At 37.3% G+C, this 144,179-nt stretch overlaps 1 long non-coding RNA gene across 1 annotated transcript; it reads left to right on the top strand.

Annotated features, from left to right (window-relative positions):
- Positions 1–7,247: 7,247 nt before the first annotated feature.
- Positions 7,248–111,879, top strand: LOC120103593 (uncharacterized). The gene is made up of 4 exons (XR_015623497.1): positions 7,248–7,464; positions 7,677–7,835; positions 97,202–97,304; positions 111,694–111,879. It is a non-coding gene; the product is annotated as an uncharacterized LOC120103593 (long non-coding RNA).
- Positions 111,880–144,179: the final 32,300 nt, after the last annotated feature.

The raw sequence follows: 144,179 nt of genomic DNA on the forward strand, positions 1-144,179 counted from the left end.
ATTCCCTTTTGGCTGGAAAATTAAGTCTGTTGATTTTTATACCTGCTGCATGAGGTTCTCCAAGACCTCTTTCTCTGAACCTGGTTGTACCTTGACATTGATGACACTTAGTTCCTTTTCAAGCTGGTTCTACTGGGTTTTACCCTATGAAAGTGAAATTTAGCTGCTACTCCTTTTACATGGCATTAATTCAACTTCATTTTGGAGGTAGAAGAATTGTCATTTTGGTGACAATTTACTGTGATTTAGGATAAATAGACTGGTTGGTGAAGGTGTCTACTCTGGCTGAAATCTAGATTGTGCTCTGTTGTGTGGCCAATTTGTCTGAACATCAGTTATATATTTTTCTTTGGAATTATAATTATAATCCCAATCTTTCAAAATTATTATTCCTGCTAAGTATTATGTTTACTAAGTTATTATCTATTACCTGTTAGGTCAACAATATGAGCTTCTTTTATTTCAATCCTTGTCTTGCAAGAGGCAAGGGTTATTATTCATCACTCAGTTACCCAATAATGCTCTTCACAACAATTTTATCTAATTTTATTTTTCATTATTAATTGTTTTATTTATTTACATCCCAAATGTTGCTCCCTTACCTGGATCCCTCTTGCAGAGTTTATCTCCCTACGGCCCTTCCTCTTTGACTCTGATAGGGTGCACTTTCCCAGTGATCCCCCATTCTGGGGCATCAAGTCTTTATAAGATTAGGCAAATCCTCTCCCACTGAGGCCAGACAAGGAAGTCCTCTGCTACATCTGTGCCTGGGGGCCTCAGTCTGGCCCTGTATACTCTTTGGTTGGTGGCTTAGTTTCTGGGAGCTCACAGGGGTTCAGATTATTGACAATGTTAGTCCTCTAATGGGGTTGCCATCCTCTTCAGATCCTTCAATCCTTGTCCCCTAAGTCTTCCATAGGGTCCCAGACCTTAGTCCAATGCCTGACTATAAGTATCTTCATCTGTCTCAGTAAGTTGCTGGTAGAACCTCTCAGAGGACAGCCATGTTAGCCTCCTGTCTGCAAGTACAACATAGCATTAGTAATGTGTCAGGGTTTGGCTCCCACCAATGGGATGAGTTCCAAATTAGGCCTGTCACTGATTAACCATTTGTTCAGTCTCTGCTTCATAACTTTTGATTAATAATCATCATATGAAAGAAAAATTTCCCAAACAATTCCCAAATGAAAATGTAAAGACAAAAAAGATAATGATTTCTTTGTGTTTCCGTGGCATTTTCCATAATATTACAATTTTGTTTGCAGGAAATTCATTTTAGAGTATTTGGTTGTGAACACTGTGATACATGTTTGTTTGAGCCAGTTAACTAATTTATACCTTAGGGTGAATTGCATGTACAGTACTTTCTTTCAGGAACTAACACTTCAGGGGTGGGTAAGGGGCACATCATAGGAAGCACCTTCATCAGGAATCAACACCTTTAGAAGTGGTAATTTAGCACTGTTAAATGGAAATTTTACACAAGTGAAGTTGTTTATTATTAGCAGAAAAAGTGTTAGAAATAGTTTTCCATTGAAGAAATAAATGTGTTAATCATGGCTCCTCACTTCGAAAGTGTGCTGTCCCCTATGGGTTTAAACAAATTGTAAAATCAGCCAGCTTGACAGTGGAAAAACAGTACAGTTTTTTTTGGTCCTGTGACATTCTGCTTCATGGAGGTTCATTCTCTTCTTGGCTGTCTTGCAAGCTGAGTGGTAGGCCACTAGACACTCATGAACTCTCTCCTCTTGAGAGCCTCTCAGTGGTTTGCTTTTAGCTTGGCTACTGACTGAACATGTGGAACAATTTGCCTTTGTCTCTCCTTGTTACATAAGTACTCCTGGTATTTTGGTGTAGCATATAAATGAGCAGCATAGTTATAAGGAAAGGAAGAGCAATTTGTTCTTATTTATGTAAGAGGTCCTCAATATCCAACTGAAAAAACCATGTTATGCTGAAAGATATTTAACATTAAAATAATGATTAAATGGTTTAAAACGAATAGATGTTAAGCATTTTGTCAAAGTCACTAATAAGGGAATAGATGGTTTAAGGAAACACATCCAAACAATAGATACCCTTGTGAATACTAAATATTAGAAAGAATGCATAAGGCATTCTAAAACATTAGGCTTACTGTTTTTCTACAACTCCCAAAATTTAAAATTAGTGTTCTCCTGGCTGTAGATTATTATGATATAATCATAAAGATTAAAATTCAAGAAGATGAAAAATATCTTAAAAAATGTTCAGTGTATACTATCAATTATTCACTTACTATATATTTGAACAGCATGTACGTCTCCAAACAATTGTATGTTACCTAAAAGTGAAGGAAAGCTCAGGGCTGGAGAGATGACTCATCAGTTAAAACCTGAGTTTGGTTCCCAGGACCTAGGTCAAGTGGCTGACAGCTCTCTGTAATTCTAGTTCTTGGTATCTGATATCCTCTGAGGACACCTACTCCTATGTGTACTTCTCTGCACATTTCCTGTGTACATAATTAAAATATTAGAAAACATTGAAAGGGAAATCATCGATGTGAAGGTATCCATAGCTATTACTAGAGGTCATTAACAAAGACTGTAATGCCTATGTGACTTAACCTAATACAGGGTAAAAATAGGCTTTTAGCCATGGGTTACATTCTTACCTGAAAAACTAGTTTAGAGACACCTATGTATTAAAGAACACATAGAACATTCTTATTGGATAGAACATCCTGAGACCTCAGTGATTTTTCACTGTGAATTTTCCCAGGAGTCAGTCCAGAAAAGAGTCTTCGGAATATGCAGAGTTTGGGGTTGAACAAATCAAACCTGCTTAAGTAACACTTCTCCTAACTTAGAATAAAATCATTTTACCATAAAATAAGGAGGGAGAAGCTGTCCTTTCAACAGAATGAGTTCTTTTTTAATGAGCATTTTGCTCTCATATCATTTACCTATAATTCGCAAGCCTGATAGAAACAGAATTAGATAATATCAAAAGATGAAATATAGATTTTTGTATAATTGTATATTGGAATTGGAACTTTCATCCTAAAATTTACTGAATCCTTGTTTTGTTTAGGATACTTCCTTTTAATGTCTCTAACCAATCTGTGTGTAGTTGCGTATTAGCCCATACTTGTCCACTCAGTATTGTTGCCTAACATCAGTGTGAAAACAACAGAGACCATGGTCTGGGGAAGACCATGGCCCTACTAATATCAAGAAGAGCAAACAAATCAGTATTGTTGCCTAACATCAGTGGGAAAACAACAGAGACCATGGTCTGGGGAAGACCATGGCCCTACTAATATCAAGAAGAGCAAACAAGAGTCACAAACCTGTACTTGTCACACATGACCAATCTTCTATAGACTTGTAAAAGTAAGTTTTGGAAATAGAGAATTTCAAAAGGCAAAAATAGCTCAAAAAATTTAGTAGCAGTCTAGATTTAAGCTTCAATAAGCTTGCTTCTAAATTTTCTTTACTAAGGCAGTGCACTGAAATAAATTCAAAGTGTGAGCCATTTTGACATCTGCTTTTCTGCTCCCTGAATACACAGGTAGGTGTGCCTTCTTACTCAGGTCATAGAAGAAAATCCTGTACTGCTTTTTGGGCTTGCTGGACTGCTAAAGAGTTCCTAGCTACATTGATCACTTTAGTAAGTTCATGGACATTTATGAGTTTGATTACAATTCATAGGCAATGGAATTAACTAGAAAATATCATCCTGAGTTGGGTAACTCAATTACAGAAAAACACACTTGATATGCACTCATTGATAAGTGGATATTAGCCATAGAGTTTGAATTACCCTAGATGCAATCCACAGACCACAGGAAGTTCAAGAAGAATGATGACCAAAATGAAGATGCACCCACTCCTTCTTAAAAGGGGGAAAAAAACCTATCCATAGGAGGGGATATGGAAGTAAAGTTTAGAGCAGCGACTCAAGGAATGGCCATTCAGAGCCTGCTCCAATGTGGCATATATATATATATATATATATATATATATATATATATATATATATATATATATATCGCCATCAAAAATAGATAAGATTGATGAAGCTAAAAAATGCATGCTGAAAGGGACTGGATATAGATCTCTCCTTAAAGACACATCCAGAGCATGTCCAAAACAGAGGTCAATGCTAGCAGCAAACCCCTGAACTGAGAACAGGACCCTGTTTAGGGGAATTAAAGGAAGGATTGAAAAAGTTGAAAGAGCTTGAAACCCCATAAAAACAATGCCAACCAACCAGAGCTTCCAGGGACTAATCCACTACCAAAAAGACTATACATGGACTGACCCAGGGCTCCGACTGCATATATAGCAGAGAATAGCATTGTTGGGGCACCAGTGGAAGGGGAAGCCCTTGGTCCTGCCAAGGTTGGACCTCCAATGCAGGGGAATATGGGGGGCAGTAAGGGGGATGTATAAGGGGAATACCTGTATGGGGGAAGGGGAGGGGAAGGAATGGGGGCTTATGGACAGGAAACTGGGAAGGGGAATAACATTTGAAATGTAAGTAAAGAAATATATCTCATAAAAAATTAAAAACAAAAGAGAATTACAAATTTCAATAATTATTTCCTTTCAGAGGCATTTATGCGATAATAGTCAATTATAACTCTAAATTAATGTATCATTAAGTGGGAAACTCTGTCTGTAGCATAGAGGAATTTTAATCCAGGAGCATGGATGCTCAGGAAAGGGATCATATCCAAAGACTTTCTAGGTCTATGTTATCTAGCTGAAATGCAGACATGATCTGGATTACAGAATAATCTTCCTGGAATACAGCACACACTTACTATACATCTTTAATCCCTAACAGTGACAGTAAGTTTAGTCTGGAGAAGAAAACAGCCATGCTTGAAAGTGACATGTAATTGAGAGACAGACAGACTAAATGATGAATTGCAGAAAGATTTGACAGAATGAGTCAGAGATAGGGTGCACTCAACTTACCTGCGTGTGAGAACAGCACAGGGAAGAGAAGCTACTTTAGAACAAAAGAAAGAGGTGCATTGTCTCTTTGTGTGACAGTTTTGGTAGGCAAGTATTACCAAGAGAGGTGACAGAGAGAACAAGCCACAGGTGAAGACAAAAAAAGCCAGAGAATGAGGGGAAGCCCAAAGATTAGAACAGATTAGACAGATAGGAAGTCAGGCAGAGCAATTCAGTGAGAAGCTGAGAGAAGCCAGATTGAATCAGTCAGCTTGGAGAAGATGCAACCAAGCACAGCTGAGTCGAACCGTCTATCCAGAATTCAGAAAGAGCTTGAAAGGGTGAGCTTATTCAGAAGTAATCCTCCAAGATGGCAATCACATCTGGCGAATAAGAGTTGTCTTTTTAAAGCTTCTTTCAATTTATTTTTCAAGACAGTCATAATCTAGATAGTATTTCTACATTAGAGGTTTTCCTTATTATTTTAAGGTAGGTCTTGCAACCTGCACTGGGAAATAAATATGTACAGAAATCAGATTGTTTTTAATCTGAAAATGTAATGTATGCTTAACTTTGATTGAGAACTTAATTGGATTGAGATATGCCTAGGGGATTACTAAAGCACACCTCTGGGCATGCTGGTGAAGGCATTTCCCCAGATAATAAAACTTGAAGGCTCTGACTAATCAATGATTTACTATATGAATGGATTTTAAATTCAGAAAAGATCTTTGAGAAGTGGTAGGATCCTTGGATCTGATTAGAGGAAGTGGGCAATTATATTTGAAGTTTATGCCTTGTTCTTGACCTCATTCTATCTCTTGTTTGTTTCATGGCAAAGGGGAGTACGTTTTTTTTTTCTCTCCTGCTTGTCTTCCATGAGGCTTCTACCCTCTCACAGGCTTAACAGGACTGGAGATGATGATAATCAATTGAAATTTAAGGAAGTATCACCAAGCATAGGTATCCTTTTACTTACTTTGTTTTCTTCATGAATTCATACTATTGATGAAATGTGTGACAGAATGCATCATTCTGATTGTCATTGCATGTTTGAGAGTAAGAGAGAGAAAGACTGTGTAATTTCCCAGGCAAAAGATGATGCTAGAAGCAATATAAGAACAGTGCTTAATGAGAAAAATTGTACATTTTTATGGAATCTAGTCTCCCTGAAAGCAACATTTGAACCTGTGTATAACTCTGCTGTTTGAAATATGACAAAATATTTTTCACCTGGTTTGGGCTTTGGAGACATAAATGGGTAATTGGTGGAATAAAAGAGTAATATTTTCAAGTAGAGAAAAATTATACTGATTATAAAATGGGAGAATATGGTATATCAATTGTATGCTGATCTAATGTGTGTGCACAAAAAATATCGGGATAAATACAGATTGCAGAATTAACAGTTCTTTCTAGTCTGTTGGGATCATGGATGACTAATTTCTTTCTCTTTGCTCAATAATAATGATTTTTAACCATTCTATGATGAGCATCCTTTATTTTTAATAAGAAAATGAATGGAGTGTATCTTGAAGTCTTAACAAAATGCAGAGAGAATAATCGAATGCATGTTCCACCATCTCCCATGGTAGCAAATGTCTTTAGCTATAAGCACAAAAACAATTAAGTGAGTACAGAAGGATTCTCTCTGGTATTTCATTCATCACCTTAAAATTATATTCTCGGTTTGCCCTACATTCTGTCAGTAACTTTCTTCTATGCTCAGATAGTGTTGGGAAATTTTTAAGTATTGCTTCTATAACTCTACTAAACCGAAGGAGGAAAATAGAGGTATTCAGCTAAACAAAAGCAATAAATACATAAAGTGGGTCTATTCCAAACACCTCTTGAGATCGATCAATATGTATGCGAGCAAAGACAACGGAGACAAACGTAGACTGAAAGACAACATAGGGGTTCCCAGTTTTATCACTAATAGCATTTTTGGACAAAATAAAAGCTTTGTCTTAAGGGCTATTTTGCACAGCGTAGCTTATTTACTCTTATCTCCATTCTTTATTCATCAGGTACAACTAATAAATAAAAAATGTGCTGAAGTCCTCAAACATTCTTCGGCAAAAAATGACCCCTGGTCAGAACCACTATTTTAGTTAAGTACTTGCTGCAATTTGGGTATATGGGATTTTGATGTCAGGATAATTTTTAATGCACATAATAGATAAATCTGAAGTCTCACTTAGTATTAAGCTGTTTCTTCCCGTTGTTATATAAATCTAGAGGTGTGTAACTTACAGCTTGGTTGGCTATTGTATGTCATAAAGGACCCAGAGTTCTCTTAGCTTCTGCTGGACTATTCCTCAGGCATACATTCTGAGAGTCGCCTCCTTGTTCAAACTGCTGCTAGACATCCAACAGTCAAAACCGTTTTCCAGGGATTTTGAGTGAATATGTTTGCTTGAACTTAAAAGGAACTTTGGAAGTCACATGCTTCTTCTCATTAAAACAGCCCCAATAGCTACTTTTACCTTCATGGAAGGCAGACAAACATGTGAAGGTAGAGAGATGGCTTAGTGATTAAGGATATGGGATGTTTTGTCAAGTAAGTTGGATTCTATTCCAGCACGTATATGGAGACTCACAAATGTCTGTGGCTCTACCTCTGGGGTATTCTGATGCCCTCTTCTGGCCTGTATGGCACCAGTGATGTGTGCAGACAACGTACCCATTACACATAAAATAAAGCCGTAAATTGTTTTCTTTATGCAGGTGAAGGCAGACACGAGATAAGGCAAAGCCTGTGATTGGACAGTGAAAAAGCAAGGCAGGCACCGCATTTTGAAGGGAGAGAGAGAGGAGAAAGGCAGAAGAACCAAGATGGGACCAGAAAAGGATGACCCAGATTCGTGTGCCCTTAAATGGCCTCAGGTAGTCATCAATATTTCATAAGGGATGGATTTTTATAGAACAATTTGTCTTATCTAGGTGGGCAGTTTATATCATTATCAATTGGTTGTGAGTTTATTGGGCAGACCTTTTGTGGGTTTTGAATTTACTGCCATAAATCTGATTGTTAAATTACAAGCTTATTGAGTTTTGATTTTAACGGGCTACCAGGAGTCGTAACTAGAACCGCAGTGGGCAGATGCTGGGAATGTGATCAGAGTCCGCAGCCAGAGAGCTGCCAGAGAGGCGGTCTCGGTATGGAACTGCTGTGGTAGTGACCCGCCTTGGAAACGAGAGAGATGGCGAAATTGCTGTCCGGCTCAGAGAGTAGCCAGCGGCAGCATGGGATGGAGATTGGGGGATGATTGGAGTCGGGTTGCTCTTTAAGATGAAAATATCCCGCAGATGTCATGTGGCCCGATACAGCCAGCTCTAGCGTGGCCTAGTAGGTTCTTTAATTTAATATTCACCACTATATAATGCAATCATTAAAAAATAGAAGTCTTGTGGCTGAGCACAGTATTTCTTGTCTCTTTGTGAGATCACAGAGAAAAGAAAGGGACAAATGGATAGCAGAAGTTTCTTTTAGAAGATGCTGCACGATGTTAGAAAGCCACTCTTATCTGAAAAGAGCCTTACTTCTAAATAAAATATCACAGAGTTGCTATAGAATGTATAAAATGAAAGTATACTTAAAATATGTGAAAACTGGGCTCAAGAGACATTTCAGCAATTAAGAACATGCACTACTCTCACAGAGGGACAGCATTCCATTCTCAGGACTTGCATTTGAAAACTTGCAAACACCAATATTCAAGCTCCAGGGGATCTGATGCCCTCTTCAGGACTTCTGCACTTTCAGGAGCACATGCCCAATCACCACCTGACACAGGAACGTGCAACAGAAACTAGAATTTAAAGAAAATACATGTGGATAAAACAATACAATTTATTTGCATGCTTAAACATACTTTTTAAACATAGTGTTTTGTCTCCATCTTTTAAATATTTTGACGTGTGTCTACTTTTTCTGAACTATCATTAAACATTTGCATTAAGCATTTGCATTCCATGTATTAAGATTAGTTCTTAGGCAGCGTTATCCCGAGATAAAAGTTCAAGACCAAGGTTTCTGAAAAGAACATTCATGTAGAGAGTGATCGCTGGAAACAGGAAGGAGAGTATGGGAGGAGCAACCATCCAGGAATGTGCTTCCAAGTCCCTCATCAAGACAGAAGACTGATGTTAGATGCTACACAGCGTCCTAAGCAGTATTGGAGAGAGAGCAGCTCATGATCTATCTACCTGGGGAAAATGCCTTTGTCAAACTTTTATGTCCTCACTAGTGAGCAAGATTCCCAGTTGTCCATGAATGCCTGTCAGGTACACATGGCTTCTCACTCAGTTCTTCACCCCTCCACAACCCTTAGCCAAAAATATGGGATTCATATCAGGTAGGCAGGATATATACACCTCTTGACTGAAGCTGGGTTTGGAGATGTGACAAATGCATTAGGCTAGACAGAAGTGATCTGAAACCTAGCAGACTAGGAAACGATTTTCTGGTCCTGAGTTTCCTATTTAGGAGGACAGATGTAGGGTGTATTATTTGCCGCTGTCTTGAAGAGCAGTGCTAGAGTTAGAAAGTCTTCTTTTGAAATCATATACAGGAGATACACACACACACACACACATTTATAAATACATATGTATATATACACACAAAGAATGGGAATATGTATGTATACGTGTACATATACACTTGTATATGAACATACATCTATTGTAAATGTATACATGTATATGTTCTTATGCCCCAAAGCTACAGCAACGTGTATACATATTGATATATTCAGTGTTTTTGATAATAAATATTGTAATTTATAATGTACTACCTTTGAAAACATACTGCCTTGTAACTTAGGAAGCATTACATGGAATAAATGGTATCTAATATGTTCTTTCCTTTGAATCAGCCATGATGCAACAATCGTTTGTACCAATCAATTTCTCTTTTAGCCAATACAGAATGATCTGACCAATATGTTTGATTCAACATTGGCATTTTGGGACACATAGCTCAAAGTGTCATAAAAGTTTTCTTTAAAGTGTATCATATTAGGTATTTGAATCAAGTGATTATAAAAATAAAGATAGAAAGTAAGGATGTTGTTCCTATAATGAAGCCCATAAACATATAAAAATGAGTTCTCAATGAATTCTGACTGAAACAGGCTAATAACTCTGTTTGTATTTTAGAAGAAATTATAAAATACACATATAATTTCATAATATTTGAAAAATAATTCCCAATATATTATTTAAAATGTGTTTGTGCCAAATGTATAGTTTTAGAACATAAAAAACTAAATCAATTAAATCAACATTTTTTTGTACCTAAGTACAAAAGGATTATATGTGTTGGCTATAAAGTTCCCATTACAATTTGAGATCTTGAAATTTTTTTTTTATGCACAGCACACCAGTTGTGTGTATTCTTGACTTATAATCTCATTCTCGATTTCAATGAATAGAAATTTGTGCAATTTTGCATTTGTGCAACTATAGTATTAATAAGAGTAAATTCGTCTTATTGTGATTGCATAGAGTCTAGAAGTGAACCTAACGTGAATTTTCAAATTATTGCATTGAAAGTACTTTAGCTTCTATTAAATTCCTTTCCACAAATGTTTTAGTATAAAACACGCATTCTATGGCTGCTCAGAAATGGTTCCTAAGCCTTTGATGGAAGTCTCTGGCTTTTGAAAATTAAAAAGGTTGATTTTAGCTTAAAGGAGAGAGCAGGTCCAGAAATGCAGCTTGTCCATGAACTTGAAGAATATTTGTAAGGGAGAAGAGAGATGGCATTTCTGGGAATTTCCATCACAAAGAAATGAAGTAACTGAAGAGATTTGCTGAAAACACTTGAAGAGCATCAATAGCCAAACATTTTACTTTCAGTTCAAGTGCTGAGTGTATAAACCTGAAGATCTAGTTTCTGTTTATTGTATCACAGCTAAGAATTTTACCTACTCTGTGCTAGCAATTGCTCTCCAGCATTCTGAAGTTTCCTCATTAGTGTTTATGACAAAAGTCTATGAAGAAATGGTAGCAAAGAATGTTAGTCTTATGTAGGATGCTGCCTCCTCACTCCAGGTCAGGGATGATGAGTGGTTCATTCTTCCAATGTTGCCATCAGCCATCAGTGTTTACAACCCTACATCAGTTAGAACTGAGCCCCTTGGGTATCTGCTTTGGTTACAGGACAGAAGGAAGTATTGACCAACTTTTCCTTTCATAATCAACTAACTTCTAAATCTTCAAGAGTTTCATTTACTTTAAGGACACGGAAGTGTTCCCAGGTATTATTGTGTTGCCTTCTGTCTGCAAGGTATAACAACACTTTCACTGATGTGTCCATATTGGACATAGTAGGACCATGTTGTCCTCTCACCTCTGAGAACCACACCATTCATTTAAAAACATCACAGAAAAAAATCTCATAATATTGTAAGCAGCTTTATAATTTTTATTGTGTCACACTGAAAGCTACTCTTTGTTGTACCTGACCCTTGAATTGCAGGTTTGCTTGGCCTGCAAAGGCGGTTGATGCCAGGTATAGTTCAACCTTACATGCGCTGCATATTTTATATACTGCTCTTGTTTCCTTTCTGCTGCTGTGACAAATATCATGATAAAAACACTTTGAGAAAGGGGTTGATGTCAGGTTACAGGTTAGGGTTCATCACTGAAAGAAGCAGTGCAGAAAACTCAAAACAGGGACCTTGAATACAAGAACCACAAAAAAAATACTTCTTAGCTTTCTCACCGGCTCATGCTTAGCTAGCTTTCTCAGACATCCCATTGATGCCTTCCTAGGAAATCTTACTGCCCATAGTAATATAGTTACTGCTTCAGCAATTGGCAGTCAAGATAAGCCTCCTCAGGCTTTCCCATAGGCCAATCTTATCTGGGCAGCTCATAACTGATATTCCTTTCTTGAGGTGACTCTTGTCAGTGTCAATGACAGTCAAGCTAAATGTGGCATATATTTGTGATAAATGTGTATATTAGGTAAATTAAGAGATTGACAGTAATAATATAATAGTATACATTAGCATAATCATGTGTGGGAATTATCTCCATATCTTTTTGTTAACATCCTTGTAACAATGTGAGATAATTCAATGCCTATATCTGAGGTGAAATGAAGTAAGAGATATACACTTTGTAAGCACCAAATACAAGCATGTCTTGAATATCTAATGAGACAATACTTTATTGAGATGAACATCTGGAAAGCTGATATTATAATCAAGAGAGCAACAAAGTGATGAATGGATGGGTAGTACGTTCAGACTGTATACCTAAGAAAGAAGGATGACTCATGTCCTTTGCATGGTGGTGTGAGATTTTATACTCTATTCAGAAAGCCATCCAACTTCGCTTAAAGAGCTGAGTTTTTTGAGGGGTAGGATTGCTGGAATAGAATATGAGTTAGCAACATTTTGGATGTCTGTATCAAAATCTGAAGGGGTCTCAGCAAACATTAAAAGAACCTTAATTTGTCTTCTTGGAGAAAGTAGTGAATTATAATTAAGAATGGAAACTTTGTACAGAGATACTCATTCTATTTCACTGACCTTGGTGAGAAAAGTACATTTTGCATTATTTTGGGTCATATGATTTTTAATGGAATGTGAATAAGTCAAGAGAGAAAGACATAAAAAATTAAGAAGACCCTGGGAGAAGAAAGGACTCTCTTATCCTGGGGTTTTGCCAACAGAAGGTCAATATTCCAGTACAACTAACATTTACTTTGAAGATTTCTTACATAGAGACAATATTCTTTTGATGTTTCGAATAAGATATTTTAACAATAAATGAACATATTTGAGGTCTGAGAATCAATGACCTATGGCCTGTTCCCTTTCTCAGATGTAAACCTTCACCTTTTCAAATAATATCACAAAGATGCCTATTTACAGTAAAAGGTGTGCTTTAACTCCATTGTGAACCCCTTATGAGCCATGCTTTTATCATATGGGATTGCATTCTTCTCAGACCATTTAACACACACACACACACACACACACACACACACACACACACACATACACTTTCATATGTTAAATCTTTATATATCTATATTTAAATAGATATGTTAAATTTTAAAGGATTATTAAAAAACTATAGATGGTATTCACCCTTCCAAACCTTTTTCTGATTTTGTTAAATATATATTATATACTGATTATATATAAATGTAAATATAATATAACATATAAGCTCAGGCCTGTAACTTATATGTTATATAATGTATATGCTTAGACCTATATTTTATATATTATATAATACTTACAACATACACATAATAAAGCAATAAAGCATTTATATATATAATTTTTAATAAAAATGTCTTTAATTATTTATTTATTTATATTTTCAAATGATATCCCCTTTCCCATTTATCCTTCCACAAACCATCCATCCCATATCCTCTCTTCCCCTTCTCCTTTGCCTCAGTTCTCTTTTTCTATAGAGTGACTCATTATATGTTCTGAATTTTCATTTTTTAAATTGGATTTTTAAAATTTACCTTTCAAATGTTATTTCCTTTCCCAGTTTCCCATCCATAAAATCCCTATCCCATCCCATTTCCCCCTTTTTCTATGAGGATGTTCTCCCACCCATTCTCCCACCCCTTCCCACCTCCCTGACTGACATTCCCCTAAACTGGGAGGTCCAGCCTTGGCAGGACCAAGGGCTTCTCCACCTACTGGTGCCCAACAAGGCCATCCTCTGCTACATATGTAGCTGAAGCCATGGATCTATCCATGTGTACTGTTTGGGTAGTGATTTAGTCCCTGGGAGCTCTGGTTGGTTGGTATTGTTTTTAAGGGGTTGCAAACCCCTTCAACTTCTTCAATCCTTTTTCTAACTCCTCCAAAGGAACTGTGAACATTTGCCTCTATGTTTGTCATGCTCTGGCTGAGCATCTTGGGAGACAGCTTTATTAGTCGTCTGTCTGCATGCACTTTTTGGTATCAGCAATATTGTCTGGGTTTGGTGGATGTATGTATATGGAATGGATCCCCAGGTGGGGCAGGCTGTGCATGGCCATTTCTTCAGTCTTTGCTCCATAGTTTGTCTCCATATTTCCCCCTATGAATATTTTTGTTTCCCCTTCTAAGAATGACTGCAGCATCTGTACTTTGATCGTCCTTCTTCTTGAGCTTCATGTGGTCTGTGGATTGTATCTTGGGTAATTCAAGCTTTTTGGCAAATATCAATTTATCATTAAGTACATACCATGTGTGGTTTCTTTTGTGATTTGTTGACCACTATATGTATAGTTTTGATGACATAATATATAATATATTCTATCCATTGTTAATACTGAAGCTTGGCTCTCTCTTGAGAAGACCATAGATATTCTTGCTTGTATTTGTTTTTTCCCTGGTTGTCTTTTCTTTCTATAAATCCTTGTGCTTAAATTAAGGATTAAATCTTTCCTTAATAAACTCTAACTTTGCTTCATATTGACTAATCCTGAATTTCTTTCCTTTAGTGAACTAAAGAATCATGGCTTCACCTGAGTATATGTCTCTTGAGGAATGCTCAAAGCAATATGGGGCTTTTTTTCTAGTCAGGACTTTATTGGCATTGCCTTTGGCAAATTAGTGCTAATCTGAGGCCAGAAATATACCTGTCAGATTTGTTTGCCTTAATGTGCTCCCTCTTTTCTTTATGAACTTGTATCCATTGTTGGACTTTTGTACCAAGAGTATGAGAAATTTATACAAGATAAAATCTATACCCAGGAATCAAGCATAAACTCCACCTTTAAAACTATATTTAATTTACAAAGAGCCGCAGTCAAATACTTATGAGTAAGATGGAGAGCTCTATCATACCTTCCCATATTTTAACTGATCATTTTTGCTAGGTTGTATCCAAAAGTTGTAAGTAGAATAGAGAATAAGGATAATAATTTCCCCTACCACCTCCAAACATTTAAGTAGCTAATATTGTGCAGAATCTTTTTTCTCTATCTTCTATTAGAGTTAAAAATCGTTGTTGGTATTTTTCTCAATGTTCAAAGAATAAAGAAAATGTGATATAATAGCATGTTTGAGTAGAGAATATTAATTTGATTGAAACTTACCATGAGATATAATATGTAGATGACTGGGTCTGGACTCTCATCATTCTTTCCTGGGGAGGACGGGAAGCATTGGAGATAATTGATATGGCTTATTGGATCTACATATTTCTTACTGACATGAAGGTTATAGATGTTGAGGTTTTATTGTAATAGGGTAAATGTTCCCTTTGAAAAGGCCTGAAACACAGTGTAAAAAAATCTTAAATTAGAAAGGATCTTAACTTATAGAAAAAGGATCACCAACAACTAGGCCTCTTGCCCCTCTGCCCCTTACTCCTGGCAGGAATCATAGGAGTCATAACTTTTATGTGTTATGATTACATCATTTTCACTTATGGCTATCCTTGATTAAGGACATGACCTATTAGCAATGGTAGTAGATATATGGAGTCTACTATTCTAAACTGCAACCAACATGGTCTTCATTTTTCCTCCCACTCCACTAAACTTTGGACATATTTCTTTCTGACTCTTGGCCTCTGACCTACCTGTATTTAGAGCATTTACCTTGGAGAACTTGTAATCATAAAATTTCTCCATGCCTTTCAGATTTAAATCATCACTGGACACTTGCACACTATAATCTTACAACATGTTTCTCAAGTAAATGAGAAGCATCTTTTAAAAATGTAATCTCTAAAACCAGACAGTATTCCCATGTTTAAAGAAAATTATAAGTGTAATGGTCATAAATTCTAAACAGATAGTACAGTTTAAGCTCATCACATTGGTCAAATTCTGATGTCTACCATGTAGGAATTTTACTCTAGCTTACCTTAATGCTAGAATACTGTTTCCCAATTTCTTTTTTTTTTCAGAAAAATTGATTTCTATCTGTACACTACCTGAAAATAGTCAAATACAGTCTTTCTTGATGTCTAATACTTCTGATACAATTTTTTGATGTTAAAGTCAATCTAACTTATTCAACATACAGCAAAAAAAGTGCTGTTTTGGGGCTGCCATGAGATAGAAGTCAAACTAGTGAGAGGTAATGAAGTTGGAGCATAGCTGTCCTTAGAGAACCACATTCTAAGTAAGAGCTCAAGAAGTGGACACAGTAGGTGACATTCTCAAGAGAGCATTGGATTGAAAGAACAATGACAGGTTGGGTTCTGAGAGCCTAAGAGAGGCTTTTCCCAATCCTAACAAATTTTGGAACTTTTGTGGGAAGCACAATGAGGCATTTAAGCTTTGAAGAAGGAGTAGGTCACTCTGAGACACCCACAAAAGAAGAGCTTTGATTTCAGGGAAATATGTGAATCTCCATAGCAACGACATTTTTACTTATAGAATATGTAAGTATGATACACACTGTTATAATTCTATTCATTATATGCCAACAAATGCATTAAACAACTTTTACACTAGGCAGGTTTTCTACCAACTATGTTACATCCCTGCCCTTGCGCAACTTATAACAAAGCAATTATTTCTTTATTGATTTGTATGTATTTGTGTCCATGTAGGTACATGTACAGACCCGAGGTCAACATTAGTCTTGGGAATATTTCTTGATTACTCTCCATTTTATATTTTAGTTATTATTTTTTTATTTACTGTGAATGAGTGTGCATACATGTGTGGATGTAAATGTCATCAATCTTATGTGAAGGTTAGAGGGCAACATAGAGGAACAAAATCAATATCTGTCTCTGTCTCTGTCTCTCTGTCTCTGTCTCTCTCTGTCTCTCTGTCTCTGTCTCTCTGTCTCTCTGTCTCTGTCTCTCTCTGTCTCTCTGTCTCTGTCTCTCTCTGTCTCTCTGTCTCTGTCTCTCTGTCTCTCTGTCTCTCTGTCTCTCTGTCTCTCTGTCTCTCTGTCTCTCTCTGTCTCTCTGTCTCTGTCTCTGTCTCTCTGTCTCTTTGTCTCTCTCTGTCTCTGTCTTTCTGTCTGTCTGTCTCTCTCTCTCTCTCTCTCTCTCTCTCTCTCTCTCTCTCTCTTTCATCATTTGACTTTCAGGATACAACTGAACCCATAAGGTATGGTGGCAAGTACCTTTTTCTTCTGATTTTTTCCATGGTTTAGCTTATTTTCTAAGACATTTCTCTCAATAAGTCTATGATCTTGATATTGATATTTCAGCATTACTAGTTGATCAGCTCCAGGATATGCCCTAGATATGCCTCTGTACTAGGATTAGTTCTATGGCACAATGTCTTGTGTTTTATATGGCTGTTCCATTTCTATGCTCAGGTCCTCATGTTGCACAGCAACTAATGATTGAGCATATCTGAAGCCCTTAGTGATTGATTTTTATAATCATGAGTTAGTAGATGCTAGAGAAATATTAGGTCCACTGCATATATCAGAAAACCCTCACAGGCATCAGCTTAAACATGAGAGAAGTTGAATTATTCTTATGCTTAATTATCTGGAAAATATGTTGTACAGGCCGTGATGATGGCTTTCACTCAATGTTTGCAGAGTCTAGTATCTGTAGTTCATCAGTGTTTTGACTCTCAAGTTTGGTGATCATCTTTATGATATAAGGACATTATGTCACTATTCTAAGCATGCTTATGGGGAAAGGTGTGCTTATCTTTGTCTGGAATGCTGAGTAGACTATCATCCTGTCGGAAGTTGTCACATGTCAGGCCTGAGGACTAGGTGTTTGAGAGAGTTAGCTTTTCTTGTCCAGACTATTGCATGGCATGAGCTCTTTACAAGGCTCATTTCAAACATGATTTACATAGACATTTCACAAATTAAGTTTGATGATCTAAATCTTTAAGTTCTGAAATATTAGGTTTTAGATCACTCTTCTGTGAATGTCAAGATTTTACTTAGAAAATAGCCTATGTTTGACTGTGCAGAGTCACAAGAGTTTCGATGAAACAAAATTCAATTGTGGAAAAAATATCTTACAGACTGTTTGAATGTGCAAACTTTTGACCATCCAACACACAATACCATGCTCCTTTGAAGTCTTTAACTCTAAAGGTCTCTATTTTTTGTATAAACATTTCTCTTTTAGTTTCCTGAGAAAAAGCAATAGCAAATATATGTATTTAGACCTTGGAGAGAAACTATTTGGAAGCTTTTTTAAAAAAAATCTTGAGTTTTCATGAGACATGATAAGAAGTGTGGGGGAGATATTGTAAGAGGAGAAAGAAGGGTAAAGTAAAAGAGAATGTGAGAGGAAGATAGGGAGAGAGGTTGATTTCTGATGTTTCTGATAACAGAGGCAAGAAGCTTACAGTGAAAACCTAGAGTGACGAGATCATTGAGATTATCAGGTTTTTAACAGGAGTGTTTATTCAGATGCCTTAACTGGTAGCCTTACCCATAAACTAGAGTTGAGTGATCTTGAAGTTTGTTGTAGTTTATTTTATCTCTAAGAAATAAGCCTGACTCTAGTGCATATTGTGAAAGACTTGTTCTGTGTGTTGGGTTTTTTTTCCTGAAGGAAGTAGCATACATATTTCTATTCATACATATTCATACTTACTATCCATTCACCACAAGTGTGAATTTTGGTTGTTTGTGTAATGCTCTCCATCTATTGTGAAGAGCAGTGTCCTTGATGAGGGATGAGGACTGCATTATTCTGTGGCCATGGGGACAACTATTTAGATTGTTGTTAGGGATTATGCTGTTTTGGTTAAGTGGTGCTTGCAGGTTCTCCTCCAAGATCCATTTCATCACTAGTAGTAAGTAATTGGGACAGAATACTTATCCTCTCTTTGAAGAGTGACTTCACAATAGGAGTAGTCAGGCTCAGGTTAAAACTTCAACAATAAAGAAAAAAGAAGGTAAAAATTCAAATGCACTATACGCCCTTACTGATGCCTACTTATCATTTAATGCCCTTAAAATATATGTATTAGTTTACAGAAAGTGTTTGTAAACTTGGAAGCGGTGGGGAAGTAAGGAAGGAAACAGAGGATAGAATGAAGGATGTATATGATCAAAATACATTATGTGTATGGGTGAAATTTCCAAACAGTGAAAAAAATTAACAAGTATCAAATTTTAAAACCAAAAAGATGAAATAATCACAATGTATCATAACATTTACACTTGCTACTTTGAAGTGTGTGTGTGTGTGTGTGTGTGTGTGTGTGTGTGTGTGTGTGTGTAACATGTACTATGTATGTACTGACCCACATAATAAAGATTATGCTACCTGGATTAAAACATCATACTACTGTCATACCTGAAATAATAAATGCCTGCTTTAGCAATTTCTGTGTCTTACCAGTTTTAAGCAAGTAAAGAGCAGAAGGGAAAAGTATACAGACATCCCTTTGTTTTATATCCACAAAGAAAGATGTTTGTGTCTTTTTCTCACTAGAACTGGCACTATTGAATATTCATGAGAGAAATCCATTTGCCACCTCCTCCCTGCTGGCACACAATATTTGTATAAATATTAAGTCTGTGCATAATTATACAGAAGCAGATATTCCCTAGAGGTTAAATATGCTAACACAAGTAAGGTCTTGCCCTCCTGTAGATTTTACTAACTGAATTTAAATCATAGAAAGGTTGTAAACATCAAAGAAGAACATCATACTTCAGAGTGGCCCAAAGGAATATAACTAGACATAATCAGAGTATGCCAAGTACAGACAAGTTACTTGGGATGATTTTTAAATATGCTTTGCTTTAACAAAATATTTACAAGTTACTTTTCCCTAAATTCCTAGTTCAGTGAAATCTATTACAATGAAAGTGGCTTTCTGAGGATGAGAAGGATGTTGCATACTGTAAAAGTTTCAATCTTTCCTAACAACAGACCAGACATGGGTATCAGTAAGACCCAAACAACCAACCAAAACCAAAATAAAACTAAACATCATACCTATGTATGTTTACTTTGTCAGTCTCTAGACCTTGGTAAGTAAATTCCATTATTCATAATCTTTTATCATTTCTTTTTTGCAGAACTCTCATTGTATATCATGGTTGCAAATTTTATGTTCTTTTGTTTTTCAATGATGTATGTTCTCTCATCTGAAGAGAGAGGAAACATTTTCTTTTTGATTCTTGGTCTTATATGCTCATACAGCCGAAGACAGTATAATAAGTCATACATGGGTGAAATGGCCACTCTGCTAAAGGAGTGATGCAAACAAATTGTTAGTCTGTACTTCTTTGGTATATTCTCTGAAGGTATCAGTTTGACCAAACACATGCTTATCTGCGGGAACAGCATCCATGTGCTCTCTGTGGCAAACAGTTCACTAAGTAAATATTCACTCAGGAAGTTGAAGGGAGATGTACATATTCTAATGAGTATCACATCTGATTTGGAGAGTTGCTCTTCTAAAGAATTGGGCTGCACTTGGATGGCATCGATTCTGGGTATCCAGTAAAATTAGCAACTAAACAAACCCCTGGATTTTTAGGTTAGTAACGGATAACTTATTTGGGTTTCTGAGTACTTGTTTAGGAAGAAAGGGCTAAGCAGCTGAACTTTTGCTTCACGCATTCCTTCCAAGTATCTCCAGGATGAGAAGGTGCTGAAGTGTCTCTGGTGTTCACAACTACTGGCCATAATCACACTTCTAAAGGACAAGCAGGGCTTCTTCACTGGTGTCTGGACACACACTCACTGCATATGATAGTAAGTCTTCTCACAGTTCAGCTATAAGGTTAATATAATTTGTTTCTAGTCCTTAGCTTTTAAATTCTAAAATTATGATTACAGTTTGAATATCTTTCCTCTTTCATGATATAATCAATTGAATCTCTTAATTGCCTATTTCTTTTCCAATATGAGGGTGATTATGTAGACATATAACAATAGCTATTAAGTCTGTTTCTTATAAGCTAGATGTAATAGCGAATATTTTATGTAATTTCTTCTGTGAAATCTATTGGGGCTGATTTTAGAGGCCTTCTATTGTTTAGCTTGAAGATATGAAAAGTGTGGATAAACATGAATTTCTTTCTGTGTAAATCTCTATATACTTGGGTGATTCAATTATAGAGATAGTGTTACTCCAATCTCCTTATACAAATATTCAATTGTGGATTTTTATTATATATTTGTTTTCTAAATCTTAAAATCATTAATTTTAGTCCTAATTCCCTAATTTATCATTGTTTAATAACTTTTTAATACTTGGTAAAGACATCTGATATATTATCTACTTTTAAAGTTATTAATATAGTCACAATGGCTTAACTATATTTCTTTTTTCTTTTTTAAAATTTATTTATTTTTACATTATAGATTTTATTACCCCCCAGTTCACCCTATTATTCCATATTCCATACCTTCTAACCATATCCCTTGCCCTTCTACACAAGAATGCCCCCATGTCACCAACCTCACCAGACCTCTAAACTTCCTGGGGCCTCCAGTCTCTTGAGGGTTAGGTGCATCTTCTCTGACTAAATCCAGACCCGACAGTTCTCTGTTGTATAAATGTTGGGGGCCTCATCTCAGCTGGTGTATGCTGCCTGGTTAATAACCCAGTGTCTGATAGATCTCAGGGGTCCAGGTTAATTGAGACTGCTGGTCCTATTATAGGGTTGCTTTCCTCTTTAACTTCCTCCAGTTTTCCCCTAATTCAACCAGAGGTATCAGCAGCTTCTATTCATTTGTTGGGTGCACAGATCTGGATCTGACTCTTTTCAGTTGCTTGTTGGGTCTTTTGGGGAGCAGTCATGATAGGTCCCTTTTTGTGGATGCCCCAGAGCCTCAGTAATGGTGTCAGGTCTTAGGGCCTTCCCTTGAACTGGATCTCACTTTGGCCTATTGCTGGACCTTCTTTTTCTCAGGGTCTTCTCCATTTCCATCCCTGCATTTCTTTCAAACCAGAAGAATTATGGGTCAGAGTTTTGACTGTGGTATAGCAACCCCATCTCCCACCTGATGCCCTGCCCTTCTGCTGGAGGTAGGTTCAATAAGTACCCAATACTAGATCATGTTCCCCTTTTGCCCCACTTCTCCCTTTCCCTCCCCTGTTCCTCTCTTCCTTTCCCCTTGTGGTTGCTTTCTTCTCCCTCCCAAGTTGTATTGAGGAGTTGACCTTTGTGAGTTCTGTAGACTGTATCTTGGGTATTCTGTAAACTTTATTTTGTTGGCTAATATCCACTTACTAGTGAGAACATACTGTGCATATACTTTTGGGTCTGAGTTACCTCACTCAGGATATTTTCTAGTTCCATCCATTTGCCTGCAAAACTCAGATGTCCTTGTTCTTAATAGCTGAGCAGTATTGCATTATGTAAATGAACCACATTTTCTGTATCCATTCTTCTGTTATGGGACATCTGGGTTGTTTCCAGATTCTGGTTATCACAAATAAAGCCACTATGAACATTGTGGAACACATGCTCCTGTGGCATGGTGGGATATCTTTTTTGTATAGTCTCAAGAGGAATTCAAGGCCCATACCTAAACATAATAAAAGCCAATTATTGCAAACCAATAGCCAATATCAAATGAAATGGAGAGATATTTGAAGCAATCCCACTAAAATCGGGGACAAGACAAGGAAGTCCATTTGCCCCATATCTATTCAATATAATATTCGAAATGCTAGTTAGAACAATAAGACAACAAAAAGTGATCAATCAGAAACTAATTGGCAAAGAAGAATTAACTATATTTATTAATGTAACATTTTCATGTTTTTTTTTACTTTCAATTTATGGATTTGTTTACCTTTAAAGTACATCTCTTGTATGTGATATGATACTGAGGATGTATGGGTAACTTAGCATTTCTCATATACTTTTAGTAAAGGTTTTCAAATGCTTCAATTCCTCTTCTGGCCCACCATCTGAAGGTAGGGGAGAAAAGATGGTAAATAGGACCAGGGGATGTAGTTCTTGAGGCGATTCCAATCCTCCGCTGTCAGGATCCCATCAGTCCAGTTCAGTAGTAGCACTATCTAGCAGAAAACTCCAGTCCTCTGTGAATCTGCATGATTCAGCCAGAGTGACTGGATCATCCGAGGTCCCAGTAGAAGTTCTTCGCCATGCCCCTCTCAACTAATGGAAGATCAGGTAAGAAAAGATGCAAGACCAATGAAGCATTGCAAAGCTAGCTAAGCATGCCCCAGTTGCTGTCAATTGAGACCTATTTATACCCTCTCCAAACACCATTTGCCCTCCTGTGGGTCTTGCTTCAGCAACACAACACATGAATCTGCCTTAGCAAAACATCAGGTGAGCTTGTATCACGTGACATATCCAGAAACTTACACTTAAGTAAAACATGTACATTTAGTATAACCTGTCCTATGTTCCTGTTTAAACAGGATTGCTAACATTTGCTCTAACTGGGGGCTCTTCCTGTCGCTTCATCTTTAATCATGTCTAATCACTTACTTTGTTTCTTATCCTTCCTTTTGTTTTCTCTGTTGAATATAAGCTTTGCTTTTTGTAACATTAAGTAATGGTTATTCCAGGAATAGCAATACACATCTTTAATGATCAAGTCTATTTAGAATTAAATAGACCAGGTAATAGCTCTAAGTAAAGATTTGCTGAGGTTATGGGGCTCAGTCTAAAAAAAAATCAGTTTGCATCATTTTATATATTTTAAAGGCTATTTATAGGTTTTAAAGATGTTTTTATCTTTTGGAACATAAAATAAAATTACATCATTTTCCCACTTTCCTTCCTCAAAGCCTTCCATTGTAGCAAGCTCCAAAATTTTGATTTTCTCAAATTCATGACACTATTTTTATAGACATAGAAATAGAGGCAACCAAAGAATGCTAAGAAATGGCTTCCCAAGAAAGAGCCCTCAATTGGTTATCCAAAACCTAGTGGTCATATCAGAAATCATAAATATACCAATAACTTTATGTGGACTGAGAAGTCTGTATTTTGTATGTAGATATCTACATACCTAGTGACACACAGATACACCATATATACACCCAAACATATATACATACATTTATATGTATGTAAACACACACAAATAATTAGAATTATACTTTTTCCTCAGGGAAACATGTATCAGGGAGTCAGCCCAAATCCACAGATCTTACATGAAAAAATTGGCATGACAGAGTACTATATTCCGTTGACATTTATTTGACAGTCTTAAGTAGAAATGATGGGGACAGGAACTTTGCATTAATCAAAATTGACTTAATTTATTACCTGATGAGGAAGTAATGTTGTAGAAAACATATGCTCATTTATTTGTTTAAGTTTAGCCAGTGGTGACACTTTAAGGCACGGTTATTGTCATGCTTTAAAGTAAATGCTTTTTCATTCAATGAGAGTACAAATTTTCATTGTAATAGGGCCATAGTTTTCTTAATAATTTTCCCTTACTCTCCATAAGATATCTGTTCATTCTTATTTTATAAACTAATGAGTGGAGAGGCAATTTATCATCAATCCATATCAATAAAACTACTTACTACTTAATGTACATAGAGTATAATACTGTTATATGCCATTTTGTGAAGTTATGCATTGAAGTATTTTCTAGCTATTATAAAGCACCTATTTATATTCTTTGAAGCAGCAAAATAAGACAATCATGATGTTTTAAATTTAGATTTATTTTAACAAATAAGTATGGTGTCTCATTTTGCAGAGTAAATAGATGTACCTTAGAGTTCACAGTGTGCTACATGATGTAACACAGAGATCTGTGAGTCCTTGTTCTTGATATATTCCGCCTAATTATAGTGAAGTTAGAAAAATGTCAATTCACAGCTGCTCTTTACACTCCATGAGAAAACAGAGATGCATTCGGAAAAGGCAGTAGAAGGAGGGTAACACAGAGACAGTTTTCTTGAAGTCAACTCTCAGGGTTGAGGAGGTCTCTACAAATAGCCCAGGCATAGTGTGACTGTTGGGAATGAAACATAACACATATAATATGATTTCAATAAAGTGAAAAACAAACAAAGTCCTATTTATTTAAGAAATTGCACAAAACTTAGGGCAATTATACAATGAAGCGTGGCTTTAAGAAAGGATGGAAGTGGAGACCTGGTAGGACCTGAATCAATAGGGGTCATGATGAGAGAATTTGGAGCATGTCTTGTTACTGATGTAGAGTAGGACTGTGCTAAGTAGGAGAGTGTTCACATTTACTTTTGAAGATAATGTCCTTGTAAGAAAGAGTAAGAGTATACACTGAAAATCAACAAAACTTCAGTTGGAGAGATGTCTGCAAGATTGACTGGTCTTCAATGATATGTTCTTATAGAAATATCAATCAACACAATGTGTTTTGTGATGTATATAAAAGTATCAATCACATGGATATGTTACTTTGCTATAAATATATACATTAACATAATCTTACTTGTGGTTAATTTAAGTAGGCTTGGCATTTTACTATATCATTTTGAATAATGAGGAGGAGGAGTTGAGGAGGAGTAGGAGAGGAGGCAGAGACCTTAAATGTTACATTGAATAAAAAATAATCTTCATTTATTTGACTTTTCAAATCGTCTGTCCACCATGGTTTTTTATTTCAGTCAGTTTTATGCTGTTTGTGTGTGATACCTTATAGTATTATGAATTGGTGGAATCTAATCATATTAATCTCTAAAGTTATTCTTTATTTTTTAACAAATTATATATATGTGTGTGTGTGTGTGTGTGCGTGCGTTTGGTGTGTGTACATGTGTGTGTGTGTGTTTGTTTGTGTTGTCATATCAAATTCTGTATGTCCTATTCAAAATAACACATTTACCATCATGTAAGTCTCATTTCTTGCTAACATGTGGAAGTGAGAACCAGAAGTCTCAGTCTGAGACAGCATTCCATGTACCTCACAGTCATTTACAAAGAATGGTTTAGAGACTGTACTGCTTCCACTTGAGATTTAGAAGACCCTTCCCATCAGTCAGTGGCCATTCTGGTCACTTTAGTGGGAGTGTTGAGAAAAGGAAATCAGTTTCTAATTAAGTTCAGGGTACTAGCTAGCCTGTGTAGGTGATGTTTCTGTCTTCCATTAGTGCTCACTACAAGAGACTCTGTTGGCCCTCTTCTTCTCCATGGTATAGAAAGTACTCATTTCCAAAGAAAATTCTGAGTTATATAAGGTCATGTGATTGCTACAAGCTTTGAAGACCACTAATGATTTCAGCAGTTGAAAGCCAGACATCCTATAAGGGAACATTCTGCTAGACAAATTTATAATTACCTGAAATGATCAGCACATTACAGCTTTCATAAGTGATATTTTGCATGACATTAATGCATATTGAGTTCTTTTTTTTCAGGATGAAATTCCCATGCACTTAATTATTTATCTGGGTAAATTTTAAACTTTTGGGGCAATAACATTACTAATCATTTCTATGACTTTGGATTAAAGAAAATATACCTACATAGGTCTACTTTTCTAACTTTAATATTTAAATTATTTTCATTCCTTTTTCATACTAATTTGGTTAGTTCATCATTTCATAGATGTTATACTATAGTGATTAGTACAATGGACAATTTTTTTTATTATGAATTACTCTTTATTCACATGGTTTTAACTGGAGGAAATTCAAATGACTGAATTATATGTCAGAGCCCTAGAACAGTTATTATGGAACTTTTTGGCATGTATGTCCATGCAGGTATATTCATATATATGTCTTCTGGTGGAATGTGCATGTATGCTAGTGCAAATGGAGTCCAAAAGACAACCCTAGTATCCTTCTTTAGGTTCTATCCACAGTTTATTTTGCGGCAGGGTCTGTCACTTACTGGAACTTGCCCAGTAGAATAGACTGGCTTCCCAGTGAGACCCTAAAACCAACCAATCTCTGTACTGTGCTAGGATTTCAATGCCACCATTGACTTATTTATTCTGATAATTTGAGATGGGAATCCACTTGATGATTTATTGGGTAGTGATGTGTCCATTTCATTTTGTCCTATCCTTCAAAGGATAAGACCACCAAGCCTAGCCTCTTTGGCTGTCTTCCTTCTATTAACTCTAATATCAGAGTAGGAAAAGACCTAATACAAAGGTGCTACTAAGGAATTATGATTCAAGCCCTCAAGTCATCTCATTACTGCATTACTTCCCTTTAGCTACTGCCATTTCTGCACAGGCTTCCTCTCAAAGTGGAATTTAATCTGCTCCTTTTTATATAACTGCCTTGTAAGTTAAAATAACTTACATTAAGTCATCTCAAGTCTCCTTAATTTCCTGTGAGAATAAGTATGACTTTTTCAATTTTGATGAGTAATATGAGACACAGCTTACAGCCAGTAAATTCTAGAGCAATATTTGAACCTCCTCTGATTTATATTTTAGTTTTTTTTAATAATACAGTCTAGCAAGCTATATGACACTTTCATTACTGTCGACATGCTTGGGGTTAAAGATGGAGCTTGAATGCTGTAAAATGTCTTTGGAAAAAAAAGGAAATGGATGTACTTTGATCCTCAATTTTATGTTTTCTCCAAAATATTATGAATGGATTTCAGGAGGTTTGAACAACAAATTTTTCTTTTCTTGACAAGTAACATAGACATGTAAACTTAACAGCAATGTTTGTTGTAAGATACTTATTAATAGAACATAGAAAACCAGAAATATTTAAATACTTGGGCAGAAATTTTACCAACTCAATATTTCTGTCAGTGGAATTATTTGCATAAGATCTTTATGCTGAGATTGTATATGTGTGCATGAAGAATTATATAAATATTTCCCCTTCAAGGTATGAAATACATCTTCTATTTGAGAACAGAAAAATCATATTGTATTGAGTTTTTTTCCTGTTTCTCAAACTACTCATTTCGTTTGTGGTCCCTGGATTCTAATTCTAACCTCTGCTTCGGAGAACTGATTTTCCAAAAGAAAAGCTCAGCTTTACTGTCTATCAGTGCAATGCATTGTTCATCCTCAAAACTTGAACCATATTTAGAGATGGAACAATGAGAATGAGCTATAATTGGCAGTTTGTACTATATTGTCAAGCAGTAAATTATATAGTAGATGCTTAAGATAATAGCAACAGAAACTTAAACACAGAGAAGAAATTTCATAAGAATTGACTAGAATAAGCTCCACTAAAATTGGGAAAAACTGAATTTTTAGGGACTTAACTGATCCCCTTTTTATTTCATTTACACATTTGTTCATATGGATGTTACCCAAATACATTTATACATCTTATAATGCTTTGATGTAGTCATCATCTTCAATATCTGGTGAAATCTTTTTATGATCAAGGGGAAGTGCTGCAGATGGTGCAAGCTTACTGCCTCCTGACTGACTGAAGCACCTGAGGCCGCCATGTTTCTGCTCCCATAGGTAGCACCTGCCACTTTGCCCTTGATGTTGGTCTTTGTGGAATGTTTTCATGCACAAAATAGATTGGCCACCCTGCCCTATGTTCTGTTAGTGTTATTCACATGAGAGTCTCCTGGGTTCTGGAAAGGAGAAGTAGGGCTTCAGTGAAAATTATAAGGTGTTCTTAAAAAGCTGAGAAGTTGAGAAGAGGGCTTGTTGGAAGAAGGGTTTCCGTGTGCTAAGAAGGAAGACAGTACAGGGTCATAGGGAAGGACAATGACTAAATTTCATTACACATGTGGGAAACTCTCAAAATTGAACAATTAATTCTTAAAATACTTAGCCAAAGCAAACACTTCAGTGTTTGGTAATCGATGGGAATTTATCGTGTGTCTGAAGGTCTATTATCCCATCTCTCTTGGCTAGGAAGCTTACAAGTATTCAGTTTTGAGCATTTGCACATGCGCTCGTGTGTGTGTGTGTGTGTGTGTGTGTGTGTGTTTATTTAAAATGGTGAGAAACTTGTCTTAGCATATACAGTATTTATGAGCTTTATCTTGACTATTTTGAACCTCAATGAAACAGAGGATTACTCCATATATTTTGTATTAGGAATTAGACCTCAAAACCTTCTCATATCTCCTATGCTATAGGAGTTTGAACCCTTTAAATTAGGTTATAACAACCCAAACTTTATATAGTTTTGTAGTACTAGATATTGATGTTTTGAAATACTCATTTCATTCTGAAGAACAATGGTAGTTTTTTCAAATTCAAGAATTATTTTTGAAAGCAATTATTAAAATTATTGAATAGTCTCTTGAATGACTCCTTCAAGAAGATCCTGGATTTGATTTTAACATTTTGGTTTTAAGACAATGTATAAGTCACTAATGTTATAAACTCATTTGTAGTGAGACACATAGCATCATCAAACAAAACAAAACAAAGCAAACAGACACATACCTACACACATCCACACAAACCCCACAGAAAACAGTCAAATCTTAGAGGATTTTTGTAGTGATTAATTTCATATTTCAACTCAACTTGTTCCTTTACTATACATTACTATGTACACCTGAGGGGGAATACTGCATTGGTTAATATGTAAACCAGGAACATACACAGTTACACTCTCCATCATGTAGGTGTCATCCAATTGTATGCTTCAAACACACTTGAGTAAAACAAAGCTTTTAACGGTAGAATCAACTCATTCTGGTTGATAACTGAGTCATATACTAGTCTTCAGACCTTGACTGAGAATTGTACTTTTGATGTTCCTGATTCTCACCCTTTTGGTATTAAACGTAAAGCAATGCCGGGTTCTGAGGACTCCAGCTCTAAGATGCCACACTGTGAAAATCCTCACCCTCTAAAATAATGGGAATCAATTTTTCATAATAAGTGCTTTAGAATTGAGAAAGCTTAACAACTCTTTTAGCAGTTTTACTTGTATTGAAAAGTAGTGCATATGAAAAGTTTATTATGCGCTTTGATTACTATCACAATTGAGAAATACTCTTCACTATGATATAAGCAAAGGTTTTTACGATACCTGATATGAGGCAGTTCATTATACCGGGACCCACAAGGTTACTCTTGGTATTATGTATTTATGCATGAGAATAAAAATGACAGAGAACTAACCAAGAGGTTAAATGTTTGGCCTGGCAGGATTAAAATTGTTTGACTTCATTTTATTTTATTTTTAATTCAGCCATGAGAACCAGGACTGTTTTAGATACTGGTTGTATTTGTGCCTTGATTTTGACCCTTTTGTATTCTTAGAGAGGAGGGAGGGGAAGTGAACCCATAAACTTTTATGTTTTTTGGACCTAACTCTGTCATAGTGGACTCACAGACTTGAGAAGCATGCTTGAATTCTTCTCCATTCCTATTCAAATTCTTTGTGTTTTGCTTTATGGGGGAATTTAAGGATTTGAGAATCCTGCTGCTTTTGCACTTAGAATAGAACCATTTATTTCCTCAGAACAGAAGACTTACTTTAAAAGCTGGGTGTGGTCTTTGCTATGTGTTATACACACAAGATCCCCATGGTATCCTATGCTTTGAACAGCTAGCTCTTCACGAATTCAGTGCTAGAAATTGCTTGCTTAGATTCCAGAAAATTATTTTCTGTTTCTCTCTTTTCCTAACCTAAATTTTTTGCTGAACTAAATTCCTTAGTTTTTAACCAGAGCAGAGGGTTTTCAGTACTTGAGTGTCCTGACTAACAAAATTCCAGAGAAAGATTACAAAGGCCTAACTGCTTAGACTCTGGATATTTTATGCCATAAGCTTATTTAGAGAGGAACAAATAGAGGATGAATAGATTTATCATCTCACTATATTATCATGTTATGACATAATAAAATATTTTTACAGTTGTTACGTGCCAAATGTATTGAGCCCCAAGCCGAACACTAATTTCAGTTAAAATCTGCATTTGAATCCCATCAGTATTTAATATGTGTCTGAAGTAATTAGCTTTCTTATCATTAATATGAATACTATTAGAAGATTTGGTAATTGGTTAGAGATTACAATTACTTAATGAGCAAGGTCTGGAATTGTTTGGACTTTAATTATAGAGGGGGCTAGAATTGAACTGTAGTGTTGTTAAGTAGAGAGAGAAGTCTTTTTTTTTTAAATCATGTGAAAGCAAGTTTTTAAGTCACTAAACAGTAGGTATAAAGAACTTTACAATAGCAGTGGAGATTTTATTCAAAAAAAGCACTGAAGCCAGCAGGTATGCCTAAGCAAACGGCCTGGGTTTTGCACATCAGCTAACAACTTGAGTCCCCATGACTTTGCCATTAGAAGCCAAACAAAATAAGTGGCAGAGACAGCAGGGTTCTGTAGACCTTCTATTGTAGCTGCATTCCTTTCTTACCAGAGTACTTTCAAATCTCAATTTATATAGTTATTTAGTTTACACATTGCTGTTCTCTTTATGGAGAATCAGCTATATTATTTCCAAACAACTGAACAAGGACTGCCATTGTCAATAAAGGGTTGTAGTATGGGATGGGCATGGTTGGTTCAGAAGAAAGAAGACAGATTCTTGGTCATAGTAAAAGTTTCCTGGGAGGGTTCAGTTGGTGGGTAGAGCCTCTCAGAGCAGAGCCGTGCTCGACTCCTGCCTTGAAGCATAACAGAGTTTGTTTTCTTATGCTTACTTAGCATTAAATTTATTCTTTTATCCCTGTAAGTTTTGGGATTAAGAAGGTAGGCCAATGTTTACTTAATAGTGTCATTTATATAATATTATTAATATATTTTAAACACATATATAGAAAATTGTGTAGTTTATGAAGTAGGACATATGTTTTTGTGTACCCAAATCTTCATATTTATTAAGAGCCATGCTGCTGATAATGATTATCAGAAACTATTACATTCAGTTTTGCATTCTCGTCCTAGTGTTATCAGGCATTTAAACCCCAAGCTTCTGAGACTTTGTTTTACTGGTTTTGTTTTCTTTCCGCCTTGATATTTTAAACTAATTCCATTTCAGTCAATTTGAGTTTTCCTTTACTACCCAAGACATCAATTTTAGTACATGTGTATGCCGAAAACAACAAAAATACTTTGTCAAGAAGATGAAATAAAATTGGCAATCACATAAAGTTATTCAGTGGATACCATGGCAACTATTGGCTAAAGTCTTTGACTTACATTGGGAAATGTTATTCTTTCAATACATATTTTTGCTGGTGCTTTTCCCTGTGGAGGTTTTTGGTGGATGGTAGCACACAAGTGGGGTGTAGAGGGGTAAGTGCATCATAAAATGAACAGATATAATTTTTATAAGATGCAATTTAGCGATGGGTCGCATACTACTCGCCAAAAATTCAATGTTTAGATCTAGGTCTTTTTTTCCAAAGGCATTCTTCATTCTCTTTCTCTCTGAAACCTAGGAAGTTTGTAGTTCCTTCTTTATCTTCTATCCAAAAACTAATGTTCATGGGAATAATCTAGACTGAGTTTGGTAATAGATTGAAAAATTTATGATTAGAAAATAGACTCCAAGACCTTCATATTCACCAGCGACTCTTTTATGTATTGTACAGACAGTAATTTCTTTAGGTTCTTCTACCACATTGCAGAATTTGATGTTCTACATTTTGGAGGTTAATTCATTTTCTTGAGGTCACAACAGTAGTTATTTGTTTGAATCCATAAAACTATAAAAGTCTGGCTCCAGAATCCTATCCTTTATCACTGACTCCACTTTCTCCGAGTAAGTAATAGCAAAAGGACTGAAATATTAATTACCCTTACATCTTGTATTCTGAAGGACACTCTGATTCCCTGCCAAAAACCAAACAGATTGGCAAGTGTTTACAGTTCAGTGGTGTAAGTGTCTGTTTTGTTTTACAACATGCCAAAACTCTGCCGTCAATCACTCAGATGCTGACAAAGAAGCCCCTCTTTAATTCATCAGCTGTAATAATTTAGCAGAAGTTTGACCTTAAAACACTTTTTTTTGTCAGCATACACCTTGTGGATCTGAAGGCTGCATATTACTGTTCACCCACATTCCTTTCCATGGTATTAGACAAGCTGGGTATTGTCTCAGTTTCAGTGAGGAGAAAGTAACCTGATTTCTTCTTCTCCCCACGATTAAGTTATTGGAGCTTTTTTTCGACTACAGTGCTGTCTAAAACATTAAAATCAAACATCTTGAAATGTAGCTCATATGGTTTGACAACTAACTGATAATGGATACCCTGCAGGGGAAAGGATTTTTCCACAGTAATCTACACTCAAGTCTCTATACTCTTTCAGATAAATGATATTAAGCAACTTAATTTTTAAAAATTCAAAGAGATTGCGCCTCTGATTTTCCTTTATAAACTACAAAAGTTATAATGCCATTTTAATAAAATGCCTCCTAGAATTATTTGAATTAACTATTAATATCTCCTTCCATAGAATACGGTCCATTGATATATTTATTTTGAAGTATTAGTGCAGTTCTCTTGATTTAGAAAAACTTATTTCTCATTGACTATATGTAATACCTATGTATATGCACACAAATTTGTATATAGACACTTAAAGATAGTTACAACTAGAATTCTTATAAATAAAAAATATACCCAGAGAACATGAACTAGACAGAGAGTAGGGGAGAGATTGTCAGGAAGATGATAAACTGGAACACTGGTCAGATTAGAGATGTCAGTCAGTGGGAGAGCCCTGTCTAACATGGTTTAGGGCCTGCATACAATCACCATCTACAAAATTGTGATTGATAAGTAAATGTTAATACTTAGAATAAAATGAATTTCACTTGCAAAATTCATGGAAGAAGAAATGCCTAATCAGAGGATGAAAAGATGTCTAGTGTGGTTTGAATTTAAAGGGGACTAAGGAAACATTAAGAAGTAAAGATAATACCAGGCCATGTAGACCGTAGGAAAATTTTGATCTTCATCCTAATAAAAATAAATATCCACTAATTGGTGTTCCAATTAGTCATTCATATTTATGTTCATCATATAAAATTATTCTGACCAGTTTGTATTCATTTTAGTTCATTTTACCAATTTTATGTCTTCGATTGACATAAGAATGATTAGTTCATTCTTTGGAGTAGCTTCAGTTTTCTGTATGTTCTCTTCATTACCACACATGGAATTATTCCCCAACATCCAAACTCTCCTATGTGCAGCCTCAGACGTAGTCCTTCAGGTATGGATGCTACAATCACAACATATGACAATAATGTATTTAGGTGTTTTCAGGAAGTAATTGATTTAAAATGAATTAAACTAGCCCTTAGTCCAATTTAACCACAGTTGTGGTTCCAATGTGAAATATTCCCCATAAGACTCCGTAATTTGAACACTTGGCTCTAAATTTGTGCCATTGTAATGGTAGGTGATGCAGCCTCAAGGAAGTACATTATTTAGGGTGGAGCTGAGGAGTCATAACTGTATTCCTCTTTTAGTTTACTTTTTGCTTCGTGTTTGTGGTTTAATATATGATCTCCCAGCCCTCTGCCTGCTGCCATTCCTCTGCTGCTATGCCTCTGAAGCCATTAAAGATTCTCCCTCTGAAGCCACAAGACTCAAGTCAAATCCTGCTGTTATGCCTTGGTGATGCTGTTTTAGCACAGGGACAAAAGCAACGAGCACATAGTAATTTCATAAAAGGAGAATGTGAATTCACAGGAAGAGGATTTCAGATATGCACATAACAGAGAAAAGTTCAGTGTGAGAACCCAGTGAGATGCTATATATAAGCAAGCTAAAAAGAAAGTAAACATACCAATTGTAGATTCTGGACTTCCAGAAAGAGAAAGATGAATTTGGGTTGTTTGGTATTTTGTAATAGTATCCTAGAAACGTATTATACCATATCTCCTGCCTTTCCCACTTTTCAGTTTTAAATCTGAAATCCCAAAACTGGAGATATTCATGGGAAAATTTTGATTCTCAAAATTTCTTTAATCGTTATCATGTTAGGGGATGTTCTGGGTAGTTTTATGTCAACTTGACACACGCTAGAGTTATGTCCTAAGAGGGAACCTCAGCTGAGAAGATGCCTCACCAGACTTGCCTGGTGACAAGCCTATGGTTTATTTTCTTGATTGACAGTTGAGTGAGGAGGGACCAGACCACTCTAGGCAGAACCACAAGCAGGCTAGTAGTCCTGGAGTCATAGAGTCAATCAATAAGCCACTGTGAGCAACCTAGTAATCATCAACTTGGCATGACCCCTACGTCAGTTTCTCCCCTGGTTTTTTGTTTTGAGTTCCGGTTCCAAGTTCCTTCTATATTGAATAACAATGTAGACGTGTAAGAAATATATTTCTCCCCAACTTGCTTTTGCTCTTGTGGTTTTACAACAATGGAAACCTTAAATAAAAAGAGGTCACTCTAGCATTCTGTTTCTTGGAGGGTGTTGTTTACAGTTAAAAATAAAATTATCTGGGGAATAAAAACTAATGTGTGATTATGTCGGTGTCATTCACGTCAAAGAATTCCTGGTGAAGCCTGAAAGTCACACAGCCCTGACTGACAGTTACACCATCCCTGGTCCTGCAGTTATCACACTAGGGTGGTTTAAAAATTCTTAGCATGATTCTGTCAATAATTAAAGCTTTGGTTGTTACAAATGTTTTAATACAAAAAAAAACCTCACATTCAGTGTCAGATCTCAAAGTTGTAACACAAAATAGATCTTTTGCATTAAATTTGCATGTAATTAATTGCATCCTAGGGTTCTTGAAAATTTAGAAGACACTTAAGGGTAGAGCTTTGATAGTTTACACGCAACTAGACTTCCTCTGTAGAACTATTTTCTTGTAAATCCATTTACATTCTGCACACACTTAGTCTCTTGATGGCTCTGATGATTCTTAATTGCGTTTCTCATAGGCAGCCTTGGTGGTGAGCTTATATCAACGAAGCAGCCGTAGTTACATGTCATCATAGGCTAAAACTTTTAGTCTCAGTTTAATTATTAATAGTAGCAATTTTCTTTGAGCTTCTACTTTTAAGAAAGACATGAAAACACATTACTTAACAGCCTAATTCAGTAAATGGAGCGAGTTGTATTTGATTGAGGTTTCTAAGTTTTATTTGTGATTTTATCTTTAGCCCCAGGTATCCCACATTAAGTTTACTATTTTATACTAGAACTGACAAGTTAAAGGATTTAGGCATTGTGTTTATTTGTTTTGCAGTTTGTGCCTTTTGCCATTTTCAGTTTCTTGTCTTTTAGAAAATATTCAAGAATGATTTTGAAAATTTGTGTGCTTTTGATTTTGTTCTCATGAGGCATAGGCAGTTTCCAGTTTGCACAATTGTAATCTACGTATTCTATTTTTTCTTTCTTTCCTTTTTGTTTTCCTTAGGCCTACCTTTGCTTAAATATTAAAGACATAGGAAAGACTAGGAACAGGGGGTTAATAAAAGTATTTGTCAAGAAACCAAGAGGGCCTGAGTTTAAATACCTAGCACCAACAGGAAAAAAAGCTCCTGGCTGTGTGTATTTGTAGCCCCACTTTTGCAGGTAGAGACAAGCAGATCTTTGTAGCTTCCTGGCCAGCTATACTAGAAAAATGGTACAAAATTCACTGAGAGACTTTATCACAATACAATATGACAGAGTAGAATTGAGGAAGATACCCAATGTCTTCTGAACTCTGCATATATTTTCATAGATGTGTGCATGCATATACACATACATCTGTGCAAACATACATGCCTGCATGGGTGCATGTGCACACACACACACACACACACACACACACACACACACACACACACGACAAAATATCGCTTTTCACCTGGAGGAAAAATACGAAAACTGCATATGTTGTGTTAAACTCACTTCTCCCAAGTGCCTACCTTTAAGTAGACACGTAATACACATACAAGTAAGGGATAGTGAAATTGAACAGAACTGTAGCTCAGACAATATATTAATATAAAACACTTAACAATAGAGCCTATTGGAAGATGACCTGGATGGTGACAAATGTATTTCTGATTGAGATTGAGATATGAGTGAAGGAAGTAAAAGATGGTAGTTGGCATCCAAGAATTATGATTTTTTGTCTCAACTTTAAAGAAAGTAACTGAATGTGTGTGTGTGTGTGTGTGTGTGTGTGTGTGTGTGTGTGTGTGTGTATGAGAGTGTTCTTTCTGGCATATATTCTCACTAAGGAATCCAGTAGTTAGATATCAGTTGAGATTTAGTTTATAGTTTCAACAGAAGACAATATGCAGCAATAGAACTGTCCAAATAATTTGGTGGAAGACTCTATGGGATACGGGCTTTTCTGTATCCATGTAATGTGAGGAGTTGTGTGTCTGGAATGAGGAATGTTCTTTCTTGTGGAGTGTGGAAGTTTCTATGTCTGTAGATTGCAAAAGTTCTGCTTCTGTGAATTGTGGGAGTTTCTGTGTGCATAGAATGTATAAGGTTCTGTGTTTGTTGAAAGTAGATGGTTATATGTCTATGCAATGTTCAAAGTTCTGTATCAATGACATATGGAAGGGTTTGTGTGCATAGTATGTATAAAGTTCTATATCTATAGAATGAATCAACATGGCTTTCAGGCTATGTTGACAATGGCAATATGTGTCTGCTTTTAACATCAGAGAATGTTGAAAAGCAATATATCTTGAGTCTTTTTTCCATAACTACAAGGAAGTATAGCAGATGTGTTTGTGTGAATCTCTGTGAATTGCTTTACCTCTGTATACCAAAAGCACCCATACATTCTATACATTTATTTCAAATCTTTCCACTAATTATAGGGGTTGAAGATATATTTATATTTATTATTCAAGATTATTAATATAATTATGCAGTTTAATGAGGATTGCTTGTCTTATTTCAGATATCATAGAAAGACATAATAGAAAAATAAAGGACAGAGAAACCCCAATGTAATTTTTCACTAAGTAGATATCCAGGGAAAATTAATTACTTCATGGGTGCTCAAGTGCTTTATGCTCTTTGCAGAATAATTCATTCTCTCTCTCTCTCTCTCTCTCTCTCTCTCTCTCTCTCTCTCTCTCTCTCTCTCTCTCCTTTGCTCTTATAGCTGGGTTCAACAAACTATGTAATATAGGTTAAATGTGGCTTGGTGGTTGCTTCATTTTTCATTGAATGGTGTTGTACATTTTTGCTTACACATTATGGCTATTTTGTTATAAATTTGCAAGGTTGAGTAGCTTGACAAGGATTATTTGACATCCAAATTCTAAACTATCGGTCTGGTTTTTGCATGCTGGATAACTTTTTGACTAGAGAATTCCAAGTCAAGTTTCACCTATGAGTATACATAACTATTATAGTGACTAGAGAGAAGAGGCGGAAAGAATTTAGCCTGTGTTGAGCTCCTAGTAACCTATTGGGGGTTAATGCATTAATGTCAGAGACTATACTGATAATTGTCTTCACTTCAAAAATGGAGAGGGGGAGTGAGGGCTAGTTTTATGTCAACAGGCTTGAACCACATAAAAGGAAGGATACCAAATTCCCCAAATTCCTTTATAAGATCCAATTGTAATGTCTTGAATTAGTGATTGATGGGGGATGACCCAATTCATTGTGGGTAGTGCCATTCCTGTCCTCGTGGTTCCAGGTTCTAAAAAAAATAGAAACTGATAAGCAATGAGGAGCCACTGAAGTCAGAAAGTAGCACACATCTGTGCCCTCAGAATCAGCCCCTGCTCCCGGTTCCTGCCCTGTTTGATTTCCTGTCCCAACTTTCTTCAACGATGAACAGTGATATGGAAGAAAATGCCGAATAAACCCTTTTCTCCCCAAGTTGTTTTAGTAACAGTCTTTTATTACATTGGTAGTAGTAACCTTAAATAGGACAGTCTGTATCTATTTATGTGTTTCAATATGAAATAAGGATTTAAATGTTAGGAATCAGGCAGAAAGTCAATCAAAAAGCAGTTTCCTTACATGGAGAAAATTGCAGATGAGCAAGGATATTGCTTCGCTTTCACACTGCAGTTAGGAATGATGGATGCTGCATGTTCTCTCAAGTGATTTTTTTATTTTTACAAAGTGGAAGTGACAATTCCTACTTTAGATTAAAGGAGGCATAGCCATCTTAGAGTAGGAGTTTGGTCTGAGAAATACCCTTTCTGAAATGTTATCTGCTGCTTGGAGATATATATATATTCAGAAGCTCTTAGGAAACATTTGATAAACCTTCTAAATCCATATAGAAAAGGTGGACGATGGTCAGTTTAACGGCAGGCAAGCACAAGTTTCCACAACTTCAGATGCAAAGAATTCAGTTACAAGTGAATGAGCTAGTGGCAGGTAATAACTGTATAAATGGCTCAACATGCAGCTGCTATCATACAGCTTAACTTTATTACGGAGAAGGATGATCAGTGTTCTACACCTTCTTCAGTTAATGATAAAACTAAAAGTGTGTCCAACTTGAGAAAAGGTGACTGACTTTTAATTAGAATTTCATTCAAATAGAATTCAAATTTAAATCTGATTCTTGTTCCCCTTTTCAATGCCATTTTAAAAGGAGAGATGAGCAGAGTGAGACCTGACAATATTCAATGAGTTCGTGTATTTACGTGGTTCTAATATTAAGGACATAAAAAAGTCAAACACATTTCATGGAAATGCCTAATTTACCATTAGAAATGTCACTGACAGAGTCCAACGGATGACATTGTCATTAAGCAAATTCTCCTCATCCCTGTGGAAAATCTGCTGGAAGATTTGCAATAATGAAACTATATGTGATTAACAGGAGAAATTTCTGGTCAGTCCTGAGCTTGCAATTCTAGCCAGCTGACAGCTTTGTGTCTTTATTGAGATATCCTGATTATGCCTAGACTCATTTACATTACCCTGTTCAAGATTCAAAGTATATCAGTTTTATGACTGACAAGGTTGAGATCCAGACAGTGGAAGCATCTTTCCTAAAGTATCTGGAAATCTGGGAATAGAGGTTGTGTCTCTAAAACTATGGCAGTAAATTCACACCAATACACGTAAAATCCTTACCATAAAGTAATCTTTATGCTTTTATTTTTTTTCAGGAAAAAATAGTTCATGAGAGTTTTGTTTTAGTCATTCTTATTCCATGGTGTTGGACTGGTCATCTTCATTTAGTATTCTTCATACTCAACACTTGCATCCCTCCAAGTTTATCTAATTGATCTACATTTTAGTCAAGTAAATAATTTATAAAGAGACATGATACCTAACTCTTATTATCATGTGCTCTATTCCATGCTATCGTCCTTCAAATAGATCATTTAATCATCATAGGATTATCATTTTACTACTTAATTAACTTTTCAACAACTAGCTTTCCTAGCTTGAGTGTGTGTGTGTGTGTGTGTGTGTGTGTGTGTGTGTGTGTGTGTATACATCAGGAGAACAAAAATGGTACCCATTGGAGACAAATCAAGGATCTTTAGAGATAGTCATGTCAAGGGTTATAGAACATACGTGATATGAAAGCTGAACTGGAGCTGGAAGGGTATAAGCAAGCCCATTTGAAGATATATAACTCAGACAGCTTCTCCGGTTGAACTACAAACAGGGAAAACCTACACCTGCAATCAGGTTAAACCAGAACAGCTAAAGGAAAAACTCAGAAGCAAAAAACTGAGATAAGGAGATTAACAATGGTGCCACTGGACTTGGCTTGAGTTTTCGAAGGCCTCAAAACTCACTCCTAGTATCCCTTCCTTCAACAAGACCACACCTTGTAATCTTTTCAACACCACTTGCTGCTGACAAAGCATTCACATCTATGAACCTTTGGGGGTCATTCTCATCCAAACCACCACATCTTATAAACCTTCTAACTGTGGCTGCAATTCCAGCAGCAACATTTCTTCCTTCCAGGAGGATGTTTGAAATGGAAATCACTGAGGAGCTTGAGTGAATTATAAACTCAAGCCAGAGACCTTTTCCTTCTGGGACCTCCTTCTGCTGTCCCCACTGCAGGCCCTCAGCACCCAGATTTTTTATCCTGATGATATTTTGTGAGATATAATTGCTAGGGAATAACTTCTCCCAGATTCAGTGACACTGATCATCAGAAAAGGCTTCCAAGGCCATTTTAGTTAAATGTTTTGGCTAAAGAACTGATCTGTTTTCTGCACGTGTCGCGTTTTCCCTCTGGCATGGCTGTTGTTATGAAACAGGTGTGTTGTTCCCTCTTACTTCAGAGTGATCTAATTTCTAGAAGTTCCTTTTATTTAACATGAATGTCCAAACCCATTTCTCTGTAGCCACTACCTTAGGCTTCATTCCGTTTGTGAAATCATACAGGATAAATCTCATCTGTCTCTTCTTCGCAGACAAAAATTACTTTATGGGAAATTATGTCTTCGCTATATATGCAAATCTACTATTTTCTTGCTGACATGATTCTCTCTTTCATGTGTGCTCTCAGTGCTTCTTTTCTGAGAGACTAAATGTGGTTTTGGGTCCTTTGTCTTTCACATCTTTCTACTGGATCTTACACATTATTGGAATATTGTGTCTTTGAATATCACACTCAGAAACAGGCATTATGCTCCAGATATTTCTGTCTAGTTATACTACAGTAGAAGAAAAGGATGTGATTCATTCTCACACAATTTATGCTTCGCTTATTGGGACTGAGGATCTCATTATGTTTCAGGCAGTGCATACTACAGTTACTGCATGTTGAACTCAACTCCATCAGTCTCTATGTCTTTCTTGAACATCCTTCTCTTTTTTTAAATCAGTGTTATCATTTTGTCTATAAGTAGTACCATGGAGCCTGTATTAACTTAATGTTTTGAAATGTTCTAAAATTTATAAGACCTATAGATACATTTTTATTGATATATAAAGGCGGTTTATAATTAGTTCCAATTCTACCACACCATGGTACTGTACACAAGCGTAAATGGAAAATGCTCCAATTTACTTACTCCTGTTAAATCCTGTGGTGCTTTCTTCACTGAGGATTAATTCAGTGTCTGCAAGTAAGGGGCTACTTTGCTATAAATACCATCTTTGAGTTAAAGAACCTTTAGCTTTAATTTGTCTTTTGTTAACAAGAAACTTATGGTCAGTGGAGATTAATAGTGCATTTTGCAATTTATACTATTTAATTCATACCTGGTCAAACTTACCTGCTGTGCTACAGGGTAGAGACTAAGAGAAAGCTACTCTATCAAAGCAACCCTATTGTGATGTTTCCAATGTTTAGAAGTTTAATGTATTTCTTCAATATTCATTCATAGGAGTCTGGTGTGAGCATTTATTGATCTGTAGTAAGCTGGTATCCAGGAGAAATTGATTTCAACCACTATATTATCGACTAAATTTTTTTTTTAAATTATAGCTTCTATCATTAGAACTATAACCTGCCTCATGGGTATTCCTTAGTTAATGGCATAATTTTTATGAAATTAAAAAAATAAAAACAGTTTCACTCACAGGTTTGTTTTTTGTTTCACACAGTAGTACATGGAATAGCACCAAGTTTAAAGCATGGTAGGAAGAGAAATAAAAATTGTGCACACTGAATTCTGCCTGTGAACCCTGAAAGAACTGCAGAATCTAGTAAAAATGGGGAGACTGCGTGCACAACATTTTGATGGGGTAAAATTTCATTATGAGATGCTCGGCAGCATGTATGTGCACAAGCTCATACACACAAACACAACACACACATACATGCACACACAAGGAGAGAGAGAGAAAGAGAGAGAGAGAGAGAGAGAGAGAGAGAGAGAGAGAGAGAGAGAGAGAGACTGACTTGCAATAAATGTTTCTCAGGGTACTCTTTACCCTTTCAATACAATGTGACACATGTGCTGGGACCCAGATATTTGAGTCAAGAGTTTGAATGGAATTATGCATTTAAGAGCAAAAAAAGTTAACAAGTTTAATTGAGGCAAATTAACATTTCCAACTTATGGTCAATATAAAATATATCCGAGTGGTATATAGGTTTCAATTCGTTAAATTCAAAATAGGCATAATACGTTTCACTTAGTGGAGAAATCCCTCGACTATTCTCCATTCCCTTACTGTGTTTTACTTTGGATACATAGCTTGACGAAGTAGAAGCAAAAGGGATATGCTAATTGTGCCACTGCAAGAAACAGTTTTGAGATCAGGTGTAGCTGTATCCTTAGCCTTTAGGTGTGAAAGGAGAAAGACCACAAATTGGAAGCCATCTAATTTACAAAATGAGACTCTGTCTTACAACAGATTTATTTATACATTCACACACAGAAACACACAGACACACATCTATTCAGATAATTTTAAGTTAGGTTAATCATGTTAAATTTTAAATGTTAAATAATATTTATATACAAATATGATATTTAGATATAAAAATAGAAGTTAGATAACAAGCTTTAGAGAAGTTCTGTGTGTCTGTCTCTTTCTTTTTTTCTCTTTCACATGAGCAATAAGCTTGTATTAGAGTTGATCCTTCAGCTTGGGCTCTAGGATAAATTATATCTGATTGGAACCATTATTGACTTTTGTTGGAAAGGAATGCAAGAAAAGAATGTTCCATCACTGTTATAAGTCACTGATTCATATAAGTCTTTTACTTTTCTAAAATGATCAACTTTTAGGGTTCATGGGTCTATTCCATAAATAATGGAATGTATAATACATAGCAATTGCATGACAGCCTATTGCAACCCATATATAACATGCACATTTCCCAAATAAGCATTAATTACTGTATTAACAGAAATGGATTGTTTATGAGATCAAATGTATACTTGCTAGCAGAAGTTAAAGTGGAAAATTAAGGGTGAATGTGATCCAAGGGTTGAGTTTTAAATTATAGAGAAATATTTTAACTTGTTGAAAGGTTTTTCAGAGATCAAGTGTATTCTTTTGTCATTCGATATATTCTGAATACAGTTTTTCCTTCCTCTACTCCTTCTAGTTTTTCCTCAGCTCACCTCCCATCCAGATCCAATGTCTTTCTGTCTGTCATCAGAAAAGAACATGTTTCTAAGTAATAACAACAAAATAACAAAATAAAATGTAAAACAAATTCATCACACCGAAGTTAGATAAGGCAGAAAGCAAAGAGTCTAAAGCACTAGAATCAGAGACCCACTCACTCACACACACTCAGGGACCCCATAAAGACACTAAACAGAAAGCTAGACTACATACGCAGAAGACCTGAAGGTGACATGGGCAAGCCCTTTAATAAATGCTGTATTCTCTGTGAGTTTATATGAGCTTTGATCAGTTGATTTAGAGGGCCTTATTCTCCTGGTGCTTTCCATCCCCACTGGTCCTTACAGATTTTTTCGTTGTTGGTTTTTTTTGGGGGGGGGGTGTTTCTTTATTTGTCTGTTTTGTTTCTTTTTGCCTTATCTTTCATGGAAAAAACTCTGTGGGGGTGGGGGAGTTAATGGAGGCATCCCATTTAGATCTGTGTTCCAATTCACCCGCCCCCAAGTAATGTCTGGCTGTGTCTCTGTATTTGTTCCCATTTGCATCAGGAGGAAGCTTCTCTGATGATGGTCTAGCAGGCACTGACCTGTGAATATAGCAGAATATCATTAGTAGTCATTTTATCTTTTAAAGACCATTAGTGTTTAGTTTCATTTTAGTTCTCTGGCCTGTCAAATCTCTGGGTTTTGGCTACTCAAGCAGTTGTTAGGTATGGGTTCTTGTGGAGTTATCCTTAGATGAAATATAATGTTAATTGGTTCATACCACAAGCTTAGTGCCACCATTGGTCTATATTCTAATTCTTAGAATCAGATGATATTCAGTTCATTGACTAGTTCAGCTTCTGCTAAGGAACTCAATGTCCCTGAAAGGACCAATGGCAACAATCCCTAATGACAACGGGCTTTTATAGAATTGAAGAATTATAACTTTCTGGGTTAATGTTTTTCTTATTTTATTAATTTATTTTTATACTCCAGATTTTATTCCCCTCCCAGTTTACCCTCTGACTTTTCAACATCTCATACCTCCTCCCTGAATTCCCAGTCTCCATGAGGATGTTCCCATCCCACCTACCCCACCAGACCTCTAAACTCCCTGGGGTCTCCGGTCTCTTGAGGGTTAGGTGCATCTTCTCTGACTGAACCCAGTCCTGGGAGTCCTCAACTGTACAACCTTCTGGGTTAATTTAAGTCACTAATTTTATAGTTATATTTAAATTTGTAATGCTTATTTATACGTTATCTGCAAAATGATCAACTTTCCTCTTTTCCATTCCACAAAATTCACATCCTACTTCTGTGTATTTCTGTCTTGTTATGGTTTTCGCATTGAGACACACTTTGTTAACCAAGGCTACTCTCACAGGCATGGGTGGTAAGCTATCACATGGACTATGAGTAACTCAGCAGTGGCTACATCACTCAAGACAATGACTTCATTTTTCTCTAGTACCCTCTATTGTGATTGGTCACTTTAGACAGAGCAGGAACCCATGATCCCTTCTTCCATTTCTGACTGAATATTCATTAGCTCTGTCTTGTGCAGTGCTCTGAGTACATGAGTGCCACAGCCATAGTATGCCCATGAAAGAGTTTCAAGGCTTCCCTTGCTATCTCCCTGCCGTTATATTACTTCTGTTCCTTCTGTGAAGTTCCTTAGGCCTTGGTATTGGTATAGATATTGGTATAGGTATGGTATAGATGTCCTGTCTAATCAATCATATGTCTATGTTTTCACTGCTGTTAACTACAAAGACTACAAAGAGAAGTTTCTGTGAGTAAAGTTGAACACTATATTCGTCTATGGGTAGAAACATAAATGTTTAAGGTACAGGTTCACAACTTTTATTTAGGAAAATAAAAGTAACAGGTTTATCCTAATGTCTATGACCTCCTATGTAGGATTCTTGACCTGATTTGTGTACCATTATGGGACTATTTCTTAAAAGGTGTGACCAACCCTCTACTCACCACAGATAGGGAATCAATGTCGGAGCAAAGGAACATAGCAATGCTACCAAAGTCCAAGTTGGTGAATCAGTGAGGGGATGAGGAGTTAATTATAGAAGCATGAGAAACTCAAAAAATATCATCAAAATGTCCATCTCAACTGCTCACTTGCTGAACCTGCATCTGTGGTAAGCCCAGCATGGCTTCATGTATGTTCACAGCTTGGAGAGTCTCCTGCTCAGTCACTCCTGTTGCTTATCTAACCTTAGAGAGGAGCCTTGTTCATCTCACAAGTTCCAAGTTTTCTGTTTTGTGAGATGTGGTTACTTTCTGTTGTACACTTTCTGGAAGGAAATCTTTTAACTGGGAGAAATTTCTGTACAGCATTCAATTAGACATTATGGCATCATATAAGCAGTGCAAGTCTGGACACTGATGCATTAGTTAGTTACATGGGAAATCTTTAGAAAGTCTGCCATTGCATGCAATCAATCATACCTAGTGAGGTCCAGACTAATCCCACCCTTTTCTAACCTGGATTCCTCTTTCCATTTGTGCTCGTGCATTTGGAATATACATCAGAAGCCAAACTATTCCTTGTTCTCTCCTTTGTTGAAGTGGTCTGTGCTCTGCTTCAGCTAACATCCAAGTCCTTTTGTGGTTGATAGAATTGAGCTTTTGGCTTCTTCTTAGAAGAGAAACATAACACTTTGCCTCGACTCTTCTCAGCACATAGGCTTACTCTCCCTTTCTTTATTATCAAAGGAGGAGCTTTCATATTTTCTCTGCTTGGAAGGTGAGAAGTGGGTTAATCATGGTATCTAAATCAATGAGGCCCACAATCACATTGATATGTGTATATGTCATAAGTGTACATACGTAAGTACATACGTGAAAAAGTCAAGCATAAAAGAAATTTGACTGTTATTGCAATAATTTCTGTTTTGCATGTAGATTTCAAAGTGTTATATAGACATTTGTTCAAGATGAATTATTCACTTTTAGAAAATAAACTTACCAGCTATTCTCTGAAAGCCACACTGAGATATTTCAAGATTCTGTTCTCTATAGGTCGGCTTGCTTTACTTTCATATCCTGCTGTCTCACTTTCATTTATTTTACCTCAAAAGGCCCAAAGTTTTCTCTAAAGTCATTCTGTACAGTGATCAGACCGAGATAAAAGGTGTGTCCACAACTCTGTTGCTTATGCAAATTATGTATCAGACCTCTCCTGCCAAACTCATTGAAAGCCCATAAATTTGCATATATTTTACTGATGTGACTTAATTAAGAAATGAGTTGAATTTTAATAAATTCTATGTTACAGGGCTTCATTAAAATGAAATATTTTTAGCCAACAGCCTTTGGGGCTCATTGGAATGATTCTTTACAATTAATGTGCTGCATATTTGGCTCCAGTATTCTGAGTGACTTCAGCCTCATCTGTAAATTTGTTTTCCTTCTAGTAAATTGAATAGTTTACCATAATAGATAATGGTTCTCCATTTACAACAACCATACCAGGTTCCCCACATATTGCCATAATGGTGACCAATAGCAGTGTGATGGAATCTCTTTTCTACATCTTTTTATTATTTAAGAGTTCAGACCATTATACTCATAGTTATTACTGAAAGGTGTGTACTAATTACTTTTTAAATCAGTCTGAAGGCGTTTCAAAACCTTGAAAGAGCACTGCCTTATGACCCAGATGTACCACTTCTGAACATATACCCAGGGTACTTCATATCCTAGTACAAAGCCACTTTCATATCCAAATTCATTCTTCACAATGGCTACAGAATTCAATCATCTTGGTTGTTCATCAATAGATAGACAAGAAAAATGTGGCACAAAGGTACATTGCAATATTACTCAACTGTAAAGAAAAATGAAATCATGAAATTTAAAAGTAAATGAATCGAATCAGGAAAAGTCTATTGAGTGAAGTAACCCAAGCCTAGAAAAGTAACACAGTATATTCTTCTCTCATATACAAATCCTTGCATCAAAATTTCCCTTTGGGTTTTTAATCTGGAGGAAAAGCAGAAGCAAGGAATCAGGAAGAAGCTTTGTGGATAGGTGTCAGATTCATGGAAAGAAAGTGGTAAATTACGGATAAAATGAGAGGAGAAGGTGATAGTTGGGATGGAAAGGCTTAAGAAAGATGCACAGGAGTACTGAAGGAAATGGAGTGTGTGTTAACAGTACAGCTTAATCACAGGGAGAGCTTTTGAAAAGATTTAAGGAAGCCTACTATCTCAAGACCCAGTCCAAATGTAACTGAAGGGAGAGTAGAACGTGAGATGTGAAGGAAGAGAGGGCAATGCAGATGATTTAAAAAATGTATCAGGCATGGGGACTGTGGAATGAGAGAGAAGAGGGATAGTAAATAGTTTAAGTAAAAATAGCAAGATGGAAATACACGGGATAACTCCTTAAGAGTTATTAGTCAAAGGAGACCAAGAGGTCTCTAAAACAACAAAAATTATTGGAGTCACCTCTGCTTGTCCAGTCTAGCCAAATGATAAAACCTTATTGCTGAATCTATCCTATGATTTGCATGTAGGCTATAGGGAAGTTAGTCTCAAAGGCAGTGGGAAACTTTTATCTTGTTGGTATCTGACGTTGTTCATTAGACTGTGCATGCTGCTGGGAGAAGAAAAGGCATCAGTCATCTCACCCAACTCTGATCCGTACATGTTACAAAATAACCTGCTAGGTATGAAGTGTCCACTGGTCCAATAGAATAGTGATATGACTGCATTTTGCAGTCATTTCTGATTCGATTTGAGGCCTTATGCAGAAGGGGGAATTTCATGCTTTTTTCTGTGACTTTAGAGAAAAACAAAACAAAAAAAAAAAAAAAAAAAACATGACTAGGCAGTCCTAGGGCTCCTAGGCATTTAAACCTGCTATTGTTATTTCACTAAATGATCATGTTATCAAGTTGTCTTCTAAAATGTTGTGTTTATGCCCTTAAACCTCAGCCATGACCGGAGAAGCTTATATTTGTAGTAGGCAGTTGTAAATGTTGAGTCACACAATTTGTCAAAGTACTGAGCAGTAGAGACAGTTCTTAGTCTTAAATGGGGAAATTTCATCAAACTCTTCCATGAAGGGAGTATCACAGGAGAGGTGACAGAGAGAACTTAAGAGCTAAGCACAGGGAGGGGTGATATGAAATGCTGCCTTGTGTGCATGAATGACTTAACTATTGTTTTTATAAATCAAGACGTTGTGGTTATTTTGTACTGAATCAAGCCAGGCGAAATTCTAACATAGATGGAAAACTACTCCCCAGGATGGATGCCTTAATATAGAGCTTGACAATTGGTAGTTGCTGGGGAAAGGAGAACCGTTTTTCTCTGAGGATGTGGCCATTTCGAGATTTCTGATGCTTCATTGGATAGAGCTGTGTGTATAAGAGCTGTATGTATTTTCTCAAGTTTGCAAATAACCATACTGTCCTTCAGAAGGCAAATGAATAAACTATACCTGTGGTTCAGAGAGATTGCAGCATTCCTTTATCATAAGGGCATCCTTATACAATGAGGACATAGCTATTGAAAAATGAAGAAATAACATCAGAACAATGTTCTCCAACACATAAAACTATGAAGAGTGAATTCAATATATACAATCTAACAGCTATTTACAGTGTTTCTATGTATACATTTGAGCTGTAGTTACATATATATATATATATGTATACACACACATATATAAAAATATATACCGATATATATATATGTGTGTGTGTGTGTGTGTGTGTGTGTGTGTGTGTGTGTGTGTGTGTGTGTAATATAAACAAGATAAACTTTATTATCTTCTTTTACCAGTTCCTTTTTGTGCTCTATGGCTGGTGAATCTCCTTGGAGCCTGGATGTAGAATTATAGTTGTAGAAAGATGATAGTATTATGACCAGAAACGAATATGCATTTTGAAGCAGGATGAAGCATGTGTGTGTGCGCATGAGGACACACTTGTGTTGTAGATATTCTTTCACAGAATATATTTTGATTATGGTTTACTCTTCCTAAACTCCTCCAAGATCCTTTCACATCCCAAATCCATACAAATTCTTTCTCTCCCTCATTAAAAAAAGTTATCTAACATAAAATAAGGTAAACTAAAGACTTAAATCAAGAGCAGGAAAAGATAAAAAGCTAAAGAAAAAGCACAAAAATCACATCTAAACACACATACAGACATTTGCAGAAAAACGAAGTCTATAAAAATACATTACAAATAATGTGTAAGCAAAAGTACCATAAGATAAAAATATATCATATGCATATAATCTATTATATATAGATAGATATTTTATATGTATAATCATAGACAATTATTATACATATATATCTATATTTATATCTGTAGAAATACATCGTAAGCAATAATATATTAGCATTATATATTACATATATGTATGAAGATGTGTATATGTATGTATGTGTTCATGTGCACGTGTGTGTGTATGTGTATGCTTATATGTATGCCCAGACAAGCAAAATGAGACAAAAGACCTTCCTAAATATCACTGAGTTGTTTTGTGTTGGTCATCTACTGCTAGGCATGACGCCTGGTCTCAAGTGTGGTTTCTATACCCAGTGAGATGCCATTGGAGAAAACTAATATTTTCTTTGTAAGCGTTTAGTAATTGGAGATAACTTCTGTGTTAGGGACTGGGGTTTGTGAATATAACCTTCTCAGAGCTGGCATCCTATTTACCTTATCCCTGTATAGTCCCTATGTGGGCTATCATAGTCTCTGTGATTTCATATATGGATACCTATTGTGTGGATCCAGGACTAGTTCTATTGTGTGTCAAAAATCTTGTGTTCTTGATGTCTTCTATCCTCTTTTGCTCTTACATATGTTCCTCAGAGTTTTCTGTACTTTAGGCCGAGGGTTTTAATGGAGATATCCCATTTAAAACTGAATGTCCCAAGTTCTCTCACTCTATTGACTTTGACCAGTTTGGGTCTCCATATTTTCTCCCAGTTTTACAGGAGGACTCTTTTCTGATGATGGCTGAGGAATATGACTATAGGTTGACCTATAAGTATAACAGGATGTCATAAGGAACATTTATTTAAAAAAATTAGTAGAATAGTAGTATTTATTTCTGCCTCATGTCTCTGGTCTATTTAGTCTCAGTTCTAGGTTATCCAGGCATAGTTAGGTGTAGACTCCATCTAATGGAGTGTATCTTATCCCCCAGTGTTTGTGCCAGTATTAATATAGTGTATCTTACAGCCAACATATCATTGTAGACTGAAGGATTTTTAGCTAGGTTACTGTTTACATTTCTCCTTTGTTACTTCCCATGACTATGAACTCTACTCAAGTAAGTTAAAGTTTCTAGGTAGGAACTAGCTAGACATTTCCGTGTTAAATCACTTATGTAATTGTTGTCTTTAGCTACAGGGCCTTACCATCAGTTTGAAGAGAACAACCAATAGCATTGAGATTTCTCTAGGTTGTTCAGGGGTTTCAAGGAAACCTGTTTGGCTAATAGCTTGATTAAATCTAACCAATTCTCAGCATTGTGGATTTCATTTGGTGCCAAGTGGCGTCTAGTTAGGGCTTTGTCTTCCTTGTTTTGTGATGATTCATTGAGATTATTTCATTCATGTATAAATTTTAAGCTACTTCTACTGTACTATATTTTTAAACAACCCATTAAATGGCCCTTAGTTTTTCCCATAGTTCCTTAAACTTCCCTCCCTTTTCCTCTTCTTCCATTCCCCCCCATTTAATGTCCCTCATCCATAACTATCCTACTTCCTTTTCCTTCTATCCCTTTTAGTCTTTTATTTAAAACTAATCTCTATGGTTATACAGACGGTAGCAGTGTTTATTGAAAACTTACTGGCTAACATCCTCACTGAAGAAAATACATACCATATTATCTACCATGATAACTTTGACTACTATTTAAGTAGAGGAGATTGAGACAAGACATACAAAAGTCCAGAGCAAGACCTAGTTAACAAATCCCTATGTGAACAGTAAATTGTTAGGTAAGAAGAGAGTTGTTTGGGAAGGAGCTTAGAGTACACATGGACTGACTCATGGCTCTAGCTGCAAATGTAGCAAAGGATGGCCTTGTTGGGCACCAATAGGAGGAGAAGCACTTGGTCCCGCCAAGGCTGGATCCCCCAGTGTAGGGGAATGTCAGGGTTGGGAGGTGGGTGTTTGGGGTGAGGAATACCCTCATACAAGAAGGAGGAGAGGGGATCGGATAGGAGGTTTATGAACTGGAAACTGGGAAAGGGGATAACATTTGAAATGTAAATATAAATATCCAATAAAAAAGTTAAATCTCTTTCTGTCTGTCTCTCTGTCTCTGTCTCTCTGTCTCTGTCTCTCTGTTTCTCTGTTTCTCTGTCTCTCTCTCTGTCTCTCTCTCTCTCTGTGATCTCCTCTTTTCTCCTCTTTCAGTCTTTCCATTCTTTCTCAACCCCTATCTCTGGCTTTCCTTCTTTTCTTACTTTAAGTTAAAAGACAAGCTACATGTGTCAGAGTTGTCCTGTGGCATGAAAAAATTGTAGATCATGCAAAGAAATTTAGGGGAAAGGGCAGGTCTCCATGGAGCACACCTCTAAACTCTGAATTTAAACTATACCACTCTTGGTAGTGGGCATCATCAGTAAACACTTGATTTACTTTGTAGTCTCTCCTTTCTGACATCGTGTCACAACAGGTTTATTGTGACTGTCATCAGGTCTAATATACAAAATGCTTAAGACAAGTTCTCTAAACACAGAACACAGTTTTTTTGTGCTCTTCCTCTGAAAAGGAAGGGGAAGGATGGGTTGGGGAAATTTCTTCAAAGCTATGTCGCTAAAGAGTGTGTGGAGGTGAGGTAATAAACTCCAAGTCAACATGTGAATGGTGACAGATTAAAGAGGGAAGGAAGTAAAGATGTATCCCTGGAGAATCACCAGAAGAAGGAAACAGTCATGGGATGGAAGAGTAATGATCAGAGTACCAGAAAATTGAAAAGTCCAGCCTATCAATAGTGTACACAAAGGAATTGCAGGGGCGATATTGCTCCTTTCTGATGAGGATTAGTCATCCTCATTTATTTTATTTAGTTTTAAAAGATTTTATGAAGAAGTGTGCTGGTACATCTGGGAACAACTTTTCCAATGTCTTCAATTTGTTGAAAGGTGATTAAATTGGGAAATTTTCAAAGAGGTGACAGCCAACAGCTACTTTATGACAAGAGAACGGTATAAAAATATATTTTTTCTTCTATTCTGTCCTACCAGATCTCACTAACATGGTCTGAACACAATTGTTTCTATCACTATAGAGAACTGTATGAGGGAAGGAATGGCTAATTCACAGATTTGTATCTATCCTTAGCTCAATACACAGTACAAATATCTTAAATGTCTGAGAATGTGCAAATGTGCACGTCCTTCTTCTGACCAATGTGAGTAAAATGAAAGGATCACTTATACCTTTTGTTTTGATTTTATTCAGTTGGGCACTTGATTCCCCACAGAGAGCTTACTGCATTCCAAGACGATGTTCTATCACTGACTTAGATCCAAGCTCCACATCAAGAAAGGAAAAAATAAAATCATTTTTTTAGGTTTCTTCCTTGCTTAGGGTAAAATGCTGTATAATATCTAACAGAAGTTCTGTGTAATGGAGCTCTTTATGAAGGTATTGATAATCAGTTGTACATCATCTATGAGAACTTACAGCAGGGTTTCTCAACCTTCTTAATGTTGAGAAATATAGTCTCTCCCGTTGTGATGATCCCCACCACAAAATGTTTTCGTTACTACTTCAGAACTATAATTTTGCTATGGTTATGAATCATAAAATAAATGTCCATGCTTCTGGTGGTCTTCAGCAAACCAATATGAAAAGGTTATTCAAGCATGAATGGGTCACGACCCACAGGTTGAGAACCTCTGGTCTAGCATGTCTTGAGTGAGGATTGAATTTCTGTGATTCAAATCAGCATTATTTCCAGGTTGACCAAGCATGAAGGAAAAGAGGATTCTTTTTCAAAACCTATCTCAAACCTTATTTCTTACTCTCTAGGAATTGTTTGGCATGTAACTTTTGCCTTTTCAGTTTTTATAAGCATTTAGAAACCTGATTTCAGAGCATTTTCACGCAATACCTTGAGGTGTTTTTCTGCTGTTACCTTATTCACATCATTATTTGAAACTTGAAGGAAATGTTAGAAGCATAGTACTAAGACACTGCAGGACGAAAGTGACTTCATGGCACAGGCTGCCAAATATCTATTATTTCTTTTCAGACTTTTTTCAAATTTAAATTTTAAATGTTATCCCCTTTCCCACTTTCCTCTCCAGAAATCTGTTATCCCATCCCCCTTTCCCCTGCTTCTATGAGGGTGCTCCCTCACCCATGCACCCACCCACTCTCTTCCACTTCCCTGCTTTGACATTCCCCTAAACTGGTGCATCAAGCTTTGACAGGACTAAAGGCATCTCCTCTCATTGATAACCAACAAGGCCATCCTCTGCTACATATGTGTCTGGAGCCATAGGTCCATCCCTATGCTCTCTTGGGAATAACGGTTTAGTCCCTGGGAGCTCTGGGGGAGGGTCTGTTTAGTTAATATTGTTGTTCTTCTTCTGATCGATACTGAATACAAAGTAAAATAGAAATTATTAAAAGAAACAATGTTCTTTTTTTGGGGGGGGGAGGAACAGTTTATTTGACTTAGACTTCCATATCACTGTTCAACATTGAAGGAAGTCAGGACAGGAACTTAACAAGGCAGGAACCTGGAGGCAGGAGCTGACACAGAGCACATGGATAGGTTCTGCTTACTGCCTCGCTTCCCATCACTTGCTTAGCCTGCTTCCTTATAGAACCCAGGACCACCAGCCCAGAGACTGCACCATCCACAATGGCTTGGACCCTCCCCCACCAAATCACTACAGCTGGAGAAAATTCCTTTCTGCCAGATTGTGCAGAGGCATTTTCTTAAATGGGGTTCCCTCCTTTAGATAACCCTAACTCATGTCAAGTTGACATAAAACTATTCAGCACAAATACTCAGTGTTGGCATGGGAGCCTACAGCCTCCAAATCCAGTGGTGATGTCACCCATGGGCGATAAGAACCCATGCATCTGTTGCTATGGCAACTGCCATACATTCCCACCATTCACCTGCCCATCCTTACCTGTGTGCAGGGTTGTTGGGTGTGATTAAGTCATGGTCCAAATAAAAGACAAAGCCCCCGACCTTCACTCTCTCTTTCCTTCTTTTTTTGTCGTCCCTTCCTCCCCTTTCCTCTTTTCCCCTTCTCCCCTAATAAACTTTCCTCTCTTGTGGAGCTGTTCTGGCCTTGTGTGATCTGGCCCCATACAAGCTGCCATTCGAACAGTCATTATTAGGTCATTTTTTTTCTATTTTTTTTTATTAACTTAAGTATTTCTTATATACATTTCGAGTGTTATTCCCTTTCCCGGTATCCGGGCAAACATCCCCCTCCCCCCTCCCCTTCCTTATGGGTGTTCCCCTCCCGACCCTCCCCCCATTGCCGCCCTCCCCCCAGCAGTCTAGTTCACTGGGGGTTCAGTCTTAGCAGGACCCAGGGCTTCCCCTTCCACTGGTGCTCTTACTAGGATATTCATTGCTACCTATGAGGTCAGAGTCCAGGGTCAGTCCATGTATAGTCTTTAGGTAGTGGCTCAGTCCCTGGAAGCTCTGGTTGCTTGGCATTGTTGTACTTTTGGGGTCTCGAGCCCCTTCAAGATCTTCCAGTTCTTTCTCTGATTCCTTCAACGGGGGTCCTATTCTCAGTTCAGTGGTTTGCTGCTGGCATTCGCCTCTGTATTTGCTGTATTCTGGCTGTGTCTCTCAGGAGCGATCTACATCCGGCTCCTGTCGGCCTGCACTTCTTTGCTTCATCCATCTTGTCTAATTGGGTTGCTGTATATGTATGGGCCACATGTGGGGCAGGCTCTGAATGGGTGTTCCTTCAGTCTCTGTTTTAATCTTAGCCCTTCTCTTCCCTGCCAAGGGTATTCTTGTTCCCCTTTTAAAGAAGGAGTGAAGCATTCACATTTTGATCATCCGTCTTGAGTTTCATTTGTTCTAGGCATCTAGGGTAATTCAAGCATTTGGGCTAATAGCCACTTATCAATGAGTGCATACCATGTATGTCTTTCTGTGATTGGGTTAGCTCACTCAGGATGATATTTTCCAGTTCCAACCATTTGCCTACGAATTTCATAAACTCGTTGTTTTTGATAGCTGAGTAATATTCCATTGTGTAGATGTACCACATTTTCTGTATCCATTCCTCTGTTGAAGGGCATCTGGGTTCTTTCCATTTTCTGGCTATTATAAATAAGGCTGCAATGAACATAGTGGAGCACGTTTCTTTTTTATATGTTGGGGCACCTTGTGGGTATATGCCCAAGAGAGGTATAGCTGGATCCTCAGGCAGTTCAATGTCCAATTTTCTGAGGATCCTCCAGACTGATTTCCAGAATGGTTGTACCAGTTTGCAATCCCACCAACAATGGAGGAGTGTTCCTCTTTCTCCACATCCTCGCCAGCATCTGTTGTCCCCTTGAGTTTTTGATCATAGCCATTCTCACTGGTGTGAGGTGAAATCTCAGGGTTGTTTTGATTTGCATTTCCCTTATGACTAAAGATGTTGAACATTTCTTTAGGTGTTTCTCAGCCATTTGGCATTCCTCAGCTGTGAATTCTTTGTTTAGCTCTGAACCCCATTTCTAATAGGGTTATTTGTTTCCCTGCGGTCTAACTTCTTGAGTTCTTTGTATATTTTGGATATAAGGCCTCTATCTGTTGTAGGATTGGTAAAGATCTTTTCCCAATCTGTTGGTTGCCGTTTTGTCCTAACCACAGTGTCCTTTGCCTTACAGAAGCTTTGCAGTTTTATGAGATCCCATTTGTCGATTCTTGATCTTAGAGCGTAAGCCATTGGTGTTTTGTTCAGGAAATTTTTTCCAAATGCCCATGTGTTCCAGATGCTTCCCTAGTTTTTCTTCTATTAGTTCGAGTGTGTGTGGTTTGATGTGGAGGTCCTTGATCCACTTGGACTTAAGCTTTGTACAGGGTGATCAGCATGGATCGATCTGCATTCTTCTACATGTTGACCTCCAGTTGAACCAGCACCATTTGCTGAAAATGCTATCTTTTTTCCATTTGATGGTTTTGGCTCCTTTGTCAAAAATCAAGTGACCATAGGTGTGTGGGTTCATTTCTGGGTCTTCAATTCTATTCCATTGGTCTATCTGTCTGTCTCTGTACCAATACCATGCAGTTTTTATCACTATTGCTCTGTAATACTGCTTGAGTTCAGGGATAGTGATTCCCCCTGAAGTCCTTTTATTGTTGAGGATAGCTTTAGCTATCCTGGGTTTTTTGTTATTTCAGATGAATTTGCAAATTGTTCTGTCTAACTCTTTGAAGAATTGGATTGGTATTTTGATGGGGATTGCATTGAATCTGTAGATTGCTTTTGGTAAAATGGCCATTTTTACTATATTAATCTTGCCAATCCATGAGCATGGGAGATCTTTCCATCTTCTGAGGTCTTCTTCAATTTCCTTCTTCAGTGTCTTGAAGTTCTTATTGTACAGATATTTTACTTGCTTTGTTAAAGTCACACCGAGGTACTTTATATTATTTGCGTCTATTATGAAGGGTGTCGTTTCCCTAATTTCTTTCTCGGCTTGTTTCTCTTTTGTATAGAGGAAGGCAACTGATTTATTTGAGTTAATTTTATACCCAGCCACTTCGCTGAAGTTGTCTATCAGCTTTAGTAGTTCTCTGGTGGAACATTTGGGATCACTTAAATATACTATCATATCATCTGCAAATAGTGATATTTTGACTTCTTCTTTTCCGATCTGTATCCCCTTGACCTCCTTTTGTTGTCTGATTGCTCTGGCTAGAACTTCAAGAACTATATTGAATAAGTAGGGAGAGAGTGGGCAGCCTTGTCTAGTCCCTGATTTTAGTGGGATTGCTTCAAGTTTCTCTCCATTTAGTTTAATGTTAGCAACTGGTTTGCTGTATATGGCTTTTACTATGTTTAGGTATGGGCCTTGAATTCCTATTCTTTCCAGGACTTTTATCATGAAGGGGTGTTGAATTTTGTCAAATGCTTTCTCAGCATCTAATGAAATGATCATGTGGTTCTGTTCTTTCAGTTTGTTTATATAATGGGTCACGTTGATGGTTTTCCGTATATTAAACCATCCCTGCATGCCTGGGATGAAGCCTACTTGATCATGGTGGATGATTGTTTTGATGTGCTCTTGAATTCAGTTTGCCAGAATTTTATTGAGTATTTTTGCGTCGATATTCATAAGGGAAATTGGTCTGAAGTTCTCTTTCTTTGTTGTGTCTTTGTGTGGTTTAGGTATAAGAGTATTGTTGCTTCGTAGAAGGAATTCGGTAGTGCTCCACCTGTTTCAATTTTGTGGAATAGTTTGGATAATATTGGTATGAGGTCTTCTATGAAGGTTTGATAGAATTCTGCACTAAACCCGTCTGGACCTGGGCTCTTTTTGGTTGGGAGACCTTTAATGACTGCTTCTATTTCCTTAGGAGTTATGGGGTTGTTTAACTGGTTTGTCTGTTCCTGATTTAACTTCGATACCTGGTATCTGTCTAGGAAATTGTCCATTTCCTGAAGATTTTCAAGTTTTGTTGAATATAGGTTTTTATAGTAAGATCTGATGATTTTTTGAATTTCCACTGAATCTGTAGTTATGTCTCCCTTTTCATTTCTGATTTTGTTAATTTGGACGCACTCTCTGTGTCCTCTCGTTAGTCTGGCTAAGGGTTTATCTATCTTGTTGATTTTCTCAAAGAACCAACTTTTGCTTCTGTTGATTCTTTCTATGGTCCTTTTTGTTTCTACTTGGCTGATTTCCGCTCTGAGTTTGATTATTTCCTGCCTTGTACTCCTCCTGGGTGTATTTGCTTCTTTTTGTTCTAGAGCTTTTAAGTGTGCTGTCAAGCTGCTGACATATGCTCTTTCCTGTTTCTTTCTGCAGGCTCTCAGCGCTATGAGTTTTCCTCTTAGCACAGCTTTCATTGTGTCCCATAAGTTTGGGTATGTTGTACCTTTATTTTCATTAAATTCTAAAAAGTTGTTAATTTCTTTCTTTAGTTCTTCCTTGACCAGGTTATCATTGAGTAGAGCATTGTTCAATTTCCAAGTATATGTGGGCAGCAACCAGGAAGACCAGAAACAATGTTCTTTAAATGTAGCATAGACAACCAGATTTCACATCAGCATTACCAACTAATTACATTATCCTTTGCTTGTTCTGCGTTGTATTAATCTGCTGGTGGTAAACTTGAACATGATTTGGGGCAGGATTTGAGCTAAGAGGTGAAGCAGCTGCTAGTTTGTTCCTTTAGTGACATTTGCAAAGGCTTTTTACATAGTGACCTCTATTTTAGATTTATGTGGCCTGCTTAAATGTCAAACAAGCTAAGTGGTGCATTTCATTAATGAAAAATTAATGAAAGCCTTGGGTTGGCATGTAGTTGTTTATAATACATGTAATTCATTAGGAAGACAACAGTCAAACAAGGGCTTTGGCATGGGTCTGGTGGCATTGTAAGTGGGTTTTATTCTCTTGTTTCCAGTTAATGAAAGCACAAGACTGGGAAAAAATACTCATAAAACAGATTTAATGAGTCTTTGGGGAAGTCTTACCAACTAGAGTACACAAGTCATAAATATCACTTGCAAAATCTATTTAGCCCGAATTATTTAGGATTGGAAATGGTTATAATTTCATTTTATAATCAAAAACTATCCCAGTGTTTATATAGAGAAGTTAATTCTAGGCAAAAGTCCCATAATTTTTTTGAGCCTTGTAATTAATTGTATTCAGTCTTGAACAAATTGTTTCTGTATATTAGGAAAATAATTTATTTCTTCTCATGTGGAGGGGAACCACCTCTCTTAAGGTAGGGTGTGATTATTTGTTTTTGAAAACTGTGCTAACAGTTAATGCTGCTTGTGTATCTATTTTCATAAAAATACCTCCACTCACCCAGGTAATTATAAAATATGCTAGACAATTTTAAGATGCCCGTAAATGCAAAGTCATGCTTTTACAGCAGCAAATGCTGCTGAGTAGACAAAGAGCTGACATATGACTGTTTTTCTGCTTCTACTCCCCTTGTTTGGACTTTTGAGTCTTTTCTTACCTTTCCTCTTGTTAATTCCCAATGTTTACAGGCTTTCTACTGTTTGTGATTTGTGATCGTAGCCATTAGAGAGAAAACAAACTATTGATCATGGGGACTACATGAAGGCACGAAGATTGTACCAACACAATTTCTCAGAATATGTAAAAACAATTGATACAGAGGGCTCCAAATTCCACCACTAATAAATGAAAAAAAGAACAAATGACTTTCTTTCCAGGGATTCTGCTGAAGAAATATACTTAAAGAAAGATGAAATATCACCTACAATCATAATATTTATTTAGGTAGTTGAATCATATTAGCATAAGGTACAGAGTCCAAGATTTTTTGATTGTTTGCTTGCTTGTTTGCTTGTTTTTTTAGTGAGTTATCAAGGAAGTAACTGGACGGAAGTTTTTTTTTTTTCCAGCTATCACTAATTCTGTAAGATTCCAAAGTGTGACTGTTGGATTTTTTTCCTTTTGGAGAGAAGGCATTTCTAGAGCCAGACCACAAATAACTGTTCAAAGGTATTTTATAAAGAGGAGATTGAAGGAAAAGAACATGGTCTGAATGGAAATAGAACTATAAGGAATCTCATCAGAATTGATGACATTTACAGTTTTCCCTGAGGAATGTGAGAATGCAGACTTTGGCTATATGAGAAGATGGGTAACAGAGGTAGCACAGTTCCTAGAGCGAGGCTTTATTTGTTTAGCATCAGCCACACCCATTGGATTTCCATAATTCTGGGCGAAATCACTCAAAAAAATTCATCCCAGTCATTATCCTTTAAAAACAAATATAGTAAGGAAGAAGTTTGAATTGATAAACGTCCACAGTGTATATGAATAAATGTTATTTAGTGCCTTCTGTGGTCAGTGCAATGTTCATATCTGTTAAACATAACTACTAGGGTAAGTAGGCAAGAACATCTACCAAGATGGTGGATGCAGGTTAATTGGTCAAAGCATTTCAGTGGTTCCGGAAATGAAACATTTTTGTGATTAGAGTGATAATATTAAGTTTGATAAAATTTTTAAATGGGAATATTTAAAGAAATTGACAAAGCAATGTCTTTTTATGGAGAATGTGTGTATCATTCAGAAAACTCTATTTGTCTTCACGCTCCCCCCCTCTCTTGACATGTGCGTTTTTAAATTATCTGGTAATAGAGTACACGTGGTCACTTAAAATAATGTTCTGTACACATAGTTACTTAAAATAGTGCTCTCAATATTGACTGCACAGACAGTCACCAATGCCTGAGTTTTGTCATGAAAAGTTGCTTGATGTTTATTTTTAGTTTTAGTTTTGTGGTGTATTATTTTGATTGTTTTTGTTTGTTTGCTTGTTTTGTTTGTTTGACAGAATTATGGCCCGGTAACAGGATATTCATCAGATTCTCAGGTGATTCCTTAAATGCACCAAACTTAAGAACCCTTGCTCATGCCAAGACTGAACACCCAGTGAACGTGATTGTTGAGGGGAGAGTGGTAATGGGGGGAGGATAGGGATGGGAAGCCCATATAGAAGGGGAGGGGGATGCGTTAGGGGGATGTTGACCAGAAACCCGGAAGGGGAAAAACTACTGAAATGTAAATAAGAAATACTCAAGTTAATAAAGATAAAAGAAAGAAAGAAAGAAAGAAAGAAAGAAAGAAAGAAAGAAAGAAGGAAAGAAAGAGAGAGAAAGGTTGGGGGAGCAGAAAAGAATCAAACCACTGCAAGAACTGAGAGTCAAAGCAATGCCAGTCAACCAGATAATCAGCACTCCACTCAGTAAAGAGTCTATAATACTAAAAAAAAAAAAAAAAAAATAGAAAAGAAAAAAAAGAACATTGATAATGTGACAGCAGTTTGGTAATACTCTTTCTGTTCTCTGCAAAGAAAAATGTGCAACATACAATGCTATTTTTATAACTTCCTACTCAACAAGTTATATTTATGCATTAGTGAACTTGCATTGCCTGGAGTTTTGAATTTCTACCATTCCACACACACATACTTCAAATTGAGTTTTGATAATTAGGGAGTTCATTTTGGGAGACAGTGACTTTTTATGGAGCCATAGCCCAGATAATATTGTGAACACGAGATTCTCAGGAATGGCATTCCCAGTTGCTGGTGGTTCCATGAGTTACTGATGAACTGCATTTAAACAAAAAAAAAAAAACAAAAAAAAACAATGGAGCTGTATTCTTTTTACTTTTAACACAAAGACTTTTTGCGTTAAAATTTGAGGCAAAATTGGACTTTTAACCTCAAAATTCATCTCACAATAATTGTCACAAAAAAAACCCAGTATTTGGACTATTTTAATTATGAGAGGATTTTGAATTTTACAAACGAGCATCATGAGATGGTAAAATATTCAAGTTAAAAACTTGCTCTTCAGATAAAAAATTTGCTATATCCAACACATAGAAGTATTCTTCTCCAGCTGGGACAGATGTGTACATGTTTTCTGGATGGAATTGGTTAAAAGCATTGAAAGTTTGAGCTAAATGCTATTTACTTTAAATTCAAATTTCAGATTATTGAAAATAAGCGCATTTTTGTCATCTCTATAAGACTAGAGTTGAGTGCATATTATATATATATATATATATATATATATATCCCCAATTCAAATTGACTATAAGAACAATGAGATGAATCTTACATTTTCTCTTCTGATATTTCTTAATATGGTTTTTGATAAAGATGGTACTGATGTTTTTCAAATGGAACAAGGTCAATCTTTTATCCTATTTCAATTTCACAGAGAATCAGGGCATTATAGGCCACAGTGCTTCTTGCCAGCCTTATTTTCTTAGCAAGATGCCACAGTTAATAAGACCTGTGCAGTCTGATGAGGAATTTTAATGTGATCTTCTTGCCAAGATGAAATCAACTCCTGCCACTGCTTAAGAAAAGGTCTTGGCTTTCAATGCAGTATCACTAAAAGCTAAGAGTATCAGAGTGGCAGTTGCCAAGTTATATACTGTCTGTCACCATTGAGAAGCTGATAGCCATGCATGGACTCATTGAAACAACAGAAGATCAAGATATCACCAAATGGGGCAATCTGTCACTCTTCAACCTGGAGCAGACAGGATGAAGTTGCTTTGTATGAGTAGAAGGTGCCAAGTGCCACATCCTTTCAAAAGAGAGGCCAAGACCTGCCAATCATGACAATCGTTGTAGTGCAAAAGGTCAGGTAGTCTTGTCTTTGAGTATCAGAAATGCCAACTTTCCGTCAATGATGAGGTCAAAAATATGTACTAGATTAAAAGCATGTGTGCCATGAACCTCAAACTTTCTAAAGGTCAGTACTAGTGCCAATCAAAAGTCATATACAGAATGCAAGTTCACTTCTGCTCAAACTTTCCTGAAATAACTTATTTTATGAATTTCCCCCTTTTTATTGAAAATAGATTCTTTTCTCACATAGTATATCCTGATTATGGTTTTCTCTCTCTCTGTACTCTACTCCTCCGGGTTTCTCCTTACCTCCTCTCCTATCCAGATTCAGTGGTTTTCTATCTTTCATTAGAAAACAAAACAAGTTTCTAAGGTATAATAATACATGATAATAGAATTAATATGATATGATAGGACAAAAAACACATTGAATTTGGACCAAACAAACAAAAAGAATGAAAAGAGCACAAAAGAAGGCAAAAGAATCAAAGACCAACTCATACACATAGTCAGAAATCCTGTATTAGTTCTAAACTAGAAGGCATAATATATGTGCAAAGGTCCTGTGGCAGACTCCTGCAGGCCCTGTGCATGATGTGTCAGTCTCTGTGAGTTCATATTAGCTTTGCACTTGTCGATTTAAAAAAACTTGCTTTCTTGGTGCCCTCTATCCCCTCTGGTTATTGCACTTTTTATGCCTCCACTTCCACAGGGTTCCCATAACCTTGGGGAAGGAATTTGAAGGAACTATCCCTGTAGGCTTAAACTCTTTTTTAAAATTAGGTTTTAAAACCTAATTGATTTTTAAATTACTTAATTTATTTGTATCCCAAATGTTGCTTCCTGTTCCAGTTCCCCCCTCACACAGTTCTTCACCTCATCCCCTCATTCCTTTGCTTCTGAGAGGGTGCTCCTTGCTATCAGGGCATCATATCATATCTCTACAAGCTTAGGTACATCCTTTCCCACTAAGGCCAGACAAGACGGTCCTCTGATTCATATGTGCTGGGAAAATAGGACCAGCCCCTGCATGTTTTTTGATTGGTGGCTTAGTCTCTGGGAGCTCCAAGAGTCTGAGTTAGTTGACAAGTTTGGTCTTGCTATGGGGTTGTCATTTCCTTTAGCTCCTTCAATTCCTCCCTTAAATGTTTCATAGGGGCTCCTGACCTCAGTCCAATGGGTGTGCATAAGTATCTTCATCTGTCTCAGTTAGCTGCTGGTAGAAACTCTCAGAGGACATCCATGCTAGGCTCCTGTCTGTAAGCACATCATAGCATCAGTAATAGAGTCAGGATTTGGTGTCCACCCATGGGATAGATCCCAAGTTGGGTCAGTCATTGGATGGCCTTTCCTTCATTCTCCTCCATTTTCGTCCTTGCATTTCTATAAGGCAGAAACAATTTTGGGCCAAACATTCTGAAGGTGGGTTAAAGACCTCATGAGTTTCTACGAAGCCACTACAAGCAAAAGTCAGAAAAGAAAGGAAGGCAAACTAACGCAAGAGTGTTGTTAGCAAAGACCAGCACCAGCGAAGCCCAATGATGACCAGCAAGAGTTGCAAGGTGAAGAGTTCAAGCATCTTGACCACTGTCTGTTGGGCTACACTTACACTCTTTCCAAAGGTCATGTGTCCTCTCAAGTGTCCCTCCATACAAATATCATATGCTCTTTCACCAGCCAGCTTCCAGGAAAATAACACATGTCTGTTCTCAGCAAAACATCCTCTCCTAAGACTATGTGCAGAAAAAGTCACATGACAACTCCATCTCTGAAGAAACCAGAAATTCCCCCTTTATATTCCATTTTAGACTGAGTATTCCATGTTCTCTCTCTCTCAATCTCTCTCTCTCTCTCTCTCTCTCTCTCTCTCTCTCTCTCTCTCTCTCTCTCTTCTCCTGCATAGCATCTGGCTGTGGGTCTTTGTATGTGTTCTCATTTGCTGCAGGAGGAAGCTTCTCAGAATGATGGCTAAGCTAGACACCAACCTATAAGTATAGCAGAATGTCATTAGTAGTCAGTCTTACAATTATTGTTTTACTCTAAAAGCAGTAGTATTTGGTTTTACTCTAGGTCTCTTGACTATGTAGTTTTTTATTTCGTAGTCACCTAAACAGTGTTGGGTCTGGGTTTCATTTTATACACTGGGCCTTAAGTCAGATATTTGTTGGTTACTTCCACAAACTTTGTGCTACCATTGTCTTAGTTCATTTTGCATGCAAGTAACCATCACTGTTCCAAGGGTTTTGTGGCTAAGAACTCTATAACTTGACAAATTTGCTCAGAGTCTGCTCTCATTCTGTGAAACTAGACAAGACATTAATCTCCTAAGCTACTACTTGTCACAGGCAATGATAGATTATATTGTGTGGAGCAAACATTAAAATAGACACCTGGGATGCCTCCCTAAAGTTGTGAGTCCGTGGATTTGAAGTGGGGTTAGGAATAAATACATAGATTCCCAAAGGACAACACTGTGACAGTTTGTGTATGTTTGTGGACCTATTAGAAGGTGTAGCCTTGTTGGGCTAGAAGAGTCACTCAAATGTTAAGAGCACTATGGAATGTTCTGTTGGAACATGGGAGATAATATTGAGAACAGTGCAAATGATGGAGGCCTGGCTTGTGAAATTTCAGAGGGAAGATTAAAGACGCTCATCATGGCCATTGCTATTTTGATTGTGAGATTCTGTGGTTTTGGTTAGGTGGAGCTGAAGAATCAGCTGTGATTAACAAGATAGCAGAACTACTAAAAAGAAACTTGGGGTTGGGGATTTAGCTCAGTGGTAGAGCGCTTGCCTATCAAGCACAAGGCCCTGGGTTCAGTCCTCAGCTCCAAAAAAAAAAGAAAAAAAGAAAAAAAAAAGAAAAGAAACCTTTGCATTACTGATGGTGGTTAGCTGAAGCTAAGAATTTGACAGTGATTGAGAATAGACCAGCGTCACTAAAGTGAAATCTTCTGGGAAGTGTTTCCTGGGAGAACAGAGAAACTGTGTTCCAGAGGCAGCCATGGCTGTTCCACATGTTGGCAGCCAGAGTTGGTAATGTGTAAGAGTCACCCAGGTGGTACTGGTTTCGAAACATGAAAGGGTAGCAGCTGATGCCTGGCACTGTGAGAGGCCAGGAAAGACCATTGGTTTAGGTGCAGCCTCAGTGGCAGTTTAAGGCCCAGGACTGAAGCGGTCATTCAGAGAAGTTGAGGCTTAACACGATAAAAAGTGCCTTTGAGAGGCTATTCATGAAAGTGCAGTCCAGTTGCAGCAGAAGACAGCAGTTTTTTGCAGATGCCAGTGCTGTAAGATGACTAAGAACAGCAGAAGAAGTAGAATTCAAGCAACTGGAACCTAGAAGGCAAGGTATGTGCTACAAAGGGCAGAGCTGGAGAAGTGACCTAAGCCCTTGGAGGAGCCCAGAAGATTGTGAGTAGATCTCAGATATTAGATGGTTAGAGTTTGATTGTGACTGTACTCTGATAGCTTTCCCTCTTGAAGTAAGAAAGTACATTAGTGAAGCCCACAGTTAAGAGACTTTGAACTATAAAAAAAAACATAAAAAACAACTTTGAATTTCAAAAAAGATTGGATATTTTAAAAGGGTTGAAATATTAATATGTAAGCATTTGTAAAGACTGGGACTTTTAAAGTTATTTACATGTTGGAGATGAAGAATGAGAAAGTAAGAGTTGAAGGTTAGTAGTGATGGGTTTGTGTGTCAAGTTGACAAGAGGTCAGTTGTACTGGCTGGTTTTGTGTGTCACCTTGACACAAGCTGGAGTTATCACAAAGATAGGAGCCTCAGCTGAGGAAATGCCTCCAGGAGATCTAGCTATAAGGCATTTTCTCAATTAGTGATCAAGAGGGGAGGGCTCATCATCACATTGTGAGTGTGCTATCACTGGGCTGGTGGTCCTGGGTTCTATTAACAAAGCACGCTGTGCAAACCAGGAGAAGCAATCTGGTAAGCAGCATCTTTCCACAGCCTCTACATCAGTTTCTGCCTCCAAGTTCCTATCCTTGTGAGTTCCAGTCCTGACTTCTTTGGTAATGAACAGCAATGTGGAAATATAGGCTGAATAAACCCTTTTCTCCCCAACTTGTTTCCTGGTCATGATGTCTTGTGAAGGAACATAAACCCTGACTAAGACAATCACTGATTCTGATCTGGGTTACCAGACTTGGAGAATCCCTTTTGTACATGGCTACAAACAAAGAAAAAAACCTTTATGTAAATAAAAGGAATGGTCTTCATTGTTGAGTTTTGTTTGTTCCACTTTATTTTTTTCTCTTTTAAAATGTTTGGCTGTCTTTGTTAGCACTTTTTTTTTTTGATCAAAGAGCTCCATGTTTCTTTATAGCCAGATGTTTTCTCACACTAAGCGAAGTAAAATTCTTGATTCTTAAACACACATTCAAGCACAAACTCTTGAAAGTTTCGCATAGGAAAGTAGACTCTATTTTCTTATTCACTGGTGATAATAGGGCTGAAATAACAATATCACTGGGAAAGCGCCTTTGCTAAAGAACAACAGAGCCTCGTGATGCACTTCATGAACCAGGGGTCAATGGCTTCTAACCTTTAGAAATCTAGTCTTCCTCCTTTTTCTCTGAACACTTGAGTAAGCGTCTGTTCTAGACACATCACTTGTCTCCTTGGTATCCTTACTAATGTCAGTAAAATCTACCCAAACCTGATAAAATTGGGAGCAAACATCAGATTTTTTTTCTTTTGATTGTAGTCTACTCATGTCTTCAAAATCTTATTCTTGGAACTCTCCAGTCCTGGAAGATGGATTTCCTGGTTGAAATCTTCATCTGGTTTTCTTATATGTTAACAAGTTTATAAGGTTGCAAATTTTATGTACAAAATTAATGTACAAGCTTATGTAGAAAAGTGCCACTACTTTTTGACTTCTAATAACTGATACTGTATTTTTTTCTTTGCCCCATCCCCCACCTTTATACACACATAGAGTTATACTAAATGTCTAGTGTGACATTTTGGGTTTTTAACACTAGGGATGATGATGATGGCTGTTAGTAATATTTTCATATTTCTAGGATATTCTCTGTTTCTCACTCCTAACAACGTGATGTTTGTTTAACCCTAAGCCATCTTCTCATATATAGCAAGTGCTTTATAAAATTCCATATGACATATTTTCCTTGTCTGTTCTCTTTTGAAGGACACCTAATTTTTTTTCTGCCATTATTTTTGGAATAGTCAGAGAGTACCCATCATTTGACTGTTTTATATATGTTTCCTCCTCATCTTGCTGTCTTTTTTTTTTCCTGGTACGTTTATCTCCAAATAAAATCATCGTCTCACTGTTTGGCTTGTAACAGAGACTCTTATTGTTCCTCAAGTTATCTTCTCCCATTTATTTATACTTTAAGTCTTTTTCCCTTCCCAGTCTCCCCTCCACAAACTTCCCATCCCACCTCTCCACTTTGCCCCTAAGAGGCTGCTCCCCTACCCACTTACCATTCCCACTCACCCTTCTAGCATCTCCTTTCTCTGGGGCATCAAGCCTCCACAGGACCAAGCGCCTCCCCTCCCACTGATGCCAGACCTGGCAGTCCCCTTCTACATGTGTTGCAGTCAGAGTTGCAGTGCCATATTTTAATTTGGGTCCTGGGGACCTGAACTCGGGTCCTCCTGTTTATGTATGCATGGACTTTACTCATCGAGCCATCTTCGCAGGCACTCATTTTTTTCCCCTATCCTTTCCTTAAAACGGAGAATGCTTCTACATTCTTTCTCTTTAGAGTTGATGCGTTTGCAGGCTAAGGTAGGTTGACTTAAGTTTAATTTTTTCTTTAATCTTTTTTCATACACTATATCCTGACCACAACCTCCCTACCTATCCTTCCTCCTAGTCCTCCTAACAACTCCCTTCTCTCCAAATCCACTGTTCCTCCATTCCCCCATTGATATCAACTGAATACTACCATATTCAGTTGAAGCCACAAGACTAGGCATAAACCCTCACATCAGTGCTGGACAAGGGAACCCAGTAGGATGGGGGATTCCACAAGTTGGGAAAAGAATGAGAGAAGCTCCCCACTCCCACTGTTAGGAGTCCCACAAAAACCTCAAAATCAACAACCACAGCAAGTGTGCAGAGAGGGTCTAGTACAGACGCATGCAGCTCTTCAACATCTTTGATCCATTACGGGCCCTGCCTGGTTCATTCCATGGGCCACGTCTTCCTGGTGTCCTCGAACTCTCTGGCTCTTACAATACTTTCTCTCCATCTTCTGTGTGGTTCCAAGAGCTCTGACATCTGGTTGTGAGTCTCTGCATCTCCTCCCATCAGCAGCTGGAAGAAGCCTCTCTGGTGACTTCTTAAGAATCAGAAAGAGTTCATTTTCATGCCTGAATTGTAATGTTTACCTAATAGTTTTACCTCCTAAAATAATTACTTATAGCAAGCTGCTATAAGTAATGATGTCAAATTAGTAGTTCCCAGTGAGATGTATGTTTTTATGCACAGAATGTTTACAATGTATCTTAAGAACAATCCACATCTAAAATGTACTAACCAAGGAACAGGTGGTAACTACTGCTGTGTTCATTGTGCTTCTGTCGTTTTCTGTATTATTTATGTTTTTCAAGTTGAATTGATTTTTAAAATGTTATTTTTAAACATGGTATATCTCAAGATTTGCATAATAAGAAAGATATGTGGCTTCGGTTTTTTTGATAAGTTTATCTCTTTATTTTCTCTCAGTCTAGTCTCAATCTTACCCCTTTTTATATCTGGGGTGACTTTGTGATCGTTTCTCATCTTCTAAAATCTTACAAACCTCATGAAGGTTGAATTTACTCTTCCCCTAGACATCCTGACTATTTTGTATAGAAACAACTAACGTGTATCATGATCTTACAAATATACAGGGCTCCATCATCTTGCAGGTTAAAAAGAAAAGCTCACTCTAACTTTAATAAGTATGTATTGGGCTATTATATGTGCTCTGAACTGGAAACACAGAGATGAAAGAAAATGTTAAGCTTATTCCTAAGTGGACGTCATCAGTCTAGGGGGAGAAATAGAAAAGCTTACAAACAAGACGCAAAGCGATAAGCTCAATTATTCCAAAACAGATGAAGCTGAAAACATGTATGTTTTATAGGAAAAGTCTCCACAGCAAAATATACCCAAGCGAAAGAGGAGAGACAGAATTTCAGGCAGGATCTCCTGCATCTAAGAGAGCACTGAGGCATGGAATAGGGTGTTTTTTGCAAAAAAACTAGATAAGTTTAAAAAAAAAAGCCAGTTGTGTATACAGCATATGAAGAAGGGAGAGGAGGCAAATTCAGTGAGGTGGGAGGTGGCACTTGATGGGCACACAGCACTCCACTTCTAATGAGTTTTGCAGCTCCTGGTTAAGTCTCCTTGAGTTTCCCTTTCAATAATGATGATCTTTGGAAGACATATTATGTGCACAATAACACGATTGAATTTATATTTGGATGGGATTCAACTGACAGCAGAATTATCTCTCAAATTAAGGAAGGTGGAGGGATACCAGGAAGTCACTAAGACAGGTAAACCATGCATCATGCAGCCTAGAGCGATGCTGAGTCTAAGAAAAAGCACAGAGTGATGCTTTAATTAGTGAACCCAGAAAGACTTTCTGACATTTTAGAAGAAAAATAAGTCTTCTCTTAGGTGCTCTTCAAAGTGACAGAGTTACAGAAGAATCAGTTTTAGTACAGTTAGTCAACTTTGGATTTAGAAAGCTAAAAGGCTGAGGGAGGGAGGTCACAGTGCAGAAGACTACCGGAATAGAAATTCCACATCACTATGAATCACCATACAATTAAAAACGAGAGATGGAGATAAACAGAAGCATCTCAAAAGATGAAACACAAATGTTTAAGAAACATTTAGAAAACTTCTTAGCTGTCGGCGAATTGAAAATCAAAACCCACTTGAGATTTTTATCTTACTGCAAAGAGAAGACTAAGATAAAAAAATTATAGAATTGATGACAAGTGCTAGTGTGGGTGTTGGAGAAGGGGAACACTTACAGCTGCTTGGAAGCGGGTGCAAACAAGTGTAGTAGATATATTTATGTTTGTCAATGAAACAAAGTGTTGCTATGTAGTTCACATTCTCCTTGATTTCTTGGTTAATCCTCTTACTTCAGTCTTCCAAGTAATTGAGGTATGGGCTATCACACAGGCCCATGAAACTCTTTTTCACACACACACACACACACACACACACACACACACACACACACACACATATATGTATATATATATATATATATATATATATATATATATATGGAAGTATGTGTGTGGTGTACAGTGTACATGCGTGTGCATGCGTATGTATGTGTTTGTGATAAATTTATGGTATATACATGATATATTATGTACATACATGTATATTTTTACCCTTCTCTGTCTCAGGACTGCCTCAGGAGCTTTACAGAGCCTGTAGTCCTTATGAGAGGAAACCCTTGAAAGCATATTTTGAATCTGGTTTTCTATCATATTCTGAGAAACCAAAGCAGTACCTGACTGATAATATATTTTAAAATATTGAATAAACATAATATATGACATACAATATACAAAGAAATTTGTCCCTATGATATAGAAGTCTGGTATAAGAGCCAACCTAGAACCAGTAGCCCCAAAATTTGGTTAATTGCAATGAATGAAATTAATCTTTTTGACATAGCAAGATTTTTCTGGCCAAAATAAAAACATTATCAAGGAAAATGGAAGACTGAGGTATTGTGTTGCAGCCTCTAAAATTTTGAGTAGCTATTTGCAGTAGCTGAAGCAATTTTAGATGAGAGTGAACAATGGGTGCTAAAATAAAAATGAATAATTTTTGAATTACTAGACTATAGTATTAAAATCTGGGTATGATACTACAGGGCAGTAAGTGCAGCACTCCATTACTGAGACAAAATGTCTGTATGCTCTAGATTATGTTAGGAACGACAGGAGACCCTGTTTACAATAAACAACAAACAAACCATCAATCAAACAAGAATATACAATGATAACACGATAACAAAATAGCAGGCTTTTTCAGATAGATCACTTGGACCCCTGCAATTTTACTGTTTTTATATTTTTCTTAATTTTCTTTTTTTTTTTAGAGCATTTTATGCCTCATTGTAATATGGCCACTATTTTTGCTTCCAATTTTTGAAAATTGAGAGCAGATGGCCTTGATACAAGAGCAATCACCTATAAAAAATGGTGTATACATAACCAAATGAACAGACTTTTGATGATACAATCAAGTGCAACTTACAGAAAGGGAAGTATCACATGTACAATTATATTTCCAATTATTTTACTGCATGGAAATTGTAACAGAAATGGAAGGAGTTCATAAAAAATATAACATTACATTTTCCCATCCAAACTATTTTAAATGTTTTTCTCCTGATATATTCTCAGTGTCTATTGTCACAATCAGTTTCAAGAACATGTGTTTGCCATATGAGATTCAGGCCCAGAAGTGCACAAACACATGAAAAGATAACAACCCCTGAAGAGCAAGATAGTTGGTCAGAACTCCTCCTAAAACAGAAGAAATCTTAAATTTGGTTTCTTTCTTTCTGTTTTTTTTTTTTGGAATTTTTTTATTTACATTTCAAATGTTATTCCCTTTTCTGGCTTCCCGGACATAATCCCCCTATCCCATCTTCCTCCCCTTCTTCTATAAGGCATTCCCCATCCCCAAACATCCCTTTCCTGCCTCTCCACCCTGACATTCCACTACACTGTGGGGTCCAGCCTTGGCAGAACCAAGGGCTTCTCCTCCCGTTGGGGCCAAACAAGGCCCCCCTCTGCTACATATCCAGTTGGAGCCATGGGCCTGTCTTCGTGTACTCTTTGGATGATGGTTAAGTCCTTGGGAGCTCTGGTTGGTTGGAATTGCTGTTTGAAAGGGGTTGCAAATCCTTTCAGTTCCTTCAATGCTTTCTCTAACTTCTCCAACGGGGACCTGGTTCTCAGTTCAAAGATTGGCTCCTAGCATTTGCCTCTGTATTTGTCACGCTCTGGCTGAGCCTATCAGGAGACAACTATATAAGACTCCTATCATCATGTACTTCTTGGCTTCCTCAATGTTGTCTAGTTTCGGTGACTGTATGTATATGGGCTGGATCCCCAGGTTGGGAAGGGTCTAAATGACCTTTCATTCAGTCTCTGCTCTAAACTTTGTCTCTAGATTCCCTCCTATGAATACTTGGTTTCTTACTCTGAAGTATGTAAACATTATGTGGTTAAAGTAAATATAATAAGCCCTCTCAAGCCTATGCCCATTGTATTCCCTGTGAAGTCATTTTAATTCAGTCTTGTTTAATATCCAAAGATATTTTTGGCCAGAAGACTGTCCTATGAGACTTTGGAAAGGAAATGATTCAACGGTGGATACTTGCTTTCTGTAATCCTTCTCAGGAATAAGAATAAGAACTACAGTTGATTAGTATTTACATTTAAATCAAGGTATTTCTACTTTTAAAAAAGAAATTAACCCTAAATGCTTTCTTTAGTGTTAGTGTACATAAATGCAGAAATTCTTTGAATTATTAATAGAAACAATATTTGATTCACTGGAATTTCCACCTTTAGTTGTGAGGCAGATCATGGCCACAAATTATAAAGCTTGTAATAAACAAAATTGAATTTTCAGATCATTTATAGAATGTGACTTTTTAAACATAGGAAATTGAGGTTTTCACAATGGTCATAAATGAACTCATGGTTCCATAGGAAGTCACTGTGATAGAAATCATTGTGTGTCCTGGTGTCCACCCACTGCAGTGCATGCTAATATAGTATTTTCCATAATAGGTTACTCCTGCTGAACAGAACATACCAAAAACCTTAAGTTTGACTTTGTTCAAAGCACTCTTTATTTCAAGTCTTTAACAAAGTAAATCTGTGACCAGGAATAAAGACAGACATATTATTTCATAGAACAAAAACAAGAGAACACTCCAAAGTCTTTCATAATTTTTTCTATTAAGTTTAACTCAGTTCTCCTTCTTTTATACCTTTTCCAATTAGCACATAAAACAAAAGAAAGGATGCATTCATCAGCATAGTTTATTAATGATAAGTACATCTGGTTTCAGCTCTTATATTTTCTTTTCTTCTTCAACTCTTCTCCTTCTTCCAAACCTCCATTACCCCTTTAACAAGGGAATATGTCAGTGAGTTATACATTTGCTATAAGGAACAAAGGCATAGTTTTAATTGGACTCCAAAATTGGGATTGCGTCATTGAAATTTTGTCTTTTAGGCTAGAGTTGAGTAGGCATTCTTGTGCTCATGTTTTTGGGTTGCTCATCAGTGGGGGTTAAGAGTGGTGCCACCTTGTGAGGTCAGTGGATAATCACACAGAGGGCATAGCTTTGGGTATGTCTTGTACAACTGTGAGAGTCCCAGACCTGGTTCTAAGCGTTTCTTCTCCTGGAAACCTGCTGTTACAGAGAATTGTGAGTTAAATAATATTTCTGCAACTGTTTGCTTAATTTATAAAATGCAGCTATGCACATACAAATGCCCTCTTGTTAATTGGAAATAAGACTATGAAAGGCAGCCAAATAGCCTCTTCCTAAAAGGAAATGGCCATCGACTGCCAAACTCACAACAGAATTGTACTCAAGAACATGACATTGTGTCAAGGGGGAGATAGCTGGACCCAAGAGGCTACTCAGTCTGACAAAGTGATGTGACAGTCGTCTAGGAAAGGGTAGACCTGCCAAACTGAAACCAGGTCTGCCTTCTTGCCAAATGGACATAGTAGCCTCTTGTAGGTAATACAGAAAAGAGATGGATATTTCTCCTTGATAGGTTTTTATTTATCTAGATTTCAAAGAAAAGGGGTTTGAAACCCCATAGGAAGAACAACAATGTCAACCAACCAGACACCCCAGAGCTCCCAGGGACTAAACCACCAACAAAAAAGTACACATGGAGAGACCCATGGCTCCAGCCACATATATAGCAGAGGATGGCCTTGTTGAGCATAAATGGGAGAAGAGGCCCTTGGTCCTCTGAAGGCTTGATTCCCCAGAGTAGGAGAATGTGAGAGTGGGGTGGCAGGAGGACTGGGGGAGCACCCTCATAGAAGCAGGGGGAGAAGGGTTGGTTAGTGTGTTTCCAGAGGGAAAACCGAAAAAGAGGATGATATTTGAAATGTAAATAAATAAAATATTCAATAAAACATCTTTCTTTAAACTGAGAGTATATATTTGAATTTAGGTGTAATGGCAGTTCCAATTCAATTCAGCATCCTAGGTCCCTAATCTCTCTTCAAAATCAGTAACACCTAGCTGATTCTTACACATTACCAAATCTAGTGTCCAGCATAATGTCTGTCTCTGGGATACAGTTTCCTCCTGCTCTCAGAAAACAATTCCCAAAAGATTTCATCTAGTTGATACTGGTCTCGTCTTAATCATCACTAATTTCTTAGCTTCAGCGAACCAGCATCAACTCTTCCAGTAACCTCTTCTATTCATGACTCTAAAGAAAGCCACGTGACTGAAGCTGAGAAGTTATGTTGCTTACTGGGGCTACAACATGGTCTGCTCTTTCTTTTATATCTTCACCAGTTTTCTGTTTTCAATGATTTCCTTTAATGGTTAAGCTTGACTGTTCTAGAACTTGCTCCGAAGACTGACTTTGAACTCAGAGATCTACATGCACTGTCTCCTGAGTACTGAGATTAAAGGTGTGTATCATACCTGGACCTAAGGTTTTCTTTACCTGGAACTTGTTCTGAACCAGGCTGGCCTTGAACTCAGAGATTTGCTTATCTCTGTCTCTGGGATTAATGGTATGTACCATCATGCCTGGACCTAAGCTGTTCATGGTCACTGTGCCTCAAGATCTGGATTATAAGCAAGGTATCTTCCAGCCTCAAGATCTGAGTCACAGGTATGCCCTCCATTTATGGATTTTAGTTTCTTCGAGATATAGTCAATTTGAAGACCTATAATTAACATTACAATAGGTAGTATCAAAATTAGACTTGAGCTTAGACATACCTCGTTATTTCCCATTTATATAGCTTTAACCCCAGAGTACCTTTCTGTTTCACTTCTAGAGACTTAGAAATGGTTCTAGGTCAGTTTTAAATGTTTTTCAAGAATGATAAAAGTATTGAGTAGAATCTGAAAGCTGCTTCGGAAGTTAGAGTCTTCTAGGTAAGATATCACAAAGTGGGTCACTCTGGTAATTTATGCAGCTTTAAATCTACATGGAACAGTGAACCTAATGAAATTGCATCCATGTAAAATTTGTTATAAATATTATCTGAGAATATTTATGGAGTATTCTAAGTGTGCACAGGCCGTAGTAAAGCATACAGCAGTAAAAAGATACTTGCTTCAAAGAGCCTGTAATTTAGATGGGGATAAAATACACTCTCTCTATAAAACACTAGGAGACAATTGTTCCATGAACTCAAAATTTTACCTTAGTACCATAAATCAGGTGGTAACACTCTGATCATCTAAGCAGCAGTGGGCAGATAAGATCAATCTCTGTCTAATGTGAGAGAAGTCTTCACTTTACATAGAGTAACATTGTGGCCTGTACAGGAGATAATATAATATATAGGAATATCCTTATTACATGTTGCAAAATACAACATCGTGAAGAGGACATGCATGGGGGAAAATGTGCCTGTCATGACAATTCATATTTCTCAGAATGAAAAAAGTTTGAAATATGGATAATTTTTTTTATACAGGTTTTACTTATACATGAATAGTATGGCTACTATAGAAATTAATGTAAAAGGAAAATATGAATAGTTATTACTAGATTGTAATGGTACCTATATATACAGGAAGATGGCAATTTTTCTTTTTTCTTTTTTTTTTTCCTTTTTTCCTGGGGACCGAACCCAGGACCTTGCACTTGCTAGGCAAGCACTCTACCACTGAGCTAAATCCCCAACCCCGGCAATTTTTAATTGAGTATCATAAGACATTGTTCTCCTTGAGGTCAGGGACTTTGACCTTATATTGCTCACTATTGAAAACATACCCTAATATGAACACATATAACCTCACACACTAAGATTTAAATTTGAAATAATCTTCTCAATTCTTTTGCTCAGATTTAAAAAATGCATGAGTATGTCTAGCACTTTTGGTTTTCTGTTTTGGAGAAGTCTGTCCACAAATGCCATATATTTCTGTCCCTTTGTTCCTACATGCATTCAGCTTATGAATCAATCTCCAAAAATATGGTGAGTGGGAATGGGGTACTGGAAAGTTCTCAGTGCCCACAAGTTACAGTAACAGGAAATAGGATTGTGGCCACATATTTCATTTATACCAGCTAGCCCAGTTTTATCTATTTTTCTATCCATCTGTCTGATTTTATGTTTGTTTTCAGCTGAACAAAATTTGGAAGGAATGATAAAGGATGTGATGACCCTCTAAAACACATAACAAATGTCGACTAAATAACTGATCCAAGTGAATTATTCACTTATAAAAAGCTGATTGGCTTTCATTTAAGATTACTGGAGTCTTTGTTTTATCGATTTCATTACTGTGCCTATCTTTGATATTTAAAATGACCAAACATATTATATACTTCCTCCAAAATTTCTTTGACATTTTTTCATTAGGCTTCTTGTTTCCTCAAGTAAGGTCTATATTTTATTAATTGTTTTAAACATAATGTTTAATACTAAATGCTAGCTATAATTAATATTCCATAGTTTTCTTATACTTCATTCTAAATTACATATCTAATCTAATATGTACGTTTTAGAGAGATCTGTTAAAGAATAACCTTACATAGCATATATTAGAACCACACTTGTATATGTAATCACTTTTTAACACTGTTTTTAAAATCTATTTTCAGAGTTGCATATTTCAAATGCCAGAATGTGAACTTCATAATTGGGGTCCGAAAACAGGTTTTGTATTAATAACAAGTTTTCAGTTTGCATTTTGAAGGAGAGAGGCCAGAGTGCAATAAGCCCTTTCCTTGACAACCAATCATGTAAATAGAGAAAAATATTTTAAAAAATCACTCCCTGAAAGTGCAGCCTCTGCATCCAGCCAAGGGAAAAATTCATTCAACTAAGTATTGGTAAGAACTAGGTGCATCTCTCAACTTTCAGCTACTTTCCTACTGCCAGATCTGGTTTATAGAAAATGCTAACAGATGATTTGTATTATGATGCTATGCCTCCCTTCTTGCCAGCTTTTAGTTTAGAGATATTTCTAGTCGTAAGGCTCAGTGCATAAGCATTCCATCCTATCTGCTAGCTCATAATGTAAAAACTTGTGCTCAACAGGTACAGTAGAGAAAACAATTTCTATCTTCCTTGCTCAACCATATTTCAGGATGACAAGCAGAGAATACTGACCTGGTTTTTCGGCAATGATGGTTCACTGGTTTTATGGACAGAGAGATCCTATACTAGGAGAGACAAGCCAGGTAAATTAGAAGTTAACTCCTTCCCTATACCAGATTCCTAAGCATGACTGCAGGAGAAGGAAAGTTCCTGAAGGTCTGGGCAACAATACAGACTTCCTTTATCTCCGACAGAAAAGCCTTAAGCAAAATAAATCAAAGAGTCAGATAGCCTGTATATGCTCAATGTTAAATGTAGAATGTCAGAAATCTGAAAGGAGAAAAGATCCAAGGTATTAGCTGTGTAAAGAAGAGATATGAGTTATAAAAGTAGAATCTGCTCATGAAAGAGTTATAAAAACACAAATCCACAAGCATGGCCACTGACTGGACATTACAAGCCAAAAATAATAATAAATAAATAAATAAAAAATAAAACCAACAGTTTTCTACCTACCACTTAAACAATACCTAAACAATTTCTATTCAGTCTAGGCACACAACTGAAGAGTCAGCTAGCCTGTATATAGCCAATGTTAAATATAGAATGTGGGAAATCTGAAAGAAAAAATGATCCAAGATATTAGCTATGTAAAAAAAGAGATATGAATTATAAAATTAGAATAGCAGTCTCAGGTTTGTGGTGACCAAAACCAAACCATAGGTAGACAGAATAAAAGATGAAAATGAGAAAAAATAAACTGGTATTCCAGGGTTTGGTGGCTGTATACTGCATGAGATATAATCTTCATAGAGTTAGTTTGCATGGCCAGAGGTAATTAAATATACTGTCCAGTAGGAACTATCAATGTGGGGATGAAAGAAATTGACAAGTAGAGTTTCTACAATATGCTTTTTGAAAAGACCTTCTTTTAAATTAAACTAAATATATACTCAAAATATGGTGTGTGAGGACAGACATAAGTAAGCTAACATGAAGCAAACAACAATTATTTTTAAGGGCTCTAGATATTTAATTAGGAGAATACAACTTTTAAATAAATAAGATAAATACATTCAAAGAAATCGAGATGATAGATAAAGTGTCTGGAAGAATAATAGTTCATCAAATAGAATATCAAGATAGTTATTGATTATGAATTATGAGGACAAAGAAAATTTGGCAGGTGGCCTTTTCAATAAGAAAAATGAACAGTGTATTAGAAGGGCTTATAGTAGATGTGTCTACTGATGACAATGAGTATACCTGCATTTCAAACTCACATTTGTTTTTTCCTAGAGGACCTGATGTTCTCTAATAAAGTGAGATGCCAATAATAAGACAATATACCAAAAAGCATATTTTTCTAATCACAGTGGAATTAAATATAAGCATAAATGGAATATACAGAGATTCTCAAAAACATATCAATGAAAGATAAAGAAGAAGCCATAAGAAAATTGGGAAATACATTGTAAAAAAAATATAATGTTAACCTGAACAGAGCAAAAATAATTGAGATTCTGGACCAACGGAGTTACAAAGGTTATTTGTAAGTATAAATATGTAATTAAAATAACAAAATCAGCAACCTAAAATTTAGTCTAAGATAGTAGAAATATAAAATCATCTCCCTTCAAAGCAAATAAAAAAGAAGAAATAATGAAGTTTGCTACCAAGATAAATGAAATACATATAACCAATAGTTAACTGAAGATATCAAGACATTGACGAATCTTGATTGATCAGAAAAAAATATTAATTACACATTGCCTGGTTAATTCAACCAAGCACTTAAGAAACTGTTACTATCTGTCTTCACTGAGGGCCCTTCCAAAAATTCCCAAAGGAAAATAGAAGAAAGGAGGAAGATTCCCACATTTGTTCCATGAGGCCATGGTTACTCTAGTCGACAAAGCAAGCAAATATATCCCAAGAATGTGAAGAAAAAGTACAGAACACCATTAGCCACCACTTTAATTCAAGCTGAACCTACCATGAACTGCCTTTCTATGTTCTAAACACTCAAAGAGAGACATATGTACAAATGACGATGTAGAGAGATTGGAACTTTCATGCCCCTACAAAGATGTTGATTCAAAATTCTGTAACACCTTTGCAAACCTATTGGCATTTCCTCTGATATTTATTCAGAGCTCTCTAATTAACCAGCATATAGACTCCCAGCTGCACATTCAAGCAAATTAAAATCACAGACCAAGGGAAAGACCCAGGGAAACCTAGATGAAAATGTTCACGGAAGCACCTTTCATAACACTTAGGTAGAAAATCAAACTTTTCCATTGTGAATTATCTTGTGTTCTTTTGCTGTTGTTTTGTTTTGATATGTTAACTGGCTAGATTGTGGTATCCTGGTATTTGAAGGGTATAATAGATATTACTGTGAAAGTATTACACAAATGTTTTTGAAATCCAAAATCACTTTACTTAAGGAAAGAAACCTGAATTTAGTCTAATTTGGGTGGATTTAATTAGTTGAAAGCACTTAGGAATAGAGTTAGGTCTATTGTGGAAAATGAGTTTTGTGGACTACAGTTATCTTTTTCCGGAATGCTGTGGAATGCTCTCTGTAAAGGGGCAAATTAGGATAAACGTTTAATGACTGATGCATTTAATTGAAGGTTCACAAGAGTTTGTTTTTGCTGCATCCGCACTTTATGTGTAAGAAGATTTCTTTAAAATTTAATGTTGTTATAAGTTGTGAAAATAATAATTCTTGTAGATTATGCTCGTTTTGGATTTACAAATCTAATATTGCATAGATTTGGAGAACAGAGGAATAAAACAGATTAAAATCCTTTGTTTTATTTTGTCCTCTCTCTGTTACTCTATTTTAAAGTTTGAAGCATGGGTTGAAGGTTTTAAGCTCACAGAGAAGTTTCTATTGCATAAGCCAATCTAAGGACTTTTCAAAGGGCATTCAAAATGGAAACCAAGTTGTCTGAGGGCAGATGTGGGAAAAATAATGGAGGGACTTAAATTAGGAGAAAGAGGTCACCAAAGAGAGAGATAGAGAGAGAAAGAAAGAGAGAGAGCATGCAAAGATGGAAAAATAAGAACGGGGCTATTCAATAAAAAACAGGGGAATGTGTTTACAAATATATCACGTGTATGTATATACATATGTATGTGTTATATAATTTAAAAGAAATTATAATAAAATGTATTATTTCTGGTAATAATGTCTCCTGAAAAACAAAAACCATGCAGAGTCTTTAAAAACAAACAAAAGCAAAAACAAACAAACAAACAAAACAACAACCAAAAAAAGAGAGAGAGAAACAAACAAACAAAAAAACCTTTCCTTTGAGATGTTAGTCAGAGACATCAAAGAAACTACCCAAGCAACGTTGGCTATTGCCACTGCCCTTGGAAACCTCCTAGAATTGAAAATAGGATTCTGTGGCTGAAGACATCAGCGCTTCATTTCAGTTACAAGTCTTAGAAGAACGGATCCAGAACTGACCTGGAAGCATTGTGTCAGGAGGTGTTGTACAAATTGCCAAGAGAGTAAAGCAAGTGATAAACCTATTCAGCTGGATAGTTCATGGACCAAAAGGTAATAAACAGCTTGGCAAAACGTTCATAGAAGTATAGTGACACATATCTTTTTTTTTTTTTTTTCCGGAGCTGGGGACCGAACCCAGGGCCTCGCGCTTCCTAGGTGAGCGCTCTACCACTGAGCTAAATCCCCAGCCTCAAGTGACACATATCTTAATGGTAACCTGTGGATTGATGTCTATATGCGGGCGAGGGCAGGCAGACGATAAGGCAACGCCTGTGATTGGGCAATGAAAAAAAAGGCGACCTGAGAATTTTAGAGACAGGACAGAGAGTATGGAGAGAGAGAACAAAGGAAGATGGAGGAAGAGAAGGATGGCTGAGATTGGTGTGGCCTTAAATGGCCACAGGTATCTATGTATATCATTTATGGGATGCAGTGTTACAGGTCACTTTGTCCAATCTAGGTGGGCAGCTTATATCAATATCAATTGGCTCTGAGTTCATTGTGTGGACATTTTGTGGGGTGAGAATTTACTGATATAAATCTGACTGATAAATTACAAGCCTCTAGAGTTTTGATGTTATCCGGTTACAGGGATTTGAGACAGTTAACCATGACGAGTGGTTATTTTATGGGGCTGACATGGCAGCTATCCTCCAAGGAAACTTACCGAGTTGAGTGGAGACATTTTGGGAGCTCTGGGCCAGAGAGTATTGACAAGCCTGGCTGATCAAGATGGGAACACTCTTCTGGTGCCAGCGCTAGCTTGAGATGGTATTCCATTTTTAATATTTCCCGCTACAGTAACCAGCAGCTGTGCGATTAGATTTAAATCTCACTTAATAGGAGGTGGAGTTATGTACATTAGAAAAGGAGAGGAAAAGGAACTATTGCCAATTTTCTAAATCATCATAGTTTCTCACTGCAATCCAAGTACTTTTCCCTATACTGCAGATAAGTGTAACTCCCAACTCTAATGAAACAGGTTTCTGTTAAAAACAGGTGGGAGTTTCCATCGGCACCCAGAGCTAAGGCTGTCTCACAGCCCTTTGGACACAAAACTTGCCCACAGGTGGGACCCCACTATCTCTCCATTGATTGTCAAAAAAGAGGCCTACCAGGAGCACGCAAGACACTGGAGCTGATGGGGACTGCAACATGACCCTTCAGGTCTCCATCTGTACCCAGAGCTAAGGCTGTCCCACAGCCTTCGCTTTCCAGACCCAAAACCTGCCCAGAGATAGCTGGTCTCCCAGGAACGCTCTCACTCCTAAGATCACAGGATCACAGGCTCACAAGTCCATAAGGAGGGACAAATTCTAGTCAGAGAGAGCAAGACCAGTTAACATCAGAGATAACCAGATGGCAAGAGGCAAGCACAAGAACCTAAGCAGCAGAAACCAAGACTACTTGGCATCATCACAACACAGTTCTCCCACCACAGCAAACACTGGATGCCACAACACACTGGAAAAGCAAGATTTGGATTTAAAATCACATTTCATGATGATGATAAAGGGCTTTAAGAAGGACATAAATAACTCCCTTAAAGAAATACAGAACACAGGTAAACAAATAGAAGAAGCTCTTAAAGAGGAAACACAAAAAGACCTTACAGAGCTACAGGAAAATACAACCAGACAGGTGAAGCAATTGAACACAGCCATCCAGGATCTAAAAATGGAAATAAAAACAATAAAGAAATCACAAAGGTAGACAACCTTGGAAATAGAAAACCTAGGAAAGAGATCAGGAGTCATAGAAGCACGAATCACCAAGAGAATGCAAGAGATTGAAAAGAGCATCTCAGGGGCAGAAGATATTTTCTATTAAACATTGATACAACCATCAAAGAGAATGTAAAACATGAAAAGCTGCTAACCCAAAGCATCCAGGAAATCCAGGATACAATGAGAAGATCAAATCTAAGGATAATACTTACAGAAGGGAGTAAAGACTCCCAACTTAAAGGGTCAGTAAATATCTTCAACAAAATTATAGAAGAAAAGTTCCTTAACCTAAAAAAAGAGATGCCCATAAGCATACAAGAAGCCTACAGAACTCCAAAGACATTGTCTAGAAAAGAAATTATTTTCAACAAGAAAAGAACTTCTACAGGAAACATCATCCCTGACCTCATGCTGTAATACAGAGCAATTGTGACAAAAACTTCATAGTATTGGCACAGAGCCAGGAAGTAGATCAGTGGAATAGAATTGAAGATCCAGAAATGAACCCATACACCTATGGTTATTTGGTCTTTCACAAAGGAGCTAAAACTATCCAATGGCAAAAAGACAGCCTTTTCAACAAATCCTGCTGGTTCAACTAGAGGTCACCCTGTAGAAGAATGCAAATCAATACATTCTTTCTGCCCTGTACAAAGCTCAAGTCCAAGTGGATCAAGGACCTGCACATAAAACCAGATACACTGAAACTAATATAAGAGAAAATGGGGAAGAGCCTCAAACACATAGGCACAGGGGAAAATGCTCTGAACAGAATACCAATGGCTTACACTCATAAAATTGTTAAGCTTTTGGAAGGCAAAGGACACTGTCATCTTGAAAAAATGGCTACCAACAGATTGGGAAAAGATCTTTACCAACCCTACATCTGATAGAGCGTTAATATTCAATATATATAAAGAACTCAAGAAGTTAGACTCCAGGAAATCAAATAACCCTCTTAAAAATGGGGTACAGAGCTAAACAAAGAATTCTCAACTGAGGAATATTGAATAGCCATGAAGCACCTGAAGAAATGTTCAACATTCTTCGTTGTTAGGGAAATGCAAATCAAAACAATCCTGAGATTCCACTTCACACCAGTCAGAATGGCTAAGATCCAAAATGCAGGTGACAACAGATGCTGGCAAGGAAGTGGAGAAAGGGGAGCGCTCCTCCATTGTTGGTGGGATTGCAAGCTGGTACAACCATTCTGGAAATCAGCCTGGTGGTTCCTCAGTAAAGTGGACATAGTACTACCTGAGGACCCAGCCATACCACTCCTGGGCACTTGCACAAAGATGCTGCAACATATAGCAAGGACACATGCTCCACTATGCCCAATAATAGACAGAAGCTGGAAAGAACCCAGAGGTTCTTCAACAGAGGCATGGATACAGAAAATGTGGTACAGCTATACAATGGAATACCACTTAGCTATCAAAAACAATTACTGCATGGAATTCTTTGGCAAATGGATAGAAGTAGAAAATATCATGAGTAAGGTGACCAAGTCAAAACACACACACACACACACACACACACACACACACACACACACACAGACACATATGGTATGCACTCACTAATAAGTGGATATTAGTCCTTGGAATACCTTGGAATACCTCAGGAAAAAATTCACACATCATATGAAGCTCAAGAAGAAGGAAGAACAAAATGTGGATTTTTCAGTCCTTCTTGGAAGGGAGAGCAACATACTTATGGGAGGAAATATAGGAACAAAGAGTGAAACATTCAATGTGAATTCAATAACATCTCAACATATAGCACATATAAAAATTTCCCTATTTATCTAAATCATGATCATTATAGCTCTACCCATTAATATTCACCTATTCTTTGGTTTTATTACATTTCTTCCCTCTAGATTGCTTTCTAACTTCTTTGTCTTTTCACACACCTCTGAATTATTTAGAGTACTGACGAACTAGCATAGGGAATTTTATCTCATCTTAGCTTCTGGTTCCTTATGAAAAAATTCCAGAGTTAGCAGTGCTGGGTTATGTCCTGAGTTCCCATGGCACCATGAGTCTTGAAATTCTGTGTGTTAGTCTACCTCTTACCACTAGAACATTACCAAAGACACATTTCCTTTTAGTAATAAGTAAATAATTTGTAGGGTGATCTGTAACCCACTGTTTAATCATTCACTAAAACATCTATGCCTGAATCACTTGTTTTAGTGCATGTTACAAATCATGACTTCATGAAATTCATAAACAAATGGATTGAACTAGAAAATATCCTGAGCTAGGTAAGCCAATTGCAGAAAAACACAAATGGTATGCACTCACTGATAAGTGGATATTAGCCTATAAACTCTAATTACCCAAGATAGAATCCATAGGCCACATGAAGTTCAAGATGTAGGAAGACCAAAGCGTGGATGCTTCACTCCTTCTTAAAAGGAGGAACAAGAATACCCTTGGGAGGGAATAGGGAGGCGCAGTTTAGAGCAGAGCCTGCCCCACTTGTGAATATATATATATATAAATATATATATATATATATATATATATATATATATATATATGTATACAGCCACCAAAACTAGATAAGATTGATGATGGTAAGAAGTGCATGCTGACAGGAACCAGATATAGATGTCTCCTGAGAGACACAGCCAGAGCATGTCAAATACAGAGGCAAATGCTAGCAGCAAACCACTGAACTGAGAACGGAACCCTGTTGGAGGAATAAGAGAAAGAACTGAAAGAACAGAAGGGGCCTGCCACCCCATAAGAACAAAAATGCCAACCAACCAGAGCTTCCAAGGACTAAACCACTACCCAAAGACTGTACATGGACTGACCCATGGCTCCAGCTTCATATGTAGCAGAGGATGGTTTTGTTGGGCACCAATGGAAAGAGAAGCCCTTGGTCCTCTGAAGGACCAACAAACAAACAAAACCAACAAGCAAACAAACAAAAAAGTACATCCAGAAACTGTCTCACTTGGGGATCCATCCCATATGCAGCCACCAAACCCAGTGGGCTTCACTATTGTTGATGCCCAGGAGTGGGTAGCCCTATATAGGTGTCCTCTGATAGCTCCTGCCAGAACTTTACTGATACAGATGAGGATTCTTTCAGCCAACCATTGGACTGAACACGGAACCCCAACAGATGAGTTAGAGAAAAGACCGAAGAAACTGATGGGGTTTGCAACACCGTAAGAAGAACACAATATCAACCAACCAGACACTACCAGAACTCCCAGGGACTAACCCACCAATCAATGGGTATACATGGAAGGACTCATGGCTCCAGCTTCATATGTAGCAGAGAATGGCATTGTCCAGCATCAATAGGAGGAAAAGCCCTGTCAAAGCTTGATGCCCCAGTGTGAGGGATTGTCAGGGCTGGAAGGTAGGAAGGAGTAGATGGGTGGGTGAGCAAGCACCTTCATAGAAGCAGGGGAGAGGGAATGGGATAGCGGGTTTCTGGAGGGGAAACCACTGGGAAAGGAGATAACTGCTGGGGACAACATAAGATGACAGGGACTGCCAGCAGTAGGTCGGGATGGAGACATCTCAGAAGTTCGCAGCAGCTCCTTGTAAAATAGGGTGGCATCTGGGACCCTGAGAAGCAGGAGACACATGCCTCCAGGGGACCCGCCATCTGAAATAAGAGGCTGCCTGCAGTAGGCTGAGATGGAGACATCCCAGTAGTCCGCAGCAGCTCTTTGTAAAAACTGGTTGTTCCCAATTCTCCTAACCTTAGACCTGGAAAACGGCTGCATAGATTTCATTTGTACATGAGACTGCCTTTCAGTTGTCCTTGGTGTACAAAATTATTCTATTATGTCTGACTTTTCTACTTCTTTCTCCTTCTGCTCTGGTGAATTCTGTGAAACTAGATGTTCCTTGATGTTATGATTCTTAGACAATTGGAAATTGAGGCACAGGGACACAGCACAGCATGCTGGCCCGGGTGCAGGCTGTGTGTTCTCATCTTGGAAACAATGTAATGTAATAACTGCACAATAGTAGTTCCAGATAGCTTGACTTGTAAAGAAACTTTAAAGAAATTATTAGAAAATGAATTGGAGCCAACATTGGAACCCTAAGAAAGGAAAAAGTTATTGAAGTTAGGAATTAACGTTTGAGAATGGTTCCTGGATAAAGAAGTGTAGAATATATAAAATTATATACTAGTAAACTAAATCAATAAATCAATTCCCCTGGGAATAAGGGAAGCTTGAAACTTTGGAAAACAATTGTAATTCTTAGTTCTTTGTGGAATGTGGTTATTCTTTTGAATTTGATTTGGCAATGATTATACAATGTCTTTTTTTCTACCTACTTTTGAATTATCAATAAAAGACTGGGGCAAGAGAAAGGCTGGAGAGCATGAGAAGAGCATGAGAGAGAGAGCATGTGAAGAGTGAATGAGAGAGCATGAGGGAGCAAATGAGAGAGCGAGTCTGAGAACAAATGTGAGAGCGAGTGAGAGAGCATGAGAAGAGAATGTAAAGAGTGAAGAGAGAATGTGAGGTGTGTGTGAAGAGTGTGTGTGAGAATGAAAGGGTAATGAAAAGAGGTGTGCATGAGTATGGGAGTTTGAGAAAAAACGCAATAAAAAAAGCAGAGTGTGTCAGAGAATGCAGAGTGTGTGCAGCCTCAAGCTAAGAGAGAGAGAGAGAGAGAGAGAGAGAGAGAGAGAGAGAGAGAGAGAGAGAGAGAAACTTTAAGCCTTGAAATTGCCTGTAAGTTTGTACCCAAAGAGTAGTCTGTATATATTTATTATGCGCCATCCAGATATCCCGGCTTCTAGTTGAGAACTCCGATCCGGTGTCAAGGCTGGACCCCAGCAGATAACATCTGAAATGTAAATAAAAATATATCCTATAAAAAAAGATATGAAAGTCCCTGCAGTTTCTGTCTTTATCAAACTCATGTGCTTCCCCTTGAATTACTTGGGTAAAGTCAGCAGTTCTAATGTCATAAATAGTGCATCTAACAAGGAACTGAGGCCTCCAGCTAAAATTAAAGTCTCTTGTTAACAGCGTTGAGCATGCCCTCTAAACTATGTGCATCTAAGGAAATAGATCTGAGTGCCCTGGTGAAACAGTGACAGCATGAGAGAGACCTAAGTCAGAAACAGCCAGCCTGAATTGCTTCTGACACCCTAACCAAATAAGTTCCAATGTCTGTTATCTCACTGAGTCTAGAGTAATACACAAAATAAAATCATTAGAGATGAGGAAAAATACACGTACACATACATGTATTTATACTTATTTTCAGAAAATCCTGAACTATAAGAATGCAACAAAAATTGTTTATATAAAGAATGGACTAATGAAAGAAAAAATATTGTAAGAAAGTGAACAAGGGTCCTCATGTGTAAGTCAACATTGGCAATGGTCTGGGGTGAAGCTTTGGAATTCTCAAGGAAAAATGATTTCTACCCATTTCATGAATCTTACCATAAACATTTTTCTTCATATCATTTCATAAAGTCTATTTCATTTTGAATTATTTCAAGTGATTATTTTTCTAGTGCTGTTACATATCTGAATAATTTATTGGATCCAGCAATTACTGTCGTTTTTCATCTTTGTTTCTTAGATACTTGAGATATTTTGCATCATCCCATGTACCTCTAGTCTTGAAAAATTTGGTGCTTTTAAGTAGAAAATGTTTATTTTGAATTATTGGATGCATGCTTGAATTGACTAATGCCTTAACATTTAACTGGAGACTGTTGTTCCTAGTCCAAAATTAGCTTCACTTTGTGACTTTTGAAGCCTTGTAGCATAAGAAATTATTATGATAAGAAAGGTAAATATGTTGTAAATTATATTTTTGTGATCTGCCCAGAAGAGCTACCCCATGACTTCATTCAGTTTATGATGCGAAAATAAGGTGGACTCACACAGTGCCAAAAGCAATGTCACGTTTGTATACAGAATCATGAACGAAGAAATTTTAAATTTACTCACTAGTGTAGGATTCCATTTCTGTCTCTGTCTCTCTCTGTCTCTGTCTCTGTCTCTCTCTGTCTTTCTGTCTCTCTGTCTCTCTGTCTCTCTCTCTCTCTCTCTCTCTCTCTCTCTCTCTAATTATGATAAAGCTTTATTGAATTTATTAGGTTGTTCCTAAAAGAAAAAATGTAAGTATGTACATCAATAGCCAGTGAACATTACATTTACAGTCATTCATCCCAGAACTGAACAGAACAGTCATGGTCTCTGTACTCATGTACCTAATATGTCAATCATGGAAACAAAGAGAAAAAAGTTTGTTTTGAGACCAGGAGTTATACCAATGTTAATTTGGACCCAATATGTAGCACAAAATTGTCTTTGAACTTGTAACCTTCTGTCTCTGTCACCTAAGCAGTAGGAATACAGGTTTAGACTAGCATTATTTCACTGGTTTCAGTACAATAGAAACTTCATTGCTAGGGGTAAGGGAGGGTAGAGTTAGACTATGCTTATGCAGGTAATGTTGGCCAAGATTAAAATCACGACATTAAACTCAATAAATGAGACTTTTGACTGAATTTTCCCTGGTGCTCTAAGCTACTAACCCTCTTTAAAAGACACAGACAATATGGTTTATGTAGTCCATTATTAATAATAAGTACAATGCTTAAAATATTACCCTTGGTAGGTAGCATTAGTTACATTGAAGAATGATTTCCAACATTAAAAGTTTTGAACCTGGAACCTACATGGGAATGGTTGGTGACTCTTGGCTTTATCATAGAATCTCTCTCTACCATCCAATACGTGATTCTATTTCTAAAAAAGAAAAAAGTATTTGCTTATTTTTACCAACTTTTTAAAATAAAAGTAATTCAATTTTTTTGTATGTGTGTGCATGAATTTTGCATGTGGCTACAGGAGGATAAAATTGGGTTTTATGAGGTATGATCTCTCTTGGCATGGAATTCACCAATTATGCAAGCTTGTTGGCCCCTGAGCCCAGGCATATACCTTCTCAGTGCTAGGATTATAAGCACACACCCTGGTGCCCAATTGTTTTAATGTGGGCATTGATATTTGAATTCAGGTTACTATGCTTGCAAGGCAAACACATTGCCAACAGAATTACATCTTCTGAGTCCTGGAATTTAACTTTTGACATATATTCAGGTCAGCTTCAGAATTCATGAATGGCATACTGTATAGGCAGCAACCTACTGTGGGAAAAGTGTACTCTTTAGACTTAGGTCAGCATTAATTAAAATCTTGCATCTGTATCTATTTTGGGACATGAAAAGATTATTTGAACGTAGTAAAATCTCCCTTCTTAGAGTTTCTCTAAGGTAGAGTAGAAGAATAAAATTGGCACATTTAGTAAATAAAACATTGATAACTTATAATTAATAAACTCTTTTCAAATTTTCTCCCCTGTTAGAGAACAGGTAGTTCTCTGTTTATTTTTCTAGATATTTATCATGATCTTTTTTGCATTGAAATTGGGGTTATAAAATTATGCCTTGCCTCAACATGCATTTTTTGGAAATATGTTAATTATTCAAGGCTCTTCATGTCAAGATGATGAGATCCTTTTTACAAGAAAAACAGATGAATAGCAAGTAAAAAATTACAGTAAACCAATTAAAGCTAAACTCTCTTTTCTTAAACACATTCCACAGTTAAAATCTATGTTTTTAGGGCTGTTGATAAATTCTCCTTTCTGAATTTATATGGGAAAAGAGCTAATCTTATACACAGACAATTACAAAAGACTGTCCTAGACAGTGTTATTATTTGAGCTAAGTTCACCACTATTAGCTCTAGTAGATCTTGGAGTCTGGCTTTGTTGAAGCTCTTCTGGTATACTTCCTAAATTATCTCTAGGACAGGAACAGAAGAAATGCAGAGAGAATCAAGAGCCCACAAACAGTAAGTGTAAGAAGTGAATCGAACACTGGGTCAGCCAGTGGTAGAGCAGGAAGTGTGGATTTCACCTTGCTTCACCCCTTCAGAGTTGCAGAATTACAGAGGTGGTGTAAACCTCTTATCTACTCCTTTTAAACTTCTCATAATATAGGGTGTGTGTGTGTGTGTGTGCGTGTGTGTGTGTGTGTGTGTGTGTGTGTGTGTGTGTGTATCTGCTTGCAAGGATGCACAAGTGGAGGTCAGAGGTCAACTCTGGAATTGTTTCTTTCCTTCCAGAGGCAAGAATTTTCAAAAAAAAATTCTCCTTCAGACTTCTATTAGTTCAGGTTTGCTTTATTATCGATTTGTCCCATCTACCCTGATTATTTTCAATATTATAGTTTGAAACTTGCAAATCAGAAAATAGCTAGTAAGCACCCAAACGTTCTAATATGATAAGCCACCTTAACAATCCAGTACAACTCCATAAAGCAGGTTACCTCCTTCCAGATGAACAAAAATATCCATGAGGCCAATGTTAAACATGCCACTATATATGTTGGGTAATTGTCTTATATAGCTCTAGGTTATAAAGGTTTGTTTCCCAAGATGCTTGTTAGATAACAAACATTTGTGAGGTGAGATCTGGTGGCTTGCCTTTGTTGCTAGGACACAGCATTTAAAAGAAATATATTACGTTACCCTGAGTTCTCAGTCTCCTTTTACATTGTGGTTCAATGTGGGTTGTTTGCTCTATGACAGGGATCTGCCAATGATGCATGGCCTTTACAAATGCCAAAGAAAATGAACTAGAACCTTCAAAACCATAAATTCCAACAGCCTCCTTTTTCGTCAATAATTCTACGAGTACTTCATTAAAACAACACGATGCTGACTACTGTGAGATTACTAAATCCCCCTTAGCGATCTGATTAAAAAAACAGATAAGAGTCTTCTACTATGCTCTTAGCATAAAAACTACATATCTTTTCTATGTAAACTAAATAACGTTGATTTTTGATTTGCTATTTGCTTGGAAGTGTTTTAACTTTGTGTGCACATAGAACAATTTAACGTAATATAGTTGGTAGAAAATCAGATTCTAATTAGGAGATATTTCACGAATCATTACAATGGCTCTCCAATGATCTGCAGTAATAACATGTACCCAATACTACACCCATATAAACATGTAAGAAAGGCTCACTGAAACATGCATTCGTTTGCAGTAGATTGTGTTTCCTCTCTATTACACAGCAGACTTTTAATGTGTGTTCAGTGTATATTTGTCACATTAATGAATAGCAAGTGACTATTAAAAATCAAACATGTTACATTTTGAAGAAAATGAAGTAAAGATTAGCCAGGTATAAAAAGCAAGAACATAACCTCAGCAGACAAAGATGCTTGTTTAAAATCAAGTGAGAAGGATGTTGTTGACTCTGCAAGCATTATCTGTACTAAACAGCTTGTTTCTTCATCCAGTTACAAATCATGTGTTCAATGTACATTCTATGCCCAAAACTGTTAAGGCACTTGTAGTGAGCAGTGTACAAGGTTTGCTTTTTCTAAATTGAAAAATTTATAAATAAAATTATGAGTTAGCTAATGTCTAGGGTATAAATAATGACCATTTCTTGAATTTGAGCCTAAACTGCTTTACGTTGACATCAACATGAATTAAACAAACATTCCAAAAAGCAAGTTGTCAACAGTCCAAATGAAAATTTAATTACTACAATTTTGGAAACTAAGGGTTGAAATACTTGATTATCATTTGTTTGTGTGCAGAGACTAGATTTCAACATTAAGTATCTTCTCGGAAGCTGTCTACATTTTTGTTTGTTTGTTTGTTTTTCTTTGAATCAGTGTCTCTTACTCGCCTGTAATTCACCAAGTAGGTAAGGTTGGCTGGTCAGGGAGTCCCAGGGATCTGCTTGCACTGTCTTGTTTGCATTTTTTTTCATTGTTTTTTTTCTTTTTTTTCTTTTTCCGGGGCTGGGGACCAAACCCAGGACCTTGTGCTTCCTAGGTATTTTTTTTTTTAAAGATGTATTCATTTATTATATACAAGTACACTGTAGCTGTCTTCAGATACACCAGAAGAGGGCATCAGATCTCTTTACAGATGGTTGTGAGCCACCATGTGGTTGCTGGGAATTGAACTCAGGACCTCTGGAAGAGTAATCGGGTGCTCTTAACCACTGAGCCATCTCTCCAGCCCTCTTGTTTGCATTTTTAATTAGCTTCTATAGCTAGAACATGGAGCCTCTTTCACTCACAACAAGTAGTATAAGAAAAAAGTTATCTTATTATCCCGGAACTAATTGACATTTAAAAAGATAACATGTATATGAGTGAGGATGGACTGCTTAGGGACAGACTGATCAGGCCCAGGAGTCAGTTAGGTAGGTTACTAAAAGAAAATTGACATCAAGTGACAGTTTCTAATTAGAAACCATTGTAGAGGATTCTTTGGCCAGGTCGAGGTTATTTGATGACTGCCTATGCTGGAATAGCATTGAAAGAAGGGAGAGACTAAAATCATGGTTACCCCTGAAGTTTTCTTTTTTACGAAATTCAGTTAAGTCTCATGGGGACATTGAGAATCAGAAAGAAAGCTGGAGGGGAGTAAGGTGTGTGAATCTGAGGGGAGAACAGCATGAACCTGTTTTCAAATGGCGGTTTGAATTCCATTTGTGGCAGTCAGAAATACAGGTGTAGGGTGGCTGAAAAGGGCTGATACTGAAATGTTTAATGAGAATTCATTATAATAGAGAATTTAGCTAAAGCCAGGAAAGCAGATGTGCCCACCCAGTGAGAAAGCAAAACACAAGAAATAAATCAGAAGTGCTCAGAAGCATGGAAAGCCAACAGTTCACAGGAGAGAAGAGAGCTGAAGGCAGACTGGGAATGAGCAGCCAGAAAAATAGGTGACATCCAAGCTGGAGGCTGATGCTTAAGATTTTTGATTGCATTTGTTTACATGACTGGCTCAGCAATAATTAATGCTGATAAGTCGGGTTGCTTGCAGATCACAGATTCTGTTGTACCCTTGATACTGGGAATTAGAAGGCTTCTCTGAAGATCTGAAAACAAAGGAGATCGTCTTTGAGGAGTTTGAAAGCCAACTTCATGAATAGAGCACTCAAGTTACTCTAAATGGAACCTGGGGACTTGAATGAAGCTTCTTCAAACAGAAGACTATTTTTTTTTTACACTTGCTGCTAGATGATACTATTCCCCCCCCCTGTCATCTTTGTTTTAAAAATTAATCTTTTCAGATTGAAATGAGTATCAGGTCCTAACAGCTACCAGAAGGGGGCCTGGTTGTATGGATCCCAAACCAACAAGGTAAAAGAAATTCTATTCAAAGTCCCTTGATAAGTAAAAGGATTATCCTTTAAATAAATGGAGAAGGGAAGAAGCCGTTTGTTATTTTATTGTTATTATCCTGTCTTCCTTCTCTATTTTCCTATTTGGTTGAGTATATTCATGCTAAGTTTATTTAGAGTAATGATCATTTCCGTCAACAAAATTCTATCCAATACTGCTCTGAAAAACTGTTACTTTCAGTGTTGTAAATAGCTATCAATTTATCGTTTCTTTTCCCATGGTGTTCTACATCTAGTGCAGACTCTAGGGAATGTCAGGTTAAGGGGATCAATGGACTCGCATAAATCCATGCCAGGTTACTGTTGACCAATAGGGATAGATGAGCTGTGTGCATGGAGGGCCAATAATTCATGATGTCAATGAAAACTTCTTCTGCAAACATTCCCTGAGTCAGCAGTTGCATCTAAGTCATCAACAACATCTTCAAGTTAGAACAACCACCAGATAATTGTTACTAAAAGGCAGAGTCTCAACACATTTACGTATAAATCTGATTGGTGTACATTTGAGACTTATGAATCCAGGAATTTCACATCTGTGAAACAGACTATAGACTGACTGGGACTGACAGAATAGTGGGCTATGTAATACAATAGTAAGGACATTGAACAATAAAGCCCAGATCTGATTAGTTTATGTCAGGCAATGCTTCTTATTTTTTTAAATTGGATATTCTTTATTTACATTTTAAATGTTACCCCCAGTTTTTCAATTTCGTGAACATAAACCCTCTATCCTAGCCTCCCCTTCTACGAGGCTGTTGCCCCCAAACCACCCATCCCTTATCGCCTCCCCACACTGACATTCCTCTATACTGGGGGGTTCCAGCTTTGGGAAGACCAAGGGCTTCTCCTCCCATTGGTGCCCAACAAGGTCATCCTCTGCTACATACACAGCTGAAGCCATGGGTCTGTCCATGTGAACTCTTTGGATGGTGGTTTAGTCCCTGGGAGCTCTGTTTGGTTGATATTCTTGTTCTTATTGGACTGCAAACCCCTTCAGCTCCTTCCATCCTTTCTCCAGCTCCTCCAATGGGGACCCCATTCTCAGCTCAGTGGTTTGCTCCTAGCATTCACCTCTCTATTTGTCATGCTCTGGCAGAGACTTTCAGGAGACAGCTATATCAGGCTTCTGTCAACATGTACTTCTTGACATCAGCAATATCGTCTGAGTTTGGTGGCTGTATATATTTGGGCTGAATCCCCAGGTGGGACAGGCTCTGAATTGCCATTCTTTCTGTCTCTGGTCCAAATTTTGTCTCTATATCTCCTCCTATAAATATTTTTGTTCCCCATTTTAAGAAGGACTGAAGCATCTGCACTTTTTTCATCGTTCTTCTTGAGCTTCGTGTAGTCTGTGGATTGTATCTTGGGTAATTCAAGCTTTTGGGCTAATATCCACTTATCAGTGAGTGTATAACATGTGTGGTTATTTTGTGTGGTTGTGTTACCTCACTCAGAATGATATTTTCTCGTTCCATTCTTTTGCCTATGACTTTCATGAAGTCATTGTTTTTAATAGTTCAGTAGTACTCCATTGTGTAAATGTACCCCTTCTTCTGTATCCATTCCTCTATTGAAGGAGCTCTGGGTTCTTTCCAGCTTCTGGCTATTATGAATAAGGCTGCTATGAACATAGTGGAGCATGTGACCTTGTTATATGTTGGAGCGTCTTTTGTGTATATGCCCAGGAGTGGTATTACTGGGTCCTCAGGTAGTACTATGTATGATTTTCTGAGGAACCTCCAGACAGATTTGCAGTGTGGTTGTACCAGCTTGCAATCCCAGCAATAATGGAGGAGTTTCCCTCTTTCTCCCCTTACTCTCCAGCATCTCTTGTCACATGAGATTTTGATCTTAGTCATTCTGACTGGTGTAAAGTGGAATCTCGGGGTTGTTTTAATTTGCATTTCCCTGATGACTAAGGATGTTGAACATTTCTTTAGGAACTTCTCAGCCATTCAATATTCCTCAGCTGAAATGTTTAACTTTGTAACCCATTTTTAGTAGGGTTATTTGATTCTCTGGAGTCTAACTTCTTTGCTTTGTATGTATTGGATATTAGCCCTCTATCAGATGTGGGATTGGTAAATATCTTTTCCCAAACTGTTGGCTGCCATTTTATCCTATTGACAGTGCCCTTTTCCTTACTGAAGCTCTGCAATTATATGAAGTCCCATTTGTTGATTTTTGATCTTAGAGCATAAGGTATTAGTGTTCTGTTCAGGAAATTGTCCCCTGTGCCATGTGTTCAAGGCACTTCCCCACTTTCTCTTATATTATTTTCAGTATATCTGGTTTTATGTGCAGGTTCTTGATTCACTTGGACTTGAGCTTTGCACAGGTGATAATAATGGTTCATTTTGCATTCTTCTACAGGCTGAGCACACGTTGAACCACCACTGCTTCTTAAAAATGCTCCTTTTTGGCAGAGAGCCCCTGGGCAGCACCCCACGAGCGAACTTGAGCCTCAGGACCACAGGTAAGACCAAATTTTCTGCTGCAAGAAAGCTGCCTGGTGAGCTTGGGACACACGGAAGCAGAATTTCTCTAGGACCCTGCACGTTCTGTGTTTACCGGAAGTCCCACACCCACGGATCCCGGCCCGCAGCAGCTCTCTGCTCCCAGACCCGGTGAGAGAGAGACCCAACCGCCTGGTCAGGTGGGCACTCCTGAGGCTGCAGAGCAGAAGAGACCACCAACACTGCTCACCCCGCCCACATCCCTGGCCCAAGAGGAAACTGTATAAGGCCTCTGGGCTCCCGTGGGGGAGGGCCCAGGAGCTGCAGGACCCCTGCCTGAGACACCGCCGGAACCTGAAAGAAACAGACCGGATAAACAGTTCTCTGCACCCAAATCCCGTGGGAGGGAGAGCTAAACCTTCAGAGAGGCAGACAAGCCTGGGAAACCAGAAGAGACTGCTCCCTGCACACACATCTCGGATGCCAGAGGAAAAAGCCAAAGACCATCTGGAACCCTGGTGCACTGAAGCTCCCGGAAGGGGTGGCACAGGTCTTCCTAGTTGCTGCCGCTGCAGAGAGCCCCTGGGCAGCACCCCACGAGCAAACTTGAGCCTCAGGACCACAGGTAAGACCAAATTTTCTGCTGCAAGAAAGCTGCCTGGTGAACTCAAGACACAGGCCCACAGGAACAGCTGAAGACCTGTAGAGAGGAAAAACTACACGCCCGAAAGCAGAACACTCTGTCCCCATAACTGACTGAAAGAGAGGAAAACAGGTCTACAGCACTCCTGACACACAGGCTTATAGCACAGTCAAGCCACTGTCAGAAATAGCAGAACAAAGTAACACTTGAGATAATCTGATGGCAAGAGGCAAACGCAGGAACCCAAGCAACAGAAACCAACACTACATGGCACCATCGGAGCCCAATTCTCCCATCAAAACAAACATGGAATATCCAAACACACCAGAAAAGCAAGATCTAGTTACAAAATCATTTTTGATCATGATACTGGAGGACTTCAAGAAAGACATGAAGAACTCCCTTAGAGAACAAGTAGAAGCCTACAGAGAGGAATCGCAAAAATGCCTGAAAGAATCGCAAAAATCCCTGAAAGAATTCCAGGAAAACATAAATAAACAAGTAGAAGCCCATAGAGAGGAGACACAAAAATCCCTGAAAGAATTCCAGGAAAACATAAATAAACAAGTAGAAGCCCATAGAGAGGAGACACAAAAATCCCTGAAAGAATTCCAGGAAAACACAATCAAAGAGTTGAAGGAATTAAAAATGGAAATAGAAGCAATCAAGAAAGAACTCATGGAAACAACCCTGGATATAGAAAACCAAAAGAAGAGACAAGGAGCTGTAGATACAAGCTTCACCAACAGAATACAAGAGATGGAAGAGAGAATCTCAGGAGCAGAAGATTCCATAGAAATCATTGACTCAACTGTCAAAGATGATGTAAAGCGGAAAAAGCTACTGGTCCAAAACATACAGGAAATCCAGGACTCAATGAGAAGATCAAACCTAAGGATAATAGGTATAGAAGAGAGTGAAGACTCCCAGCTCAAAGGACCAGTAAATATCTTCAACAAAATCATAGAAGAAAACTTCCCTAACCTAAAAAGAGAGATACCCATAGACATACAAGAAGCCTACAGAACTCCAAATAGATTGGACCAGAAAAGAAACACCTCCCGTCACATAATTGTCAAAACACCAAACGCACAAAATAAAGAAAGAATATTAAAAGCAGTAAGGGAAAAAGGTCAAGTAACATATAAAGGGAGACCTATCAGAATCACACCAGACTTCTCGCCAGAAACTATGAAGGCCAGAAGATCCTGGACTGATGTCATACAGACCCTAAGAGAACACAAATGCCAGCCCAGGTTACTGTATCCAGCAAAACTCTCAATTAACATTGATGGAGAAACCAAGATATTCCATGACAAAACCAAATTTACACAATATCTTTCTACAAATCCAGCACTAAAAAAGGATAATAAATGGTAAAGCCCAACATAAGGAGGCAAGCTATACCCTAGAAGAAGCAAGAAACTAATCGTCTTGGGAACAAAACAAAGAGAATGAAAGCACACAAACATAACCTCATTCCAAATATGAATATAAAGGGAAACAATAATCACTATTCCTTAATATCTCTCAATATCAATGGCCTCAACTCCCCAATAAAAAGACATAGATTAACAAACTGGATATGCAACAAGGACCCTGCATTCTGCTGCCTACAGGAAACACACCTCAGAGACAAAGACAGACACTACTTGAGTGAAAGGCTGGAAAACAACTTTCCAAGCAAATGGTCAGAAGAAGCAAGCTGGAGTAGCCATTCTAATATAAAATAAAATCAATTTCCAACTAAAAGTCATCAAAAAAGATAAGGAAGGACACTTCATATTCATCAAAGGAAAAATCCACCAAGATGAACTCTCAATCCTAAATATCTATGCCCCAAATACAAGGGCACCTACATACGTAAAAGAAACCTTACTAAAGCTCAAAACACACATTGCACCTCATACAAGAATAGTGGGAGATTTCAACACCCCACTCTCATCAATGGACAGATCATAGAAACAGAAATTAAACAGTGATGTCGACAGACTAAGAGAAGTCATGAGCCAAATGGACTTAACGGATATTAATAGAACATTCTATCCTAAAGCAAAAGGATATACCTTCTTCTCAGCTCCTCATGGTACTTTCTCCAAAATTGACCATATAATTGGTCAAAAAACGGGCCTCAACAGGTACAGAAAGATAGAAATAATCCCATGCGTGCTATCGGACCACCACGGCCTAAAACTGGTCTTCAATAACAATAAGGGAAGAATGCCCACATATACGTGGAAATTGAACAATGCTCTACTCAATGATAACCTGGTCAAGGAAGAAATAAAGAAAGAAATTAAAAACTTTTTAGAATTTAATGAAAATGAAGGTACAACATACCCAAACTTATGGGACACAATGAAAGCTGTGCTAAGAGGAAAACTCATAGAGCTGAGTGCCTGCAGAAAGAAACAGGAAAGAGCATATGTCAGCAGCTTGACAGCACACCTAAAAGCTCTAGAACAAAGAGAAGCAAATACACCCAGGAGGAGTAGAAGGCAGGAAATAATCAAACTCAGAGCTGAAATCAACCAAGTAGAAACAAAAAGGACCATAGAAAGAATCAACAGAACCAAAAGTTGGTTCTTTGAGAAAATCAACAAGATAGATAAACCCTTAGCCAGACTAATGAGAGGACACAGAGAGTGTGTCCAAATTAACAAAATCAGAAATGAAAAGGGAGACATAACTACAGATTCAGTGAAAATTCAAAAAATCATCAGATCTTACTATAAAAACCTATATTCAACAAAATTTGAAAATCTTCAGGAAATGGACAATTTCCTAGACAGATACCAGGTATCGAAGTTAAATCAGGAACAGACAAACCAGTTAAACAACCCCATAACTCCTAAGGAAATAGAAGCAGTCATTAAAGGTCTCCCAACCAAAAAGAGCCCAGGTCCAGACGGGTTTAGTGCAGAATTCTATCAAACCTTCATAGAAGACCTCATACCAATATTATCCAAACTATTCCACAAAATTGAAACAGATGGAGCACTACCGAATTCCTTCTACGAAGCCACAATACTCTTATACCTAAACCACACAAAGACACAACAAAGAAAGAGAACTTCAGACCAATTTCCCTTATGAATATCGACGCAAAAATACTCAATAAAATTCTGGCAAACCGAATTCAAGAGCACATCAAAACAATCATCCACCATGATCAAGTAGGCTTCATCCCAGGCATGCAGCGATGGTTTAATATACGGAAAACCATCAACGTGACCCATTATGTAAACAAACTGAAAGAACAGAACCACATGATCATTTCATTAGATGCTGAGAAAGCATTTGACAAAATTCAACACCCCTTCATGATAAAAGTCCTGGAAAGAATAGGAATTCAAGGCCCATACCTAAACATAGTAAAAGCCGTATACAGCAAACCAGTTGCTAACATTAAACTAAATGGAGAGAAACTTGAAGCAATCCCACTAAAATCAGGGACTAGACAAGGCTGCCCACTCTCTCCCTACTTATTCAATATAGTTCTTGAAGTTCTAGCCAGAGCAATCAGACAACAAATGGAGATAAGTGGATACAGATCGCAAAAGAAGAGGTCAAAATATCACTATTTGCAGATGACATGATAGTATATTTAAGTGATCTCAAAAGTTCCACCAGAGAACTACTAAAGCTGATAAACAACTTCAGCAAAGTGGCTGGGTATAAAATTAACTCAAATAAATCAGTAGCCTTCCTCTATACAAAAGAGAAACAAGCCGAGAAAGAAATTAGGGAAACGACACCCTTCATAATAGACCCAAATAATATAAAGTACCTCGGTGTGACTTTAACCAAGCAAAGATCTGTACAATAAGAACTTCAAGACACTGAGGAAAGAAATTGAAGAAGACCTCAGAAGATGGAAAGATCTCCCATGCTCATGGATTGGCAGGATTAATATAGTAAAAATGGCCATTTTACCAAAAGCAATCTACAGATTCAATGCAATCCCCATCAAAATACCAATCCAATTCTTCAAAGAGTTAGACAGAACAATTTGCAAATTCATCTGGAATAACAAAAAACCCAGGATAGCTAAAGCTATCCTCAACAATAAAACGACTTCAGGGGGAATCACTATCCCTGAACTCAAGCAGTATTACAGAGCAATAGTGATAAAAACTGCATGGTATTGGTACAGAGACAGACAGATATACCAATGGAATAGAATTGAAGACCCAGAAATGAACCCACACACCTATGGTCACTTGATTTTTGACAAAGGAGCCAAAACCATCCAATGGAAAAAAGATAGCATTTTCAGCAAATGGTGCTGGTTCAACTGGAGGGCAACACGTAGAAGAATGCAGATCGATCCATGCTTATCACCCTGTACAAAGCTTAAGTCGAAGTGGATCAAGGACCTCCACATCAAACCAGACACACTCAAACTAATAGAAGAAAAACTAGGGAAGCATCTGGAACACATAGGCACTGGAAAAAATTTCGTGAACAAAACACCAATGGCTTATGCTCTAAGATCAAGAATCGACAAATGGGATCTCATAAAACTGCAAAGCTTCTGTAAGGCAAAGGACACTGTGGTTAGGACAAAACGGCAACCAACAGATTGGGAAAAGATCTTTACCTATCCTACAACAGATAGAGGCCTTATATCCAAAATATACAAAGAACTCAAGAAGTTAGACCGCAGGGAAACAAATAACCCTATTAAAAAATGGGGTTCAGAGCTAAACAAAGAATTCACAGCTGAGGAATGCCGAATGGCTGAGAAACACCTAAAGAAATGTTCAACATCTTTAGTCATAAGGGAAATGCAAATCAAAACAACCCTGAGATTTCACCTCACACCAGTGAGAATGGCTAAGATCAAAAACTCAGGTGACAGCAGATGCTGGCGAGGATGTGGAGAAAGAGGAACACTCCTCCATTGTTGGTGGGATTGCAGACTGGTACAACCATTCTGGAAATCAGTCTGGAGGTTCCTCAGAAAATTGGACATTGAACTGCCTGAGGATCCAGCTATACCTCTCTTGGGCATATACCCAAAAGATGCCTCAACATATAAAAGAGACACGTGCTCCACTATGTTCATCGCAGCCTTATTTATAATAGCCAGAAAATGGAAAGAACCCAGATGCCCTTCCACAGAGGAATGGATACAGAAAATGTGGTACATCTACACAATGGAATATTACTCAGCTATCAAAAACAACGAGTTTATGAAATTCGTAGGCAAATGGTTGGAACTGGAAAATATCATCCTGAGTGAGCTAACCCAATCACAGAAAGACATACATGGTATGCACTCATTGATAAGTGGCTATTAGCCCAAATGCTTGAATTACCTAGATCCCTAGAACAAACGAAACTCAAGACGGATGATCAAAATGTGAATGCTTCACTCCTTCTTTAAATGAGGAAAAAGAATACCCTTGGCAGGGAAGGGAGAGGCAAAGATTAAAACAGAGACTGAAGGAACACCCATTCAGAGCCTGCCCCACATGTGGTCCATACATATACAGTCATCCAATTAGACAAGATGGATGAAGCAAAGAAGTGCAGACCGACAGGAGCCGGATGTAGATCGCTCCTGAGAGACACAGCCAGAATACAGCAAATACAGAGGCGAATGCCAGCAGCAAAACACTGAACTGAGAATAGTTCCCCTGTTGAAGGAATCAGAGAAAGAACTGGAAGAGCTTGAAGGGGCTCGAGACCCCAAAAGTACAACAATGCCAAGCAACCAGAGCTTCCAGGGACTAAGCCACTACCTAAAGACTATACATGGACTGACCCTGGACTCTGACCCCATAGGTAGCAATGAATATCCTAGTAAGAGCACCAGTGGAAGGGGAAGCCCTGGGTCCTGCTAAGACTGAACCCCCAGTGAACTAGTCTATGGGGGGAGGGCGGCAATAGGGGGAGGGTTGGGAGGGGAACACCCATAAGGAAGGGGAGGGGGGAGGGGGATGTTTTGCCCGGAAACCGGGAAAGGGAATAACACTCGAAATGTATATAAGAAATACTCAAGTTAATAAAAAAAATAAATAAATAAATAAAAAATGCTCCTTTTTTCACTGGCTGGTTTTAGTTCCCGTGTCAAAGATCAAGTGACCATAGGTGTGTGGGTTCATTTTTCGGTCTTCAACTCTATTCCACTGATCTACCTGCCTGTCTCTATACCAATACCATGTAGTTTTTAATCACTGTTGCTCTACAATAAACCTCACGCTCAGGGATGATGATTCCCCCAGATGATCTTTTATTGTTAAGAATAGTTTTCACTATCCTGGATATTTTATTATTCCAGATGAATTTGCAAATTGCTCTTTCTAACTCTATGAAGAATTGAGTTGGAATTTTGATGAGGATTGCATTGAATCTGTCGATTGCTTTTGGCAAAATGGCCATTTTTACTATATTAATCCTGCCAATTCATGAGCATGGGAGGTCTTTCCATCATCTGAGATCTTCTTCGATTTCTTTCTTCAGATACTTGAAGTTTTTGTCATTTAGACCTCTCACTTAGTTAGAGTCACACCAAGGTACTTTATATTATTTGTGACAATTGCGAATGGTGTCATTTCCCTAATTTCTTTCTCAGTCTGTTTATCCTTTGAGTAGAGAAAGGTTACTGATTTGTTTGAGTTAATTTTATATCCAGTCACTTTGCTGAAGTGGTTTAGGAATTCTCTGGTGGAATTTTTGGGGTCACTTAAATATAGTATCATATCATCTGCAAATAGTGATATTTTGACTTCTTCCTTTCCAATTTGTATCACTTTGACCTTCTTTTGATGTCTAATTGCTCTCGTTAGAATGTCAAGTACTATATTCAATAGGTAGGGAATGGGAACCTTGTCTAGTTCCTGATTACAGTAGGATTGCTTCAAGTTTCTCTCCATTTAGTTTGATGTTGGCTACTGGCTTGCTGTACATTATGTTTACTCTGTTTAGGTATGGAATTTGAATTCCTGATTTTTTTCAAGACTTTTATCATAAGGGGGTGTTGAGCCTGTAAAGGCTCGATACCCCAGTGCGGGGGAATGCCAGGGTGGGGAGCCAAGAGGGAGATGGCTGTTGTGTGGGGAAGCACTCTCATAGATGCACAGGATGTGGGGTGATGTGATGGGCCATTTAAACCAGGAAAGGGGATAACATTTGAAATGTAAATAAAGAAAATATTCAATAAAAGATAAAAGAGAAATAAAATGATAGCCAAAATATTGAGTTGTTTTGTGTTAAACAACTAGTCCTGGGTAGAGTGCTACCCTGGAGTGGTGATGTAGATGACATACTCACATACACTCCACTGAGTTGAACACAGTTTCTTTTTCCTAGAAAATATTAACTCCAGATAGTCTCTTTGTTAGAGAAGGACTCTGTGTCCATTTCCCCCTGAGTACTAAGACCCTGTCTGGATTGAGTCTTGGTAGATCTTTTACATTCTACTGTAGCCTCTGAGTTCATGTGTATACCAATTCCTTTGTCTCAGTAAGACACTTCTTATGAAGTCATCTATCATTGCTGGCTATTACAATATTTACTCTTCTTCTGCATAGATCACTGAGCCTTTCAAGGGAAGGGTTTAATGAATAAATCTCACTTGGGACTGAATGCTCTAAATTCTTTAAATTTCTGAACATTATCCTATTGTGGGTTTCTATATTGAGTCTCAACTTCTGAAAGAACAAACTTTTCTGATGAAGACTGAACAAATCAATGTTGTAAAGGTATTGCAATGTATCATCAGGACTCTGTTTTTTTTCCTAAGTTCCTTTAGCAGAATAGTAGTAGTAAGTTTTCTCTCAGGTCTACGACCCATCTTATCTTAGGTTCTTGCCCACTTTAATGGTATTAGATATAGATTTCCTCAAATCCAAGCAAAAGGTACTCTGTTATACCCATAACTGTTGCCACTAAGTATCTTGTAGGCAGGTCACTGTTATAGTACACAGCATCTGTAGCTGTTGATATTGACGATGTCACTTCTCCTCTGGTAGTGTACAGAGTACCTTTCAAGGACAATATATGCTAGTCAGTACCAAAGAAGCTTATAGTTTGGCACCAGTCAACTTATTTGTATTTGATGAGTAAGTATGGTCTCCATCAATAGGATTGTACCATCAAGTGTACAACAGACTTGGCAATAGCCTGTGATGCTTGGGAAGTTTATGCTACACTTTTGGCCAATAACTCAATAAGATATACCTCATTCATGGCACTGGAAGTTTAGCTTAGTGACATGAGATTCCTAGTTGGGGCATTGTCTTCACTATTATGATGGGTTCATATCTATTGGTTTCATATATGTATATATAGGAAACTTCTACAGTAGTGGGTTTCTCTATAGATTTTCAAAATGCCTTTAGTGTTATCCGTCTCTTCATTCCTTCTTTAACCTTTACTTTCATCCATTTCCTCACTTAATCCCCCTACTTATTTGATCCTTTATTTCCACATAACACTGTAACTTACTTCCCCTTCCTTGGAAGGTCCTTTCTTCCTCCTGGATATCAATTACTTTCTGCAAAGAAAACATGATACATTTAATAGGGATCAATGATATTCACTAATGGACATTGAATACAAAAAAAGAAATCAGGAAAATAATTACCAGAAGTTTTTTCTTTAATATAACAGTTGGCAATTTTTTATGGTTTACTATTTTCATAATCTGTACCTCTGTTTAATACACTTGCCTTTTCCTGACATGCTCTATATTCTTTGATTCAAACAGTAATCAGGTTGTGATACTAGAGTCAGCCTATATTTTCTAGTCAAACACATTTTCTGTGGAGGACAAATGGTTCAGTGGTCTTTAGCATGTCTTGATCCTCCAGAGAACCCCAATTTGGTTCCCAGAACCTATATAAGGAAGCCTATAACTGGCCAGAACTACGATTCAACAGTCTTTAATGGCCTTCCCAGGACCCTGGCACAAGTGACATACATATAAACACATAAATAAAAAATACAAATCATATATAAAGAAAGAAAAGAGAAGCTTTAGAAATGGATCCAGAGAGATTTCTACCTAATTCAACATCATGTGTTCTGCTGGAAAATCAACCCAAAAATTCAACTTCTTAGTCTCTCTAATCTTGATTACCTCTTGCAAGAGGATATTTCCTTCATACTAATATTCTCTGTTTTAATATCTATTGTTTCACAAACATAAATATACATATACATATACATAAATACAGATTTATTATGTACCCACACATTTGCACACAAGCATTTATGCAGCACATATGCACATACTTAATTGTAACACACTCATACATGCACACATACCATTCATAGCTTTTTGGTGCTTTTCATTACTATTATTTTTCTGTCTTCTCAGTCTCTGTGTTAAGAGTGACACTGGCGAATTCAATTTTGAACTGAAATGCAGTTTTGTGGAATGCAGAAATGATACAGAAGTAGACTCTTCTTTTTTATGTTCAATCTAACATCACTGATTTATTTCTTATATTTGAAGTGAAAATAGCTTAAAAATTTCATTACTTCAAGATGGAAATTTTGTCTTTACTTTGGAAAAGGCCATGAGTACATCTCTTGTCATTTTTACTCAAGGAAGAAAAATGCAGAAAAATTAATATTCAGATGTAATTTGAAAGGAGATATTTGGTTTATCAATTAGAATTTTAGCACATGCAATTTCTCAATCCAATGTGTCTATGAATATTTGCTTTTGTGAATTGAGTAAGAGAAGATAATAGGTCAAATAGATGATGTAAAATTTGAAACACAAAGACACATTCACATACAAGTTAACAACACAATAAGTCTTGTCAATATGTTAAAATGAATTTTCAGGCTATCTTATCAGCCTTGAAATGTCTCACATCTATATTTTGTATCTGAAATCTGAACTTGAACAAAGTATTGAGCTTGTTCAGGTTTTACATAAAGGATGATTTTCTTCAGTAATTCAAGGAAATGTGTAGTATATGTGTGTGTGTGTGTGTGTGTGTGTGTGTGTGTGTGTGTGTGTGTGTGCACGCGCTAAGAATTAATATTTGAACCAGGAGAGAATGTGAAGTAGAGCTCAACACATGAGTACAAGTCTAAGATAATTGAACACTCTCTAGATGCTTGGGTTGACATTGAATTTTTACATCTCTGTGTATCTCTAATATCTACCTTTTGCATATATAGCATGTCTTTTCGTTTTTCCTCTTTGTGTGTCTGTGTGGATGTATATGTGGTGTATGCATATGAGGGACTGTGTGTTTGCAAGTGCAGTAATATCTATATATATGCCAGTCTGAAGTTGATGTTGGGGTGTATTTCAGAATCATTTTACTTTATGAGGCTGACCCTGAAACTTGGAATATCAAGAAGATTTGGTTCGAGTGAGCTATTAGGATACTTCTCTCTCCAACATCCAGCATTGTGACTGAAGGAGTTTTGTTCTCCTTCGGGCTTTTTTATTTGAGTACTGAGGTTCTGTTGAAATTCTCATGTTTGTGTTATTCACCAAGCCATCTGCCTAGGCTGAAGTTTCATTATTCATGTCATTTCTGAGATGCTTAAAGGCACTATCTTTGTCTTATGGGGTGGTTTTGATTTTTCTTCATGGGGCTGCATGGTTTATTTCCTAATATATCTTTTTGAAATGTGCTCCTGATTCTTAAAATTACCTTAGGTATTGCATACCCACTATTTATAAAGTATTTGAGTTCTTGTATTCTCCATGGCATTAAAAATTTGATGCTAGAATACATCATATTTTTAGTATTCTTTATTGTAGAATGTGGGGCAAGTAACCAAAAATTTCTGTACCTCCTTTGCATACTTTGAAATGGGGATGAGGTGATTGTCAAGGAACAAGCAATAATATCTACTATTAACATAATTGATGTATAGGTGTATGAAAAGCAAAGCTTAAATACAAATATGATAAATGTAATCCTTATACTAATGAAGAAGACGGTGATGATGTGGAGAGCTTAGTTAATATGAACAGGACCATTCTTCTTTTAATATATTCAATGTTAGAATTGAGTCTAATCTGGAAACTGTGAATGGCCATATAATAAACTATGATTTAGGACCATGGGAAAAAGCGAAGTAAAGGAGAGATTTCCACTGGTCTCTAAATGTTTCTCAGCTGCACGAGTAGCAAGGAGATTCCTAAATGTACTAACATTCTTGCAGATCTGAATATTGCTACTGATTTGCAAAGTTGGCCAAACGTATTCAAATGGAAAAACTCAGGTATTTTGAAAACATAGTTTTCTGAGACACCAAAATCTAAGGTACACTGGGTTGTATTTTGACAAAAAAGTGTCCTAGAAAGTTAGATTGAGATTAAAAACAAAGGGCCATATTATACTATAATCTAACGAATAAATAAATAAATAAATAAATAAACAAATAAATAAATAATGAGAAGGTAGAGATGGTTCCACAGTAAAGAGTGCTTGCTGTCTCATCATGAAGATTAGAGTTTAGATCCTAATACTCATGTGACAATCAAGGCATCAAATGTGTGTATAACAAGAATTTTAGGTTCTTCCAAAAAAATGAGTTATTTTATGTGAGCATATTTTTGTTTTAATCACATGTGTGAGATATGGAACCACATCAGATTGTTCACAGAAGCTAACTATGATTTGTTTCATGTTCTGGAAGGGGTATCATCTTCTAGCTGAGGTAGTCTGTTTGGATTTCAGTGGACTCTTGAGTGGTTATATAAATACTGTTTTTTCTGGATTGCTGGATTGTTGTTTGCTGGATTACTGAATGGAGAATTCCTTACAACGGAAGATTGGACATGTGGCAGGGCACTTGCCTTTCCTAATCAGCAGAACATAGTGTTGGGGTTGGATGAGATTGCAGTGGCAAAGGACAGTAGATATAAGAACCCAATAAAGAAGCAACAGTACAGTTACAGTATGCCTATGACCTCAGCTACATAGTTGAATCAGTGGAGTTGGCTGGATAACCGTGGCTGAGGAAAAACAAGCCATAGGTCCAGGAAAACATTCTACCTCCAGGGGATAGGGGATAAGTATTAAAGGAGAGCAATTGACAGATACCCTACTCTAGTCTTAGGAAAGCTTGCACAGGTGTACATATGTGTGCCTATATTCAGAAAAACATGCAAACACATACACACACACACACACACACACACAAATAAAGAATTAAATAAAAGGAGTCATAAAATACCACCAGTAAGGCATAACTACTGATGACTGTAAACTGTTACTAATACACTATACCATGTACTAGCTGTCCATAAATCATATCATTCATCTTTTCGCTTTTTTCAATGAGGTCTTGATAATATTCCAATGTTAAATGACCCCCCCAGGCTTACATATTTGAAAGTTTGACTTCCACCTGCTGGGGAGGAATTGTGAAATCAGAATCACAGTCAGGCTGTGACAACAGGCTTTGTGGTTATATCTCATTATATACTTTTGGTCCAAGAAAAGGTGAGCAATGAAATGACAAGATGATGACACTCCGGATAGAAGCTGGGCCACCTCCCATGCCTTGATTATCCCAAAATTGTGGGACAGAATGCACCCTTCTTCTCTAAGTGATTCCTTCTCAGATTTGTGGTCACAACAAAGAGAAAAATGGACTAACACAGGAAGGCACTATACTGTTTCCATCTTGCATAAGGGGAAACTATTGCTTATTGAGATTGTGTGCCTACCTTTCAACAACTTTGAGGTGACAGACTTATCTTCAAACCCCTGCAGTTTAGTTAGAATATTAGTCCAAGGATTCTTATGCAGAATTAAAAATCCATGCCATGGAAATGTCTCAACAAAATATTAGGCTAAAATATTTTGCACAAGCAAACATTAGCTAAGGTTTTGGGACCACTGCTGGGATTTTCAGTTTGAGCATCTGTTTAGCCACTTGGATTAGCATCATCATATACAGTTATGAATTTTGAAAATATCACAGCCCTACTTTAATTACAATTGGAGATTCGAAATTATAGAATTAGTAGAACATTAATTTTAGACCTGGCAATCACTTAATACTAAAATATAAAATGTGAATGATTAAAATGTGATGAATCAAATGAATGTTGTAATAACTTTACATAATTGTATCCTTTTATGATCTCATATTTCAATGATCATGAAATAATTTTTCCTTTTAGAACAGTTTAAGAGGAGTCTAATAGTTTCATCAAGTTATCTCTATTTCTTCTCTCTTTTGGAAGGTGATTTAAGCTTGTTAATTCTAACTTGACGGCTCATGAGGTTTAATTAGAATTTTATGAAGTTTTTCTGATCGTTAATTTTTTTCTATGGTTTTCACATGAAAATTCCTCTGGCAAAATGGTCAACTGTAAACATTTCAAAAATATTTAGATTTTCTACTGCTTAAATAATTCACTTCAGGACCCATATGCAGTATATTTTTTCAAATATGGTTAAGGGAGTGGATTCTGCAGTTTGCTTTGAGGGTCTACTTCCCTGTGATCCTGGCTCCTCATGCTGTAGTGTGCCTTCCTTTCTGGGTTACCACAAGGTTGTAGGCCACAGGCAGCTGCAGAGGCAATCAGATATTAGGAGTCACTTTCTCTGCAACTATGAACACCCAACCATCTTTGACAATTAATAAGGTCAGCTTCCTGTATTTCCTCCATATCTGGCTGTTTGCAGATTCTTTCTCTTCCCTTTGGCCATTACTAACTTTAGAGAGTTTGTTGTTAGCACTCATTTAATGCCTTTATCCATGATGAAGTTTCTTTCAACACTAACAATTCTTGGTTTTCATTCTAAGTTTGTTCCTTACAGGTAGCTTCTGAATCTTCAAACTACACAAGGAGCAGTCAAGACCTGCATATAAAGCAGTCCTCACATTTTCTGGAAAGGAGTAAAACCTTTTGTTTGCATGCTTTTATTATATACATCTTCCTCTGGTGGTATCTGGTTGTAGAACAAGTTAACCTCACTGTTCTTTTTTAACAAAAAAAAAAAAAATCTAAGATATGGGACTATGTTTCCTTCTTCCTATTTTAAACCTATATTTGAGTTTTCAAATTAGTTATGGTTGTAAAATTATTTATGATTATAGACAAAACCAAACGCTATAATTTTGTTCTCTTTACCTCTGGGTCATAGTTAAATCTAGAGGCAATATATTATTTGCAAGAAACAAGGGGTTTATGGAATAAAATCCTCCAATAATGATTTAGTTAAAGAAGCTTGCTTCATCTGAAAAATCCGCTGATATCATTGAGGTTTCAGAACTGATCCACAAATGACTTTGAAGGTTTTAAGGTCAGGATGAGGGTGAAATGCTCTCGCTTATCCTTGTCCTACTTTCCTGCAAATTTCTGCTGGGTGGTAGAAATGTGGTTACTTATTCTTTTCTTTAAGTAAAATGTCTATTTGCTGATCAGAGTTAGATGCTCGCGATACATTACACAGACATAGTCCTTGCTCTCGAGACCTTACAATCCAATAGGTCAGACAATCAGAAAATTAAAATCCAGGAAGATAAGAGCAACAATGCATGGGACTTCAGGACCATGGAGAAGAGCAACCCCACGGCAGCTCGGGGTCATGGAGCTTCTGAAGAGGTGACACATAGGCTGGGTCTTACATCTTTCCCTGAAGGAAAACAGGTAAAATCTAATGAACTTCTCAATAAGGAGATTATCTTCAAACTTCCCTGTGAATCATTTGGGATCAACGTGCTGTTTCTTTTCTTTTCTTTTTTTCTTTTCTTTTTATAGCTTTTCTTCTCCCTGAGGCAATTATAGAGGCAAAACTTCCTGCTTGAAAGAGAATCAACAGGGGTCAACTTACAGGTGGGGTGTGCCATTAAAAACCCACAGCCAAGCCTTCAGATAGTGCAGTCCTCCAAGGAGGGCTCAAAAGAGATAACAGGGATAGGCTATCTCAAGATGCTTGTTCCTGGCCAGGATTGAAAATAAGAAGTGCGACACTGTATCAGAAAATCTTTCCCCCGAGAGGCAGAGATGCTGACAAAAGTTGCTAGGTTATCAGCACTGTGAATAAATGTGTCAGTTTGACAGCTTTTATGGCAAAGACAAAACACCCTGAGGAAAAGAAACTGATCTTAGCTTTGTTTATTCAATTGGGGCTGATGTCTTGGCAGGTTTTTTGATAAACTTGTTCAGGAAAGTAAAGGGAGGCAGGCATTGTGTGGTTTCTGTCATTGCAGAGTTGATGCTACCCCTCTGAGTTGCAGCGCGGCCAACTGGTGCATATTTAGAACTCAAGCTATCAGTCAGTCCTGTGTGTGTGGCTCAGTGGCTGTAATATGCCTCCCGATACCTCTTCAAACTTTCTTTGTCCATTAGTCGGGCCACACTAGGCATATATAGGTGTGTAAGAACGAGACCTTCTTCCCTGTAATACCTGACTACTGATCTATGGAATTCCTTCAAGAGAGATCAACATTTCATTCTGAAAGCAGCAAGTAGGGCTCAAAAACAAACAGTCCTAGTGAAACAGAAATCCGTATGTGAATACTTTGCCATGAGTTAACTCACCGAAATCCTATTTATTTTGTTTATTTGTGTGTGAGTCTACATGTATACAAGGGACTGCAAGCATTTGCCAATAAGAGGACAACTCTGGGAAGTCAGCTATCTCTTAACTTCTTCTGGGATTTAAGGACAGGATGTGGGTAATCATACCCGCACAGTGCCCACAATACCTCTATCTACTGAGACATCTTTACGGCCCCAAATCTTATCTATTAAGAGTGATTCTTTTATTTATTTTGCAATTATAATATAATTATGTTATTTTCTCCTTTCCTTTCATCCTTCCAAACTCTTTCTCATACTGCCCCTATAACTCTCTTTCAAATAAATGGCCTCCATTAATATCGTTCGTTACACACACACACACACACACACACACACACACAGAGAGAGAGAGAGAGAGAGAGAGAGAGTTATACACATATGTTTGTATATGTATATATGTGTATGTATGTGTATTGCTAAATATTTAAATACAACCTCTTAATACATATAATGTTACTAGTATGTATATAAGTGGCCATTTGCTTTTGGGTAGGAAATTGGTGTGGTCTTCTCTTGGGAAAACTATTTTTTCAACATAAAAATCCAACGGGTGCAGTCATGGCACAGAGACCTTGGCAGTAGCCAAATCATCTGAAATTATTTCCTCAATATCTGTGAGGTCTGAGAAAGCCTCAGCTTATGAATGACTAGAGAACAGGAGACAGACAGGTTGCAAGACAGGAAAACTGAGGAAATATGAAACTGAGGAGTGTCTTTCCTTTGTACATGGGTCACTTGCATTTTCACATGTTACATGGGAACAGTGGCTGCACAGACAATCTGACATTTTATATTATTAAACTTGTTAATGTTGTTGGAAAGATGTTTGCTGAGCAGCCAATCACATGACACCATTTAGAGCCTTCAATTTCACCACCCCTATACCACTTATGGAAGGTCTGGGAGGCTCACAGTTTAGGAAGTATTGTTGGTTAATTAAAGCTATCATAGTGTTCTAAAATGGCAAATCAAAGTGAGATTATTGATGTCCTTAAACTTGAGAAAAATAGATTAGGGGATAATTAATGCCAGCAAATTTAATTATGCTCACTCAAAAACAAAATGTCCCCAAAGTGAGTCTTCTTGCACAGGTTTCCCGATGCCACTGAGAGAGCAGACCATTGAGTCAATAAGAAGGAATGGTGTCAGGACCCACTTAAAGATGGTGCTGGGCAGGTAGATCTATGCTCATGCTTGGATATGTTCCTTTAGCATACTATTTACTGACTTATGGGATATTCAAATTTTTATTAAAAACCTGCTTTCATGAAATGACTTTGCTCAAATGTAGGGTTATGCAGGTGATCTAAGTTTATTAAGGTTGACTTGCATATGCTACAAATTCTGATAGGCTAGGGTTCAGAGAGTATACTTTGTTTACAATCATTTATTTCTCATCGTAAGTCAAAAAGAAAATGCATCTTGAAGGTAGAACTAGATATTGATATGCAAAAATGTTATCAAGGCTATATGTTCCCCCATTGATTTGTATGAATTTTACATTATTAGTTAAACTCTTCAGTTTTGGAACTTTAAGATATAGATTATGGTATCTAAAATGCCTAACTATATTTTTTGCAAAGAACAACCACAGTAATAAATCAATTGCTACTAATAAACCATCCCCATCATTACCCTTCTGTAATTATTAATTCTTTTTGTCAGTGAGTCTGGATTTAAACTTAGTTACCTCTGAGAACATTTGTATCATTTCAAAAGGATTTAATTGAGCAAGGAAGGTCATTCTCTATTTTTCTCTTTAAAAAACCTTATTAATTGAAATTCAATCACACAACTTACTCTTATTTTTCTTCCTTCAATTCCTCCTATGTAATGTATAGCTCTTTCTCAAAATTGTCTCTTTCCCATTAATTTATATTATATTATAATTTATAATGGGTGTGTGTGTAAATATATGACTTCTTTTTTTCTTTTCTTTTATTGGATAATTCTTTATGTACATTTTAAATGTTCTTCCCTTTCCTGGTTTCTCCTCCTTAAAACCCCTTTCTAATCCCCCCTCCCTCTACTTCTACAAGGGTCCTCCCCCACCCAATTACCCACTTCCTCCCACCTACTTGCCTGGCATTCCCTTACACTGGGACATCAATTCTTTACAGAACCAAGGGCCTCTCCTCCCACTGATGCCCCCAAAGACCATCCTCTGCTACATGTGTACTCGTTGGTTGGTAGTTTAGTCCCTGATAGCTCTGGGATGTCTGGTTGGTTGACATTATTGTTTTTCCTATTGGGTTTGCAAACCCCTTCAGCTCCTTCACTCCTTTCTCTAACTCCTCCATTGGGGACTCTGTTCTCAGCTCAGTGGTTGGCTGAGAGCATCTGTCTCTGTATTTGTCAGGCTCTAGTAGAGCCTCTCAGGAGACAGCTATGCTCTCCTGTCAGCATGCACCTCTTGGTATCACCAATAGTGACTGGGTTTGGTGACTGCATGTGGGATGAATCCACAGGTGGGGCAGTCTCTGGATTGTCTTTCCTTCAGTATGTTCCATACTTTGTCTCCATATTTCTTCCTGTGAGTATTTTGTGAGTATTTCTAAGAAGGACTGAAGCATCCATACTTTGGCCTTCCTTCTTCTTGAGCTTGACGTGGTCTGTACTGTAGCTTGTGTATTCCGAGCTTTTAGGCTAATATCCACTGATCACTGAGTGCTTACCATGTGTGTTCAGTATATACAGTGGTATATGTACATATATTTTTATTGAAACATGAAATTAGAAATGTATTTCATATAAGTATATATAATTACATAACTGGTCAGTTGGTATTGGACAACCAATAAGGGGGTCTCATCTTTGTGGAACACGTTTTCAGCATTCCTTAGTTGGATGTAGTTCTTTGTCTATGGATGGCTCTTTTGAGGTTATTTGATTGCCTATTAGAATGTCTGTAGTAGTTGTGATAATTTGGATTTTGTTTGTACAGCAATATGTTAAGATTTCATGGGTGAAGCTTATCTGCCCTTTCTAGTAGACAAAATATCTCAGCAGATTTTCCTTATCAGCTGGCTCTTGGATCTTTCCTCCCCTCTCATGGTTTTTCTCTGGGCCTTACATGTCGCAGCTGTATTACAGATGTAGTAATTCGATAAGCACTCCATGGGAACTCTTGGTCTATGAATTTTGACCAATTGGGGGGTTTATGGAATGGTCTTCACCTGTTGCAAAGCCAATTTTCTTTGATGGTGATTGTGAATATATGGTGGTTGTGAATATAGAAATAACTCTTTACAATGTTGTTAGAAGTCACACTGGCTTAATGAATTAGAGGTAGTAGGTTATCTTCTAAGATTCATGACCCAGCACCAAGAAGCTAGCTAGGTTTCCAGTACAAGCCATGATTTTCCTTCTGTTGTGAGAGCCTTGAGGTCATTTACATAGCTTTTGGTTGCTGCCAAGTTATGAGTGCCACTGTTATACCCTTAGGGCTATCATGGCAATGGTAGGATGGACCCATTACTAATGTGGGCAGTACTAACCCATGGGTTCCTTGGCTGAATCAAAAGGAAATTGAATGATGAGCACCAGAATTCATATCTAACTTCTTCCTGACTCCAGCTGTAACAAGCCATCTCATGTACTTGGTTCCACAACTTCTATACCACTGTGAGCCCAGGTAAACCCTTTCTTCCTGATATTTGTTTTTGTCATGGCTATGAAAAAGGTAACTAATACAATCCTATTTAAAAATCCCTGGACAAGTATTCAGTAATAAATATCTATTAACCTCTGAAAATGATTTTTGTTTTCTACTGCCACAGAGATGTGTTGAAAATATAATAGCTAATCATTTTGCTTGAAGTTTAAAGATATGCTCTGCTTGTAGATGATAGAGTAAGGAGTTTATCTTGTACTTTCAGCCTAATCTGTTCCTGACAGGGTTGATACCACCTCATCGATTTATTTCACTCCTTCTGTACTTCAGTTTCTACTTAATGATGTTTTAATAATAGTATCTTATTCACAAAATTACTGAAAAGGCTAAGTAAGATGATCCTCACCAATTGCTGGCAGAGAATTATTTCAGCAAAAATTTGTTATGGACACTTCTGGACTTTATGGAGTGTTATTTTTAAAGAAAACTTTAGAAAGTGGAGATAAAAGTAAGTATACTATGGGAAATCTCCTATATTCCTTAAGATGTCTAATTTACCTTAACCTGATGATTTAAATGAGCTCTATGACCATTCATAATCTCTTAAGGACATGGAATTCAAAGGAACCTGCCCAAGGGTAGGAAAGTTAGGAAATATTGAGAAGAAAACTATCAACACTAATTGTTAATTAGATAACTAAGTGAGTAGTTAGCCCTTAATTCCACTGAAGAAATTCTAGACACACGTGGAAACAGGCTAACGGGATGAGGGTGCTGGGATGTGCAAACTTGATCTCCATGATACATAATATGAGAAGTATGCCTAAATCACTGCTCTCACACCTTAGCAAGAGGCATCTGAATTGGGCCTAGAGACATCAAAAGGCTTCACTATGAAAAGCTTGAGATTCTCGCTGTAACTGGGACACCCACTGATGAGCTCAGAGAAGAATGTAGAAGGGTGTGGGTGGGAACCATATGGACATAGAGCGCTCTGTCTTCACTTCTCTCAGCATGCCAAGCACATATGTGAAAAATCACATCAGACCATTTTTAATTTTCCTGTTTGTAAATTCGGAACAAATGTTTGTCTAATTTTGAAGGACATCTCGTTAATAACATCTGTGTTTCTTATTTTTCTAGTGATCTGGTAAGACTAATTTTTTTTCATTAGTCAGCATGGCAGATTTCAGCATACTATGAAACTATAGCTAAAAGAAGAAATAAACTAAACCCAGAAGCAATGGAATTAGAATGTTCTCTCTTTAATCACTCTATACAATGGGTAGTCCCACCCTGAGCACTTTTCCTTCTGGTTACTTCTTGAAATTTTCCTAAGTGTTTGCACATAGTTATATATTCACGCATAAATATGAAATATGTTAGTGGATATTTCTGGTTTGAATTTAAAAACAAGTTACTGCATCTTGATAGATAGTTGTGAAGTTTGAATACTTATAGTTGCTAATGTTGCTGGTATCTAGAGTATTATTTATAATACCATATATCTGATATATCACAGATTTCAGTGGAGAAGAATATACAAAGGGTGGTAACATGCTCATTTCTATGTTAGAAAGCCAACAGCTTGCAAATATTTTGAAACATGCACAAAACTTATGTAAACACAAATCAAACAAATACAATGCTCTCCATAAAATTATATTCTTTGGATCTGGCTTAGTGCAGTGTGTGGTATAGTATTGTTGGAGAATCAAATCTGTCCACTGATTTATAAAAATAAAGTTAACTAAAAACACTGTCACCTATTCTTTGATTGCTTTTGGAACTACTAATGGCAGATTTGGGGATTGTGATAAACACTGTTAGTGACCTAAGAGAAGAGAGAATTTATGATCTAATTACCCACATGAGAAGAGTATGGTAGAAGGTTCACTCCTAATTATCAACATTTCGCAAATTTTCAGTTGCACTTCACTTACATTATCTTGCTATGGTAAAGTCGTGTGCTTTAAATTCAATTGGACTTGCAAGATTTTTGTGTTATTTATTGGATGGTGTATATTACAATTATTTACATTCTTCAAAAGGGAATAAATTCTACTAAATGCAAGCAGATGGGTTCCACATTAGATGGGATGTGGATCCTCTTGCCCTGGTCTTCTTTTCATGAAATGGAGACTTGGGACTAGTTGGTATCACTGTAACCCTAGGCATTGTTAGTAAAGAAGCGTTCTCTTCATTACAGATCACATTATTACTTCCTCTTTCTCTATGACTTAAGAGACATCGCTTAAAGAATTTAATTAGTAATGTAATCTTGACTCATTTTTACTGGTTATTTTATTTATTTACATTTCAAATGCTATCCCCCTTCCCAGTTTCCACTCCACAAACTCCCTATCCTCTCTCTCTTCCTCTGTTATGGTGCTCCCCACCTGCCCACCCACTCCTGCCTCAGCACCCTAGCATACCATATGCTGTGTCATCGAGCCTCCATAGTATCAAGGGGCTCCCCTCTCAGTGATGTCCGACAAGGCAATCCTCTGCTACATATCCAGCAGGAGCCATGGGTCCCCAGGTATGTACTCTTTGGTTAACAGTTTTAAAATGTCACAGTATGTAGCTGAAAATTGATCAAAGTAAGCAGAGGAAAGTGTACAAGAACTAAACCTTACATTCTGGCAACCAAAAATGCTGATCATTAGAGAAATAGTCTTTCTCAAGGAAAAGGACAGCACTGGTTATCCAATACCTAGTGGTCATTCTTGAAAGCATATACATATAAGAAACATTTTACAAACTGGACACTTATATTTAGGAGCATATATATATACATATATATGCACATTTATATCGGTAATAACACTAGAGAAAGGAAGTCATAAATTTGAAAGCGAGCAAGGGGGTGATATGAAGGGTTTGAAGGGAGGAAAGGGAAGGGGAATGAAGTAAATATATTATAGTTTTAAAATAAAATGAATTATCAAAAAGAAAGAGAATTAGAAAACAATGATTCAAAATTGTTAGTGAAAGAACCAAGTTCCGTTTCCAACCTCTTTTCTTTCTTTATTCATTCACTCATATCTGTATAAAAATTAGAAATAATGAAAAATAGCATGCTATTAAGAATCAGAATGCAATGTGGTTATAAAGTTGACAAATTAACAAATATGCCTTTTTAGTAACACATGACTTAATATATGTAAATAGTTTAAAAGTAAATGCTGAAATTAATAATCATCATTCTTTTAATAAATCAAACTCTTGGCTTAAAGTAACTGTAAAATGCCCTGTACGCTTCTGATTAAAAATAGAATAGTTAATGCAAACTGATTAAAAATGACAATCTGAACTTTAAACAGATCCCTTAACGTTCAAATACACTAGAATACTGAATATGTAATTTCGAATGCATACACTAAATTTTGTCTTATTTTATTTTATTTTATTATGAGACAGTTTCTTTATGCAGGTCAGTCTGACATGGAACTCCCCAAGCAGCAAAAGTCAGCCTCAATATTTATTTATTTTTTATTTAATATTTTTTATTTACATTTCAAATGTTATTCCCTTTCCCGTTTTCCCGTCCATAAGCCCCCTATCTCATCCCCTTCTTCTTCTTCTATAAGGGTATTCCCCTCTCCAACCACCTCCCCTCCAGGCTTCCTCACCCTGACATTCCCCTACAGTGGCGGGTCCAGCCTTGGCAAGACCAAGGACTTCTACTCCCATTGGTGTCCAACAAAGCCATCCTCTCCTACATATGCAACAGGAGCCATGCATCTGTCCATGTGTACTCTTTGGATGGTGGTTTAGTCCTTGGGAGCTCTGGTTGGTCGGCATTGTTGTTCTTATGGGGATGCAAATCCCTTCAGCTCCTTCAATCCTTTCTCTAACTCCTGCAATGGGGATCTCGTTCTTAGTTCAATGGTTTGCTGCTAGCAGTCGCTTCTGTATTTGTCAGGCTCTGGCAGAGCCTCTCAGGAGACAGCTATATCAGGCTCCTGTCAGCATGCACTTCTTGGCTTCATCAATATTGTCTAGGTTTGGGGCAGGCTCTGATTGGCCATTTGTCTCTTAGCCTTTTGGGGGCTGGAGTTATAGGCACACCCTATCATCTTAATTGGAATGTATTTAATTTTGACAATTCTTTGAATAATAATTAAAATAGCAGAAATATTGATGTAAAGTTATAGAATTCTTTCACCTTAACTACTAGTCTTAATGTACCTTTTCAAAATTATTAGAGGTGAATATTGAGTCCTAGAAACTGGCAAATAGTTTTCTATAATAAAAACTATTGCAATGCTGCACTATAAATGTTAGCATGGAATTTGCGGCTCGCGTCCCAATAAACCACACCAGGCCAGCAAGGTCTCAAGTGAAGGAAGTTTATTGAGATGATGGAGACAAGGAGGAGGATGGGGTAGGAAGGAGAAGAAAGAGAAAATAGAAAAGAGAATTAGGAAAATAGAAGAGTAGAGGCCAACAATGAACATGTGGAGAGAAGGGGGAAATGGGGACAGAGGGACCAAGGGGGAAGAGAGTAAGAGCAAAAGAGGACAAGAAGGAGCAAGAGAGTGAAGAGGGGGCAAAGCAACTTTATAGTGTCAGGCATACCTGGCTGTTGCCCCGCAAATGTGGGGCAGAACATACCTGGTTGTTGCCAGGTAACTGTGGGGACGGAGCTTGGACATAATGCTAACAATAAATATTTCATTTAAAAGGGCAGCATTCTTTGAATATATAAGATGAACAAACATGTAGTCATCTTATGATAATATAGTCTAAAAGATACGGTAACAGTAGGGTTCATAAAATAACTATTCTAAGTCCCTGTGACATTCCCTACTTCATCTGTAGTGGTAAATTGGCAAACAACACATGTGTCCTAGCTGTGCTGATGATATGTGTGCATAGGGCCACTTACCCTGACAGGCCATAGCAGAAGGATTCCTGTGAACACAAACCAGCCATATATAAATGACCTGTCGTTCAAATTTTATAGATAACTAAATGTGGATTATCCCGGGCTTCATTTGGCTACAGCCGTTTCCCTTGTACAATCTTGTTATAAAAATGAATGCTGAACAGTTACATAACTGTATATTGAACCAAAGCTAAAAATTACTGTATTTCAGCTTTATCCTGGCTTACTCCTTATACCTGTAAAATGTAACTATTATACTCTATTACATGTTCTTGTGTGTAAACATAGATGGAAAAATGATACTCTTAATATGTAGGCATAGCAACAATAAGTCATGGAACCCATAGCAGGAACTATTAAAGGGCTCAAGGTCATAAAACTAGATAGGTCATAAGCTCTAGGGGAGAATCCAATATTGCTCTGTGTAGTGGACATAGATTAAAATTACAGATTTTTTTCATAAGCAAGTATAAAATCTATTCTTCAGGATGCATCTAGGAGAGAAATTCTCCTGGTGAATACTGTGAGTTTCCTATCACTGCTTCATTTATTTAAACTGCAACCACTTACAAGGCAGCAGTCCACAGTCACAGAAGTTTTTGTTTTATTTTTGTTGTTGTTGTTGTTGCTGCTGCTGTTGTTCAATGCCCTTTGATCACTCTGGCAGGAATTTTTGATTTCAAGATTTATTTTTCTTTGTGTGTGTGTGTGTGTGTGTGTGTGTGTGTGTGTGTGCCATATGTCTGTGGGGGCCAGAGATCAGATTCCCTGGAGCAGAAGTTACAGGTGGCTGTGAGTCATCTGGCATGGGTATTGAGAACTGAACTTGGATCCTCTGGAATTGCACCACAAGCTTTTAACCACGGAGCACCTCTTTAAGTCCCACTTATAGAAACTGTATAAAGACAACAATTATCTTTCCTTTTTCCTTTCTTTCTTTCAGATAGTCCTTTTCTGAATTCACCGCTACGTGTAGTCACAGAAAACTAATTATTATTTTTTATTGGTTATTTTATTTACATTTCAAATGTTATTCCCCCCTTCCCAGTTTTCCCTCTGCAAACCCCCTATTCCCTCCCACTCTCCCTGCTTCTTTGGGCGAGCTCCTCCACCCATGCACACACTCCTGCCCCAATGTGCTACCATTCCCTTACCCTGGGTCATTGAGCCTCCACAGGACCAAGGGTCTCCCCTCCCACTGATGCCAGATAAGGCCATCCTCTACTGCATAAGCAGCTGGAGCCATGGGTCTTCCGTTGTGTATTCTTTGGTTGGTGGTTTAGTCTCTGGTGTCTGGCTGGTTGATATTGTTGTTCTTCCTATGGGGTTGCATAGAACTGATCTTGTCTAAAGGAAATGAAGGGACAAAGAGTGGATCAGAGACTGAAGGAGAGGCCATCTACAGTTTCCCCCAACAAGGGATCCATCCCATCTGCAGACACCAAACTTGCTGATGCAAAGAAGTGCTTGCTGAAAGGAGCCTGGTATGCATGTCCCCTAAGAAGCTCTGCCAAATCCTGACCAATACAGATGCAGAAGCTCACAGCCAACCATCAGACTGAACACGGGGACCCCAAATAGAAGAGTTAGGGGAAGGACTGAAGGAGCTGAAGAATTTGCAAAAATTATCTTTTCATGTGATTGCTAATTATTTGTATGTGTTTTTGGTACAGGGCATTTTCCTCTTCTTCTGTCTATTTTTATTAAGTTTTCTATATTTATTATTGAATGCTTAAATTCTAAACCCTTAAATATTATTTTGCTACCTTTCTTTTGTTTGTTTTCAGGTCAATTACTATGTAGACTTACATCATCTGTGCTACAAATCCTTTGGCATTTTTAAATAATTGTCATTGAAGCATTATTTATATAGCATGTCACATGCTTATCTATCATTTTGTGTGTACTTGAAAAGATGTGAATTTTATACTTAACGGAATGTTCTAAAAAGTAACTAAATTATCTATTATTGAGGATGGAGTGACAGCTTAGCAGTTAAGAGGACTAGCTTCTCTTCCAGAGACACTGAGTCTAATTCTTAGTACCCGGTTGGGAGCACATAACTAACCATGAGTCCTGTTCCAGGGAATCTGATGTTCCCTTCTGGCCTCTGTGAGGACAAGGCATGAACATGGTACCTAAACATACATGTCAGCAAAGTACTCATAAACATAACATTTAAAAATAATAAAACTAAAATTGAAAATTTACTATGATTACAATCTTCTACATCAGTGCTTGTTTGTGTATGCTCCTCTGTATTTAACAAGAACAAATTATTAAAATATCTAATCATGTAGGAATATTTAATTTTTGTCCTTATGTTTGTCAAATGATATTATGTTTGTGGAGAATATTAAGGATCACAAACTTTCAAAACATTAATCTTCCCATTAATTTATTCTTTGCCAATATGAAGACTGTCAATATAACTTAAATAATATGCTTTTTCTTAGAATCCCTTTTTGCTTGGCAGTAGTCAGGACATAATATTGTCTTTTCAATTAGCATGTTTCTATTCTTTAATTTCTACCTGCAATTTGATATTGATGTTGAATTTCTTCAGATAACTGGAGAGAGTTGTACCTTTCTTTCTCACCAATCTGGAAAGTCTTCTTAGAAAAGTACATTTATTGCTCAATAAGTACAGATGCTCTTAGTGTTGAATCTACCATTGTGTTCATTGTTTACTGTTTCTTTTCTCTTATTTTCACCATAATTTCTTAGCTTCATTCAAATGCAATAAATACCCCAATTCAGGTACCATGACTCTTAGGAGGTTATCAATTTGATTTACTGGGAGAGGAAACTTTATGCTAATCACTAATAAAACCTCCTCATGCTTCTTTGTTTCCCATGAGGTATGTTTTCTAATAAGTGTGTGTGTGTATATATATATATATATATATATATATATATATATATATATGTGTGTGTGTGTGTGTGTGTGTGTGTGTGTGTTTGTATGTGTGTGCATTTGTGTAGGTTTTTGATCTGTGTATATGTGTGTGTGTAGGTGTATATATGGTGTGTATGTATGTGTGTATGTGTGTGCATATGTGTGTGAGTATATTTGTGTATGTGTGTGTGTGTGTGTGTGTGTGTGTGTGTGTCCGTGTGAGTAAACCTGTTTGCATGTTCATGAGAAGGTGAGAGGTCAACCTAGGGTGTATTTTCTCAGGATCCACCTTTATTTTATTTTATTTTATTTTATTTTATTTTATTTTATTTTATTTAATTCTATGCAGAACCTCTCAATGCTGCTTGGCTTTACTTCCCCAAGAGCTAGGATTACAGGAAAGCATACACTACCATGCCCAACTGTGAGTTTTACTTAGATTATGTTTGTGCTACAGGCACTTTGCCATCTGACGATCTGTATTTATTAACGGTATCATATAGGCCATTACATTTCTATACATAAATGTTTGTATTTCTGAAATTAATCTTTCACAACATAGTCATCTTTTTCTTAAAATGAGCACAGTGTTAATGTACTAAAGCCTTCTTGCTAAATCATTTTGGAATATAAATAGATTTATGTTTATTCAATTTATTATTATTAAAATTCGTTTTACCCCAAAATACCATCACAGCATCTTGACATAGAGAAGTCATATTATCCTGTTCAAATTATTTATCTTATTTTAACAGTTTTCTTAAAATGCAAACAGTATAAAATTACTGGACGGAGTTGTTGCAAAGACTAGAAACACACCTATTCCTCTTTTCTATTCCTTCCTCATCCATGGCCTTGGTTTCTTACTATTAGTCTTTTGCTAAAAATATTAATGGGCTATTTAAGAAATAGGCAATTCATAAACTTTAGATAACTGTTCTGTTTAGTGTTTTGAAATCTCAGGTTGCCTAGCTCAGCCACACCTGGGTTTCAATCAGGTCACGAACACATACTTTTATCACATCATAGTGTTATAATTGTTGTATTTTATAACTGGGAAAGTGTTATAAACTCAGTTGAGTTATAAGTATGTCTGTGATGGAATAAGTATTTATGAGATTCAATATTAAACATGCCTGTAGGCACCTACTGGGTTCCCTGTATATATTCCTTATTAGGGTGTAGTACACTAGTACAATTCATGAAAAATTCATGAAGTTATGGAGGATATATTTTAGATGCTAGTGAATGCTTACTGGGAAGAAGATCTTGGTTTACTTTCAAACTATAATGGTAGAAGGCTGCTTTTCAGGGAAGAGAGATGCTTTCAGTTTTGTAGACCTTATCGGCATGTATGTACAAAATCATTTTTATGTATTTATATTTACAGTTTGTATATTTCATATTGGCAACCTTTCTGATACATGCAGCTTACCACTTAAGCACTGTCTACTGGTGTTTTAGTTAGGGTTTTATTACTGTGAAGAGACACCATGACTGAGGCAAATTTTATAAAGAACAACAGTATATTAGGACTTGTCACATTATCATCATGACGGGAAGCATGGCAGTTTTCAGACAGACAGGGTGCTGGAGAAAATTCTACATTTTGATCCAAATGCAGCCAGGAAGAGACTCTTCAGAAGGCTCTCAAAAGATAGCTCTTTTCTGTACTGGGTAAAGGTTGAGAACTAGGAGCCCTCAAATCCTGCCTACATAGTGACACACTTCCTCCAACAAACACCCCTATTCCAACAAGGGGACACCGCTTAATTGTGTCACTTCCATGGGAGAAGCATATTCAAACCACCACAATTGGAATCATTTATTATGTTTAATTAACTGAAAGTTTGGAAGGTACAAAGGAACTTTAGTGGTATGGTGTAGGATGTCATACAGATAAAGGCAGGTACAAGATAGAACAAGGCCTGTCATTGGACAAGAAGGAAGGATGGGTGGGAGAAAAGTTTTAGAGGGGAGGAGACTAGAGGAGACAGGAGAAGCAGCAGAGAGAACATGGAAGCTGATGTTAAGATTCCTCTCTACACATTTACAGGTTGTTATGAATATTCACAAGGGATGGATGTGAACAGGGCTTTGTATGTCTAGGTGGGCAATTATATCTTATCAATTGGATCAGAGGTTATTGTGTGGTGAGTTCTTTCATGTGGCGATTTAAGTGTAAAAGTATGTGGCAGCTGGAGACACTAGGCTGCCACTGAATTGTGATGTATATTTCTGGCATGGTGACAACCTGCCTTGAAAAGTAGATAGGTAGAGAGATTGTTGCCAGGCTCAGAGAGAAGCCATCAGCAGTGTGATATGGGATAGAGCAAAGTAGGCGAGAGACTTTGCTGACTGAGTTGAAGATGTCTACCAGATATCTTGGGGCACTATGGTGCCAGATCTAGTGCGGGGAGAAAGAAAGCCCTTTTTATAATTTTTTTTATTAACTTGAGTATTTCTTATATACATTTCGAGTGTTATTCCCTTTCCCGGTATCCGGGCAAACATCCCCCTCCCCCCTCCCCTTCCTTATGGGTGTTCCCCTCCCGACCCTCCCCCCATTGCCGCCCTCCCCCCACCAGTCTAGTTCACTGGGGGTTCAGTCTTAGCAGGACCCAGGGCTTCCCCTTCCACTGGTGCTCTTACTAGGATATTCATTGCTACCTATGAGGTCAGAGTCCAGGGTCAGTCCATGTACAGTCTTTAGGTAGTGGCTTAGTCCCTGGAAGCTCTGGTTGCTTAGCATTGTTGTACATATGGGGTCTCGAGCCCCTTCAAGATCTTCCAGTTCTTTCTCTGATTCCTTCAACGGGGGTCCTAATTTTACAGCAACAGTATGGTGTTTGGAAAAATAATGATTAGATCTTAAATGATAACAACATTTTACATATATATATATACATATGTATATGTATATATATATATATTTCTCAAAATCAGTAGAATTCAGATGTCTTTGTTTTTCCATACTGATCTGAGTTTGACCCCATTTTATTTTAATTATGGTATATCAAATTTTTAAGTTCTGATCTAGCCATATTAATTAGTAAAGTATAAGCACTGTGATTATGAAAAAATTACATTTTACTTTGATCTAACTTCCTGAGTTAATTATATAGAGATTGACATCTGAAAGAATCTAAACATATTTAGAATTTGGAAATAAAAAAATGAAAGCCTGTATGATTATCACTGCATCATCACCATCAAGACCTCATAATCAACATCATCTCCTGCTCAAGTTTCTTCTTAATTCCATTATTATTACTATTATTATTATTATTTACTACTACTATGTCTACTCCTACTACTATTACTTCTACTACTACTACTACTACTAGTATTGATAAAAATACTTGATATAAGACTTACTTTTTTATTATACTTCTACTAAATAGTAGTATTACACATAGAATATTTTTTAAGCCCTTAAATGGCTTATGTTGCATTAAAAGTCATTTCTTCAGCTCATGGGGAAATATTTCTGAACTTCAATATTTCAGATGAAACTAACAAACCAAAAGTAAGAATTTACTTATCAATCAACAGTCTTCCAAAGATTGCAGCAACAGTGATTTTGAAAAGACATTTTATTTTATTTCTTTTTTTTCCTTTTTCTTTACTTCTAGATTATAAGGCAGTGACCATTTTCATATATGCATATACTTCAGATCATGATTACCAGGAGAAGGCAGGGAAATTCAACTCTATCTTTGCCATGCCTGAGATAAGCCTGAGTTTTTCCTGTGGAGGAGTGGAAAGTTTTCTCCCCTTCTATGCTATCACTAGCTAAGGAAGGAAAGCTAAAACTTTTGTAGGCTTCAGCATAAAATAGGAGTGAGGATTTCTTCTTCTGATGAGTAATAATTTGTACACAATGGCAGGTGATTGTCAAATCTAGCATGCATATTGTAACGTGAGCTAAGAGTAGGAATTGTGAAACATACCCTAAAGTTGAAGTTGACTTTAGACCGGAACTGTGCCTCTTTGAAAATTAGGCCTTGTGCAAGTAAGTAGAAGGCAGAAGCATTTGTTCTTGATTTGCTTTTAGTTTCTATGTACAGATAGTTCTTTGGATCATATCTCAGTCAGCATGTTTAAGAACGTTGTTATATATGGGAATCAGCACATATTCCTATATGTGGTTATCAGGACAGGAAGGAAGGAAGGAAGGAAGGAAGGAAGGAAGGAAGGAAGGAAGGAAGGAAGGAAGGAAGGACAAAAGGGGAGAAAGAAAAAAGGAAACATTTACTTTGTCATGGCCATATGGTAGACTTTTTTAAAAATCACTTCCCTGGTTATCATTACTGGGCATCTTTAGTGCATTGCTGGGTGAATGTTGGAAATCAAGGAGACATTTGAATTGAAAAGTTCTCTTCAAACCCTGGTTTGCATGCTTCTATAGCATAGAAATATAAAACATGCCTAATTTAAGATCTGGGTTTGTCATGGCACTGTCTGTATGTAGGTAAAACATCTCATTAACCAGCAAAACACTACAAAGTGTTTCTTACCTGAATCCCTTTAGTAGCCCAGACTTTATAAGTAAAATATAAAATTGCACATATTCACTTTTTTCTACCCAACTGGGATTTCTCAATTCGTATCTGTAATATTTTTTTCTTTTATCAGAAAACCATAAAACTCCTTTAACAAGCAAAGAATAGATGATTTTCTTCATTATTTAGGAAATGATATGATATAAAAATCTAGTCCCCCTTCTCTTTGATACATATAATTTCTTTACTTTATATAAATTCTGCTCTTATAGTATCTACTTTCTAGAATAATAAGTTATAAAGCAAAATTTTAGCTTACAGAAAATTAAATTAAAATTATTTGGTGTTCTGCATAGAAAAGATGAAATTATGTGGATTTTTTAAATGTTATGATCCTAAAAATTATGATGCTACTAAATTGCTAAAATGACCCAAAAGCTTACAGGCATAGTCAAAGTTTCTTGGTAGAAGAAACAAGATACCTGGAAGAGAAATTACAAATCTCTACCAAGGAGGTCAGGAAATTCACGTTAAAAAAGGTAAAAAGTCTTTGTAACCTAATAAACAAACCTTACCATGGCATTTAAGTGTATCAGTATTGCTAGGAAAACCTATTTGATGGAAAATTGATGCCAAGATTGAATTGCTACAGATAAAAGGAAATTCTTCATCCTCATAATATAATTAAGGTTCAGAACCATGACCTTAAAAGTTAAGTGTTTTTACTTGCTATAAGTAAGCTACTTTACATATTTAGCCTTTGAAAAATCCCCAGAGTACTTAAAATGCAGCTTATCTCTCATAGTTTTTGGTGAGAGATCATCTTAATGTTCTAGATGGAAATTTTTCACAACTCCAGGAAAAAGGAAATAGAGAATTGGAGATCGCAAGAAAAGATGTCCTGTTCTCATAATTGGGAGTTAATCAATCAATCAATCAAACACACAAACAATATATGTGTTATTTGTCATGGTTATGTGTTTTTCTTATCCAGACCCGTGGCCTTTGCATCATTTCCCCTTGTGGCATCGTTGGACTTCTTGAATAGATTGAGGCAAGCCCTGATATTGGAGCAGTACCTGTAGGGCTATAATTTTTAAATAATATATATTTCTGCATTTTGGGGTGTTTTTCTGATTTTTTATCAAGTTCATTTTGAGATTTATTTGGAAATAATGTCGCCATCCCAACAGTGCTATAGACATCAGTGCAGTGTGTTAAGAGACTACCCTTAAGAGAGTATAGAAAGGCAAAGTTTAGAACAGAGGCAGAAGGAACGCCCATTCAGAGCCTGCCCCACATGTTGCCCATACATATACAGCCACCAAACTATGTAAGATGGATGAAGCAAAGAAGTGTAGGCTGACAGGAGCCAGATGTAGATCTCCCCTGAGAGACACAGCCAAAATACGGGAAATACGTAGGCAAATGCCAGCAGCAAACCAGGGAACTGAGAATGGGACCCCCGTTGAAGGAATCAGAGAAAGGACTGAAAGAGCTTGAAGGGGCTTGAGACCCCATATGAACAACAATGCCAACCAACCAGAGCTTCCAGGGACTAAGCCACTACCCAAAGACTATACATGGACTGACCTGGGTTCCAACTGCATAGGTAGCAATGAATAGCCTAGTAAGGGCACCAGTGGAAGGGGACGCCCTTGGTCCTGCCATGACTGAACCCCCAGTGATTGAGATTGTTTGGGGAGAGCGGTAATGGGGAGGGAAACACCCATAAAGAAGGGGAGAGGAAGGAGTTAGGGGGATGTTGGCCTGGAAACTGGGTAAGGGAATAACATTTGAAATGTAAATAAGGAATACCCAATTTAATAAAGGGTAATGGTGTTAGACAGTGTCAATAAAAGGGATTGGGGTAAGATACAAGATGGAATAAATGGGTTCATTGTTTGGTCCTGAAACTGTTCATTATCAGAAGATTAGCAAAGCATATTTTCTTTTTTCTTGGTCTTCCTCTTCAGCAGCCCTCTCTGATAAATGTTTCCAATGGATGGTGAAGCAAAAAGTCAGAAAGTTCCTAATCCTATGCAGATCTCTGATACTGAATTCTCAGCTTTTAGAACTTTGAAAACATGTGTGTGTGTGTGTGTGAGAGAGAGAGAGAGAGAGAGAGAGAGAGAGTGTATGTGTGTGTGTGTGTATGCCTGTGTACATATAAATAAGCTAAACTCTGATATTGTAGAGGAGAGAGAGAGAGAGAGAGAGAGAGAGAGAGAGAGACAGAGAGAGACAGAGAGAGGGAGATGGAGTGAGATCCTATTTTTTCTGTATGTCACCTCTTTAGATATGGACTATAACTGCCAATGAACTGAAGATAATTCTTATTATGACATAACTGCAAAATTTTCATAAACTTTGAAACGAGTCTGGCATCACATCAGTAGAATGAACTTGAGGATGAATGATTTCATAAACACATGAATCCACGGGTAGATATATGAAAGGCTACTCTTCCCACTCTGATCAACTGCTAAACTTTAACCATTCTACCTCCTGTCAGCATTAATAATGCTATTGTAAATCAGTCTATATGAACTGTATCTAAACATGGTCATTCTTTGGTCTCCACCCAGACAGAAAAACGAGTGGGGGAAAAATAAAGTACTTTTAGCTTTGCATTAGAGTAGTCACTCCTGGAGTCCTGAAAGAAGACAGTCTTGAGTTCTCCCAGAGTGACTGGTCCTCCAGGGCTGCCTCCTGGCTGGTTTCCTAGGTCACTGCCTGCTGCTTCCTGCTCAGAGTCCCCACTGGCATCTGGGGAAATTGTTGGCGGAACAGATGCTAAATGTAGGGCAGAAACCCACGGGGTGCATCACCATCCTGCTGATGCTGTTTCCTTAGTTCCAAGCTGTTTTTATGCATTTTCATGTACCAGGTGTGCAGGACAACATGTGCCTCCTGTCCTACTTTGATGGAGGTTTTGTAAGAATGACACCTGACTGGCAGCTTTCTTGATGACAACTCTTAAGACATTACCTAGCTGCAGATAGTTCCCTGAAAATGCTACGCTTAGAGTGTTCAGCTAAATAACACCTCGCACCTTTTCCCTTTCATACCCTGTTGCCTTATGCATTGCCAAGCACAATAGCTGATTTGCACTTCACTTTCTTTGCTGTGCAGATTGTTTTGCCATTCCGGAAAATAGGTTGTGTTCTCCAAATCAACACTTTTCTGAGTTCTGACTTTGGGAACATAATTGTTTCCTGCTGCCTGCCACAGTGGTGTCAATGTTTCTTTTCCACAGACATCTTGATAAAATTGGGTAAATGAATGAGAGTTTGCGGTCTGCTTCACATTTCCGTAGGAACAGGGCACACATGTGGGAATAGAAGGAGTCCGTTTTGGAAATTCATGTAAAGCGCTTCTCCGTTCAGTTTTCTGCCTACTCAGGCTTCCCATCTTTCTGCTCCTCTTGTGCCTTCTGTGTGAGGCCCTTTGCTTTTTTTATGTTAGACTACATTCTGCCACTTAACCTTGATTTCAATATTGATCTGATTGCATCTACTGACTTCATTATTGCTTTGCTTCAAAGTCTGGTACTTAAGAATAAGACATGGTTCCTAACATCTCTACTATCTCTCCTCCCAACTCAACGTGCATTGAAGTAATTTTTTTGTAAAGATGCCATAAACTAACTGTATCTGCCTCTTTATTGGCTTCCCATATTCTCTTCTTTATTGGCTCAGCATCTAAATTGCAGGATGGAATCATTTCAACATCTTGAAAATCAAGTTAAGGAGAGAAACTGAACAGCAGTAAGACCAAAGAATAACTTGAAATAAGCCGCAGCCAAGGGAAGTGCTGGTGCGAGCACCCAACCCTTCCTAGCTGGTGATGTGTTTAATGAAAATCTCAAGCAACTGTTGGGAGTGGAGGCCTGTGTTGCTTTCTAGGCTTCACATGGCTGACCTGGTTTCTCTTGATGCTCATTATTTTATGCTTGATTTCTCTACATTTCTTTTCCCCAGCTTTCACTCAGTAGAAGAATAAATGAGTTTAATAGTCTAGGACTGGGGTGGGTAACTCGAACCTCAGAATGTTTAGTGAGAGTAATTTAACCCCATCAACCTTTCATCTTACCACTTTCTGTCTTAAATCTTCTGTCCATCTAGACGAATAACGCAGGAAGTAATTGCTTTCTTTTGGCATCATTATTTAGAGAATTTACCTCATTTATTTGAAACTTTCTTAGGATGACCAACTTAAACAAGTTAACTAGGGACTGACTTTACTGGATCAATCCCTATAGGTCTATAATATAGAGCATAGTTGATTATCTCATCATTGTTATTGCCTGAAGAACATGAAATGAAACATTAAGTTTTGCTGTGTGCAGTCTTTTCATTGACACTAATCTTGATGAGCACAGCCCATTAAACAAATTTAGCCTGTGAGCTTTTGAGTATAATGTATGGATCAAGAAGGCATTTTATATTATTAATTTTAAACAAAGATGCATATACAACAGAGGCCATGTGACCAACAAAGTAAAAGACTTTGCTAATCCATAAAAAACAAAATGAAGTGAACTACTATTGATCCACGGATAAAAGAGTGAGTTCTTTGTAGTCCAACAAAATTTGGAACCCTAAACAAGTTCATCTTTAAAAAAGAACGAAGGAGATATTAAAGAACATGTACTTAGAGTCCCAGAAATTAGACTTTGGGAATGACACATCATTTTTGGTACTATTATATCAATTATGATCCAATAGAAAAGTAACTGAATACATTATAAATAATGTGGTAAGTTGTGCATCGTGGCACACACCTATAATCCTAGAAGTAAGGAGGCAGAGACAAGTGGATCTCTGAGTCAAGGCCAACCTGAATTATGTAGTGAGTCCCAGTACAAACAGAGTGATATAGAGTGATGTAGGGCAGCGGGCTGTGAAAGGTACCCTGATTCCTGGTCTAGATCGGTCGAATCCCCGGGGACCCTAAAAGGGAGAGCAGGAGCATCCCCACTCTCCTAGCTACAGGCTTCCCACAATCTACTGTAGAAAAGTTTGAGACAGATCAGTCACATAGGGCAATGCCCCTCCTTCACAGGTGAGGATGTGACAAGTCAAGTAGGCTCAAGACAGAACAGTCACATAGAAGCAGGACCACGCCCCCAAATATGTAGATGAGGCTTTCCCAAGCTGTCAGGCCAAACCAATAGGAAGTACCTGCTGCCAGACACTGATCCATCCTAAAACATGTATTTAAGAAACCTGTTCAGAAGGATTAAAGTGTGCAGGAATTATTCCATCGTCTGAGAGCTTCTGTCATAAGAACCCTAATACTGCCACTTGAGGAAGAGATCTACTCTCCTGAGATCATTGCCAGAAGCTCTCCTGAACCCCTCACCATTAGCCAGTCCCCTGCTGGCTCAGTCCAGGGGAAACGGAGGCAGAGCAGCAACAGCAGAGTGGTGAAAAGCTCTTCCCCTCTCTGCCCAAGTTCTCTCCCTTTCTGCTGAACCCATGCACCTAACAGGATCAGAGATCTCCATAGAAAGCCCCCAGCATGTGCAGCCCCACAAAGAGACCCTGTCCCAGTAAACAAACAAACAAGTAGACAAAGAAATGAGCAATATGGAATATTGTAAAGAAACTTGACCTCATTCCAATTAGTAGAGGCAGAGATAAAATCTTTGCTTGTAAATTCCTTAATTGTTTTCTAGTATGCACTGTAGTTGATCTCCCAATACCTCATTGATACATACAGTTAATTAGAACAAAACCTTCTTTGAGATTTATTTTAAATTAGGTCAGTCAGAGAAAAGGTAAGTTTTTAAATTCTATGAAAATTATCAAAATCCTGAAACAGGGACCTGTGTTCACATTTTAAAACTTGGCAGGTCAAGATTTTAATCTCTATTTCTATGATGTGTTTGAATTGTACTCTTTTGTTTCCTTCATTTGGTGTAGATCAAAGAAAGGAATAATAAAAATGTTGACAGCTGATAGAGTTTAGGTCATGACACAACTTGTATTCACATACACTTTTCACTGTATCGTAAGCTTCACAGTAATGATTTTTAAATCAATTCATACGTTTAGTACCTCTACATGGTTTGTATGTGCTTGGCCCAGTGAGTGGCGCTATTAGGTGGCATGGCCTTGTTAGAGTAAGTGTGGCCTTTGGAGGAAGTGTGTCACACCACTGGGAGTCAGATGTAGAACTCTCAGCTTCTCTAGTACCATGCCTTCCTGGACACTGTCATGCTTCCACCTTGATGGTAATAGACTGAACCTCTGAACTTGTAAGCCATCCCCAACTGAATGGCGTTCTTTATAAGATTTGCTTTTGCCATGGTGTCTTTTCACAGCAATGAAACCCTAAGGAACATGGTTTAACAGTAACTTTTTGGGAAAAGTCCAAAAGCCCTTTGGTAAAAGTCCACAAAAAAAAGTGTATAGTGTTTTGATAATTGGCATAATGTGTCTTAGTTAGAATTTTATGGCTGTGAAGAACCACCATGACCAAGACAACTTTTTAAAGGACAACATTTAATTGGGGCTGACTTAACAGAATCAGAGGTTCAGTCCATTATCATCATGGTAGGAAGCATTATAGCATCTAGGCAGACATGTTGCTGGAAAAGAAGCTGAGAATTCTACATATTGATCCAAAGATATCCAGGAAGAGTCTATCTTTCTGCAAGAAGCCTGAAAGAAAGGCTCTTTTCCTCACTGGGTCGAGCTTGAGCATAAGAGCCCTCCAAGTCCTGCCTACACAGTGATATAGTTCTACCAACAAAAGTATATCTACTCCAACAAGGCCACACTGCCTAATAGTGTCACTTCCATTGATTCAAGCATATTCAAACCATCCTATAATGTTTTGGTAAAATTTTGGGACAAATAGAAAGTAGGTCATTTAGCTGTGGTACCTAATCCATTTTATATTTATCTCTGGAATGTATTTTGGTTTTATTCATTTTAATTGAAAATGTTTTACTTCACTTTATTCTGAGACTAAGAACTAACTTTACATTTTAACAAGAATTGTTTTAAACTGAATTATGAATAGTGATTTCTATTTCTTGTTCTTTGAACTTTGAAATAAGGGAATTCTATTCCCTTAAAATTATCTTTTGCTGACTGGGTTTCTGACAAGAGTCAATAACCAGACTTCCTGTTGGTAAGAATTTATTTTTCATTTCAAAGTTGAAAATGGAATGAAAATTTAAAATAATACAGAGGCTGTTAGGTCGCTTTTAATGCCAAGTGAATTTATAAATAGACTTTACAAACTGTCTCAGAAATGGATGTGGTGAATGTATGCATTTCAGGGAAAGAGAGTCCAAGCATTGATAACATGGTCACAGGGTTTCCTAATAATAAATATAGAAGCCTTCAAACCCCCTCATACCGATAGTCAAACTAAAGTGTGAGTACTTATGAGACTCACCATCCAGGTAAACCAAACTTCAATGTGAGGAACGAATGAAGGCTGTTCACTTCCAGTCTAAGACCTTAATCACTTGAGGAACTCCTCTGTGCCATAAATTTCAAGGGATAAAATAATCCTAACATATATTTCCCAGAAACTCAATGTAAATTTTGCAATAGGACAAGCATTCCAGAAATGTGATTATCACATGTGGTTTTGGCAATTAACAACTTTGTTTTTCTAGACACCTAAACTTAATCAGTGACAGAGTTAGACTCATAACTAATGACTATTGACAGATGATGTCGTAGCTCTGAATATTTAAGTGTAAACATAAAACTTACAATTTGGTTTAAAAATTAGCTATCATTTAAGTTGCCATCTGTAGATAAGTGGAGACCTATGCCAGTCTAATTTGTAATCAGGAATATGGTAATTGCTTGGGCATATGAGTCTGATAAACTTCTCCAGAGTAAAATAATGCCAAGTGATGTATTTCTGAACTCTTTTCTTTCAGATTGACAGTGCTAATACTCACAAAATATATTATTTGACATTCTGTTTGAGACACTAAAGAGTTGTGTTTTCTTCTTTTTCACACGTGTGTGTGTGTGTGTGTGTGTGTGTGTGTGTGTGTGTTGGGAGTGTCTATGTTTTCTAAAGTGTGTTGGGTACACATATATGAGAGAATGCCACAGATGTGTATACATGCATATAAAGGTTTATATCTTGTGAATTCTTCAATTATTCATTACATTATTAATTGGGGTAGGGTTTCTATCTGAACTCTGAGCATGTTAATTCTATGTCATCTTAACTTCCTCTTCAGCAATGTTGTTTTTCCATTCTGAGCACTGAGATGACTGGTTTTTATGTTGATGTGGATTTTATGCTGTGGATCTAAATTCTGGCATACATACTTGCATAACAAATACTTTTAACTATTAAATCATCTTCCCTGACCCTATATTATAGTATGATCCTCTTTAGTTGTGATAAAACACTGAATAAAAACAACTTAGGGAGCAAAGATTTTTTACGCTTTATAGTTTCTGGCCATAGTTCCATTCATAATTAAGTGGAAGTGAGGGCAAAACTCAAAGAAGGAACTTGGAGGAAGGAAGCATTCAGAAATTCTGGTGGTAGGCAAGCTCTTTGACTCATGCTTTGGTAGCTTTGTTTTACAGTCTAGTATTACAATCTAGAAATACTACTACTAACAGAGATCTCAGCTGTCCTACATTGATTACCAGTGAAAGTAGTGTCTTGCAGACATGTTCACAGGGTAATATGATCTACAAAATTCTTAAATACTGAGATTCCATTTTTTAAAGTGTCTCTAGGGTGTGTCAAGTTGACAACTTCTATCTTATAAGTAGCAAATTATTTGTCTATCGCCTATCATCCATCTATTTATCTATCTATCTATCTATCTATCTATCTATCTATCTATCTAATCTATCTATCAATCTATGTTCTCTCTGTGACTCTCTCTGTCTCTCTCTCTCTCCCTCTACCTATCTATCTATCTTTTACTTATGACTAACAAGAAAATAATCATTGTTAACTGTTACACAGTTGTAAAGGGTATGCCTTTCACTGAAGTAGGAGTTTGTTGATATTCTTCATAGGATAAAATGACCATTCTATTAAGAGTAACTTAGATGTTTACCTAGTTATGCCCATGGTTATTTGTATAGGCTCTTTCTGTCATATTTGGTTGCTAGGAAATAAGAAGATAAAAGAAACTTTTATGAGGAGCAAATAATTATTTAGTTTCATTGGTTGAAATTTATGAAGAGCAGTTTCTGATGTTTTTACATGTAGTCTCTGAAAAATATGTGTTTCTTTTTAGCCTCTGAGACAATTGTCTTTAAATACACTATAGGGATCATGGATTTCAGTAAATCAGAAATCTGCTTTGTTTTTTCTGTTCTTATGATTAAAATAAACCAGCAGAGGTACATTTTGCTTGCTTATTTATTTACATTGCCACAGTGTGTCCTTTTGTTCAGCTGACCATGGAGATGCTCCAAAGTCTCTTCTATAGTTGACCTTGATATTATTCTCCTTCATCTGACAATGTCTTACCCTGGACCAACCCTCAGGTATTTGACTATGAAAAGGGCCATTCTTTGGAAAGCAATTCCATCTTTCTTTGTGTCACCTTGTTTGAGGAGAAATGAAATCCAATTACCCTTTACTATGATTTGTGAAGTAGCAAATGGCTTTGACATCTTCTCGGCAATTCTGAAGACAGCCCATTTTTACTTTTTCCCCCGTGGAGCTAAAATCATCACAGAATTTGGCCTTTGGCTCTCTTCTTTGTTATAAACTAAACAAGGTTTATTTAAGAAGAAAAATGAAAAACAGAACACTATGGGTAAGAGCATAAATAACTCCTCATTATAGTGTGGTTGAAGCAGTGTTTAGCCCTAAGTGTTTCATTGAGCTAGGATGATTAAACAACCAGTATTGTTATAGTAAAATTCATTATTTATTTTACCATAAACATTGAGTCCTGACTACACGCCACATACTTTTGCAGAGATGAAGGACATAGAAATGAACCATCAATACCATTTCTCTACTATCATGGAACAGGTAGGCAATCAAGTTTATCAACTTAGAAGCAAGATGATTACTGATGGTAAGGACTGTGAAAAGAGTACTATGTTCCGGAACAGGATGAGGATATTCCATTACTAGAGTAAAAGGCAATGCTGAAGCTATGTTCCAAATGAAAAAGAATCAGACATACAATTGCTACGTTAATTCAACATGAGCAGAGCATAACAAGCCAAAATGTGCTACACTGATGTGAATGTTATTTTGAGCTAAAAGCAACTGAGAAAGATCATACCTAGAATTTTCTATCTACCATACTGTCCAAAATGGCTTAAATATACCTTTATGAAGGTAACATTAAATTCCATTTTCAATGTTGATCCCTTCTCCTTTGATGAGGACAACTCATCATAGGAGATGTTCGTTAACAGCAAAGAAAACCTAGACTGAGTCTTCCTAATAAAACTTATTTGCCATTCCTTCCCATATGTTTCCTAGTCACCTTCTGGAATGAATTGAATGAGAAATGTCCCTCATAGGCTCAAGTACTTGGAAACTTCTTTCTCAGTTGGTTATACTGTTTGCAGAGGTGTGGAGGCCTTGCTGGAGAGAGTCTATCACGAGGGCTTGGGTTTCAGAGTTTATTGCCTTGTCACACTACCAGTTCACTCTGTCTGCTTAGTGCTTAAACTTCAAAATGAGATCTCTCAGTTTCTTACTCTACTTACTTACTACCAAGTCTCCCCTGCCCCAGTGAGCTATCCCTCTAGAACTACAAGAATGAAATAAATTCTCCACTCTAAAAGTAAGTGTTGGTCACTATATTTCATTAAATAAATAGTATACTTTCTATTCTTACACATTCAAACTGAAGGGGAAATTTCTGGTTTTGTTGGAGAAAAAGTTGTACCATGTGACGTTTTTCTGGAAACTGTTTTATGAATAGATGTTTTTGCTGAAGCAGATATGCGAGACGATGCTTTCCTGAGAACAGACACATCATGTTTTCTGGAAGTTGCCTGGGAAAAGGGCATGTGATGTTTTGCTAGATCAGACAAGTGAGAGAGCATGTAATATTTGGAAATGGTATAAATGTAACCCAACTGACAGTGAACAGTGCTGTGTCATAATGGTTCACCTCGCTACTCTTTAATGATTGTCATTTGTCTTGACTTCATGGAGAGAAACACACCAAAGAATTTCCAGTGGCGTTCCAGCACTGACTTGCCTCTTCTGTGGACTCAGTGACTTGCCTCTTCTGTGGACTCAGACTGATTGTCTGAGCCTCACATTTTCCTTTGGATCTACTTGTCATCCCGGATTTGTGAAGAGTGTTTGTGAGTGAATCTAGCTATGACTGATTTGTGTGAACTGAACTGCTGTTATCCTGACAATGCAGATTAGAGTACTCCAAAGAACTACTTCTAAACAGGTCCACATTCTCCTTTGCCCTATTAACTTTTCCTTTCCACTGCCTCTAGTGTGTGGTGGACTAGAATGCAGGTTAAAGCACTTAGGTATACTTATAAGCTTATAATAAGCGTTCTTTTTGCTTAACCATTTCTCTGTAATTTAGATTACTTTGTTAAAATGCCATTAAAAGTTCTGATCAAACTATTCATAGTATACTTTTTTCATAACCCCCATAAAGAAAAACTACAATCTCATGTTGTTTATCTGGTTAATTTTTCTTGTGTTGGTTTGATTCACGATTTTTTTTTATAGAATACAAAAGAGTACAAGGAATGCTTTTCTTCCCCATAGGAGGAGGTTACTGCAAAAGAAAGACACTAAGTACAAAGTCACTGATCATATAGTCTATGATATAGTAAGATATGATATAGGGGACTATATCATTGATAGCTCTATAGTTTAGCTCTAGGGTTAATACAAGACTCTATACTTGTGTGTGTGTCTGTGTGTACATGTGTGTATATGTGTGCAGTGGGAGAAAATAACATGTGCCTTTGGAGGCTAAAAGAGGGCTTTTTATTTCCTGGAGTTGCTATTATAGGTGGTTGTAAATTGTCAAACACGGGTGCTGGGAAATGAGCTCAAAACTCTAAAAGCACAGCCATCTTTCTAGCCTTATGTTGTCTCTTTTTCCTTTTTTAAAAGAATGTGTGCATAAATATTTCAAAAGCAAACTAAAATACTAGTATCAACTTATGTGACTTATTTTATTTTTTTCCTAAGACACTGTAATAACAGCTGTGGAAACAAGATGGTGACAGGAAGTCTAAAACAGAAAGAGAGATGCTGGAAATATTATGCAGTGGATCAATATTTTCAGTGTCTTAGTTCTTACATAAAATCAGAGAACAAGATATTTCAAGAAAAAGATGTCATGACATGATACAGATAAAAGAAGATTCCATGGCCATCTAAAAGCATGATGGTGAGGAGTTTATTTAGGACCAGTGTGATAACGATTGAATTTATTGTGACAGGATTTTTCAATGAGAGACAATGGACTCAACTCCGTACAGCATTCACATAAGTAGAAATTTATGACCCTCAAGTAAAGTGTGGGTCGGGGGTTATAAAGGCAAAATTACAATTGGAAGCATTATGAATAGCATGCATTTAGTGTAATCACTAAATCCATGCAGCAATTTAACTATCATTATCACAGTGATGAGATGTGAGGCATTAAGTTCTAAATGTATTTTTTCTTAGTTTTTGATATTATAATTACATATTTCCTTCTTTTCTTTCCTCCCTTCCAAACCTCCCTTATACCTTTTCTTACTTTCTTTTTAATTCACAGCCTCTCCTCCACACTCATTGTTATTACATACATATCATTAAGTATAAAAGTATTGTCTGCTCAATCTGTGCATGAGACTTGCATGTATGTTTCAGGATGACTGCTTGGTATATGATCACAACTGCTGTGGTATTCACTGTGGACGAATACTCTGTTCTTTGTAGTTCTAGGTGAAGGTGACGCAATGGAACTTGGAGGAAAACCCTCACCCACAACTTTACTCAGCTGTCATAATCCTTAACTACACTCTTTAAGTGAGTTTTTAAGCCAAAGGCATGGCATGGTCCCAGCATGTCTCTGTTCTGCTCACTTATTTCTTCCTGGACCTTGGGAAGATGCAGCAGGTGGGTGCTCATGTTCTACATGTTTCATCCTGTGAGCCAAGCTACACCTTGGGGTGGGATTCTGTTATAATAACACAATCAGCTAACACAAACGATTAGGGGTTTTGTATTATTAAAACTGACAGTTACAAAAGAAGTGCATACAAAGGAACAAACTAAAGCTCGACCAAGCAAATAAATTTTACCAGTCCTTTGAAAATGCTCAGCTATAAGAGGGGAGGTGGCACATACATACACCAGGAGCAAGGCTATGTAGAAGATAAACAAGGCAGGTGAGTGTTAGCGTAGCAGTTCTGAAGGAAGGCTAGAACATCCCATATTCCTTCATTGTTTTCCAGAGTGACAAGAGTTTCCCATGCTGAGGATAACCTACTCCACAAATAAATTAGAGCAAAGCAGTAAAGAAAAATAAATATTAAGGAGAAGTTTTAATACTAACTACAAGAGAGGGCAAAACCAGGACACAGGAGAGAGAAAATCCTTCTTTAAAACCACATACTTAGACTAGAAGAGGCATTTCTGCAATGGTGTAATGGCTTTTTTTGAATGTTGCCTCTTCTAAAAGTTCAGAATTACCGTAGGCAAATGGTTGGAACTGGAAAACATCATCCTGAGTGAGCTAACCCAATCACAGAAAGACATACATGGTATGCACTCATTGATAAGTGGCTATTAGCCCAAATGCTTGAATTACCCTAGATGCCTAGAACAAACGAAACTCAAGACGGATGATCAAAATATGAATGCTTCACTCCTTCTTTAAAAGGGGAACAAGAATACCCTTGGCAGGGAAGAGAGAGGCAAAGATTAAAACAGAGACTGAAGGAACACCCATTCAGAGCCTGCCCCACATGTGGCCCATACATATACAGCCACCCAATTAGACAAGATGGATGAAGCAAAGAAGTGCAGACCAACAGGAGCCGGATGTATATCGCTCCTGAGAGACACAGCCAGAATACAGCAAATACAGAGGCGAATGCCAGCAGCAAACCACTGAACTGAGAATAGGACCCCCGTTGAAGGAATCAGAGAAAGAACTGGAAGAGCTTGAAGGGGCTCGAGACCCCATATGTACAACAATGCCAAGCAACCAGAGCTTCCAGGGACTAAGCCACTACCTAAAGACTATGCATGGACTGACCCTGGACTCTGACCCCATAGGTAGCAATGAATATCCTAGTAAGAGCACCATGGAAGGGGAAGCCCTGGGTCCTGCTAAGACTGAACCCCCAGTGAACTAGACTGGTGGGGGGAGGGCGGCAATGGGGGGAGGGTTGGGAGGGGGACACCCATAAGGAAGGGGAGGGGGGAGGGGGATGTTTGCCCGGATACCGGGAAAGGGAATAACACTCGAAATGTATATAAGAAATTCTCAAGTTAATAAAAAAAAATAAAATAAAAAAATTAAAAAAAGTTACTTTTGCCGTATTTATCTTCAGTTTTTTAAATTTAAAATAAAGACTATCAGGCACAAAAAAAAAGTTCAGAATTACTCTTTACATTGGAAATATTTATAGTGTGGCACTCTTAATGATATTGTTGTGCTTGCAGATAGGAGCCTAGCATAACAGTCCTCTGAGAGGCTCCACTAGCAGCTGACTAAGACAGATGCAGAGACCACGGGCAAATATGGGATGAAGATCTGAGACTCTTAGGGAAAAGCTGAGGGAAGGATGGAAAGTCCTGAAGGGAACTCCACAGCAAGACCAACAGAGTCAACTGA

This window comes from Rattus norvegicus, chromosome 6 (genome assembly GCF_021556685.1).
Source record: "Rattus norvegicus strain SHRSP/BbbUtx chromosome 6, alternate assembly SHRSP_T2T, whole genome shotgun sequence".
In the NCBI taxonomy this organism is placed as follows: Eukaryota; Metazoa; Chordata; class Mammalia; order Rodentia; family Muridae; genus Rattus; species Rattus norvegicus.